The sequence below is a fragment of the Phyllobates terribilis genome, unplaced genomic scaffold, assembly GCF_046119375.1.
Source record: "Phyllobates terribilis strain yellow unplaced genomic scaffold, ASM4611937v1 Scaffold_460__1_contigs__length_1441810, whole genome shotgun sequence".
Classification (NCBI taxonomy): Eukaryota; Metazoa; Chordata; class Amphibia; order Anura; family Dendrobatidae; genus Phyllobates; species Phyllobates terribilis.
In genome coordinates, this window is record NW_027363220.1 from 16,484 (window position 1) to 160,662 (window position 144,179).

The window sequence follows — 144,179 nt, forward strand, 5'->3', positions numbered from 1 at the left end:
ATTCATTCTCTTTGGGGCTTCCAGAAAAAAACAAGAGCAGCGCTCGCAGCCATTGAGGGAATGAATGGATCAGTGGTGAAGTCGCGCATGCTGCTCCAGTCTAGTGGGGATAAAAGCTCCACATTCTACCAATCGGTGCGGGTCCCAGCAGTCAGACCCCCACCAATCAATACCTTATCACTTATCCTTTGGAAAGGTGATTACTTGTTTTCACAGTAGAATTCCTGTAAGTGCATCTTGTTCCAAGTATTTAATCACAAATCTAAATAAAGATTATTCTCCTAATTAATATCAGAGAGAACAATTGACTGCTGTACACAACACAATCCACTTTTTCAAGACCAATAATACCACATTCAAGGGAGAACTAACGTGACACTGTGACCAGACCACATATTACCAGCATAAAGCGACCGAATAATCCCACGTAGAAGGGAGAAATACAGCCACACTGTGACCAGACCACATATTACCACCACATAGTGACCGAATAATACCACATATTGTATAAGGGACAAATATCGCCACACCATGATCAGACCAGATTTTAGCAGCATATAGCGACCAAATTATTCCACATAGAAGGGAGAACTACCGTCACACCGTGAGCAGACCACATATGACCACCACATAGTGACCGAACAATACCTCATACTGTAAAAGGGACAAATATCGCCACACCATGACCAGACCAGATTTTAGCAGCATATAGCGACCAAATTATTCCACATAGAAGGGAGAACTACCGTCACACCGTGAGCAGACCACATATGACCACCACATAGTGACCGAACAATACCTCATACTGTAAAAGGGACAAATATCGCCACACCATGACCAGACCAGATTTTTGCAGCATATAGCGACCAAATTATTCCACATAGAAGGGAGAACTACCGTCACACCGTGAGCAGATCACATATGACCACCACATAGTGACCGAACAATACCTTATACTGTAAAAGGGAGAAATATCGCCACACCATGACCAGACCAGATATTACCAACATACAGCGACCAAATAATTCCACATACAAGGGAGAAATACCACCACACCATGTCCACACCACATAGTGACCAAATAATAACACATACAGGGATAAATACCACACCATGACCGGACCAGATATTACAACATAGTGACCGAATATTACAATACTGATCATTAATGAAATGTCCTCGGACGTACATTCAGTTGAAACCAGTGGGCCCCCTCTACGTCCTGCTCAGGGTCCTGCCAAGGACCCTGGCCCACCGGATAATCGTCCAGTGTCCCGGTGCTCCAGTCAGACCCTGTTTGCCCACCAAACTCATCCATTTAAATGTCTGATTTTAGAGTTTGCATTGTGTTCCTTTTCTTAGCTTATAAAAACATAATAATTATAGTCTATGGACCTTTTCTGATGCTGATGGTTCACAAAAGAAATTTGAGACATGTTTGATTGTAATCTGATTTGCAGATAAAGCTGGCCCATTCAAATGATTGGATTGCCAAAAAAAGATCCATTTGCATCCTTGTTCTGTATGTTTTTCACTGACTAATGTTAGAAGTTTGTAAATCTTCATCACTTTTTTTCTCTCATCAATAGGTGGCAGAAAATGTCATTTTTCAACATGAGGAGAGAAAACTTCATTCCATCACTTTACCTGATGGGCCCATGCAGGGTCGGACTGGCCTGGTGTGATAAATTCCCGGTGGGCCCCGATGAGAGAGTGAGAGAATTGGTAGCGGGGGCTCTTAAAAAGTGCGGACCCTTTAAAAGCGCAGCCGAAAGAAATGTAGCGTCGCGTGCGGCGCTCATACTATTCAGTGGTGACAGCGGGTGACGCGCATAGTCACATGACAGGAGGACGTGATCTTGGTGGGCGGTGACACGCACCGCGCTCTGCTTTCCCGCTGGTGGCTGGCAGTTGTGTGGTGTCAGGTGACACGCTGACGTCACGCTCTCCTCTCCCTGCCCCCCTGGCGGCTTTTCATACGCCGACGCCGCGCTCTGCTCTCCAGTCCCGGCTCCTGCTCCCTTGGAATTGGCCTTGTAACACCGGCTCCCGTCCGGGTATGTAACACCGCACCAGCACCGCGCACCGCCCTCTTCTCTCCTGCTCTCTTGGCCTTTTAAGCCGGCTCCTGGGCTGAGTATGCGGTGACCTGCACTCTGCTCTCTCACCATCACCCTGGAAACAAGGCTGCCGGCCCCGGCTACAGCTCTCCCTGCTTCAACTTCAAGTCAAGTGCAATATCCACGTTTTTCTTGGTGAGTGTTCCCAGCATTGGTCATCATCCATATATGGAGGGGTCGCAGGCTGGTCACATGGGGACATGGATGGAGACATGGGGCTGAAGGGGGGGCTGATTGGACCCATGGGGACATGGATGGAGACATGGGGCTGAAGGGGGGGCTGGTTGGACCCATGGGGACATGGATGGAGACATGGGGCTGAAGGGGGGGCTGGTTGGACCCATGGGGACATGGATGGAGACATGGGGCTGAAGGGGGGGCTGGTTGGACCCATGAGGACATGGATGGAGACATGGGGCTGAAGGGGGGGCTGGTTGGACCCATGGGGACATGAATGGAGACTTGGGGCTGAAGGGGGGGCTGGTTGGACCCATGGGGACATGGATGGAGACATGGGGCTGAAGGGGGGGCTGGTTGGACCCATGGGGACATGGATGGAGACATGGGGCTGAAGGGGGGGCTGGTTGGACCCATGGGGACATGGATGGAGACATGGGGCTGAAGGGGGGGCTGGTTAGACCCATGGGGACATGGATGGAGACATGGGGCTGAAGGGGGGGCTGGTTGGACCCATGAGGACATGGATGGAGACATGGGGCTGAAGGGGGGGCTGGTTGGACCCATGGGGACATGAATGGAGACTTGGGGCTGAAGGGGGGGCTGGTTGGACCCATGGGGACATGGATGGAGACATGGGGCTGAAGGGGGGGCTGGTTGGACCCATGGGGACATGGATGGAGACATGGGGCTGAAGGGGGGGCTGGTTGGACCCATGGGGACATGGACGGAGACATGGGGCTGAAGGGGGGGCTGGTTGGACCCATGGGGACATGGACGGAGACATGGGGCTGAAGGGGGGGCTGGTTGGACCCATGGGGACATGGACGGAGACATGGGGCTGAAGGGGGGGCTGGTTGGACCCATGGGGACATGGACGGAGACATGGGGCTGAAGGGGGGGCTGGTTGGACCCATGGGGACATGGACGGAGACATGGGGCTGAAGGGGGGGCTGGCTGGACCCATGGGGACATGGACGGAGACATGGGGCTGAAGGGGGGGCTGGCTGGACCCATGGGGACATGGACGGGGACATGGACGGGGACATGGGGCTGAAGAGAGGGCTGGCTGGACCCATAGTGACATGGGGCGGAAGGGGGGCTGGCTGGACCGAGGGGGACATGGAGGGGGACATGGGGCTGGATGGACCCAAGGGGACATGGAGGGGGACATGGGGCTGAAGAAGGGGCTGGCTGGGGACATGGAGGGGGACATGGGGCTGAAGAAGGGGCTGGCTGGGGACATGGAGGGGGACATGGGGCTGAAAGGGGGGGCTGGCTGGGGACATGGAGGAGGACATGGGGCTGAAGGGGGGCTGGCTGGGGACATGAAGGGGGACATGGAGCTGAAGGGGGGGCTGGCTGGACCCATGGGGACATGGAGGGGGACATGGGGCTAAAGCGGGGGCTGACTGGACCCATGGGGACATGGAGGGGGACATGGGGCTGAAGGGGGGGGCATGGAGGGGGACATGGGGCTGAAGGGGGGGCTGGCTGGACCCATGGGGACATGGAGGGGGACATGTGGCTGAAGGGGGGGCTGGCTGGACCCATGGGGACATGGAGGGGGACATGGGGCGGAAGGGGGGGCTGGCTGGACCCATGGGGACACGGAGGGGGACATGGGGCGGAAGGGGGTGCTGGCTGGACCCATGGGGCTGAAGGGGGGGGCTGGCTGGACCCATGGGGACATGGGGCTGAACGGGGGGGCTGGCTGGATGCATGGGGGGACATATGGGTGGAGGTATGGGGCTGAAGGGGGGGCTGGATGGACGCATGGGGGGACATATGGATGGAGGCATGGGGCTGAAGGGGGGGCTGGATGGACGCATGGGGGGACATGGATTGAGGCATGGGGCTGAAGGGGGGGCTGGTTGGATGCATGGGGGGACTTATGGATGGAGGCACGGGGCTGAAGGTGGGGGCTGGCTGGACGCATGGGGTGACACATGGAGGTGAAGGTGGCCAAGTTGGGGACCTGGATGGACACATGGAGGTGAAGGGCGGCAAGCTGGACACATGGGGACCTGGATAGATATATGGAGTGGGGTGGGATGCATATATGAGGGGGACAGGATGGATATATGAAGGGGGGCGGGCTGGACACATGGAGACCAGAATGGATATATGGGGGGGGGGGGGTCAGGATGGATAGATGGGTGGCCACGCTGGACAAGGGACTTTATTACTGTTTAGGGGCCAGATTGAGGAACTTTATTAGTTTATGATGGCGAGTGGGGAACATTATTACTTTAAAGTCCAATTAGGGACATTATTACTTCTGTAATATAATTTACTTTTTAGGAAACTGTTTTCCATAAGAGGGGACAAAAGGGGGGTCCTGTTACTGTGCAGGGCGCCACTATGTCGCTTTATTTCTTCAACTGGTGTAGTGTAGAAGCCTGGGGAAAAGTGGGAATGTGCTCTAAAAGAGATCAGTTATTGATAACTGTGTGTTATTTTCTGCAGAGATGATTCCTGGCTGGAAGAAGTGATGGCGGACTGTGCCAGATGAAGAAAAGCAAAGATGAAGAACTTCACCTAGAGACATCACTGGTGAGTCAGTGTATTACTGTACACTTACACTATATAGTATATACAGAGCTCCTGTGTATGTCACTGGTGACCAGTGTATTACCTATACACTATATACAGAGCTCCTGTGTATAATGTCACTCGTGATAACTGTATTACCTGTACACTATATACAGAGCTCCTGTGTATAATGTCACCGGTGATCACTGTATTACCTGTACACTGACACTATATACAGAGATCCTGTTTATAATGTCACTGGGGATCACTGTATTACCTGTACACTATATACAGAGCTCCTGAGCTCCTGTGTATAATGTCACTCGTGATAACTGTATTACCTGTACACTATATACAGAGCTCCTGTGTATAACGTCACCGGTGATCCCTGTATTACCTGTACACTGACACTATATACAGAGATCCTGTTTATAATGTCACTGGGGATCACTGTATTACCTGTACACTGACACTATATACAGAGCTCATATGTAATATGTACAGTGACAGTGTTGTTAGTATTGTGGTTTGTATTCCTGATCAGTATTGTATTATTTGGTCACTATGTGGTGGTAATATGTGGTCTGGTCATGGTGTGGCGATATTTGTCCCTTTTGTATGTTGTATTATTGGTGTTGTTATAGTGGATGATGTTGTGTATGGCGGTTATTTGTTCTCGCTGAGATTAACTAGGAAAAGATTTTTTTCCATGAGGCCACGGCTTCACTATCAGTATTTGGTCAGTATTTTTTCTCAGTAGTGAGAGGCAAAAGCAGGAGTGGGTGATAAATCCAGAATTGGTGACTTGTTTCTATTCTACCTTTTCTCTGATTGTTCCTCACCTGGTTTTGGCTCCCACTCCTGAGAATAATCCTGACTGAATACTGATAGTGGGGCTGTGGCCTTAGAGATGAAATACTTGGAGCAGAGCGTCAGAGATGCACTCACAGGGGTTCTCCGGTGAAAACAAGTAATCACCTCTCCACAGGATCAGTGATAACTTATTGATTGGTGGGGGTCTGACTACTGGGACCTGCACCGATCGGCAGAATGTGGAGCTTTTCTCCCCATTAGACTGGAGCTCATGTGCGACTCGACCACTGATCCATTCATTCCCTCAGAGGCTGCGAGCGCTGCTCTTTTTTGGAAGCCCCAAGAGAACGAATGAGGCTGTGGTCAGACGTCCCACCTGTGGCTGCATTTTAAAATGGGGATAAGTGTCCTGTCAGGGATGAAACTTCCCCATTCTTCCAATCAATAAGTGATCAACTATCCTGTGTAGCCCATGAATCTGTGATCACTTGTTTTAACCACAGAAGCTCTTTCATGCAAACTCCAGAAATTGTCCATCCCTGTTCTAGTCTGTGCACAGTAGATGTGAGGAGCCGCCGGTCACTGCTCCACTATAACAGGGAGAGCAGAGAAAAGAGATCTGCATATTGCTGTAGGTGGCCCCTAGAGTCAATGTCCCCTGTGGGCCCAGACACCCCAGTCCGACCCTGCTGACATCTGATTAAGGCCTAAGGCCCCGTTCACATGTCAGGTTTTAATCAGTGTTTTTTTTCTCATTTTCATCTGATTTTGGTCAGTGTGGCAGTTTCTCTCCTCAGTGGGGCATATTTTTTTATATGTAAAGTAAAAAGCTAAAGGTTTCCTAGCCTCGCTTGCCCGGCCTATAGACACTGGAAAACAGGCAGTACAGGCAACATGGTTGGTTCTGGCCATTTTTCTGACAGACTCATTGACTTCAATAGATGATCTTTATCTACAAATCGGATGAAAATCGGACCGGTCTCAGTTCTGATTTACAGATCAATCGTCCACAATAAATAGAGCTGTAAACCTGTCCCCGGTCTATAACGGAGCATATTCTACCTGTTAGAGAAATAACCAGACGTGAAAAGAGCCATGTGCTATTCTTACAGGGAAGGGGCCACCATTTTATGTTTTGTATTAATAATTATGTAATCAATTATTTTTTATACAAAATTAAATGTTCCACTTTATTAGTTTTTTATGTATTTATGTTGACATTGGCCACTAGGGGCTGCCATTTTTATTTGGGGGGTGTGTAAGAAGCGCTCTTACACACCTCATTTACGGCAGCCCTGGCCATAAGAGACAGTAGTCTGTCACCGACCCTATCTCTAACATTAGAGGCCGCTCCTCCTGCCTCTAGCTGTGACCTGGGCACGCCCCCTTGGCTGTTCAGGTCGCAGCCGTAGGACGAGATTGCAGCCATCTTTGTGGAGCCTGCAGTGTAAGCTGTACATTCCCCCTGTCGTCGCACGCACTGCTCAGTCAGAGCGTGCCATGACAGGAGCTGCCGGGGAGGAAATGCCTGGGAGTGGACGTCCCGAGTGATCTCAGCTTCTCTGCTGTTATCACTGCCGACATCCTCAGGCACCACAGACACAGCGCTGCGTGGGAACGTGGAAGGTGAGTAGAAGCGTTTATTGTTTTGTTTGTTTTTTCCCTTTGCATTGAATATATGGAGGCATATACCCACCAAGGCGGAGGGGGGGGACATATACCCACCAGGATGCATGGAAGGGGCATATACCCACCAGGATGAAGGGGAGCATTTACCCACCTGGATGGATGAAGGGGGCATATATCCACCAGGATGGATGGAGGGGGGGGCATACACCCATAAGGATGGAGGGGGGGCATACATCCACAAGGATGAAGGTGGGGCATATACCGACAAGGATGGAGGGGGGCATATACCCACCAGGATGGATGGAGGGGGGCATATACCCACCAGGATGGATGGAGGGGGCATATACCCACCAGGATGGATGGATGGGGGCATATACCCACCAGGATGGATGGAGGGGGGGCATATACCCACCAGGATGGATGGAGGGGGGCATATACCCACCAGGATGGATAGAGGTGGCATATACCCACCAGGATGGATGGAGGGGAGGCATATACCCACCAGGATGGAGAGGTGGCATATACCCACCAGGATGGAGAGGTGGCATATACTCACCAGAATAGAGGGCATATACACCTACCCAGGATGGATGGAAGGGCATATACACCTTCCCAGGATGGATGGATGGAGGGGCATATACACCTACCCAGGATAGATGGATGGAGGGGCATATACACCTACCCAGGATAGATGGATGGAGGGGCATATACACCTACCCAGGATAGATGGATAGAGGGGCATATACACCTACCCAAGATGGATGGATGGAAGGGCATATACACCTACCCAGGATGGATGGATGGAGGGGCATATACACCTACCCAGGATGGATGGATGGAGGGGCATATACACCTGCCCAGGATGGATGGATGGAGGGGCATATACACCTGCCCAGGATGGATGGATGGAGGGGCATATACACCTACCCAGGATGGATGGAGGGGCATATACACCTACCCAGGATGGATGGAGGGGCATATACACCTACCCAGGATGGATGGAGGGGCATATACACCTACCCAGGATAGATGGAGGGGCCGATAAACCTACCCAGGATGGATTTATGGATGGAGGGGCATCTACACCTACCTAGGATGGATGGATGGAGGGGCATATACACCTACCCAGGATGGATGGATGGAGATGCATATACACCTACCCTGGAGGGATGGATGGAGGGGCATATACGCCTACCCAGGATGGATGGATGGAGGGGAATATACACCTACCCAGGATGGTTGGAGGGGAATATACACCTACGCAGGATGGATGGATGGAGGGGAATATACACAGACCCAGGATGGATGGATGGAGGGGCATCTACACCTACCCAGGGTGGATGGATGGAGGGGCATATACACCTACCCAGGATTGATGGATGGAGAGGCATATTCACCTACCCAGGATTGATGGATGGAGAGGCATATTCACCTACCCAGGATGGATGGATGGAGGGGCATATACACCTTCCCAGGATGGATGGAGGGGCATATACACCTACCCAGGATGGATGGATGGAGGCGCAAATAGACCTACCCAGGATGGATGGATGGAGGGGCATATAGACATACCCAGGATGGATGGATGGAGGGGCATATACACCTACCCAGGATGGATGGATGGAGGCGCATATACACCTACCCAGGATGGATGGATGGAGGGGCATATACACCTACCCAGGATGGATAGATGGAGGGGTATATACACCTACCCAGAATGGATGGATGGAGGGGCATATTCTCCTACCAAGGATGGATGGATGGAGGGGCATATACTCCTACCCAGCATGGATGGAGGAAGGGACATATACTGCTACCCAGGATGGATGGAGGGGCATAAACACATACTAGAATAGACTACCCAGGATGGATGGATGGAGGGTCATCTACGCCTACCCAGAATGGATGGATGGAGGGTCATCTATGCCTACCCAGAATGGATGGATGGAGGGGCATATACACCTACCCATGATGGATGGATGGGCGGATACACCTACCCAGGATGGATTGATGGATGGAGGGGCATCTACAACTACCCAGAATTGATGGATGGAGAGGCATATACACCTACCCAGGATGAATGGATGGAGAGGCATATACACCTACCCAGGTTGGATGGATGGAGAGGCATATACACCTACCCAGGATGGATGGAGGGGCATATACACCTACCTAGGATGGATGGAGGAAGGGACATATACTGCTACCCAGGATGGATGGATGGAGGGGCATATACACCTACCCAGGATGGATGGCCTGCCAAATACACCTACCCAGGATGGATGGAGGTGCCGAAACACCTACCCAGGATGGATTGATGGATGGAGGAGCATCTACAATTACACAGAATTGATGGATGGAGAGGCATATACACCTACCCAGGATTGATGGATGGAGAGGCATATTCACCTACCCAGGATGGATGGATGGAGGGGCATATACACCTACCCAGGATGGATAGATGGAGGGAGGGACATATACTGCTACCCAGGATGGATGGATGGAGGGGCATTTACACCTACTCAGGAAGGATGGAAGGGTATATACACCAATCCAGGATGGATGGATGGAGGGCCATATACACCTACCCAGGATTGATAGATGGAGAGGCATATTCACCTACCCAGGATGGATGGATGGAGTGGCATATACACCTAACCAGGATTGATGGATGGAGGGGCATATATACCTACCCAGGATGGATGGAGGGGCATATATACCTACCCAGGATGGATGGAGGGGCATATACACCTACCCAGGATTGATGGATGGAGGGGCATATACACCTACCCAGGATGGATGGAGGGGCATATACACCTACCCAGGATGGATGGAGGGGCATATTCCATATACCAGGATGGGGCATATAGAAGGATGAGGGGCATATACTGTAGGGCGTATATTGGGCCATTACGCTTTGGCTCTTTTGATACCTGTGATACGTCTGACCTTATAGTATGTCCCCCCCTTTTTACTCTTTTGAAGGAGGCTGTTTTACACTTGAAGCATATATGTGTTACAATCCATAACTAAATCGTGTATATTTTTTATTTTTCCTCTTTAGTGGTTAACTCTGGAATGAAGCACCGCTTTGTATTCATTTATATGAGATATTTTCATGTGCTGAGTGTCGGCTTATTTGTTATCCCCCCTCTTTTTCTCAGATATGATTGTAATTTGATTTATCTTGACACGATGGATTTTCGTTTTTTATACAGTTCTTCCCATTTTTTGTATTGTTTTAGATAAACCTTGATAAAGGCTGAGGCCGAAGTGTTGGTCATACATCTGTCTCATGAACAATTTATTGTCTGAATAAATACCTTGATTTGCATCAATATCCATTGTGCCTAAAGGTTTATATATATATATAAAATAAGTATTTTTTCATGTGAGTTTTCTTATAATGTTTTTAAATAGAAGACCGTATTGCGATATCATTGAGATACAAATGTTTCTGTTGCGATCCTCAGCTCTACCTGAGAACACAATCTGCGTGGGACTGGGCCGAGTGGGGGGCATCTGACCAACATATAGCGGCGGGCACTCTGCAGCAACTCAGCACTGTTGACTTTGGAGGTCCTCTTCATTCCCTGGTGGTCAGCGGCTGCATGCATCCCCTAGAACTGGATATGCTAAGACTGTTTGCTGTGGAGCCCCCTAGTTTCGATCAGATAAATGTGGAGGACAGCTCAACATATCTGTCATCATAGACAATCTGTGCCGAATCCGCACCCCTCACTGCTGAGCAGCTACCCTGTCTAGGTGGCAGCACACAGTGCTTTGTGTGTGTCCCATTGTATTACTAGTGATATAGCAGTATACTAGGGATGCACCAACTCCACATTTTTATTAATATTACTCCAGATATGGACGAAACCCTCCAAGATGCAGGCTTTATTATACTACAGAATTTTGGTGCATCCATAATATATGCTCAAGCACTTTAATAGAAACCTGTTCTACCATGTCCATCCTTCACTGCGCTACTGGTATTTATTTGGAAACACAGGGCTATTCCAGGAAAGCGTGTTTTATGCTTAATAGAAATAAACTGATTACATTTTCAAAGAATTTCCATTGGTATTTATCTCCTTTTTTGTAATTTACCTGTCTGGTTAATTCACACTTTTCATGTTTTTTGTACAACCAGTTAATGGGGTGGTCTCAGTTTCTTAAAGGGAGTCTGTCACCCCAATACTCAAATCATTTATGGATTTGTATAGGAATCTTGGCCCCTATAAAAAAAAATATACTTTAGGTACAGATGATATTTTTATGCAAAAACAGCATTTACACCCCACGCTTAATTACCATCCTCTGCCCCTCCCCTTACGATGATTGACAGCACTGCCTATATTGAATCCTCATCCCTGCACACACTGACACTTCAGGAGCTGAAAACTCAGTGTCCGAGCTTGCGGGCATCCTCTGATCCCCTTGTCCAGTCTACAGTTGTCTCGTTCAGTGGGCAGAAAAAAGCTGTTACTTAAAAATTGTAAGTCTCGATTTGAGTTTGCCAAAAGACATGTGGGAGACTCCCAAAATATATGGAGGAATGTGCTGTGGTCAGATGAGACCAAAATTGAACTTTTTGGCCACCAAGGTAAATGCTATGTCTGGCACCAAACCAACAGCTCATCACTCCAAGAACACCATCCCCACAGTGAAACATGGTGGTTGCAGTATCATGCTGCAGAAAAACATACCCACAGCAGTCACCTCCATTATCTGAATGCAAGGAAGATTGTGAACTTGTGCTACTTGCGCAGTAACACTTTGTCATTTCTGCTCCATTCTGTCTTCAAGCACAGGGTTAACAATGCTCTGACTCCATATCCGGCTTCATGGCTTGATCATAGATGCTGGATCCTGATTCCCAAGAAAATCCCACCAACCCAAGATTGTGAAAGAAATGCACAAAACACTTTTAGTGAATGTTAAATAGACCAAATTTTATTACAAATCATATTATTTCATTCAGTGTCTGAAATTTAGAATCAGCCAATTGCTATGAAAAAGACACTGAAAATGGCAAACCTCCGACTCACGAAGAATCATCCGTCAGCACTCAGGAGAGGAAAACCCCCTGTGGAGGAAACCTCTAGGGAACCATGGCTGGAGGACTTGCCCATCCCTCGGGCTTAGAAGGATAGTGCCAACAAGTAACAGCACAGTGAGACATGATATACATCCACTATAGATATGATAGCAGTGACATCACATAGTCACACAAGTTACACATTACATCATCAGAAAACAGACAGTAATGGAAAAGGTCAAAGTAGGTGCCCTGTGCAAGCACCATATGGAGAAGTCTAATGCGACATCTCCAGGCCGTACACATAAAGGTGAAGGCAACTAGTACCGGACGTGAGGGAGATCTGGCTGCAACATCTGTCACCCCATTGATCGCTAGGGTTAGTTTGATCTGGCTGGCTAGGCGGTATGGCTGATCTGGCTGGCTAGGCGGTATGGCTGATCTGGCTGGCTAGGCTGTATCCCCTTCCTCCCTTACAGGTTGTGGAGAGATGAAGCTCCAGGTCTCCAGACACATCAAGTACGGCGCTTCATACGGCTGAATGACCTGTGGTTCCGGAATCATCTTCTATATCATAGATGTAAGTGTTTATGACATCAGCACAGTTGCCGTAGTTACCACAGGTGTTTATTACTGGTGCTTCACTGGCAAGAAAGTCTCTCTGTGTTCCAAAGAATTAACCCTTGAATGACTGGCATTGTACATTTGTCCAGAATCCTGTAACATAATCTTGTCACTATGCAGGACCGTTATCAATATTATACTTTAAAATTGCCCTAAACAAAGTCTAATTAGTGAGCGCATCTACAGATTTGATGGATAACAAGCACAATAATCCCCTTAAGCCCTACTAAATGCATAAATGTCCAATATGAGTACAGGGCAGTCCATACAGAATGGATGATATAGAGGGCAATACAGTTAGATAAAGAAGTAGAAAGCCAAACCAAGTAAATGTCTCCTGAGATCTCGGCTACTGAGGTCTCAATTGCGCATCTGCTGCCTCAGGCGGCCATTTGTGTAACACAAGCGATCGGAAGATCACAGCTTCTAGTCTGCTAAGGAGACTATCGAAGCATGTAAAAAGTAAAAAAAAATATTTAAAAGTTCAAATCACCCCCCTTTTACCCCATTCAAAATAAAACAATCAAAAATCCACGTTTGGTATCGCCGCATTTAGAATCGCCCGATCTATCAATATATAAAAAGAATGACTTCGATCAGTAAACCGTATAACGAGGAAAAAAACAAAACTCCAGAATTAAGTTGTTTTGGTCGCCGCAACATTGCATTAAAATGTAATAACAGGCGATCATAACATCATATCTACACCAAAACGGTATCAATAAAAATGTCAGCTCAGTGCGCAAAAAATAACCCCTGACCCGGCTCTAGATCACGAAAAATGGAGACGCTACGGGTCTCGGAAAAATGATTATTTTTTTTTAACAAGCTTTGAATTTTGATTTCACCCCTTAAATAAAATAGAAGCTCCACATGTTTGGTAACTACGAACTCGTAATGACCTGGAGAATTATAATGGCCGGTCAGTGTTAGCATTTAGTGAACATGGTAAAAAAAAAACTTTTGTGGAATTGCACTTTTTTTGCCATTTCACTGCACTTGGATATTTTTCCCATTTTCCAGTACACAATATGGTAAAATCAATGGTGGTGTTCAAAAGAATAACTCATCCCACAATAAAACAAGCCCTCACATGGCCATATTGACGGAAAAATAAAAAAGTTATGGCTCTGGGAAGAAGGGGAGCAAAAAATGAAAGGGCAAAAACGGAAAAACCTGAGGTGATAAAGGGGTTAACTGGAATTTTCTGCCATGGACTCATTGGCAAATCTGAAATAGATATTTCTCGCTCCCTTATCAGTGTGGAAACATATATCTTTGGCCTCATTCAGACGTCTGTTTTTCATGTTTGTGTCCTCTCCATATTTGTTACGGATAGATCACATACACAATATAATCTGTGGAGTCGTCCACATGTCATTTTTTTGTTGAAAACCGCGTAGTGTCCGTTTTTTATCCTAGTGGTTGATGAAAATTCTCCAGTCAGATCTATGGGTCCATGACATCGCTGACAGCTGGCATTGCCATCCATGTGCTGTCTGTGATAACACTGTCACCAGAGGAGAAGCTTCTCAATTTATGGATTTATTTTGCATACAAGAAAAGCTGATGAAACGCTGAAGATAAAAACTGACCACTTTCAGACATTTTTTGCTTATACGATAAGTCACTGACATCTGATTAAGGCCTAAGGCCCCGTTCACATGTCAGGTTTTAATCAGTGTTTTTTTCTAATTTTCATCTGATTTTGGTCAGTGTGGCAGTTTTTCTCCTCAGTGGGGCATATTTTTTTATATGTAAAGTAAAAAGCTAAAGGTTTCCTAGCCTCGCTTGCCCGGCCTATAGACACTGGAAAACAGGCAGTACAGGCAACATGGTTGGTTCTGGCCATTTTTCTGACAGACTCATTGACTTTAATAGATGATCTTTATCTACAAATCGGGTGGAAATCGGACCGGTCTCAGTTCTGATTTACAGATCAATCGTCCACAAAAAATAGAGCTGTAAACCTGTCCCCGGTCTATAACGGAGCATATTCTACCTGTTAGAGAAATAACCAGACGTGAAAAGAGCCGTGTGCTATTCTTACAGGGAAGGGGCCACCATTTTATGTTTTGTATTAATAATTATGTAATCAATTATTTTTAATACAAAATTAAATGTTCCACTTTATTAGTTTTTTATTTATTTATTTTTACATTGGCCACTGGGGGCTGCCATTTTTATTTGGGGGGGGGGGGTGTAAGAAGCGCTCTTACACACCTCATTTACAGCAGCCCTGGCCATAAGAGACAGTAGTCTGTCACAGATCCTATCTCTAACATTAACATTAGAGGCCGCTCCTCCTGCCTCTAGCTGTGACCTGGACACGCCCCCTTGGCTGTTCAGGCCGCAGCCATGGGAGGAGATTGCAGCCATCTTTGTGGAGCCTGCAGTGTAAGCTGTACATTCCCCCTGTCGTCGCACGCACTGCTCAGTCAGAGCGTGCCATGACAGGAGCTGCCGGGGAGGAAATGCCTGGGAGTGGACGTCCCGAGTGAGTATCTGCGGCGGCGCCGTGCGGTGATCTCAGCTTCTCTGCTGTTATCACCGCCGACATCTTCAGGCAACACAGACACAGCGCTGCGTGGGAACGTGGAAGGTGAGTAGAAGCGTTTGTTTTGTTTTTTTTTCCTTTGCATTGAATATATGGGGGCATAAACCCACCAGGATGGAGGAGGAGTCATAAACCCACCAGGATGGAGGGGGCATACACCCACCAGGATGGAGGAAGGGCATATACCCACCAGGATGGATGGAGGGGGGGCATATACCCACCAGTATGGAGGGGGGGCATATACCCACCAGGATGGAGGAGGAGGCATATACCCACCAGGATGGAGGGGTCATATACCCACCAGGATGGAGGAAGGGTGTATACCAACCAGGATGGATGGGGGGGGGCGTATACCCACCAGGATGGAGGGGGGGCATATACCCACCAGGATGGAGGAGGAGGCATTTACCCACCAGGATGGAGGGGGCATATACCCACCAGGATGGAGGGGGCATATACCCACCAGGATGGAGGGGGGGCATATGCCCACCAGGATGGATGGAGGGGGGGCATATACCTACCAGAATGTATGGAGGGGGGGCATATACCCACTATGATGGATGTAGGGGGGGCACAAACCCACCAGGATGGATGGAGGGGGGGCATATACCCACCAGTATGGAGGGGGGGATATACAGTACAGACCAAAAGTTTGGACACACCTTCTCATTTAAAGATTTTTCTGTATTTTCATGACTTTGAAAATTGTACATTCACACTGAAGGCATCAAAACTATGAATTAACACATGTGGAATGATAAACTTAACAAAAAAGTGGGAAATAACTGAAAATATGTCTTATATTCTAGGTTCTTCAAAGTAGCCACCTTTTGCTATTATGACTGCTTTCCACACTCTTGGCATTCTCTTGATGAGCTTCAAGAGGTAGTCACAGGAAATGGTCTTCCAACAATCTTGAAGGGGTACCCAGAGATGCTTAGCACTTGTTGGCCCTTTTACCTTCACTCTGCGGTCCAGCTCACCCCAAACCATCTTGATTGCGCTCAGGTCTGGTGACTGTGGAGGCCAGGTCATCTGGCGTAGCACCCCATCACTCTGCTTCTTGGTCAAATAGCCCTTACACAGCCTGGAGGTGTGTTTGGGGTCATTGTCCTGTTGAAAATTAAATTACGGTCCAACTAAACGCAAACCGGATGGAATAGCATGCCACTGCAAGATGCTGTGGTAGCCATGCTGGTTCAGTATGCCTTCAATTTTGAATAAATCCCCAACAGTGTCACCAGCAAAGCACCCCCACACCACCACACCTCCTCCTCCATGCTCAACGGTGGGAACCAGGCATGTAGAGTCCATCCGTTCACCTTTTCTGCGTCGCACAAAGACACGGTGGTTGGAACCAAAGATCTCACATTTGGACTCATCAGACCAAAGCACAGATTTCCTTGTCTAATGTCCATTCCTTGTGTTCCTTAGCCCAAACAAGTCTCTTCTGCTTGTGGCCTGTCCTTAAAAGTGGTTTCCTAGCAGCTATTTTACCATGAAGGCCTGCTGCACAAAGTCTCCTTTTAACAGTTGTTGAAGAGATGTGTCTGCTGCTAGAACTCTGTGTGGCATTGACCTGGTCTATAATCTGAGCTGCTGTTAACCTGCGATTTTTTAGGCTGGTTACTCGGATAAACTTATCCTCAGAAGCAGAGGTGACTCTTGGTCTTCCATTCCTGGGGCGGTCCTCATGTGAGCCAGTTTCTTTGCAGTGCTTGATGGTTTTTGCAACTGCACTTGGGGACACATTCAAAGTTTGCCCAATTTTTCGGACTGATTGACCTTCATTTCTTAAAGTAATGATGGCCACTCGTTTTTCTTTACTTAGTCCTACTGAATAGACTGTTAGCTGCTTTTTTCTTGCCATAATACAAATTCTATCAGCTGTGTATCCACCTCACTTCTGCACAACACAACTGATGGTCCCAACCCCATTTATAAGGCAAGAAATCCCACTTATTAAACCTTGCAGGGCACACCTGTGAAGTGAAAACCATTTCCGGTGACTACCTCTTGAAGCTCATCAAGAGAATGCCAAGAGTGTGTGATGCACCCCTGGGCCTGTATCGCGCAGCGTTGCGCACGCGGGAGCTTACCCGGAGCCGGATCTGTTGAGGGTTGTAGTCTCGTGGCGGTGACCCGGTCCGTGCCCAGGGAGTCAGACTAAGTGGCGCTGTATTAGCGGTAGATGTTGTACGACTACGCCACCCGTTGAATGCAGCGAAGGAGCTGCCGCTGCAGGGCAGACCGCTGAGGCCGGTGGTAGGATTGTGCAGCGTGATAGTATCACCCCCAACGGGAGGGGTATGGCCTCAGGGCAGCCGACGTGGATGATGGGGGTAGCAGGAATCACTCAGAGACGATGCGGTGTAATTCAGGGTCTTTACTGGTGATAAAGATAGACCCTCTCGGAGTACTGGCTAGCGATCGGGGCCTGGTCAGTCCTTGAGCAGATGGGATCTCCCCTGGCCAGGCGGAGTTGTAGGCCTCCCAAACTGACTGTACTCTTCTGGCTACCTTGCTAGAGGCGGGTATAAGTAGCCCACGTCCCTGAGTGTACCGTGTGGTGCTCACCCGTATGGCCGGTGACTCGGGGCCTTCTAGTGGCGTCCGCTCCACGACGGCGGTGCTGGTCCCACGCGTGTGACCGTGCCTTCGGGTTTCTTGGCCAGAGGACCTGAAATCCCCTGCCGGGCGGTTTCTGCTGCTGGGTAAAGATTAGTCCCCACAGCCTCGGACTCCGGGTCCGGTGATAGCTTCTCAGTCAGGGCGAGCTCTGCAGCTGCCAGCCCCTGACTCCTTATAGCACTGCTCCCACAGAGCTCCTGATGTTCTTTCCTATATCTGCTTCTCTTCTCTGTCTCTACTTCTTCTCCACTCACTAACCCTGCCTCAGCCCTAGGTTTATATAGGGGAAGTTCTTCCCCTCCCAGGACTGGGCAGGAGGTGTGGCATGCACAGGATCCCTGACCAAGAGACCTCCCACCTGCTCTCCGACATAACATTGCCGTTACTGTGGAAACCAGACCCCTGGGGTGCCACATTCCCCCCTAGTGAAATTTAGTACTCCGGGACTAAACATATTTTTAGAAAAACATAACAAGGTATAAACAATAATAATACCATAAGAAAAACACATAAAGATGGTTACGGCGTGTCCGCAACCGGGTGCAGTCTTTGAAGAAAAGCAAGGTGTCCATTTCACCAAAACAGGGAGACGTAACCAGGTAGGGGTCTGTCCTGCCCCGAGTCCTTAACAGTCTTTAGTCCGTCCTGGGTTACGCTCCAACTATACACAAAGGATTCCCGGTAAATCCACCAAGGACTCCTATAAATAACTAGAAACACATAATTATACACAAGCAACAAGAAAAACAGGTAACCACAAATAAAACAATTTATACACTTCAAATCCTCCAACGTGCGGGTAACTGGCCTCTAGTGGCCCTAGTGGACCTACGGAGCTGACTGTCTAACCCTGAACTACAGGGTGTAGGAGCTGTCAAGGGTAAACTGGGCAGCTGTCTACCGGCTCTTTGACTCACTAGGGGTACGGCAGGCTCACTATAAGCAGAGGGTTGATCCTCCTGTTCTGCTTGTGTGGAGTCTTCTGCCTCCTGGACCGGCTGCTCTTCCAGCTCTACCTGTTGCTCCGTAGGCACTTGGGATGCTGGTTGGAGGAACGTGAGGACGGGTACCACAACTGCACCATTGACTTGAGTCCAGGACCGAGGGAAGTCTCCGAGCACAGTACTAACCATATCTTCCCTTTCGTCTACGGGTCGATGGTCTTCCTGTTCCTCTTCAGGGTTCCGTAGCTGTTCAGGACACTTCTTCAGGTGATCCCGGGATACAATGGCTATGGTCTCCCCTCCGTCTTTACTGATGGTACAGACTTTCGGGTTCTCGTGGCTTGAGGGCAGTACGGTGTACGGGTCCTTCTCCCACTGGTCGTCCAACTTGTGGAGCCGTCTTTTCCTCTTCAAGACCTGCTCTCCGGGTACCAGGGGAACAGCGGGAGCATACTGGTTGTAAGTTTTCTCTTGTCTTTCCCTAGCCTGACAGAGACTTCGCTCCACGCTCTCCTGTACTTTCCGGTACTGCTGCTGCCTCTCTGTGTCCCAGTCTGCTTCTGGTGAAGTGTCCTCGGGTGTCAGGACTCCCATTTCCAGGTCAACAGGTAACTTACCAGGTCTCGCCCTCATTAGGTAAGCCGGGGTACAGTTGGTGGAACCTACCGGGATGTGGTTGTATAGGTCCACTAGATCGGGCAGCTTCTCAGGCCACAGACTGCGTTCTTCCAGGGGCAACGTTTTCAGGAGATCCATTACCACCTGGTTCATTTTCTCACAAAGTCCATTAGTTTGCGGATGATAGGGTGTCGTCCTTATCTTCCGGCAGCCATACAGATTGCAGAATTCCTGGAAGACCTCCGCTTCAAAGGCAGGTCCCTGGTCCGTCAGCACTTGGTCCGGGTACCCGTGTGGACGGCAGAAGTGCTGCTGGAAGGCTCTAGCTGCTGTTTGAGCCGTTAAGTCCTTAACGGGGACGACAACCAAGAACCGGGAGTAATGATCCACAATGGTTAACGCGTAGACGTAGCCACTTCTGCTTGGGGTCAGTTTTACATGATCCAAGGCTACCAGTTCCAACGGCTGCCGGGTGACGATGGACTGCAGGGGAGTCTTCTGGCTGGCACGGTCCTTCCTTCTTAGGTTGCACGGGCCACAGTCTCTGCACCACCTCTCGATGGTTCCCCTCATGCCTACCCAGTGGAACCGCCCACGCAGCAGGAACTCCAGCTTCTTCCATCCGAAGTGTCCAGCCCCGTCGTGGTATGCCTCCATCACCATGGCTGCGTCTCTCCGTGGCACCACTACTTGCCAGATTAGTTCATGCGTCCGGGAGTTAACCATTCTGCGGCACAACTTCCCCTTGTAAAGGAACAGTCGACTCTTCTCAGCCCACAGTTGCTTGGCTTCCTCCGGAGCGTCTGGGTCAAGGCGAGCCTCTGGCCGAGTCAGCATCTCTTTTACCAGCCGGACGGCAGGGTCACTGTCTTGCGTTTCCTCCCCGTTGTAGTGAGGCAAGGGGTTAAACGTAGCGGCTTGCTTACTCCTTACCCGATTGGAATACTGGATAGTCCCATGACGGTGGAACGCGGGGAGTTCGACTTCTTCCAGTCCCTCTGGATCTTCTCCTACGTCCGGTAGGTTTGGCATCCTGGACAGGGCGTCCGCGTTGGTATTGGAGCGTCCTGCCCGGTATTTGATTGTGAACTCGTAGTTGGACAGACGGGCCATCCATCTCTGCTCTAGGGCACCGAGTCTTGCCGTGTCCAGGTGTGTCAACGGGTTGTTATCCGTGTACACGGTGAACCGGGAAGAAGCGAGGTAGTGCTTAAAGCGTTCGGTGACTGCCCACACCACTGCCAGGAACTCTAGCTTAAATGAGCTGTAATTCTCAGGGTTTCTTTCGGTGGGTCTCAGTTTTCGGCTGGCGTAAGCGATTACTCGTTCTTTCCCCTGCTGGATCTGGGACAGCACGGCTCCTAGCCCGATGTTACTTGCGTCGGTGTAGAGGATAAAGGGCTGGCTGTAATCAGGGTACGCCAGGATTTCATCCCCCGTGAGGGCCATCTTCAGCTGGCGGAAGGACTCTTCTTCTAACTTCTCCCATCTGAAGGGTGGCTTCTGGTTCTTGGCCTTCCGGGACTGGCCCATCAGGAGGTCCTGCATAGGAGCTGCCTTTTTGGTGAAACCGGGGATGAATCTGCGGTAATAGCCTACCAAGCCGAGGAACTGCCGCACTTCCTTTACACTGGAGGGACTTGGCCATTCCTTAATTGCGGTGATCTTATCAGGGTCGGGAGCCACTCCATCAGCGCTCACCACGTGTCCCAGGTACTGCACCTTTGGTTTCAGGAGGTGACACTTGGAGGGTTTCACCTTTAGGCCGTAGCTTGCCAGAGCTTCGAACACTTCCGCCAGGTGTTTCAGGTGGTCCTCATACGTCTTGGAATATACGATGACATCGTCCAGGTACAACAGGACCGTCTCAAAGTTTCTGTGGCCCAGACAACACTCCATTAATCGTTGGAAGGTTCCTGGTGCATTGCAGAGTCCGAACGGCATGCAGGTAAACTCGCTAAGTCCCATCGGGGTGGTGAATGCGGTCTTCTCCCGGTCCGCCTCTGCTACAGGAACCTGCCAGTACCCGCTAGTGAGATCCAAGGTAGAGAAGAAGTTAGCAGATCTTAAAGCAGCCAAAGACTCCTCTATCCTTGGTAAGGGGTACGCATCCTTGTGTGTGATACGGTTGATTTTCCGGTAATCTACACACATCCTCATGGTGTTGTCTTTCTTTTTGACTAAGACTAGTGGAGCTGCCCAGGGGCTACAGCTATCCCTGATCACCCCAGCCTCCTTCATGTCCCTAAGCATCCCCTTGGCGTGTTGGTAGTGTGCAGGGGGTACGGGTCGATACCTCTCTTTTATGGGAAGATGGTCTCCCGTGGGGATGTGGTGTTCTACCCCCTTGACTCGCCCGAAGTCTAACGGGTGTTTACTAAACACTCTCTCGTACTCTTGAACCACCCGATAGACTCCCTGTCTCTGGTGTGAGGGAGTGGAGTCAGTACCCAAATGTAGTTGCTGACACCAGTCCTCCATTGTTTCCTTAGAGCCGTTACTTTCCTCCGGGGAAGATGGAGGCAAGGGTTCTACGGACTGTATGGAATTTTGATTGATGGTATACAATTTGGCTAGCGTGGCATACCGGGGCAGGTACACTTCCCTCTTCCCGATATTTATTATGCGAACGGGCACCCTCCCATGGCGTACATTGACCACCCCCCGTGCTGTCAAAATGGTGGGCCTACTGTCTGAGTAAACTGGTTCTACCATTGCCTGGTAATCTCTACCTCTCAGACCAATAGCTGCCCGGCACCAAATCATCATTTCACTTTTTGGGGGCATGGCAATAGGGAAAGGGTCACACATTCTTACGCTACCAATCTCACCGCCGGAGAGTTCCACCTGTTGCCGTCGCATCAGTGCCCGGATCTCTTTCTGGAGCACTCGCTGCTCGCCGGAGCTGGCGTTCTTGGCAACCTGCTGTAGAAGGAAAATCACCTCTGCAAGACAATTTTCAATTACATTAGTTCCTAGAGTTATTTTTGGGTGGCTCTCATGTTTGTCAATGTCTACAATGATCAGTCCCTGTGCTGCCAGTTCGACTCTACCGATTTTGATGGTCACCTCTTTAAATCCGATCTGTGGCACGGGCTGGCCATTGCTGGCGATGATACTCAAGTCGTCGTCAGGGTAGCGGGTAATATCCGAGTGATTCCAGTACTGCTTAAAGAGCACGTACGGGATGGTGGTGACCTGTGACCCGGTGTCCAGTAGGGCACTCATGGGAATGCCATCCAGTACCACAGGCAAGACTGGACGTCCTCCCACATATCTGTCGCACCAGTTCGATGGGCCTGGTGATCTTTTTCCTGGGGGTTGGCCCTCTACCCCAGGTTGTGCCCGTTTAAAGAACAGTACCTTGCCATATGTCCGGGTTGATTGCAGTGGCGGCAGATGGGTCGTCCGTCCTCGCTGTATCGGTCACTGGGTCTTCCTCTGGCCGGTGGGGTCCTCCTTGGTCGACGCCACGGGATGTCCTCCGGTCCGGATGCCAGCTGGATCTTCCCTGGAGTGGAAACCTGTAAAGACTGCACAGTTCGGGTTAGCGCAGCAACGCTTTTAGCTAGCTCTTGGACCTGATGGTGCAGGTCTGGAGCCGGGTCATTGTTCAAAGCCTGCGCATCAGCTCCCACAGGCCCTGCCGACAAGGGCGCCGCCTCCTGGTGGTAAGTGGTAGTGGGGCGTCTGGGGGTCACAACGCCACCTGGTGCCGGTTCTCGAAGCACCCGGATGGCTCTGTCCTTGAACTGTGCAAATCCCAGATGAGGGTCCTGTAAGGCCATTGCCCGCAACTGGGTTCGGTGGGCATTGCAATATTATCCCTCTATAAATTGTTCAGTCAACAGCCTGTCCTCGTCTCCCACGCCGTCAGGGTCGGTCTGCTTAATGGCTCTCAGGGCCTCTTGTAGGTTCAGGGCATAGTCCCTTATACTCTCATGTGCCCGCTGTTTGCACCCGTAGAATCTAAGCTTGATCTCGGCTGAGGTGCGGGTATCAAAGGTGTCCCTCAGCCGGGTTAGTATCCCTGCGACAGTCCTCCCCCCAGGTGGCCAGGACTTTACCTCCCTTTGGGCTGCTCCGGTTAATTGGGCCACCAGGATGCTCACTTTTTGCTCCTCTGTGAGGGGGTACACCTGGAAGAGGCTATCCAGCTTTTCTCTAAAGTCATGCAGGGTATGTGACTCCCCTGAGTACTGGGGTAGCCAGGCTGCCCCCGGGATATAGGGTATGGTGAAAGGCATGACCGCAACAGCGGTGGCGCTGGCGGGGGTTGAAGCGGTGAAGCTCTCCTCCGTATCCGACATCCTTCTCCCCCCTAGTGGACCGTGGCCTACCTTGCGATGATCCTCTTCCGTAGGCCGCGGCTCCGCAGTGGATCGTCAGGGTTGAGGACCTTCCGTCGCGCTCCTGTGACGTCGGCGTCTGCTGGGCTCCTTCCAGGACCTTACGCAACGTCCGGACGTGAGGCGGGGCTTCAGTTCTCGCGCGCTTTCGGAGTCCACTCCCCTCTTCTTCCCGCGCGGCGTCCTCAAGATGGCGTCCAATGGCGGGAAAACTCCACGTATGGCGGGAAGAAGGCCGAAGATGGCGCCAGATGGCGGGAAAACTCCACCGATGGCGGGAAGGAAGCGGAAGATGGCGCCGGATGGCGGGAATCTTCACCACAGGTAAGTTTGAACAGTCTTTTTCAGGCACGCAGTACCCGGTGGTTGCGGGCACGAAATCCTGCCAACTACGCCAAAAGTTGACGCGCCCCTGAACCTGTATCACGCAGCGTTGCGCACGCGGGAGCTTACCCGGAGCCGGATCTGTTGAGGGTTGTAGTCTCGTGGCGGTGACCCGGTCCGTGCCCAGGGAGTCAGACTAAGTGGCGCTGTATTAGCGGTAGATGTTGTACGACTACGCCACCCGTTGAATGCAGCGAAGGAGCTGCCGCTGCAGGGCAGACCGCTGAGGCCGGTGGTAGGATTGTGCAGCGTGATAGTATCACCCCCAACGGGAGGGGTATGGCCTCAGGGCAGCCGACGTGGATGATGGGGGTAGCAGGAATCACTCTGAGACGATGCGGTGTAATTCAGGGTCTTTACTGGTGATAAAGATAGACCCTCCCGGAGTACTGGCTAGCGATCGGGGCCTGGTCAGTCCTTGAGCAGATGGGATCTCCCCTGGCCAGGCGGAGTTGTAGGCCTCCCAAACTGACTGTACTCTTCTGGCTACCTTGCTAGAGGCGGGTATAAGTAGCCCACGTCCCTGAGTGTACCGTGTGGTGCTCACCCGTATGGCCGGTGACTCGGGGCCTTCTAGTGGCGTCCGCTCCACGACGGCGGTGCTGGTCCCACGCGTGTGACCGTGCCTTCGGGTTTCTTGGCCAGAGGACCTGAAATCCCCTGCCGGGCGGTTTCTGCTGCTGGGTAAAGATTAGTCCCCACAGCCTCGGACTCCGGGTCCGGTGATAGCTTCTCAGTCAGGGCGAGCTCTGCAGCTGCCAGCCCCTGACTCCTTATAGCACTGCTCCCACAGAGCTCCTGATGTTCTTTCCTATATCTGCTTCTCTTCTCTGTCTCTACTTCTTCTCCACTCACTAACCCTGCCTCAGCAGTAGGTTTATATAGGGGAAGTTCTTCCCCTCCCAGGACTGGGCAGGAGGTGTGGCATGCACAGGATCCCTGACCAAGAGACCTCCCACCTGCTCTCCGACATAACATTGCCGTTACTGTGGAAACCAGACCCCTGGGGTGCCACATGTGCAAAGCAGTAATCAAAGCAAAAGGTGGCTACTTTGAAGAACCTAGAATATAAGACATATTTTCAGTTGTTTCACACTTTTTTATTAAGTATATAATTCCACATGTGTTAATTCATAGTTTTGATGCCTTCAGTGTAAATGTACAATTTTCAAAGTCATGAAAATACAGAAACATTTTTAAATGAGAAGGTGTGTCCAAACTTTTGGTCTGTACTGTACCCACCAGGATGGATGGATGGAGGGGGGCATATACTGACCAGGATGGATGGAGGGGCATATACACGTAAGTAGAGATGAGCGTTGTTCGACTCGAACTGTTCGCCAATCTCAAATTCGAGCTGTTTTGGGCGGTGTTCGAGCCGTTCGGCGAACACGAACGATTTGAGAAAAATTCGGCTGTTCGAGGTTATGTTCGATAACTGTTCGTGCACCAAAATCATAACTGGATTTTTTCTCAGTAATGCTGAAAATTAATGTTAATACGCAGTTTGAGTGTACAGAGGGGCGGGGGGAGGGGCAGGGGATGGATCTCTGCAGGAATAATGAAGATCTCCATTTTTTTTTCTCTTTCCCGCATTTGCAGTGGGGAGGTGCAGTCTGTCAGCCTATCAGCAGCGCACACACGGAGCGAAGTGCTTTTTTTCACACAAGCAAGGGCATGTGTCATTGGCAGTGTATGTCACATGTCCTTGCCCTATAAGACCCAGCCATTTTCCCCGTCGCCACCATTTTCTCACTGCTGCAGCTGTGTGTTAGACGGCACCGCTGTTGCTGTGTGCGCTATACCTTGTTAATTTCAAGCCAATTTTCGCACAAATCTACAGATAGCTTGGTAGTAGGGAATAGTTGTGATTGCAGTCCTTTTAAGGACTACGTTACATCATTTCATACGACTTTTATCAGGCAGGTCTGTGCTCTTAAATAGATAGGTTGGGAGTAAAGACTAATTGTAATTGCAGTCCTTTTCAGGACTAAGTTACATCAGTTCCTATCAGTTTTTGCCAGGCAGGTCTGTGCCAGTGCTGTGCAAGTTTTTTTCACAGCATTTGGCTGAATCTAGCAAAGCTAATCCTTTTTGGCCTATTGCAGAGTGTGTTAGTCAGTGGAGTAGCCTATCTGTGTTGCAAGATATACCACCTGTGTATAGAATACCAATTTTTTTACTGCACCTAGTGAAGTAAAACCTTTTAGGCATAGCATCATTCTATTAGTCCATCTATACTGACCTCCATCAGGTTGCAAATTGAATATAATTTTTTTCTGCATCTAGCTCTGAAAAAATATTTGTCCTTCTAGCAGTGTGTGGGACTTGTTCTATTAGTCCATCTATACTGACCTCCATCAGGTTGCAAATTAAAAATAATTTTTATCTGCATCTACCTCTGAAAAAATATTTGGCCTTCTAGCAGTGTGTGGGGCTCGTTGTATTAGGCCATCTATACCAAGCTCCACCAGCTTTTAAATTAATAATAATTTTTAGCTGCATCTAGCCCTGAAAATAATTTTTCTTCCCAATAGTGGTAGCAATAGAAATATGGGGCGCGCGCCTGGCTTACAAAAATATACGCTTCATAACAAAAAACACCAGCCTAGCGCACTGCATTAATAAGATGGCATCATCGTCCCTCCCAGTGCTAGGCCTACTACCCAGGCTAGCATTCCTGTGCCTAAAACACAATGTATGGGTCCACGCTAGCCACTATGCTGAGGGGTCTAAAGCTGCTGCGAACGCTTTATAACAATTTAATTGGCAGATTTTCACAGAGCTCTTCCACAACGCCCACCCATCGGGCAACAGTTGCCCACCTTCCCTATGGGATCTAGTGGCGAATAGTTGATGCCATTAATCAGAGCGTCAGTTGCCCCGTCGACGTGGCAAGCATACGGTAAGGCATGGGAAGAGTGGACACAACTAGTAGCAGGCAGACGGGTTGACCATTGTGAACAAGCCAGATCACAAGTCACCATAGAATTTCTCCACCAGCTAATTATGAGGGGCATATCAGGGGCGTCAGCGCAGCGGTGTCTGACCGGAGTAGCATTTCACTTCCAACTACTGAATTGGGGAGATGTGACAAAGGTTCATCATCAGACAATCCATAAAAGGGTGGAAAAGGGGTCAGCCAAGTCAGGAGTGTAGACGTCCCGTCCCGTGTCACTAAAACTGATTTCTCACATCATATCCCTAACACCATTAACATGACACTCACAATTTGAAGCAACACTACTGTCTACTGCATTTGTGATCGCCTTCTTCGGGGCGCTATGCATAAGCGAATTAGTCCCTCAATCCAAAATTACCACCAGTGGAGGCTTATTACACCAGGACGTAGTCATAGCCAATAATGCAATACGTCTACGCATACACAAATCGAAAACGGTTCCAGCGGGCAGGGGCACTTGGGTACTTCTACAACCCACAAACGGTACACTGAGTCGGGTAACAATAGTAAAAACATATCTAACCATCAGATCACAAAGTAATTTCTTCCTAACACATTTTTGGAATGCCATTATCAAGATACCAGTTCCAAGCTATATTTAATAAATGCATAACATCGGCAGGGAACCACCCCAAAGAGTACGGGACACACTCATTCCGCATAGGTGCGGCCACGGAAGCAGCAAGAGCAGGACTGTCAGAAACGGAAGTTCAGAGGATAGGGAGATGGCGATCCACGTGTTTGGCAAGATACATAAGACCGGACTTGTTATCCTAACGTGGTTTGTTTCTTTTACAGGTGACGCTAAGCCAACAGTGTGGGTGATAGGCCACTCGTATATGTATTGGGCAGAAAAAAGGGCGAAAGTCTGCTCAGGCGGGAGGAAATTAGAGTTTCATAACACATATTTCAACTAGAGAGGTATTAGAGGCCTGCTATGGCCACAGGTACTAATGGAGGTAATCAAGGTAGGGAGAGAGGCAAGATGTCCGGTCATCTTAGTTATACACGCCGGGGGAAACAACTTAGGTCATCACAACAGCGCATAACTAATGGCAATAATGAAACTAGACACTGAGCGCTTCAGAGAATTTTTCACAAAACTAGCTATAGTATGGTCAGAGATTGTGCCGATAGTGGTATGGCAAGGTGCGCGAGACATCACGGCCATCGAACGGACAAGGCGGGTAATAAATATTCGGATGGCAAAATTTAGAAGAGACAGAGGCGATGTAGTGGTACGACACCGACAACTGGAAGGAGATAAAGCAGGCCTCATACGGCCCGACATTGTTCACTTAATGGATATTGTACTGGACATATTCCTGTCAGGACTCCAGGACGGAGTGGAACAAGCGTTAAGAGTGATGGGTGGGGGTCAGAGTCCTGCATACGAGTACGCAGGATCCTCCGTGGCCTGGAAATAGAAAGGACATGTTGGAGAGTTACACTTGTTGGCCAACTTGCCGGAGTGGAGACCCAGGGCATGCTGCAACAAGCTGAATTATTTTAGAAATAAAATGCCTTTCTAATGGAATGAGTATAAAGAGTTAATAAAGCTGTGACCGATCCTCACCCATCCAGTTGTAAGAGTTACATTATTGTATTGTCAAGGAAAGGGGGGCGGTAGGGGGGCTGAGCGTCTGGGTTTGGTTGTGGGTCCCCACAGTCTGCCTAGGCCAGATGCATTTAAAAATTCTTATTAGATACACAGGCGGTGCAGCTTGCTTCGCAGCTGGGCTACTACGCCCAAAGTATTGCCTAGGTTAGATGCAGTTAAAAATTCTACGCTGACTAGCAGACACTGAACATTTGGAGCAGACCTCTGAGTAAACAGCTCTTCAGACTCAACCATCTGTGTTACCCCAAGCCATAGTGTATGTAGTTTCTTACAGTTAAAAGGGGGGGGGGAGCGACCCAACCCACCTGGAATTGACGATGCCAACGTCACGTAAGACACAGCAAGGGGACTCCAAAAAGAGTCTCCATTTTTTCCCAAAATTGTGGTACAGACACCACTTAACCCTAGAACGCATACCTGGGGCCTCGCAGGCCCGCCCTGTTAATTGTTTTCTATTTTCTGCAAGATTACTTTAGTTAGAATTTTGAAACTCTAGGTATTCTTCATGTATATAGTTGTTTGTCATTTGAGTTTGAGTTATTCCATGTTATTTGCACACGGGCCTAAAAGGCCCCAGGTATATGAAAGTGTAGATTTTTATGGTCATGCGTTCTAGGGTTAAGTGGCATCAATTGCCCCACAGTTGCTTAAAACGGTTGGTGAGGTGATTTTACCAAATCCTCAAGGTTTTAGTCTCCCAAGGATAACACAGGGGTAGAAAAGTCCTTGCTAATCCATGATTTGTTCATCTTTATGAACGTGAGTCTGTCTACATTCTCAGTGGACAGACGCGTGCGCTTATCTGTCAGCATACCACCAGCAGCGCTGAACACACGTTCAGAAAGAACACTGGCTGCAGGGCATGACAAGATCTCCAAGGCGTGAGTGGCGAGCTCCGGCCATTTTTCCAGATTGGAATACCAAAATGAGCAAGAGTCCAGTGACACAGTCATGGCTTCGATGTTCACTTGGAGATACTCCTGCACCATCCTCTCTAGGCATTGACTATGTGTCAGACTTCTTGTCTCCTGTGGCCTTGCAAAGGATGGTCTAAAAAAGTGGTGAAACGATTCCACAAAATTGCTGTTACCAGCAGATACTGTGTTACTGTTACAGTTTGAGTGATGAAAACTCGACAGTCCCACGGTTGGTAAGTTAGAACTGTGAGATTCACTACGTGCACCACTGGTGTTTTGTGGAAAAGCACATGTAAGATTCTGCAACAGCGTCTGCAGATACTCCTGCATGCGTCAATCCCTTTTTATGGCAGGAATTATTTCGGCAAATTTACTTTTGTACCGGGGATCTAAGAGTGTGGCAACCCAGTAGTCGGGATTACTTCGAATTCTGACAATCTGAGGGTCATGTTGCAGGTAGTGCAGCAAGAAGGCACTCATGTGTCTTGCGCATCCAGGAGGACCAAGTCCTTGTTGTGTTGGTAGCGAGGTAAGAATCATGCTTCCTTCCTCTGCCCTCTCCCCCCAACCTCGCACAACAGAAATGTGATCAAGATCTCCCTCATCTGATGAGTCTTCCATGCCCATCGCCAGTTCGTCCTCCACTTCTTCCTCGGCTCCTGCACCTTCCTCAACAGTTTGGCTGCTACCATGCGCCCTGGTTAATCCCTCTCCCCCACCCTCCCATGCCTGCCACCTTGGTGCTGCCAACAGTCTGGACCTTGGAGATGTTATCCCTTCCGCATACGACTCCTCTACTTCCTCCACCTCCTCTTGTCCCACCACCTGACTCTGAATTCTGTTTAATGTGTGCTCCAGCATGTAAATCACCGGAATAGTCATGCTGATAATGGCATCGTCGTCAGCACTAAACATCTTCGTCGCCATTTCAAAACTGTGCAGAAGGGTGTGTGGCGCCCCTGAGGGTTCAGTCGCCACAGAGTTACTGCATCTCACCCAGAGGTGTGGTATCTCACCCATCAGGTAAGGAAGGCATATGGCTCGGGACCCTAACACCTGCATCCAACACATACCCGCAGTGGGGGTAGGGCGAGATAGCTCCTAAGGGAGAGCACAGTCCCAGGTCCCTAGCTGGTGGGAGGGTCCTATGTAGTGGGTGCTTAGGGGAGCAGCTTAGCGGAGCACATGACAGGGAGAGTATAAATAGGAAGCCATCTTAGAAAGAGCAAGCCAGTCAGAGGAGGAAAAGTGACAGGAGCAGAGGCTCGGCATGAGCTCTGCTCCAGAGGCGGGCCTAGCCTGGGAGGCCCAGGACTGAAGGAGAGAAGAGAGGAGTGGGAGCAGGAAGGCTCCAGGAACCGAAGGGACCCTAGGGCTACGGGCCGTGCAGAAGGCCACCCGTACTCCTGCTGCTACCAGGAGGTAGAGGGGTCAGGCCAGATAAGGGGAACCGGTCCCTCAACTAGCGGAGAAACAGCAAGGCTCAACTAGAAACCGGAGGCTGCAGCATTTCATGTACTGCAGGTAAAAGTCCACACCAGTCTCACTAAGAAGGTAGCCACATAGGACCCAGGGGACGGAACACACGTCGCCCGCCAAGGCCCGAGGATACCGGATAGAAGTGTCACTGGGTGTGAGGTGCAGGGAGAAGGCCAGAGAAAGGACACACAGAAGGGGGTCCTGCTAAGTACTCCGGAGCTATCTGGGGGTGGACTGAGCCCCTCACTGAGTACGCACAGCACGACGGGTGAGATTGCTCTGGTACCTGTAATCTGGACTGCAACAACTGTGAGTAAAGATCTTGGGACTGCATCACACGGACTCTGTGTTCATTACTGACTCCCTGCACTACAACCACCATCATCCACCCACACTGCCCTGAAGCTACACTCTTCCTGTGGTGAGTAATAATACCATTGCTGCAAAACCACCAGCTTCAGAGGACTGTTCCGCAGCGGCGGCCCCTTTTGCCCCACTCCAGAGGTGGCGTAGTCGGACATTATAATACCCATATATACAAATTACCCTTGGATTGACCGCCCTGTATCATGGACCGGGTCACCGCTACAGTGACTACAACCCCCAGCGTCTACCGGCCCGGCTCAGGGTACCCCACGGCCCAGGGGGCGCGTCAACTTCATAGGTCCCTGATCTGAGACCACTCCTGCAGCGTGATTTGCCCCACCTCTGGATCTCATTGGCCCAGGCTATACGTCAGAACGTATTGCACCAGGACGTGTCGGTGCTGCCACAGTCGCTGCAACATGGTCAGAGTTGAATTCCACCGTGTCGGCACATCGCATTTCAGCCGGTGAACTGGCAGGCCCAACGACTTCTGTAGAGATGTAAGTCGTTGAGCTGCGGGATGCGAACGGCGGAAGTGAGCACACAGCGACCGTGCCCTCTGCAGAAGGCCATCTAGTCCGGGATAGTGGGCTAACAATTTATGGACAACCAGGTTCAACACGTGAGCCATACAAGGCACGTGTGTGACATTGCCCCGGCAAAGGGCCGCACCCAGGTTTGCAGCATTGTCGCACACGGCCTTCCCTGGTTGCAGGTCCAGTGGAGACAACCATTCATGAAACTGGGTCTCCAGAGCTGACCACAACTCCTCAGCTGTGTGACTCACATTTCCCAGACTTATCAAAGTAAACACTGATGCCTTGAGCCCTGCTGCCAGCATAGTAAGGAGGTGTGCAGGATTCCTTCTGCGCAGTTAGAAAGCAGGTGGCATTACCAGACAGGCTTTGGGTGCAGGTGGAGGACCGAGAGGAGGTTGAGGAGGCAGAAGCAGTGGAGGAACTTCGAGATAAAGAGGATTGACGCACAACTCGTGGGGACGGTAAGACTTGGACAGCAGCCCCTTGTCCTGCTGTCACCATAGTTACCCAGTGCCCAGTCAGCGACAAGTAACGCCCCTGTCCATGGCTACTCGTCCAAGTGTCTGTGGTGAAATGCACCCTGTCACACACAGAGTTTCTCAAACAAGCGGTGATGTTGTGTGCGACATGCTGGTGGAGCGCAGGCACACCTTTCTTTGAGAAGTAGTGCCGACTGGGCATCTGGTACTGGGGCACTGCGACGGACATAAGGTCTCGAAAATCCACTGTGTCCTCCAGGCGGAAAGGCAGCATTTCTGTAGCCAAGAGCTTGCAGATGGTGAAATTCAACCTCTTAGCCTTCTCATGGCTAGGAGGAAATGGTCTTTTACTTTTCCACATCTGAGGGACCGAGGGCTGGCTGTTGTGCTTAGACGGGGTTGAGTAGGGTGTCCCCGGCAAACTGCCGGTCTGTGAGGAAGATGCAGGCGGACATGTTAGGTTGCCTTGATCCAAAGGTGGTGCTCTCGATGTCAGAGAACGCTCAACACCAGCAGGTGTTTCCACTTCCCAATGAACTGACGACCTGCCAATCACACTGGCTGTTGCAGGTAAAGAGGTGGCAGGTCTGCATCCAAAAACATGTGTGACTGCTGTCCCCCCAGTCACAGAGGATGAAGAGGCCGCGGATGCACAAGATGGGGCAGACGGTGGTTGGCCCAGCCTGGTAGGCCGCATTGTAGCACAGTGAGCTTCCCACTGCAACTTATGCTTCATATCCATGTGACGGTACATGCATGAAGTACTCAAACTATGGATTTTTTGGCCTCTACTTAGCTTTTGGTGACAAATATTACAGATAACATGAGTTGGGTCATCCTTATCATTCTGAATAAATGCCCAGGCTATGCAAGGCTTAGAGCCCATGCGACCTGAAGAGCCACTACGACTTGTGGTCAGAGGCAGAGTTGTGTTTGAGGATGCAGTTGTTGACGTGCTTCCAGTACTCCGTCTCTGTCCAGGAAGGTGCAACCTAACCTCGTCGTCAATAGCATCTGTGACGCCCCGCTGTGCTTGGTATCACAGATCCTAGAAGAGTGTATTGATGGAATCCTCCACAAGAGGCCCCCATAAACATTCACACATCTCCACCTTCCACCTCAGACCAGCAGAGGGAGCCCGTTAGGGATATAAATAGGGAAGGTGGAGCTAGGCAGTTCAGTTCCTCTGAAAAGTTCCTGCAGTAGAGAAGCCTAAGAGAGGTCAGTCTGCAGTGGAGCTCAGTCTAGTCTAGAGAACTCAGTTAATAGTTCAGCAGTGGAGCATGAGGCTCCTGCTAGCTAGATTCAGTAAGGCATAACCGGAATCCCTGGAGAACTACAAGTCCCAGGATCGCTAAGGTGCTGATACGTAACAGAGCCAGGAGACGCTTAGGCCCCGCATAGTGGGAGCGTGAACTCCAAGAGAAGGCCCTACCACAAGGTCAGCCAGCGCAGGACAGAGACAAAGTTAGGCCTAGCTCCAGGCAGGTCAGAAACTTAATACGCAGAGGCAAGAAACAGGAGGCCCTACACCCGCTCATTGGGGAGGATCCTGATATTCACCCTTCACCCTACAGTGCTCCGGGATGTGCCTGAATTTCCTCCAGTAAAAGGTACTGAAGTGACTAACGTGTCCGTTCCCGTTCTTGCTCTGACCCAGCTGGGTCTCGCCTGTCCTGCATTCCCCCTGCATACGCTGCCCTGAGACCTAGCTCCACCTGTGGGGAGCTATACCATCGAGCTGCCTTATCATGGGTCTCAGTGGACTGCTGCAGCGCTGGTGCTTCTCACCAGATACCACAGGTGGCGTCACGAACTCTTATAAAATTAACATTTATCCACTCTTTTAAAGAGTGACCCCAGGGTACGGGCTAGGGAGCCGACCACCGCGACATCCACAAGGCCAGGCAAAGGCCCGGGTACCGAGTCATCCCCATCCCCTGGGCTAGTCACATCCTCCTCTACCTCCTCCGTTGACCTCATCGACTGGCTGACTGTGGATTGACAGTAAGTGGGATCTCCAACCTCGTCATCATCACCCTGTGTGTTATCACACCCGTCGTCCTCAAAGCCAACCTCTTCCTGCCCTGACCGAAAAGTCAAGTTGTCGCTCCAATCAGGTATTTGAGTCTCATCATCGTCTTCATTATTGTCTCCACCAACAGGAGTGACAGTTTGGGAACGAGGGTCTACATTATGCTCAGAACCTTCTTCATCTGGTCCTGGATCCGACTTATAAAGATTCTGGGCATCAGTGCAGATCATTTCCTCGTCTGGATTAACAGAAGCTCTGGAGCAGACCTCCGTTTCCCAGGCTATAGTATGAGTAAACAGCTCTGCAGACTCAACCATCTGGGTTACCCCATACTCAGACGGGCAGCTGGAGACTTGGGAGCTGTGAGGAAGCAAGTGCGATTGGGGAGACACCTCTGAGGACTGGAGTATTTGAGGTGGAGGAGAGCCCACTTGAAGGAGCTCTTGATATCCGCTGAAGCACCTGCTGTTTTTGTGCCTCATCTGGAATTTGTAGCGATGGGCGTGTCCATAAGAAAGGGATCGTATCACATTGTCCATGAAAAGAAGTCGACATCTTAGTTTGGCTGGAAGATGGTCTTTCTTCGGCAGATGTTACCCCCCCCCCCCCCACTGCGGGGGGGCTCGACCCACCAGCGGACAGGCACCAGTATTGGGAGAGGGGGGCTGGCCGTCAGGGTCCACCGCGGCTCTGGCACAAACCCGGCGACACGGAGGTGGCACGGGCAGGAACGAACTGGCCGTGTCGGCTTCTCACTTTTTGGATTTTAGAAGGGCATGACATGCCTATATCTGTGTCTCCCCCTCCTTTTACTCCTCCACCTCTTTTCTTTTCGCATGACTATATGTACTTGTCACTTTTCCATGTGTTAGTTATGTCTTCTGAGCAGTTTGTCAGCTTTTGGACACCTTTGAAGGTGTTTTCTATGTGTTTCTATGTGTTTTTGTTTGCCTGCCATTGGTTTTAACGGTGTTCGAAGGTGTTCGACGAACAGTTCGACGAACAGTTCGGCGAACACACGGGTGTTCGACGAACCGAACTGAACTCGAACACTACGGGGGTGGCTCAACACTACACCTAACCAGGATGGATGGAGGTACATATACACTTACCCAGGATAGATGGATGGAGGGGCATATACACCTACCCAGAATGGATGGATGGAGAGGCATATACACCTAACCAGGATGGATAGAGGGGCATATACACATAGCCAGGATGGATGGATATAGGGGCATTTACACCTATGCAGGATGGATGGAGGGGCATATACACCTACACAGGATGGATGGATGGAGGGGCATTTACACCTACCCAGGATGGATGGATGGATGGAGAGGCATTTACACCTACCCAGGATGGATGGAATGGCATTTACACCTACCCAGGATGGATGGATGGAGGGGCATCTACACCTACCCAGGATGGATGGATGGAGGGGCATCTATACCTAACCAGGGTGGATGGATGAAGGGGCATTTTCACCTAACCAGGATGGATGGAGGGGCATATACACCTACCAGAAAAGACTACCCAGGATGGATGGAGGGGCATCTACGCCTACCCAGAATGGATGGATGAAGGGGCATATACACCTACCCAGGATGCATGGATGGAGGGAGATATACACCTACCCAGGATGGATGGATGGAGGGGCATATACACCTACCCAGGATGGATGGATGGAGGGGGATATACACCTACCCAGGATGGATGGATGGAGGGGGATTTACACCTACCCTGGATGGATGGATGGAGGGGGATATACACCTACCCAGGATGGATGGATGGAAGGGTATATACACCTACCCAGGATGGATGGATGGAGGGGCATATACACCTGCCCAGGATGGATGGAGGGGCAAATACTCCTACCCAGGATGGAAGGATGGATGGAGGGGCATATACACCTACCCAAAATGGATGGAAGGATGGATGGAGGGGTATCCACACCCAACATGGATGGATGGAGGGGCATCTACACCTACCAATGATGGATTGATGGATGGAGGGGCATCTACACCTACCAAGGATGGATTGATGGATGGAGGGACATCTACACCTACCCAGAATGGATGAATGGAGGGGTATCTACACCTACCCAGATTGGATGGATGGAGGGGCATATACTCCTACCCAGGATGGATGGATGGAGAGGCATATACACCTACCCAGGATGGATGGATTGTGGCGCATATACACCTACCCAGGAAGGATGGATGGAGGGGCATATACACCTACCCAGGATGGATGGATGGAGGGGTATATTCACCTACCCAGTATGGATGGATGGAGGGGCATATACACCTATCCAGAATGGATGGATGGAGGGGCATATTCTCCTACCAAGGATGGATGGAGGGGCATATACTCCTACCCAGCATGGATGGATGGAGGGTCATCTACACCTAACCAGGATGGATGGAGGGGCATAAACACATACTAGAATAGACTACCCAGGATGGATGGATGGAGGGTCATCTACGCCTACCCAGAATGGATGGATGGAGAGGCATATACACCTGCCCAGGATAGATGGAGGGGTATATACACCTACCCAGGATGGATGGAGGGGCATATACACCTACCCATGATGGATGAATGGGCCGATACACCTACCCAGGATGGATTGATGGATGGAGGGGCATCTACAACTACCCAGAATTGATGGATGGAGAGGCATATACACCTACCCTGGATGGATGGAGGGGCATATACACCTACCCAGGATGGATGGATGGATGGAAGGAGGGACATATACTGCTACCCAGTATGGATGGATGGAGGGGCATATACACCTACCCAGGATTGATGGATGGAGAGGCATATTCACCTACCCAGGATGGATGGTTGGAGGGGCATATACACCTAACCAGGATGGATGGATGGAGGGGCATATACACCTACCCAGGATGGATGGTTGGAGGGGCATATACACCTACCCTGGATGGATGGATGGATGGAGGGGCATCTACACCTACCCAGGATGGGGACCATATTCCATATACCAGGATGGGGCATATAGAAGGATGAGGGGCATATACTGTAGGGCGTATATGGTGTCATTACGCTTTGGCTTTTTTGATACCTGTGATACGTCTGACCTCATAGTATGTCCCCCCCTTTTTACTCTTTTGAAGGAGGCTGTTTTACACTTGAAGCATATATGTGTTACAATCCATAACTAAATTGTGTATATTTTTTATTTTTCCTCTTTAGTGGTTAACTCTGGAATGAAGCACCGCTTTGTATTCATTTATATGAGATATTTTCATGTGCTGAGTGTCGGCTTATTTGTTACCCCCCCTCTTTTTCTCAGATATGATTGTAATTTGATTTATCATGAGACGATGGATTTTCGTTTTTTATACAGTTCTTCCCATTTTTGAATTGTTTTAGATAAACCTTGATAAAGGCTGAGGCCGAAGTGTTGGTCATACATCTGTCTCATGAACAATTTATTGTCTGAATAAATACCTTGATTTGCATCAATATCCATTGTGCCTAAAGGTTTATATATATATATATATATATATATATATATATATATATATATATAAAATAAGTATTTTTGCATGTGAGTTTTCTTATAATGTTTTGAAATAGAAGACCGTATTGCGATATCATTGAGATACAAATGTTTCTGTTGCGATCCTCAGCTCTACCTGAGAACACAATCTGCGTGGGACTGGGCCGAGTGGGGGGCATCTGGCCAACATATAGCGGCGGGCACTCTGCAGCAACTCAGCACTGTTGACTTTGGAGGTCCTCTTCATTCCCTGGTGGTCAGCGGCTGCATGCATCCCCTAGAACTGGATATGCTAAGACTGTTTGCTGTGGAGCCCCCTAGTTTCGATCAGATAAATGTGGAGGACAGCTCAACATATCTGTCATCATAGACAATCTGTGCCGAATCCGCACCCCTCACTGCTGAGCAGCTACCCTGTCTAGGTGGCAGCACACAGTGCTTTGTGTGTCTCCCATTGTGTTACTAGTGATATAGCAGTATACTAGGGATGCACCAACTCCACATTTTTATTAATATTACTCCAGATATGGACGAAACCCTCCAAGATGCAGGCTTTATTATACTACAGAATTTTGGTGCATCCATAATATATGCTCAAGCACTTTAATAGAAACCTGTTCCACCATGTCCATCCTTCACTGCGTTACTGGTATTTATTTGGAAACACAGGGATATTCTAGGAAAACGTGTTTTATGCTTAATAAGAATAAACTGATCACATTTTCAGAGAATTTCCATTGGTGTTTATCTCCTTTTTTGTAATTTACCTGTCTGGTTAATTCACACTTTGCATGTTTTTTGTACAACCAGTTAATGGGGTGGTCTCAGTTTCTTAAAGGGAGTCTGTCACCCCAATACTCAAATCATTTATGGATTTGTATAGGAATCTTGGCCCCTATAAAAAAAATATACTTTAGGTACAGATGATATTTTTATGCAAAAACAGTATTTACACCCCACGCTTAATTACCATCCTCTGCCCCTCCCCTTACAATGAATGACAGCACTGCCTCTATTGAATCCTCAGCCCTGCACACACTGACACTGCAGGAGCTGAAAACTCAGTGTCCGAGCTTGCAGGTATCCTCTGATCCCCTTGTCCAGTCTACAGTTGTCTCGTTCAGTGGGCAGAAAAAAGCTGTTACTTAAAAATTGTAAGTAATTGTGAGTTTGCCAAAAGACATGTGGGAGACTCCCAAAATATATGGAGGAATGTGCTGTGGTCAGATGAGACCAAAATTGAACTTTTTGGCTACCAAGGTAAATGCTATGTCTGGCACCAAACCAACAGCTCATCACCCCAAGAACACCATCCCCACAGTGAAACATGGTGGTTGCAGTATCATGCTGTGGGTATGTTTTTCTGCAGCATCCACCTCCATTATCTGAATGCAAGGAAGATTGTGAACTTGTGCTACTTGTGCAGTAACACTTTTTCATTTCTGCTCCATTCTGTCTTCAAGCACAGGGTTAACTATGCTCTGACTCCATATCCGGCTTCTTGGCTTGATCATAGATGCTGGATCCTGATTCCCAAGAAAATCCCACCAACCCAAGATTGTGAAAGAAATGCACAAAACACTTTTAGTGAATGTTAAATAGACCAAATTTTATTACAAATCATATTATTTCATTCAGTGTCTGAAATTTAGAATCAGCCAATTGCTATGAAAAAGACACTGAAAATGGCAAACCTCCGACTCACGAAGAATCATCCGTCAGCACTCAGGAGAGGAAAACCCCCTGTGGAGGAAACCTCTAGGGAACCATGGCTGGAGGACTTGCCCATCCCTCGGGCTTAGAAGGATAGTGCCAACAAGTAACAGCAAATTGTACTAGAATTTGTACATTGTATCATATTTACAGTGAGACATGATATACATCCACTATAGATATGATAGCAGTGACATCACATAGTCACACAAGTTACACATTACATCATCAGAAAACAGACAGTAATGGAGAAGGTCAAAGTAGGTGCCCTGTGCGAGCACCATATGGAGAAGTCTAATGCGACATCTCCAGGCCGTACACATAAAGGTGAAGGCAACTAGTACCGGACGTGAGGGAGATCTGGCTGCAACATCTGTCACCCCATTGATCGCTAGGGTTAGTTTGATCTGGCTGGCTAGGCGATATGGCTGATCTGGCTGGCTAGGTGGTATGGCTGATCTGGCTGGCTAGGCCGTATCCCCTTCCTCCCTTACAGGTTATGGAGTGATGAAGCTCCAGGTCTCCAGACACATCAAGTACGGCGCTTCATACGGCTGAATGACCTGTGGTTCCGGAATCATCTTCTATATCATAGATGTAAGTGTTTATGACATCAGCACAGTTGCCGTAGTTACCACAGGTGTTCATTACTGGTGTTTCACTGGCTAGAAAGTCTCTCTCAGTGTTCCAGAGAATTAACCCTTGAATGACTGGCATTGTACATTTGTCCAGAATCCTGTAACATAATCTTGTCACTATGCAGGACCGTTATCAATATTATACTTTAAAATTGCCCTAAACAAAGTCTAATTAGTGAGCGCATCTACAGATTTGATGGGTAACAAGCACAATAATCCCCTTAAGCCCTACTAAATGCATAAATGTCCAATATGAGTACAGGGCAGTCCATACAGAATGGATGATATAGAGGGCAATACAGTTAGATAAAGAAGTAGAAAGCCAAACCAAGTAAATGTCTCCTGAGATCTCGGCTACTGAGGTCTCAATTGCGCATCTGCTGCCTCAGGCGGCCATTTGTGTAACACAAGCGATCGGAAGATCACAGCTTCTAGTCTGCTAAGGAGACTATTGAAGCATGTAAAAAGTAAAAAAAAAATATTTAAAAGTTCAAATCAGCCCCCTTTTACCCCATTCAAAATAAAACAATCAAAAATACACGTTTGGTATCGCCGCATTTAGAATCGCCCGATCTATCAATATATAAAAAGAATGACTTCGATCAGTAAACCGTATAACGAGAAAAAAAACAAAACTCCAGAATTAAGTTGTTTGGTCGCCGCAACATTGCATTAAAATGTAATAACAGGCGATGATAACATCATATCTACACCAAAACGGTATCAATAAAAATGTCAGCTCAGTGCGCAAAAAATAACCCCTGACCCGGCTCTAGATCACGAAAAATGGAGACGCTACGGGTCTCGGAAAAATGATTATTTTTTTTTACAAGCTTTGAATTTTGATTTCACCACTTAAATAAAATAGAAGCTCCACATGTTTGGTAACTACGAACTCGTAATGACCTGGAGAATCATAATGGCCGGTCAGTGTTAGCATTTACTGAACATGGTAAAAAAAAACCTTTTGTGGAATTGCACTTTTTTTGCCATTTCACTGCACTTGGATATTTTTCCCATTTTCCAGTACACAATATGGTAAAATCAATGGTGGTGTTCAAAAGAATAACTCATCCCACAATAAAACAAGCCCTCACATGGCCATATTGACGGAAAAATAAAAAAGTTATGGCTCTGGGAAGAAGGGGAGCAAAAAATGAAAGCGCAAAAACGGAAAAACCTGAGGTGATAAAGGGGTTAACTGGAATTTTCTGCCATGGACTCATTGGCAAATCTGAAATAGATATTTCTCGCTCCCTTATCAGTGTGGAAACATATATCTTTGGCCTCATTCAGACGTCTGTTTTTCATGTTTGTGTCCTCTCCATATTTGTTACGGATAGATCACATACACAATATAATCTGTGGAGTCGTCCACATGTCATTTTTTTGTTGAAAACCGCGTAGTGTCCGTTTTTTATCCTAGTGGTTGATGAAAATTCTCCAGTCAGATCTATGGGTCCATGACATCGCTGACAGCTGGCATTGCCATCCATGTGCTGTCTGTGATAACACTGTCACCAGAGGAGAAGCTTCTCAATTTATGGATTTATTTTGCATACAAGAAAAGCTGATGAAACGCTGAAGATAAAACTGACCACTTTCAGACATTTTTTGCATATACGATAAGTCACTGACATCTGATTAAGGCCTAAGGCCCCGTTCACATGTCAGGTTTTAATCAGTGTTTTTTTTCTCATTTTCATCTGATTTTGGTCAGTGTGGCAGTTTTTCTCCTCAGTGGGGCATATTTTTTTATATGTAAAGTAAAAAGCTAAAGGTTTCCTCGCCTCGCTTGCCCGGCCTATAGACCCTGGAGAACAAGCAGTACAGGCAACATGGTTGGTTCTGGCCATTTTTCTGACAGACTCATTGACTTCAATAGATGATCTTTATCTACAAATCGGATGAAAATCGGACCGGTCTCAGTTCTCATTTACAGATCAATCGTCCACAAAAAATAGAGCTGTAAACCTGTCCCCGGTCTATAACGGAGCATATTCTACCTGTTAGAGAAATAACCAGACGTGAAAAGAGCCATGTGCTATTCTTACAGGGAAGGGGCCACCATTTTATGTTTTGTATTAATAATTATGTAATCAATTATTTTTAATACAAAATTAAATGTCCCACTTTATTAGTTTTTTATTTATTTATTTTTACATTGGCCACTGGGGGCTGCCATTTTTATTTGGGGGGGGTGTGTAAGAAGCGCTCTTACACACCTCATTTACGGCAGCCCTGGCCATAAGAGACAGTAGTCTGTCACCGACTCTATCTCTAACATTACAGGCCGCTCCTCCTGCCTCTAGCTGTGACCTGGGCACGCCCCCTTGGCTGTTCAGGTCGCAGCCGTGGGAGGAGATTGCAGCCATCTTTGTGGAGCCTGCAGTGTAAGCTGTACATTCCCCCTGTCGTCGCACGCACTGCTCAGTCAGAGCGTGCCATGACAGGAGCTGCCGGGGAGGAAATGCCTGGGAGTGGACGCCCCGAGTGAGTATCTGCGGCGGCGCCGTGCGGTGATCTCAGCTTCTCTGCTGTTATCACTGCCAACATCTTCAGGCAAGACAGACACAGCGCTGCGTGGGAACATGGAAGGTGAGTAGAAGCGTTTATTGTTTTGTTTTGTTTTTCCTTTGCATTGAATATATGGGGGCATAAACCCACCAGGATGGAGGAGGAGGCATAAACCCACCAGGATGGAGGAGGAGGCATAAACCCACCAGGATGGAGGAGGGGGCATATACCCACCAGGATGGAGGAAGGGCATATACCCACCAGGATGGATGGGGGGGGGCATATACCCACTAGTATGGAGGGGGGGCATATACGCACCAGGATCGATGGAGGGGGGGCATATACCCACCATGATGGATGTAGGGGGGGCATATACAAGCCAGGATGGAGGGGGGCATATACCCACCAGTATGGAGTGGGGGATATACCCACCAGGATGGATGGATGGAGGGGGGCATATACACCTAACCAGGATAGATGGAGGTACATATACACCTACTCAGGATGGATGGATGGAGGGGCATATACACTTGCCCAGGATGGATGGATGGAGGGGCATATACACCTACCCAGAATGGATGGATGGAGAGGCATATACACCTAACCAGGATGGATTGAGGGGCATGTACACATACCCAGGATGGATGGATGGAGGGGCATTAACACCTACGCAGGATGGATGGATGCAGGGGCATTTACACCTACCCTGGAAGGATGGATGGAGGGGCATTTACACCTACCAAGGATGGATGGAGGGATGGAGGGGCATTTACACCTACACAGGATGGATGGATGGAGGGGCATATACACCTACCCAGGAAAGATGGAGGGGCAGATAATCCTACCCAGGATGGATGGAGGGGCATATACACCTATCCAGGATGGATGGAGGGGCATATACACCTACCCAGAATGGATGTATGGAGAGGCATATACACCTACCCAGGATAGATGGATGGAGGAGGGGCATGTACACCTACCCAGGATGGATGGAGGGGCATATACACCTACCCAGGATGGATGGATGGAGGGGCATATACACCTATCCAGGATGGATGGATGGAGGGGCATATACACCTATCCAGGATGGATGGATGGAGGGGCATTTACACCTACCCAGGATGGATGGATGGAGGGGCATTTACACCTACCCAGGATGGATGGATGGATGGAGGGGCATTTACACCTACCATGGATGGATGTATGGATGGAGGGGCATGTACACCTACCCAGGATAGATGGATGGATGAAGGGGCATGTACACCTACCCAGGATGGATGGATGGATGGAGGGGCATTTACACCTACCCAGGATGGATGGATGGAGGGGCATTTACACCTACCCAGGAGGGATGGATGGATGGAGGGGCATTTACACCTACCCAGGAGGGATGGATGAATGGAGGGGCATTTACTCCTACCCAGGAGGGATGGATGGATGGAGGAGCATTTACACCTACCCAGGATGGATGGATGGATGGAGGGGCATTTACACCTACCCTGGATGGATGGATGGATGGATGGATGGATGGAGGGGCATATACACCTACCCAGGATGGATGGATGGATGGAGGGGCATTCACACCTACCCTGGATGGATGGACGGGCATTTACACCTACCCAGGATGGATGGATGGAGGGGCATTTACACCTACCCAAGATGGATGGGTGGAGGGGCATTTACACCTACCATGGATGGATGGATGGATTTAGAGGCATGTACACCTACCCAGGATGGATGGATGGATGGATGGAGGGGCATTTACACCTACCCAGGATGGATGGATGGAGGGGCATTTACACCTACCCAGGATGGATGGATGGATGGAGGGACATTTACACCTACCCAGGATGGATGGATGGAGGGTCATTTACACCTACCCAGGATGGATGGATGGAGGGGCATTTACACCTACCCAGGATGGATGGAGGGGCATTTACACCTACCCAGGAGGGATGGATGGATGGAGGGGCATTTACTCCTACCCAGGATGGATGGATGGATGGATAGAGGGGCATTTACTCCTACCCAGGATGGATGGATGGATGAAGGGGCATATGCATTTATCCAGGATGGATGGATGGAGGGGCATATACACCTACCCAGGATGGATGGAGGGGCATCTACACCTGTCCAGGATGGAGGGATGGAGGGGCATCTACGCCTACTCAGAATGGATGGATCGATGGAGGGGCATATACATCTACCCAGGATGGATGGATGGGGTGACATATGAACCTACCCAGCATGGATGGATGGAGGGGCATTTACACCTACCCAGGATTGATGGATGGATGAAGGGGCTTATACACCTACCCAGGATGAATGGATGGAGGCGCATCTACACCTAACCAGGATGGATGAATGGAGGGGCATCTACACCTAACCAGGATGGATGGAGGGGCATATACACCTATCCAGGATGGATGGATGGAGGGGCATTTACACCTACCCAGGATGGATGGATGGAGGGGCATTTACACCTACCCAGGATGGATGGATGGATGGAGGGGCATTTACACCTCCATTCCTCCGTGCTGCTGCTATCCCCCCTCCATTCCTCCGTGCTGCTGCTATCCCCCCCTCCATTCCTCCTTACTGCTGCTATCCCCCCTCCATTCCTCCGTGCTGCTGATACCCCCCCTCCATTCCTCCGTGCTGCTGCTATCCCCCCTTCCATTCCTCCGTGCTGCTGCTATCCCCCCTCTATTCCTTCGTGCTGCTGCTGATATCTCCCCCTCCATTCCTCCGTGCTGCTGCTGATATCCCCCCACCATTCCTCCGTGCTGCTGCTGATATTCCCCCCTCCATTCCTCCGTGCTGCTGCTGATATCCCCCCCTCCATTCCTCCGTGCTGCTGCTGATATCCCCCCTGCATTCCTCCGTGCTGCTGATATCCCCCCCTCCATTCCTCCGTGCTGCTGATACCCCCCCCTCCATTCCTCCGTGCTGCTGCTGATATACCCCCTCCATTCCTCCGTGCTGCTGATATCCCCCCCCCCTCCATTCCTCCGTCCTGCTGACCGGGTCCCCGCTACTTTCTTCTCTTCTTCCATTGTTGGCTCGTGCCTTTCCCATTCAAGTACTGGTGGTAGCAGGTATGGCCACTGAATTGGCTGCAGCAGTCACATGCCAACAGTACTGGGAAAGGAGCCTGGTGGGACCCGACCAGCAGCATGGAGGACTAGGGGGGGATCAGCAGGGGCTGTTCAGTATTTCCATCCCACACTCAGCCCATACCTACATATAGAATGTGATGTCTGCAGCCGATCTATAGCTACTGATTGTCTGCAGCGTTCCTCGGTGCACTTCACTATTGAGGGCGCTGTCCGGGATCGTCCTCACCCACTGGGATTCTGTCAATAATGAGAAGCGATAAATGACGGGTGAGGAAAATCCTGGAGAAAAGCCGCAAAGAGAAACCTTCAGGGTGTTTCCTACTGATTCTATAGAAATCCTTTTCTCCGCCAGTAACATAGTCCATTAGCCCCCATAGTGACCGCCTTGTGGTCAGGGGGTCCGGGGTGTTGTGCCCTGGTGGTCAGGGTGTCCGGGGTGTTGTGGTCAGGGGGTCTGGTGTGTTGCACCTGTGGCCTCTGTACATTTATAAGGGTGGAGTCGCTGATATCAGCCACAATATAGTGAGACATAAAGATGGAGAAATGCTGGAGATCTCCGGATCCACTGTGATCTCCTAGAAGAGATCTGCCGGTGACGCCCCAGAAACGATGACTGTTCGGAGCTCCGCACCTTGGATACGAGTGGGGTCTCATTCACACCTCCGTGATCTTCACGTGTGCAAGAAAAATGCTCCCGTGGTCCTCAGTGTTCTGGATATAAGTATAAGGGTCTGTGCGCACCACGTCTTGTAGATGCCGGCGACCCGCTCATCTTTACTACAGGAAGAAGCTGCAGAAACCGAGACAGGGAGAACTCCGAGCAGAAACCGCCTGGAGAACGGAGCGGTCACTTCTAACCGTGTGGCCTCTTCATAAACGTGAAACGGTTAAAGGACTGACCATGTGCACAGCGAGGCGGATTACATTGCAGGGTATATGGTCATTCTATCTATTTATTGGGTGGTTGTTCTTCAGACGGGTTGTGGAGCGTACCGGCCTGATAAAGGCGCTGTGTGCACAGAGCCTAAACCTGCAGCGGGAATCATAGGGTCAGCCATGAATCTCTGCTCGTAGATCACATTGCAAATGCACAAGGGATTTATTAGTGTGAACTCCCGGTAACAATGCTCACACTCACTGGGTGGATGTGGACCAAGCCTGCTCATATTCACCACCCAACATGTATGGTGTTTCTTCATGTCTGCGAAGGAAAGATCAGGCATATTGGATATCAGCATGCCCAATCCTTTTCTTCTGAGAGAAGCTGTCATCAGTAAATATATTTCTAAAGGTGCTATTGCCATGAAATTCTCACCAGATGTCGGTAACAGCCAATCCAATCCACACAGGCATAGAAATCACCATAGATGTCCATAAATGAAGTTTTGTGTAATGAGAAATGACAATTTCTCAGCTGGAGGACTACGAGGCATCGAGTGATATCATTGCTACTAATGGAGACAAGTGTAGAGAATTCTGCTACTTCTGGGCTTAGGACCATTACGTGCAAAAAGTGTATGGTGTGTGTTACCAAAATAGGAATACCTCTTTAAAGGGGTTGTCCGAGCTTTTATACTTTTCAATGTGTGTGTCTAAGTTGCAGAATGCTGCCCCCTTGTAATATACTCACTGTCAGCATTCTGCCCTGTTGCCTACATACTATACTTCAGCATGTGACCAGCCTCACTCCTGATTTTGGAGGACCTGGTCACATCCTGACTAGTCTTTTCGTGTTCTGTTCGGAGACTAGTCATGAAGTCACAACTAACACCACACCCAGTTTCTGCCAGACCCTCCTCCTTCAGCCTCCTGTGCCTGCACACAGTGCAAGGCGGCAGTGGCATGTCACAGCTGGTGGCACTAACCAGTCCAATCAGCTGCTAGCAGAGACATACGGGTGAACTGAATGGTGGAACAAGGACCTGAAAGCTTCTTCCTCCACTGATCAATCTCAGGAAAGGCTGGAGGTCCTGTCACTGATGATGATGGTGAAACAGTGCTGCTGTAGGTGCAGCGCAAAATCACATTCTGCAAATGGGAAAGTAATCAGACCTAGGTATTTCTAATAGCTGCAGAGCAGGTGACATTACTTTGACCGGTGTCCTAATAGACCTTTCTTCAGTCAAGGTCTAATAGGAGCAGTAAGATGTCAGTCATGGGGGTCACTGTTAGGACCCCAACTTCTATAGAAACTCATCTGCACCGTAATCGTATCTCCCTCTCCTTCTGTCCAAACCATCTAGATGCTGTGGTTGCTACTGACGGTGGGGTATAAGGGGTTAAACTGCCAGGATCAGGAATAGCTCCGCCAGCAGCGGGACTGTGTAATACAGCTGTACGACTGCTGCAGATCTCGTAGGTGCCCTGACGACACCTGCCTGATGAAAATGTGCACTATTGAGCGGGTGCTGGATCCTGACTGTGAAGTAGATTTTCGATGCTTCTCGGGAACCAGTTATTCTTAATCTTTCAGCAGGTTAAGGGTAGAGAGTCTGATTCCAGTGATGTGTCAATTACTGGGTGTGTTTTGCTGTTTTAATACAATCAGTATTTTATCAGCAGGACGTTGTCACTACAAGACTAGGTGTCTCGTGTCTCCTAGTCCAACCACACCGCCATCACTGGTTAGCGGCTTTCTGTCAATATACAGTGTACATAGAAAGCTGCCAATCAATGGTGTGTTCAGGGTTATACAGGGCTCAACATCTGAGCTCTGCTACAGAGAAAAGTGTGATTCTATCACAATTGCTGCACCCAGTAAGTGGCACATCGCTGGAATCAGGGTCTCTGTCCCTACATCATGCTGCTGTCAGATTACATAGCAAAAACCTGCTGACAGATTCCCGTTAAGGCCCAGCTATAATATCACTGTAACACTATCATTAGATACCTGTATACCTGCTGCTGTGGTGCTGCACAAAAAGTTATTCACAAAATGAGCGTATACATGTATATCTATATCTCCTGAATGGTATTACTGCTAGATTTACTATAGATATACAGTACAGACCAAAAGATGAAGCTCATCAAGAGAATGCCAAGAGTGTGCAAAGCAGTCATCAAAGCAAAAGGCGGCTACTTTGAAGAACCTAGAATATAAGACATATTTTCAGTTGTTTCACACTTTTTTGTTAAGTATATAATTCCACATGTGTTAATTCATAGTTTTGATGCCTTCAGAGTGAATGTACAATTTTCATAGTCATGAAAATACAGAAAAATCTTTAAATAAGAAGGTGTGTCCAAACTTTTGGTCTGTACTTTATATGATTGTGAACTAAAAGTAAACGACACAAAGTGAATAACAATTGATCATACTTTCCATACACTAATGAAAGTGCTACAGTGCATATATGAACAATAAAAAATGTGTATATAATTTATTTATAACAATAATAAATATATAAGGATTGAGAGGAACCACTAATTTTAAAAACCTCCATATCAAAAAAGCTCTTGTATGAATATCCAGCCGCCTGTCACTGGTATTTATTCAGATAAGTATGATGAACAGAACCTGGAATGTGAAGACCAATTCCTCGTTGGCGAAATATCATCAATTCAGATGCATTTTTATTGTGTAAAAGCGCCAAAACCTAAGAAAACTATATAGATGTAGTATAGCAGTAAATGTACTGACCCGAAGAATAAAGCGACCTTATCAATTTTACCACACGTGGAACAGCGTAGAAAATAAGCTCTAGCATTAGAGTTACGGTTAGACCACGGCCTCATTATCAGTATTCAGTCAGTATTTTTCTCAGGAGTGGGAACCAAAACCAGGAGTGGGTGATAAATGCAGAGTTGGTGACTTGTTTCTATTCTACCTTTTCTCTGATTGTTCCTCTCCTGGTTTTGTCTCCCACTCCTGAGAAACAATACTGACCCAATACTGATAATGGGGCCCTGGCCTTAGGGTTGTTTTAGGGTTAGGGTTGTGTTGAGGTTGGGATGTTTTCAAAAGTAAAGAAAAAAAAAAAAATGATGACGATATGGTGACTAGTCTTGAGCGCAAGTGCTCGCTACTTGAGTATGCATCGGGTACCGGGTATGCACTGAGTATCGCAGGTGCTCAAGTGACATGCTCGAGTTTCTGCCCCAAATGTTTCACGGCTGTTATACAGCCAAAAGAACAAAAACACATGGGGATTGCCTGCTATGCATCGGCAATCCCTGCATGGTTTTTTTTTGTTGTTGTTTTTTTGAGTGTCTAGAAACCGTGAAACATGCGAGGCGGGGACTCGAGCATGTCACTCGAGCCCCCGCGATACTTGTTTCATACCTGAGTACCTGATGCAAACTCAAGTAGCGAGCACTTGCGCTTAAGACTAATGACAACATAATGTTATCAAACTCTGTGTTCTGTGTCGTACCTCTGGGTTCAAAATGTTCACTATACCCTGTGACAAAGTCACTGGCAAAGTACTGGAGGGAAGATGTGTAGCACTGAGATTAGGAGCTCCAGTAATTAAATATAGGAAAAAGGTTCCAGCACACGAAGGGGTTACTCAGCCATCTTTAGTTCTAAGGTGGTTAAACACCTGTAGAAAGGAAGGAGGTCAGAGGATAAAATCCCAGCCTTTTAGAGCATTTGTGTGTAGGGTGGGTTTGGAGGTGAAAGCTCTGAGCTGTTTTGTCTTGTGAAGGAAAGACAAACCTTGAGTTGTTTGTTCCTGAAGCGGGCGGTTACTCGTAGCAACAAGGACTGTGCCATACGTTATGTTTTGTTTTTCCTGTTAGGCCAGGAAGGCCGTGTTTGTTTATGCTATCTGTGCTGTGGTTTATGCAGCATTCTTAATAAACCCAGCAGAAGATTTAAAGAGACAATGTTCCTGTGTACCGCTATATGCAACCAAGTGAGCCGATCTACAACAACCCCTTGATAAAATCCTTGGGGGGGTCTAGTTTCCAAAATGGGGTCACTTGTGGGGGATGTCCACTGTTTAGGTGCATCAGGGGCTCTCCAAATGCGACATGGCGTCCGCTCTCGATTCCAGCCAATTTTGCGTTCAAAAAGTCACACAGTGCTCCTTCCCTTCTGAACCCTGCTGTGCACGCAAACAGTGGTTTTTCCCCACATATCAGGTATCGGCGTACTCAGGAGAAATTGCACAACAAGTTTTGGGGTCCATTTTCTCCTCTTACCCTTGTGAAAATAAAAAATTTGGGGCTAAAAGATCATTTTTGTGAAAAATGTTAAATGTTCATTTTTTTCTTCCACATTCCAAAAATTCCTGTGAAGCACCTGAAGGGTTAATAAACTTCTTGAATGCTGTTTTGAGCACCTTGAGGGGTGCAGTTTTTAGAATGCTGTCATATAGTCACTTCCACCTCCTATCCACGATCTGTCACAAACTCTCGCAACCCTTTTAACCTTATGCCCATCCGCCCAGCCCCCGCCTCCCCAGTCCCACTAACAGGAGCTCTATGCAATGCTCGCTCCGTGTGCAACAAACTTTCCTACATCCATGAGCTTTTCATTACTAACAAACTCTCCTTCATCGGCATCACCGATACCTGGCTCACCACCTCTGACACGGCGTCCCCAGCTGCACTTTCGTACAGTGGATTCCATCTTTCTCACACACCCCGCTCCAATTTCAAGCATGGTGGAGGAGTAGGTTTTCTGTCAGGCAACTGCTCCTTCACCCATATCCCACTGCCACCCTCCATTACTCTCCCCTCCTTTGAAGTACACTGTGTGCTCATCTACTCCCCCCTCCAACTGGCCGTCGTTTACTGCTCCCCAGGACTAGCCACCACCTTCTTTGACCACTTCAACACCTGGCTGCTTAATTTCCCTTCCGATGACATCCCCACTATCATCATGGGTGACTTCAACATCCCCATTGACACTTCCCACTCATCAGTCTCGAAGCTTCTATTCCTCACTTCCTCCTTCAGCCTTGCTCAATGGTCTTCAGCCCCCACTCACAAAGATGGCCACACACTGGACCTCATCTTCACCCTCCTCTGTTCCCTATCTAACCTCTCAAGCTCACCTCTCCCTCTTTCTGACCACAACTTACATTCTCTTACCTATCCTCTCCAGGTACACAAGCCACACTCCACAAACTTGCGCACCCTCACAGAAATCTCAAACACCTTGACCTACACTCAATCTCTGAATCCCTTCTCCCTCTCACAGGCATAAGTTCATTACACAATGCAACTGCTGCTGCCACTTTATATAAACACCTCAATAGCTGCAGCTCTCAAATCGGTCGCCCCCTCACACTTATCACAGCTCGCCCATTCAACCGGCAACCCTGGCACACCAACCTGACTAAAGAACTGCGAAGGGCCTCCAGGGTTGCTGAGTGAAAATGGAAAAGGTCCCACTCCAACGAGCACTTCATTGCATTCTAACAGTCCCTCACTACCTTCAAGTCCACACTTACTGCAGCAAAACAAACATACTTCTCATCTCTCATATCATCCCTGTCTCACAACCCTAAACAGCTATTCAAAACTTTCAGTTCTCTCCTCCGTCCCCCAGCGCCTCCTTCATCTCCTCTCATCTCAGCCGAAGACTTTGCCACATTCTTCAAGCAGAAGGTTGACACCATCAGACAAATCTTTTGACTAAAGTCCCCACAGCCCCTCCTCACACCTTTCTCAACCATCCTCCTCCAAAACCAGCTTCTCCACCATTACAGACAATCAACTCTCCTCTTTACTCTCCAAATCACACCTCACCACCTGCAAACTTGACCCAGTCCCGTCCCACCTCATCCCTAACCTTAACACTATTCTCATCTCAACCCTAACCCACCTTTTCAACTTGTCATTAACAACTGGTGTCTTCCCCTCATGCTTCAAACATGCCTCGATCACACCCATCCTCAAAAAGCCATCCCTTGACCCATCCTCTCTGTTTAGCTATCGCCCTATATCACTTCTCCCCTATGCCTCAAAACTACTGGAACAACACGTCCATTCTGAACTGTCCTCCCACCTCTCCTCTTTGACCGCCTCCAATCTGGCTTCCGACCGCACCACTCCACTGAAACTTCCCTGACTTAAGTCACCAATGACCTACTAACTGCCAAATCCAAGCAACACTACTCTGTCCTCCTCCTCCTGGACCTGTCATCTGCCTTTGACACAGTCGACCATTCCCTCTTACTACAGACTCTCATCTCTTGGCATCACGGACTTGGCCCTATCTTGGATCTCTTCATATCTAACTGACCGGACATTCAGTGTCTGCCACTCACACACCACCTCCTCATCTCGCCCCCTATCTGTCAGTGTCCCCCAAGGTTCAGTCCTAGGACCCCTGCTCTTCTCCGTCTACACCATCGGCCTGGGACAGCTCATAGGGTCCCATGGCTTTCAGTATCACCTCTATGCTGATGACACACAGATCTACCTCTCTGGATCCGATTTCTCCTCCCTACTAACCAAAATCCCACAATGTCTGTCTGCTATTTTATCCTTCTTCTCTGACAGGTTTCTAAAACTTAACATAGACAAAACTGAATTCATCATTTTTCCACCGTCTCACTCAACCCCCCCCCCCAACTGACCTATCCATTAAAGTCAATGGCTGCCCAATCTCCCTAGTCCCGCAAGCCTGCTGCCTCAGGGTAACCCTGGACTCTAACCTCTCCTTTAAACCACATATCCAAGCGCTTTCCACTTCCTTCCGACTCCAACTCCAAAAATATCTCCCGGATCCGCACATTCCTCAACCACGAATCTGCAAAAACACTAGTGCACGCCCTCATCATCTCCTGCCTTGACTACTGCAACCTCTTGCTCTGTGGCCTCCCTTCTACCACTCGCACACCTCCAATCTATCCTAAACTCTGCTGCCCAACTAATCCACGTGTCCCCCGCCTCTCCTCTCTGTCAATCCCTTCACTGGCCCCCCATTGCCCAGAGACTCCAGTGTAGGGCCAGCAATGGCAGCCCTGGGAGCAGCAGTACAGTATATCACTATAACCATAGTGAGCATCCAGGAGATGTGTGGCTGGCATGGCCGTGCTGTTTCTGTGGCAGAAGCCACATGATATAAAGACAAAGTAGCACTCTGTAGTGCTAAAGCATGGAAACATGAAATACATGGAATCTGAATGTCATTACTGCTTTAGATAATAAGAAAAAATGGAGATGTTTAGCACATAATTTGGCCAATTCATGCAAACCCAGCAGCCAACGACAAGGCACTTTCCGGTGTGCTGGGAACTGATGTAATGTGAATCCTCTGCTAGGCTAAAGCCTGCATTTATGGGTAGCTAGGATCCTGCTGCAATTAAATCCACCACAGGCTGGAGGGTGGAGCGCTCGGTCAGAGAGACCATATACAAAGAGCAAAAAACTGACTGTCACTTCCAAATCAGAAAACTGGTGTGTACAAGTCCCCTCTGGAGCGGGGCTGCGCCCACTAGTCGGGTTCTGCCCGGGAGTATGTATAATGCATATATCCCCGCCGTCCCTGGGTCAGAAACCAGCGACTCCGCACAGTGCACAGTCTCTGCGCTGGAGGATTTATAAGTCTGCAGTTACACACTGACCCCACAACCCCTTACAGCAGCCAACCATTAGCTTTGTGTGTAATACCAGGGTGAACCCAAGGTTATGGAATGATTTGTACTCACAGAACTATAATAAAACAATATATTTGTCACTTAGTTGATTTTCTTATAGAATGATCAGACTCGCAGAATTGCAAGAAATCAGTTCTGCAGTTTTGTAGGAAAGACTTTGCCCATAAATCCAAAAGACTTTGCTAAAACATCTAAAAGAATTCTGCCAACATCCCTTTCTTTTAGGAAGGATAATGGCCGTTCTCTTTCTTCCCTTTCAGAAGGCGTTTAATGTGTCCAGCGACTGCTCTGCACTTATACCGCTGGCAAACACCGCAATGAGGAGCGACGTCCAGGAAAGTCAGGCGCGCGGCTTACTACGTCTGGGGAGGCGCAAAGAAGCGCTGGAGAGCGCAGAACTGCTGGGAATGGAATTGGAGACATTATAGGAAACATTATTTCTCCAACTTGAGAAGAAAAAGTTGCTTTATTATGTTTAAAAGTAAAAATGGATGAAACTTACCTTTTTTTTTTAACTAGAGCATAATAGTATGGAAAAGTTGTCATATTTGCATTGGTCCAGGATCTCCTTCTGCCAGTGCCACCTATGTGAGAATGGAGCTGCCAACACCTGGGACCAGCGCTGATATAGTGTTGTGGGAAAACGCTGCAAAGTCAGAATGCTTTACAAAATAAGTTTTGTGTAGGGGGGCATGTCCGGCAGCCATTGGGTGCGTATGTGTCCAAGGGGTCTCCGAGCTACTCAGAGGGCTCATCCCGGCATGGAGGGCCATCAGTGTGACTCCTCTTGGTTACAAGAAGCTTATGGGCCATTTTCAGATGAGTTTGGCTGTGCTCCATTAGCATGGCCTACGCGATGCTCAGAGTTGCGGCCTCACTTGAACTGAGGTGGGAGACCAGAGGACCTTGTCTGCCATTGTCCTGTTACGAATGGGCCCCAGACTGTGAGACCCGACTCAGAAACACATGGCCCCTTACTGTCTGTTACTAGTGTTGAGCCACCCCCGTAGTGTTCGAGTTCGGTTCGTCGAACACCCGTGTGTTCGCCGAACTGTTCGTCGAACTGTTCGTCGAACACCTTCGAACACCGTTAAAACCAATGGCAGGCAAACAAAAACACATAGAAACACATAGAAAACACCTTCAAAGGTGTCCAAAAGCTGACAAACTGCTCAGAAGACATAACTAACACATGGAAAAGTGACAAGTACATATAGTCATGCGAAAATAAAAGAGGTGGAGGAGTAAAAGGAGGGGGAGACACAGATATAGGCATGTCATGCCCTTCTAAAATCCAAAAAGTGAGAAGCCGACACGGCCAGTCCGCTCCTGCCCGTGCCACCTCCGTGTCGCCAGGTTTGTGCCAGAGCCGCGGTGAACCCTGACGGCCAGCCCCCCTCTCCCAATACTGGTGCCTGTCCGCTGGTGGGTCGAGCGAGCCCCCCTGTGGTGGAGGCAGCTCTAAGCTTTTTAATTTAAATTGTCTCTCTAATTTGAATGAATACACTTTAAATCCATTTACAAGGATCTATTGGAGGGCAAGTCTCATGCCAGCAGTCGCGTAATTCCAGCTCCAGTAGCGTCCACTAAAGCTGCTGCAGTTAAAAAGCTTTTATAAGGATCGAGCTCGGCTGTCCACCGCAAGGCATCCTACTGCCAGTCCCAGCCCCTATGCCTTGGGGTGCCTCCTGATGCTCTTCACTGAGTATCCCGTGGTCCCGAAGCATTTCCTTTGAAAAAATGAAGTGTCCAAACTACAGGTGGTGTAGCTTGCTTAACAGCCGGGATAATCCGCTGACTAGCAGACCCTGCTACTAGGCACAAAGTATTTCCTGGGCTAGATGCAGTTAAAAATTTGTAATTAGATACTCTCGTTGGATGCTGAGAAAGCATTCCATAGAGTCTCCTGGCACGCCATATATGATTCTCTTAAAAAGCTTGGGGTAGGGGTCTAGGGGACCCTTTTATAGCCAAAATCACGGCCCTGTATCGCAATACGTCACCTAGGCTGAAGATAAATGGAACTGTAGCACCCTGAGGGCTCGGTTGCTACAGAGGTATTGCACCTCACCCAGAGGTGTGATATCTCACTCTCAGGTAAGGATGTAGTGTGGATCAGGACCCGACACCTGCATGCATTACACCACATTGCCGTGGGGCAGGGCGACCAATATGCCCCTGAGATGGGCACGACAGTCCCTGTCCCTGGCTGGAGTGGGGGGAGGGAACACTGAGGAAGGGGAACCCTGTAGTGCAGGAGCAGGGAGGAAGCAGTTCCTGGGTGCATTGAGAAGGGAGTATAAAAGGTGGGCACCATCTTAGTTCAGTGCAGAGAAGTCTGAGCAGAAGTGGCAGGGTGCAGGGGCTCTGCATGAGCTCTGCTCCGGAGGCGGGCCTAGTAACAGAGGCCCAGGCCTGGAAGAGGGAGAAGGAAGGAAGAGGAGCGGAGAAGGCTCCAGGAACGAGGAACGAAGGGATCTCAGGGGTGCGGACGGGCGAGTCGCCACCGCACGCCAGAATCCACCTGCGTGGAGGGGTCAGGCCAAAGGGGGAGACCGGTCCCCGAAACTAGTGGAGGCAGGAAACGACCCTCAACTAGAAACAGGAGGCTGTGACATTTTATGTGGCGCAGCCCCTCGCTACACCCGCTAGGAAGGCACCACATAGGGTCAGGGAAACTGGCGCCAAGTTTACCAAGAGGAGGCCCGAGGCAGCCGGACAGAAGGGTTGGTAAGAAAGGCCAGACAAAGGACACACAAAGGGGGTCCTGTGAAGCACTCCAAAGTTATCTGGGAGTTGTCTGAGCCCCTCACCTGGTGAGCACAGTACGACGTGGGCAGCCGTTACCTGCAGACGTGGTCTGGATAATAAGAACTGTGAGTAAAGGCCCTGAACTGCATCACTGACTCCGTGTCATTACTGCTGCTGCCCTGCACCATCACCCCCATCCTCCGCATACACTGCCCTGAGGCTATACTCCTCCCGTGGGGAGTTATGCTACGCTCTGCTGCACCCACAACACCAGCCTCAGCGGTCTGCCCTGGAGCGGCGGTTCACTCTGACCGCAATCCACGGGTGGCGTAGTCGGACATTTAAACATCAAAACCACATAAATAGTTCCGCCACTGGTTTGACCGCCCTGAGCCACGGAACCGGGTTGCCGCCACGGAGACTACAACCACCAGCATCCACCAAAAAGGGTCCGGCTCCGGGTGTCCCAAGGCCCAGGGGGCGCGTCAGAACATTTTCATCACCTTTCACAATCACCACTGGGACAAGGCAGGGATGTTCTCTGTCCCCTCTCTTATACATCCTAGTGACGGAGCACCTGCTCTCATCAATTCGTCATAACCCCAATATTAGGTGGATTGAGGTGGGAGGCACCGAGTACAAGTGCTCTCTATTTGCTGATGATGTCCTAGTATATATCACTCAATCACATATATCCATCCATGCTGTTATGGCTGAAATAGATCACTTTGTTACATGGTCAAATTTTAAAATCAATGCAGCGAAGTCTGAGGCCCTCGATGTCTCCCTCCCTAAATCCATATAGGATTCCATCCAGTCCAACTTTCCCTTTGCCTGGCCCTCACAGGGTATCAAATACTTAGGAATTCCTATTCATAGAGACCTCTCCCATCTATGTTATCTTAATTTTGGGCCCTTTATTGAACAACTCCATACAGACCACGGTTGGCAAGTTAGAACTGTAAGATTCACTACGTGAACCACTGGTGTTTTGTGGAAAAGCACATGTACACTGTGTTCCAAATTATTATACAAAAAGTGTTTAGGAGTGATAAGGGAAGAATTTGTTTGTTTGTCAGTTAAACTCATTGATGGTGATGTGTGTCAGGGCTCTTTATATCACTGTAAGCAATTGCAGACACCTGTGCTAATTAGTTTGGCAGGTGTGTCCAATGAAAGGCAAGACTACTTAAGAAGGCTCTCTCACATTATTCAGCAGCCTACATTTTCTGCCAAAATGGGAAAGAAAAAGGATGTGTCGGCTGCTGAGAAGCAACAAATTGTGGAGTGTTTAGGTCAAGGCATGACTACAATCAACATTGTGCGATGATCAGGATGAAGTGTCTTGGCAATCAAGAAGTATGTAGCTGATTCACAGTACACACGTGTGCGTGCTGATAAGGGCAAATTGAGGACTCTTTCCTACAGGCAATTACGTCAGGTTGAAAGAGCAGCGGCAAAAAAGCCTTGTCATAGCAGCAGACAAGTTTTTGAAGCTGCTTGTGCCTCCAACGTCCCCCGAACAACAAGATGCAGGGTCCTTCAGAGGTTTGCAGCTGTGCATACGCCATCCTGTCGACCTCCTCTATCCACTTCACACAAGCAGAAACGGCTCCAATGGGCCAAACATTACATGAAGACTGATTTCAAAACTGTTTTGTTCACGGATGAGTGCCGTGCAGCGCTCGATGGTCCAGATGGATGGAGTGGAGGATGGCTGGTTGATGGACACCCCACGCAAACACGGCTACAGCGCCAACAAGGAGGAGGTGGAGTAATGTTTTGGGCTGGAATCATGGGGAGAGAGATTGTCGGCCCCTTTAGGATCCCTGAAGGCGCTAAAGATGAACTCCATAATGTATGTGGATTTTCTCAAACAGCACTTCCTGCCATGGTTCAAGAAGAAGAACCGTGTATTTCACAGCAAGATCATTTTTCTGCATGATAATGCACCATCTCATGCTGCACATAAAACATCTGCATCTCTGGCTGATATGGGCATAAAAGGGGACAAACTTATGGTGTGACCCCCATGCTCCCCTGACCTCTACCCCATTCAGAACCTTTGGAGCATCATTAAAAGGAGTGTCTATGATGGCGGGAGGCAGTTCACATCTAAGCAACAGCTCTGGGAGGGTATTCTGTCCTCATGCAAAACAATTGAAGCAGAAACCATCCAAAACCTGACAAATTCAATGGACGAGAGAGTTCAGAAGCTCCTTTCGAACAAGGGGTCCTATGTGAAAATGTAACATCACCTAGAATAAAGTTTTGAGTTGAAAACTGTTTGATTTCAGTTTCTAACAACCTGCTAATGCTTATAATTTCAAAAATGACCATTTTTTTGGTCTTTATTAAAATGAAAAGGTTGATCGAAAAGTTTGGGGGATCTAAGAGTGTGGCAACCCAGTAGTCATGATTACTTCGAATTCTGACAATATGAGGGTCATGCTGCAGGTAGTGCAGCAAGAAGGCACTTATGTGTCTTGCACATCTCGGAGCCCCAAAATTATTTTCCGGGCTAGATGCAGCTAAAAATTATTTTTAATTTTAAATCTGGTGGAGCTTATTATAGATGGCCTAATAGAATCAGTGCTGCACACTGCTACAAAGCCCAAATTATTTTCCAGTCAAGATACAGATAAACATGATTAGTAATTTGAAAGCTTAAAACGGTTGGTAGGGTGATTTTAAACAATCATCAAGCTTTTACTCTCCCCAGGATGACACAGGGGTAGAAAAGTCGTTTCGGATCCATGATTTGTTCATCTTTATGAACGTGAGTCTGTCTACATTATCAGTGGAGAGCCGCGTGCGCTTATCTGTCAGCACACCACCAGCAGCGCTGAACACACGTTCAGACAGAACGCTGGCTGCGGGGCATGACAAGATCTCCAAGGCGTAAGTGGCTAGCTCCGGCCATTTATCCAGATTGGAAGCCCAAAAAGAGCAAGGGTCCAGTGACACAGTCGTGGCTTCAATGTTTACTTGGTGATACTCCTGTACCATCGTCTCTAGGCGTTGACTATGTGTCAGACTTCTTGTCTCCTGTGGCCTTGCAAAGGATGGGCTAAAAAAGTGGTGAAATGATTCCGCAAAATTGATGTTACCAGCAGATACTGTGGTTCTGTTACGGTTTGAGTGCTGAACACTTGACGGTCCCACGGTTGGCAAGTTGGAACTGTGAGATTCACTACGTGCACCACTGGTATTTTGTGGAAAAGCACATGTAAGATTCTGCAACAGTCTCTGCTGATACTCCTGCATGCGTGCATCCCTTTCTATGGCAGGAATGATTTCTGCAAATTTACTTTTGTACCGGGGATCTAACAGTGTGGCAACCCAGTAGTCAGGATTATTTCTAATTCTCACAATTCGAGGGTCATTTTGCAGGTAGTGCAGCAAGAAGGCACTCATGTGTGTTGCGCATCCAGGAGCACCAAGTCCCTGTTGTGTTGGTGGCGAGGTAACAATCATGCTTCCTTCCTCTGTCCTCTCCCCCCAACCTCGCACAACAGAAATGTGATCAAGGTCTCCCTCATCTGATGAGTCTTCCATCAGTTCGTCCTCCACTTCTTCCTGGGCTCCTGCACCTTCCTCACTAGTTTGGCTGCTACCATGCGCCCTGGTAAAACCATCTCCCCCACCCTCACATGCCTGCCGCCTTGGTGCTGCCGACCGTCTGGACCTTGCAGATGTTAGCCCTTCCGCATACAACTCCTCCTCCTCTACTTCCTCCACCTCCTCTTGTGCCACCACCTGACTCCGAATTCTGTTTAACATGTGCTCCAGCATGTAAATCACCGGAATAGTCATGCTGATAATGGCATCGTCAGCACTAAACATCTTCGTCGCCATTTCAAAACTGTGCAGAAGGGTGCATAGGTCCCTGATCTGAGACCACTCCTCCAGCGTGATTTGCCCCACCTCTGAATCTCGTTGGCCCAGGCTATACGTCAGAACGTATTGCACCAGGGCTTGTCGGTGCTGCCACAGTCGCTGCAACATGTGCAGAGTTGAATTCCACCGGGTAGGCACATCGCATTTTAGCCGGTGAAGTGGCAGGCCCAACGACTTTTGTAGAGATGTAAGTCGCTGAGCTGCGGGATGCGAACGGCGGAAGTGAGCACACAGCGACCGTGCCCTCTGCAGAAGGCCATCTAGTCTGGGATAGTGGGCTAAAAATTGCTGGACAACCAGGTTCAACACGTGAGCCATACAAGGCACGTGTGTGACATTGCCCCGGCGAAGGGCCGCACCCAGGTTTGCAGCATTGTCGCACACGGCCTTCCCTGGTTTCAGGTCCAGTGGAGACAACCATTCATGAAATTGGTTCTCCAGAGCTGACCACAACTCCTCAGCTGTGTGACTCACATTTCCCAGACATTTCAATGTAAAAACCGCCTGATGACGTTGAGCCCTACTGCCAGCATAGTAAGGAGGTGTGCAGGATCCCTTCTGCGCAGTTAGAAAGCTTGTGGCATGACCAGACAGGCTTTGGGTGCAGGTGGAAGACCGAGAGGAGGTTGAGGAGGCAGAAGCAGTGGAGGAACTTTGACATAAAGAGGATTGACGCACAACTCGTGGGGATGGCAAGACTTGGACAGCAGCCCCTTGTCCTGCTGTCACCATAGTTACCCAGTGCCCAGTCAGCGACATGTAACGCCCCTGTCCATGCCTACTCGTCCAAGTGTCTGTGGTGAAATGCACCCTGTCACACACAGAGTTTCTCAAAGAAGCGGTGATGTTGTGTGCGACATGCTGGTGGAGCGCAGGCACACCTTTCTTTGAGAAGTAGTGCCGACTGGGCATCTGGTACTGGGGCACTGCGACGGACATAAGGTCTCGAAAATCCTCTGTGTCCACCAGGCGGAAAGGCAGCATTTCTGTAGCCAAGAGCTTGCAGATGGTGAAATTCAACCTCTTAGCTTTCTCATGGCTAGGAGGAAATGGTCTTTTACTTGTCCACATCTGAGGGACCGAGGGCTGGCTATTGTGCTTAGACGGGGTTGATAAGGGTGTCCCCAGCAAACTGCCGGTCTGTGAGGAAGATGCAGGCGGACATGTTAGGTTGCCTTGATCCAAAGGTGGTGCTATCGATCTTGGACAGCGCTCAACACCAGCTGCTGTTACCACCTCCAAAGAAAATGATGACCTGCCAATCACGCTGGCTGTTGCGGGTAAAGAGGTGGCAGGTCTGCGCCCCAAAACAGGTGTGACTGCTGTCCCCCCAGTCACAGAGGATGAAGAGGCCGCGGATGCACAAGATATGGCAGACGGTGGTTGGCCCGGCCGGCTAGGCCGCATTGTAGCACACTGAGCTTCCCACTGCAACTTATGCTTCATGTCCATGTGCCGGTTCATGCATGAAGTACTCAAACTATGTATTTTTTGGCCTCTACTTAGCTTTTGCTGACAAATGTTACAGATAACACGAGTTGGGTCATCTTTATCGATCTGAAAAAATGCCCAGGCTATGCAAGGCTTAGCACCCATGCGACCTGAAGAGCCACCACGACTTGTGGTGAGAGGCAGAGTTGTGTTTGAGGATGCAGTTGTTGACGTGCTTCCAGTACTACGTCTCTGTCCAGGAAGGCGCAACCTGACCTCGTCGTCACTAGCATCTTCCTCCACCTCCTCTGCTGACCTCATCTCTTGGCTGACTGTGGGTTGACAGTAAGTGGGATCTCCGACCTCATCATCATCACCCTGTGCGTTATCACACCCGTCGTCCTCAGAGCCAACCTGTTCCTGCCCTGACAAAAAACTAAAGTTGTCGCTCCAATCAGGTATTTGAGTCTTATCATCGTCTTCCTCATTGTCTCCACCAACAGGAGTTACAGTTTGGGAATGAGGGTCTACATTATGGTCAGAACCTTCTGCGTCTGGTCCTGGATCCGACTCATAAAGATTCTGGGCATCAGTGCAGATCATTTCCTCGTCTGGATTCACAGAAGCGCTGGAGTCGACCTCTGATTCCCAGGCTATAGTATGAGTAAACAGCTCTGCAGACTCAACCATCTGTTCTACCTCATACTCAGACGGGCAGCTGGAGATTTGGGAGCTGTGAGGAAGCAAGTGCGATTTGGGTGACACCTTTGAGGACTGGAGTATTTGTGATGTTGAAGTTGATGTGGAGGAGAGCCCACTTAAAGGAGCACTTGATATCCGTTGAAGCACCTGCTGTTTTTGTGCCTCATCTGGAATTTGTAGCGATTGGCGTGGCCGTAAGAAAGGGATCTTATCACATTGTCCGCTAAAAGAAGTAGACATTTTAGTTTGGCTGGAAGATGGTCTTTCTTCTGCAGATGTTACTGTTGCTTTAACACCTACCCCACGGACACAACCTTTTTTCCCCTTCCCAACACGCCTATTCCCCTTTCCACCAGCAGCAGGCCTTTTTCCACTCATTTTGGTGGTTAACTAATTCACAACTCTGGAGTTGTTTGCACAAAAAAACAATGGATGGTAACCGAGCAGAGCTGAGTGGCCAAACTGTGGTATTAGGCCAAAACTATTGGCTGGGTTAGATGCAGAAAAAAATATATTCAGTTTGCAACCTGATGGAGGTCAGTATAGATGGACTAATAGAGAAAGTCCGACACACTGCTAGAAGGCCAAATATTTTTTCAGAGCTAGATGCAGAAAAAAATTATATTCAGTTTGCAACCTGATGGAGGTCAGTATAGATGGACTAATAGAACAAGTCCCACACACAGCTAGAAGCCCAAATATTTTTTCAGAGGTAGATGCAGAAAAAAATTATATTCAGTTTGCAACCTGATGGAGGTCAGTATAGATGGACTAATAGAACAAGTCCCACACACAGCTAGAAGCCCAATATTTTTTCAGAGGTAGATGCAGAAAAAATATATTCAGTTTGCAACCTGATGGAGGTCAGTATAGATGGACTAATACAACAAGTCCCACACACAGCTAGAAGCCCAAATATTTTTTCAGAGGTAGATGCAGAAAAAAATTAGATTCAGTTTGCAACCTGATGGAGGTCAGTATAGATGGATTAATAGAATGATGCTATGCCCAAAAGATTTTACTTCACTAGGTGCAGTAAAAAAATTGGTATTCTATACACAGGTGGTATATCTTGCAACACAGATAGGCTACTCCACTGACTAACACACTCTGCAATAGGCCAAAAAGGATTAGCTTTGCTAGATTCAGCCAAATGCTGTGAAAAAAACTTGCACAGCACTGGCACAGACCTGCCTGGCAAAAACTGATAGGAACTGATGTAACCTAGTCCTGAAAAGGACTCCAATTACAATTAGTCTTTACTCCCACAATCTATCTATTTAAGAGCACAGACCTGCCTGATAAAAGTCGTAGGAAATGCTGTAACCTAGTCCTTAAAAGGACTGCAATCACAACTATTCCCTACTCCCAAGCTATCTGTAGATTTGTGCGAAAATTAGCTTGAAATTAACAAGGTATAGCGCACACAGCAACAGCGGTGCTGTCTAACACGCAGCTGCAGCAGTGAGAAAATGGTGGCGACGGGGAAAATGGCTTGGTCTTATAGGGCAAGGACATGTGACATACACTGCCAATCACACATGCCCTTGCTTGTGTGAAAAAAAGCACTTCGCTCCGTGTGTGCGCTGCTGATAGGCTGACAGATTGCACCTCCCCACTGCAAATGCGGGAAAGAGAAAAAAAAAATGGAGATCTTCATTATTCCTGCAGAGATCCATCCCCTGCCCCTCCCCCCGCCCCGCTGTACACTCAAACTGCGTATTAACATTAATTTTCATCATTACTGAGAAAAAATCCAGTTATGATTTTGGTGCACGAACAGTTATCGAACATAACCTCGAACAGCCGAATTTTTCTCAAATTGTTCGTGTTCGCCGACCGGCTCGAACACCGCCCAAAACAGCTCGAATTTGAGATTGGCGAACAGTTCGAGTAGAACAACGCTCATCTCTATCTGTTACCACAAGATGGCGTAGTTGGCCCACACCAAGGGTGCAGTTCTAGGTAGACATTGTTCCCCCTGATACCATCACCTATTTACCAGCGCTCAGAGGGAGAGCGAGAGGAGACTGAGGAACAGGGCACAGATACGCCCTCACAGACATTATCGGGCGCGCGTACAGTCTGATGTCAGCCATACCAGTGCAAGTGGCAGTATCTTTCATTAGTCAGCACATGTAATATGCAGGTACTGTTATGTCTGACCTTATTCTGAGCATAGTACTCTGCTGCCCTCATGTGGTGAATGTGAAAACTGAAACATCTCTGCACATATAAATAAAAATGATTATTCTATCATAGCACCAACATATTCTGCAGCACTTTCCAATTAAGTAAGGACCTGTACAGACAATAAAAACAATACAATGTAACACATTTTATCCGTTACAGGAGGAGTGAGGGCCCTGCTCACAAGCTTACAATTTATATACTGAACTCTCTCAGCATCTTAAAGAAGGAAGGGGGAGGAGCTAGCGGAAGGGGGAGGAGCTAGCGGAAGGCACAGACCTTCTGCTGCAAGTTCTCTTGAAACCACAGTTACTTCTCCATGGAAGATTGCAGCTGGTGTTTATACATAGAATCCTAGAACATTAGAATTGGAGGAACCTCCAGGGTCCTAGTGTCCAACCCCTGCTCAATGCAGGATTCACTAAAGCATCTCAGACAAATGTCTGTCCAGCCTCTGTTTGAAGACTTCCATTGAAGGAGAATTCACCACCTCTCGTGGCCGCCTGTTCCATTGAAAAACGCACCAAATCTGCAGCGTGCGCACACAGCCTTGTTGTTCTTTTGGTCACAGGCAGGTCTTTGCACAGTCCTGAATGATAAGTACAGCACATACACGCTAAGGCTATGTGCCCACGTAGCAGATTTGATGCAGAGCGTTTTTGTCTCTCTCTGGCAGAAAAAAACGCATGCAGATTTACATGCAGACTTACATGCAGATTTACATGCATTTTTTCTGCCAGAGAGAAGTGTTTTTTCAGCATTTTTTCAGCGTTTTTTCAAGCACTTTTCCAAGTGATTTTGAGCATCACTTGGAAAAGTGCTTGACAAGTTGGTTGCACAATATAAATCCATGCAACCGGCAACCGGCATGGATTTATATTGTGTGACCAACTTAGATGCTTTAAATGCTGCATCTATAGTAAAAAAAAAAAAAAGAATTAAAAAGTTAAAAGTAAAAAAACCCTGTATACTCACCTCTCCGGTCTCCTCCCGGCGGTGTTCTCTCTCTTCAGCGTCCCGCGGTATACTGGCAGGACCTGCGGTGACGTCATCTAGTCAGCTGATGGTCACGCGACCATCACCTGACCTCTGACATCATCGGTCGCATGACCATCAGCTGTCTAGATGACGTCACCGCAGGTCCTGCCAGTACACCACTGGACGCCGAGGAGAGAGGACGCCGCCGGGAGCAGACCGGAGAGGGGAGTATACAGGTTTTTTTATTTTTAACTTATTTATTTCTTTTTTTCACCGCTTGGTAGCCGGGATGAAGAGGAGTTGTAGTCTCTTCTTCATCCTGGGTGCCACACGCACCCCGATTACGCTGCAAATTCTCGGCCATTGAATTTAATTGAAACGCAGCAAATCCACATATACCTGCGGGTTTGCTGCTTTTCGATGGCCGCGTAATCGCGGTAGAAATGGTCATGCTGTGTTTTGCAACGCAATGCGAATTCGGCGCGCTAATTAGCGCATCATGTGCACAGCACATCCCAATTCACATTGCTTTGCATGGCAGACGGTTTTACATGGGCACATAGCCTAAGAGCGGGGAGCGGCTCTAGTGCCACCTGCTGGGATGGCACAATCACTGTCAGCCGGATACAGGTGACATTATCAGAAAGGAGGAGATGACGTCTCTTCCCTCTCGCCTATCAGAGAATAGATTGCTGTATACGGGGGGCCTTATCCTCCTCTATTACACAGCACTCAGCTCCTAAAGGGAATGATTTGACCATAATACAATATATTTGAGTGGGGCCAGTGCTCCAGTTTTATGTTCATAATGTTGAATGGAGATTGATCAGTTCCAGTGTGTCTGAACAGGGTCCGATCCCACATCTCCTGAGCTCAGGCTTTACACTGAGCATCACTGTCACGGAGGTCAGATTAGAAGGGCATGGAGCACGATGTGGATGGTTGCCTCCGTATCCGCCATTACCTGGACTGCTAGCTTTACCTGGACACTCTGGATCAGCTCCTCCGTCTTGTCGAGACCTCTAAGGGCCTGTTCACACAAGCAGATAAAATATCATTCAGAGTTTCATCCAGAAAAGTGGGAGAATTCTTTTCTCACTTGTCGTCCATGTGCAGTCCAGATCTAATCTGGCTTTTTAACCATTTACAGTTTCCAGGGCTACAGGATTGCAATGTATCTGTAAAAAGCAGATTTTTTTCTGTACCCATAGACTTGAATGGGTGAATCTTGTCTGACGGATGAAACGAGGACATGCTGCCATTTTCTTTCTTTCTTTTTTGCTCACACACAGATTCGATCAGTGACAAAAAAGAAAAATGACTCCTCTGCACTTTCCCATTGAATCCCATTGGTCTGAGTGCCGTCCATTTGTTCCACAGACAACTTTCCTACTGAAAATACATTCGTGTGAACGAGTCCTAAGAAAGACATTGTAATTGGTTATTAGATGTTGACTGAAGTTTGGCTCTGAAAATGCCGGGCTCTTAAAGACGTTCTCTAATACTTTAATGCAGATGATTTATGCATAAAATAGGTGGTCTATATCAGATCGTTGTAGGTCCGACTCTTGGCTCCCCACCAATAAGCTGCTTATAGCTCTGGCAACGGCCGGATGTAACTTGTGAACAGAGCGCACCCCAGTGGCCACTGCCTGGTGCTGCAGATCACCTCCGGTACTCCTCAATAGCTGGTCTGCACCCGGCAGCGGCCGCAGTGTACGGAGCGGTTTTGTTCCACTTTGAACATTGCCTGCATCTTGCCAGAGGTGATGACAGCTGATCATCGGGGGGCCGATGGTTGGACCCCCACCTATCTTATATTAATGACCTATCCAGTGGAGTATAAAAGTGTTTGATAACTCCTTTTAAAATCTTGTTTCCATCCCATTGTCTTATACAGCGTGTATCTGTGTTCTTTCTGTAACCAGATGGGCCTGACCTCTGATGGTTCTTCTAGGCTTCTATTACAGCTCTTACAGCCCCAGCATGCATCATTTGTGCTGGAGAGGAATATGAAGACGCAGGAGCAAATAGAAGAACAATTAGGAAAGCTTGGATTATTAGAAGAGCAAAAAATGCTCATAGTGGAGGTGAGCCGATTATTTATTTTTATTTTTTTAACTTTCATTTTTATATTTTTTTATTTTTAGGACATTTGCTTCCTCTCCTCAGAAAATAACAGTAGATAAGATTGATTAAAGCTTCTGGAAAGGTGTTCAATAACGTCTGATCAGGTGGCTGGTTTGTAATGGTTGTCCCATCTTACCAATCCCTCTCTTCTACCATGAATGGGACATTGTGGGATGAATATATATATATGTATATGTGTATGTGTGAAAAGTTGTTTGCCCCTTCCTGATTTCTCATTCTTTTGCATGTTTGTCATACTTAAATATTTCAGATCTCAAAACAAATTTTAATATTAGACAAAGATAACACAAGTAACCACAAAATGCAGTTTTTAAATGAAGACCCTAATTATTAAGGGAAAAAGAAATCCAAACCTACAGGGCCCTGTGTGAAAAAGTGATTGCCCTCTAAACCTAATAACTGGTTGAAGCACCCTCAGCAACAACAACTACAATCAAGTGTTTGGGATAATTGGCAATGAGTCTTTTACAACACTCTGGAGGAATTTTTGCCAACTCATCTTTGCAAAATTGTTGTAATTTAGCCACATTGGAGGGTTTCCGAGCATGAACCTCTTTCTTAAGGTCAGGACTTTGACTAAGCCACTGCAAAGTCTTAATTTTGTTTTCCTTAAGCCAATCAGAGGTGGACTTAATAGTGTGTTTTGGATCATTGTCCTGCTGCATAACCCAAGTGCACTTCAGCTTGAGGTCATGAACAGATGGCCGGACATTCTCTTTCAGGATTTTTTGGTTAACCAGCAGAATTCATGGTTCCATTTACCACAGCAAGTCTTCCAGGTCCTGAAGCAGAATAACAGTCCCAGACCATCACGCTACCGCCACCATATTTTACTGTTGGTATGATGTTCCTTTTTTGAAATGCAGTGTTACTTCTACGCCAGATGTAATGGGACATACACCTTCCAAAAAGTTCAACTTTTGTCTTGTCAGTCCACAGAGTATTCTCCCAAAAGTCTTGGCGATCATCAAGATGTTTTCTGCCAAAACTGAGATGAGCCTTTGTTCTTATTGCTCAGCAGTGGTTTTTGTCTTGGAACTCTGCTATGCGTGTCATTTTTGCCCAGTCTCTTTCTTATGGTGGAGTCATGAACACTGTCCTTAACTGAGGCAAGTGAGACCTGCAGTTCTCTGGATGTTGTTGTGGGGTCTTTTGTGACCTCTTGGATGAGTCGTTGCTGCGCTCTTGGGGTAATTTTGATCAGCCGGCCACGCCTAGGAAAGTTCACCATTGTTCCATATTTTCGCCTATTGTGGATAATGACTCCCACTGTGGTTTGCTGGAGTCCCAAATCTTTAGAAACGGCTTTAGAACTTTTTCCAGACTGATAGATCTCAATTACTTTGTTTCTCATTTGGTCCTGAATTTCTTTGGATCGCAGCATGATGTCTAGCTTTAGAGGATCTTTTGTTCTAGGGTTAAGATAATTGTGTAAATTCGCGCTAATGGTAGTGGGTTTGGAGAAAGAAAACCAGAGGTGGATAACTTAATTTGCTTGAAGCTTTTATTAAGATATAAAATATATGGGGGTGGGAAAAAAAAAAGTTTGAAAAGGGTGATATGTATCACCAGGATTAGTGTACAAATTTCTTTAAAAATGCACCAGGCTAATATGATAAAAACATAAAACATAGAAAGAAATTTGATGATTGAAATTAATCTTCCTTCTCAGGTGCGACGGGTAGGTTAGATCGGCTGGGCCTGTTATTGAGTACTTGTAGAATGTGGATAGGGACTCTCGTAGGAGAGGATTAGATACACAGCTCAGCAGACTGTATCACACAGGAGAGGATTAGATACACAGCTCAGCAGATGGTATCACACAGGATAAGATTAGATACACAGCTCAGCAGACTGTATCACACAGGATAGGATTAGATACACAGCTCAGCAGACAGTATCACACAGGAGAGGATTAGATACACGGCTCAGCAGACAGTATCACACAGCATAGGATTAGATACACGGCTCAGCAGACAGTATCACAAAGGAGTGGATTAGATACATAGCTCAGCAGACAGTATCACACAGGAGGGGATTAGATACATAGCTCAGCAGACAGTATCACACAGGAGAGGATTAGATACACAGCTCAGCAGATGGTATCACACAGGATAAGATTAGATACACAGCTCAGCAGACTGTGTCACACAGGATAGGATTAGATACACAGCTCAGCAGACAGTATCACACAGGAGAGGATTAGATACACGGCTCAGCAGACAGTATCACACAGCATAGGATTAGATACACGGCTCAGCAGACAGTATCACAAAGGAGTGGATTAGATACACAGCTCAGCAGACAGTATCACACAGGAGAGGATTAGATACACAGTTCATCAGACAGTATCACATAGGAGAGGATTAGATACACGGCTCAGCAGACAGTATCACACAGCATAGGATTAGATACACAGCTCAGCAGACAGTATCACACAGCATAGGATTAGATACACAGCTCAGCAGACAGTAGAACACAGGAGAGGATTAGATACACAGTTCATCAGACAGTATCACATAGGAGAAGATTAGATACACGGCTCAGCAGACACTATCACATAGGAGAGGATTAGATACACGGCTCAGCAGACAGTATCACATAGGAGAGGATTAGCTACACGGCTCAGCAGACAGTATCACACAGCATAGGATTAGATACACTGCTCAGCAGACAGTATCACACAGGAGTGGATTAGATACACAGCTCAGCAGACAGTATCACACAGGAGAGGATTAGATACACAGTTCATCAGACAGTATCACATAGGAGAGGATTAGATACACGGCTCAGCAGACAGTATCACACAGCATAGGATTAGATACACAGCTCAGCAGACAGTATCACACAGCATAGGATTAGATACACAGCTCAGCAGACAGTAGAACACAGGAGAGGATTAGATACACAGTTCATCAGACAGTATCACATAGGAGAGGATTAGATACACGGCTCAGCAGACAGTATCACACAGCATAGGATTAGATACACAGCTCAGCAGACAGTATCACACAGCATAGGATTAGATACACAGCTCAGCAGACAGTATCAAAAAGGAGTGGATTAGATACACAGCTCAGCAGACAGTATCACACAGGAGAGGATTAGATACACAGTTCATCAGACAGTATCACATAGGAAAGGATTAGATACACGGCTCAGCAGACAGCATCACACAGCATAGGATTAGATACACAGCTCAGCAGACAGTATCACACAGCATAGGATTAGATACACAGCTCAGCAGACAGTAGAACACAGGAGAGGATTAGATACACAGTTCATCAGACAGTATCACATAGGAGAGGATTAGATACACAGCTCAGCAGACAGTATCACACAGCATAGGATTAGATACACAGCTCAGCAGACAGTATCACACAGCATAGGATTAGATACACAGCTCATCAGACAGTATCACACAGGATGGGATTAGATACACAGCTCAGCAGATGGTATCACACAGGATAAGATTAGATACACAGCTCAATAGACAGTATCACACAGGATAGTGTTATAGCAGAAGATGGAGTCCCTCAAGTTTAAAGGCCCAATCTATGCTATATAAGTCTGACAGTTATTTTAGGTGAAAACAACAGCTATGAATGTTCCTTCTTGTATCATTGTGAGAAGATAAAGTATACTCCCTGGCCAGATGTTTCTTCTTGTAGCAATAATGTGTTCTTGCAGAAAGATGAAATGACCTTGCTAACTAGATAAGTCTAATTAAATATTTTAAAGCATACAGAAACTAGCTTTTTTTCGCTTGTTCAGCTAAACTGTATAATCGAACCATATATGGCAAATCTGTTTCCTGCCTTTTAGGGTGTATATTAGCCCTGTGTTTTGTAATAAAGTTTTTACAGTATGTTTAGACACAAACATCCTGTCCTGTGTCTTCATTCTCTCCGAGCTCGTAATCCAAAGGATAGAAGACCCAAAATTCAGTGACGACAATAGGATTAGATACACAGCTCAGCAGACAGTATCACACAGGAGAGGATTAGATACACAGCTCAGCAGACAGTATCACACAGGAGGAGATTAGATACACAGCTCAGGAGACAGTATCACACAGTATAAGATTAGATACACTGCTCAGCAGACAGTATCACACAGGAGAGGATTAGATACACAGCTCAGCAGACAGTATCTCACAGGAGAGGATTAGATACACTGCTCAGCAGACGGTATCGCACAGGAGAGGATTAGATACATGGCTCCGCAGACAGTATCACACAGGGTAGGATTAGAGACACAGCTCACCAGACAGTATCACACAGGAAAGCATTAGATACATAGCTCAGCAGACGGTATCACACAGGACAGGATTAGATGCATAGCTCAGCAGACAGTATCACACAGGATAGGATTAGATACACAGCTCAGCAGACAGTATCACACAGGAGGGGATTAGATACATAGCTCAGCAGACAGTATCACACAGGAGAGGATTAGATACACAGCTCAGCAGACAGTATCACACAGGAGGGGATTAGATACATAGCTCAGCAGACAGTATCACACAGGAGGGGATTAGATACATAGCTCAGCAGACAGTATCACACAGGAGAGGATTAGATACACAGCTCAGCACACAGTATCACACAGGAGAGGATTAGATACACAGCTCAGCAGACAGTATCGCACAGGAGAGGATTAGATACACGGCTCAGCTGACAGTATCACACAGGAGAGGATTAGATACACAGCTCAGCAGACAGTATCACACAGGAGAGGATTAGATACACAGTTCATCAGACAGTATCACACAGGAGTGGATTAGATACACGGCTCAGCAGACAGTATCGCACAGGGCGGGATTAGATACACGACTCAGCAGACAGTATCACGCAAGATAGGATTAGATACACAGTTCATCAGACAGTATCACACAGGATGGGATTAGATACACAGCTCAGCACACAGTTTCACACAGAAGAGGATTAGATACACGGCTCAGCAGACAGTATCACACAGGAGAGGATTAGATACACAGCTCAAAAGACAGTATCGCACAGGAGAGGATTAGATACACAGCTCAGCAGAAGGTATCACACAGCTTAGATACACTGCTCAGCAGATGGTATCACACAGGAGAGGATTAGATACACGGCTCAGCAGACAGTATCACACAGGAGAGGATTAGATACACTGCTCAGCAGACAGTATCACACAGGGTAGGATTAGAGATACAGCTCAGCAGACAGTATCACACAGGAGAGGATTAGATACACAGCTCAGCAGACAGTATCACACAGGAGAGGATTAGATACACGGCTCAGCAGACAGTATCACACAGGAGAGGATTAGATACACGGCTCAGCAGACAGTATCACACAGGAGAGGATTAGATACACAGCTCAGCAGACAGTATCACACAGGAGAGGATTAGATACACGGCTCAGCAGAAAGTATCACACAGGAGAGGATTAGATACATGGCTCAGCAGAAAGTATCACACAGGAGAGGATTAGATACACAGCGCAGCACACCAGTATCACACAGGAGAGGATTAGATACACGGCTCAGCAGACAGTATCACACAGGAGAGGATTAGATACACAGCTCAGCAGACAGTATCACACAGGATAGGATTAGATACACTGCTCAGCAGATGGTATTACACTGGATAGGATTAGATACACAGCTCAGCAGACAGTATCACACAGGATAGGATTAGATACACGGCTCCGTAGACAGTATCACACAGGAGAGGATTAGATACATGGCTCAGCAGACATTATGACACAGGAGAGGATTAGATACACAGCATAGGATTAGATACATAGCTCAGCAGACAGTATCACACAGCATAGGGTTAGATACACGGCTCAGCGGACAGTATCACACAGCAGGGGATTAGAGACACTGCTCAGCAGACAGTATCGCACAGGAGAGGATTAGATACATGGCTCAGCAGACAGTATCACACAGCATAGGGTTAGATACACGGCTCAGCAGACAGTATCACACAGGAGGGGATTAGATACACAGCTCAGCAGATAGTATCACACAGGAGTGGATTAGATGCATAGCTCAGCAGACAGTATCACACAGGAGAGGATTAGATACACAGCTCAGCAGACAGTATCACACAGGAGAGGATTAGATACACAGGAGAGGATTAGATACACAGCATAGGATTAGATACACAGCTCAGCAGACGGTATCACACAGCATAGGATTAGATACATGACTCAGCAGACAGAATCACACAGGAGGGGATTGGAGACACAGCTCAGCTGACAGTATCACACAGGAGGGGATTAGATACACAGCTCAGCAGACAGTATCACACAGGAGAGGATTAGATACACTGCTCAGCAGACAGTATCACACAGGAGAGGATTAGATACACAGCTCAACACACAGTATTACACAGGAGAGGATTAGATACACAGCTCAGCACACAGTATCACACAGGAGAGGATTAGATACACATCTCAGCAGACAGTATCACACAGGAGAGGATTAGATACACAGCTCAACTCACAGTATTACACAGGAGAGGATTAGATACACGGCTCAGCAGACAGTATCACACAGGAGAGGATTAGATACACAGCTCAGCTGACAGTATCACACAGGAGAGGATTAGATACATGGCTCAGCAGACAGTATCACACAGGAGAGGATTAGATAGACACCTCAGCAGACAGTATCACACAGGAGAGGATTAGATACACGGCTCAGCAGACAGTATCACACAGGGTAGGATTAGAGATACAGCTCAGTAGACAGTATCACACAGGAGAGGATTAGATACACGGCTCAGCAGACAGTATCACACAGGGTAGTATTAGAGATACAGCTCAGCAGACAGTATCACACAGGGTAGGATTAGATACACGGCTTAGCAGACAGTATCACACAGGAGGGGATTAGATACACAGCTCAGCAGACAGTATCATACAGGAGGGGATTAGATACACAGCTCAGCAGACAGTATCACACAGGATAAGATTAGATACACAGCTCAGCAGACAGTATCACACAGGAGAGGATTAGATACATGGCTCAGCAGATAGTATCACACAGGATAGGATTAGATACACTGCTCAGCAGACAGTATCACACAGGAGTGGATTAGCTACACAGCTCAGCAGACAGTATCACACAGGAGAGGATTAGATACACGGCTCAGCAGACAGTATCACACAGGAGAGGATTAGCTACACGGGTCAGCAGACAGTATCACACAGGGTAGGATTAGAGATACAGCTCAGCAGACAGTATCACACAGGATAGGATTAGATACACAGCTCAGCAGACAGTATCACACAGGAGAAGATTAGATACACAGCTCAGCAGATGGTATCACACAGGGTAGGATTAGAGATACAGCTCAGCAGACAGTATCACACAGGATAGGATTAGATACACGGCTCAGCAGACATTATCACACAGGAGATGATTAGATACACTGCTCAGCAGACAGTATCACACAGGATAGGATTAGATGCAAAGCTCAGCAGACAGTATCACACAGGATAGATACACAATTCACCATCACTGAGTCATAATAGCTCAGCGGTATGTGGTGAGGGACTACTACTCCCAGCAAGTGACAGCGCCGGCACCGATCATGTAACTAAACCATCACTGCGTCATAATAGCACTGCAGTATGTGGTGAGGGACTACAACTCCCAGCAAGTGACAGCACAGGCACCGATCATGTAACTAAACCATCACTGCATCATAATAGCCCTGCAGTGTGTGGTGAGGGACTACAACTCCCAGCAAGTGACAGCGCAGGCACCGATCATGTAAATAAACCATCACTGCGTCATAATAGCACTGCAGTATGTGGTGAGGGACTACAACTCCCAGCAAGTGACAGCGCAGGTACCGGTCATGTAACTAAACCATCACTGCGTCATAATAGCACTGCAGTATGTGGTGAGGGACTACAACTCCCAGTAAGTGACAGCGCAAGCACCGATCATGTAACTAAACCATCACTGCGTCATAATAGCACTGCAGTATGTGGTGAGGGACTGCAACTCCCAGCAAGTGACAGCACAGGCACCGATCATGTAACTAAATCATCACTGCAACATAATAGCATTGCAGTGTGTGGTGAGGGACTACAACTCCCAGCAAGTGACAGCGCAGGCACCGATCATGTAACTAAACCATCACTGCATCATAATAGCACTGCAGTATGTGGTGAGGGACTACAACTCCCAGCAAGTGACAGCGCAGGCACCGATCATGTAACTAAACCATCACTGCATCATAATAGCACTGCAGTATGTGGTGAGGGACTACAACTCCCAGCAAGTGACAGTGCAGGCACCGATCATGTAACTAAACCATCACTGCATCATATAGCACTGCAGTATGTGGTGAGGGACTACAACTCCCAGCAAGTGACAGAACAGGCACCGGTCATGTAACTAAACCATCACTGCATCATAATAGCACTGCAGTATGTGGTGAGGGACTACAACTCCCAGCAAGTGACAGCGCAGGCACCGATCATGTAACTAAACCATCACTGCATCATAATAGCCCTGCAGTATGTGGTGAGGGACTACAACTCCCAGCAAGTGACAGCGCAGGCACCGATCATGTAACTAAACCATCACTGCGCCATAATAGCATTGCAGTATGTGCTGAGGGACTACAACTCCCAGCAAGTGACAGCGCAGGCACCGATCATGTAACTAAACCATCACTGCGTCATAATAGCACTGCAGTATGTGGTGAGGGACTACAACTCCCAGCAAGTGACAGCGCAGGCACCGGTCATGTAACTAAACCATCACTGCGTCATAATAGCACTGCAGTATGTGGTGAGGGACTACAACTCCCAGCAAGTGACAGCGCAGGCACCGGTCATGTAACTAAACCATCACTGCGTCATGATAACACTGCAGTATGTGGTGAGGGACTACAACTCCCAGCAAGTTTATTTCTTTTTATTTTACACGCTGCTGTTTTCCACAGTGAATTACCAGAAAGATCTGCACCAAAATCATGGAGTGCAAATTTGCTGTTGTGGATTTTCTTGCGGATTTTTGCTAATTTGCTCTGATTTTCTATGGAAATCCTCCAGGAACAATCTGCCACATTTGAACAGATCTTCAGGCCTCATTCAGACATCTGTAGTTTTCTGGTACATTAAAAAAAAAGCAAAAAAAACCAAAACTGATTTTCATCAAAGGGATCGATCCGAATTGTATCAATGTTTGTTACTATATGCAAATAAAAAAATATATATATATATGGATATGTGAGCTGCCCCATAGATGATAAAGGTGCGTATTATGTCTGTCAATAACATGGATGTAAAAAAACAGACGTCTGAATGAGACGTTCACCCACAAGATCATCCAGCAATAATGCAGCTCTGACCTGACACATAGCATTCACAGAAAGGCTCCTGATCAGCACATATGATGTCTGTGATCTATAAAGAGTCCTCCACATTGTACCCACTACATATACATTCACAATAAAGCTGCCCCCGTAACATCAACTGCCCCACACCTACCACATATAGCCAGGTCCCCGCTCCCCCACACACAGTATATAGCCAGGTCCCCGCTCCCCCACACAAAGTATATAGCCAGGCCCCCGCTCCCCCACACAAAGTATATAGCCAGGTCCCCGCTCCCCCACACAAAGTATATAGCCAGGTCCCCGCTCCCCCACACAAAGTATATAGCCAAGATCCCCTCCTCCATGTATAGCATATTTATCCAGGTCTCCCTCCCCCACACAAAGTATATAGCCAAGATCCCCTCCTCCATGTATAGCATATTTATCCAGGTCTCCCTCCCCCACACAAAGTATATAGCCAAGGTCCCCTCCTCCATGTATAGCATATTTATCCAGGTCTCCTCCCCCACATATAGCAAAGAGAACCAAGTCCAGCACCCCCTCCCCCACCACACAGCATACGGTATATAGACAAGTACCCCACACAGCATACGGTATATAGACAAGTCCCCCATACACAGCATACGGTATATAGCCAAGATCCCCTCCTCCATGTATAGCATATTTATCCAGGTCCCCGCACCCCCACACAAAGTATATAGCCAAGGTCCCCTCCTCCATGTATAGCATATTTATCAAGGTCTCCCTCCCCCACATATAGCAAAGAGAACCAAGTCCAGCACCCCCTCCCCCACCACACAGCATACGGTATATAGACAAGTAACCCACACAGCATACGGTATATAGACAAGTCCCCCACACACAGCATACAGTATATAGACAAGTCCCCCACCACACAGCATACGGTATATAGACAAGTACCCCACACAGCATACGGTATATAGACAAGTCCCCCCCACACAGCATACGGTATATAGACAAGTCCCCCACACACAGCATACGGTATATAGACAAGACCCCCACACACAGCATACAGTATATAGACAAGACCCCCACACACAGCATACGGTATATAGACAAGACCCCCACACACAGCATACGGTATATAGACAAGTCCCCCCCACACAGCATACGGTATATAGACAAGTCCCCCCCACACAGCATACGGTATATAGACAAGTCCCCCACACACAGCATACGGTATATAGACAAGTCCCCCACACACAGCATACAGTATATAGACAAGTCCCCCACACACAGCATACGGTATATTGACAAGTCCCCCACACACAGCATACGGTATATAGACAAGTCCCCCATACACAGCATACAGTATATAGACAAGTCCCCCACACACAGCATACAGTATATAGACAAGTCCCCCACACACAGCATACGGTATATAGACAAGTCCCCCACACACAGCATACAGTATATAGACAAGTCCCCCACACACAGCATACGGTATATAGACAAGACCCCCACACACAGCATACGGTATATAGACAAGTCCCCCCCACACAGCATACGGTATATAGACAAGTCCCCCCCACACAGCATACGGTATATAGACAAGTCCCCCACACACAGCATACGGTATATAGACAAGTCCCCCACACACAGCATACGGTATATAGACAAGTCCCCCATACACAGCATACGGTATATAGACAAGTCCCCCATACACAGCATACAGTATATAGACAAGTCCCCCACACACAGCATACAGTATATAGACAAGTCCCCCACACACAGCATACGGTATATAGACAAGTCCCCCACACACAGCATACGGTATATAGACAAGTCCCCCATACACAGCATACGGTATATAGACAAGTCCCCCACACACAGCATACAGTATATAGACAAGTCCCCCACACACAGCATACAGTATATAGACAAGTCCCCCGCACACAGCATACGGTATATAGACAAGTACTCCACACAGCATACGGTATATAGACAAGTCCCCCACACACAGCATACAGTATATAGACAAGTCCCCCACCACACAGCATACGGTATATAGACAAGTACCCCACACAGCATACGGTATATAGACAAGTCCCCCCCACACAGCATACGGTATATAGACAAGTCCCCCACACACAGCATACGGTATATAGACAAGTCCCCCACACACATCATACGGTATATAGACAAGACCCCCACACACAGCATACAGTATATAGACAAGTCCCCCACACACAGCATACGGTATATAGACAAGACCCCCACACACAGCATACGGTATATAGACAAGTCCCCCCCACACAGCATACAGTATATAGACAAGTCCCCCATACACAGCATACAGTATATAGACAAGTACCCTACACACAGCATACGGTATATAGACAAGTCCCCCACACACAAAATACGGTATATAGACAAGTCCCCCACACACAGCATACGGTATATAGACAACTCCCCCACACACAGCATACGGTATATAGACAAGTCCCCCACACACAGCATACGGTATATAGACAAGTCCCCCACACACAGCATACGGTATATAGACAAGTCCCCCATACACAGCATACGGTATATAGACAAGTCCCCCACACACAGCATACGGTATATAGACAAGTCCCCCCCACACAGCATACGGTATATAGACAAGTCCCCCACACACAGCATACGGTATATAGACAAGTCCCCCACACACAGCATACGGTATATAGACAAGTCCCCCACACACAGCATACAGTATATAGACAAGTCCCCCGCACACAGCATACGGTATATAGACAAGTCCCCCACACACAGCATACGGTATATAAACAAGTCCCCCACACACAGCATACGGTATATAGACAAGTCCCCCACACAGCATATGGTATATAGACAAGTCCCCCACACACAGCATACAGTATATAGACAAGTCCCACACACACAGCATACAGTATATAGACAAGTCCCCCATACACAGCATACGGTATATAGACAAGTCCCCCACACACAGCATACGGTATATAGACAAGTCCCCCACACACAGCATACAGTATATAGACAAGTCCCCCACACACAGTATACAGTATATAGACAAGTCCCCCACACAGCATACAGTATATAGACAAGTCCCCCACACACAGCATACGGTATATAGACAAGTCCCCCACACAAAAGCATACGGTATATAGACAAGTCCCCCACACAGCATACGGTATATAGACAAGTCCCCCACACACAGCATAAGGTATATAGACAAGTCCCCCCCACACAGCATACGGTATATAGACAAGTCCCCCCCACACAGCATACGGTATATAGACAAGTCCCCCCCCACACAGCATACGGTATATAGACAAGTCCCCCACACACAGCATACGGTATATAGACAAGTCCCCCCCACACAGCATACGGTATATAGACAAGTCCCCCCCCACACAGCATACAATATATAGACAAGTCCCCCACACACAGCATACAGTATATAGACAAGTCCCCCACACACAGCATACGGTATATAGACAAGTCCCCCACACACAGCATACGGTATATAGACAAGTCCCCCACACACAGCATACAGTATATAGACAAGTCCCCCACACACAGCATACGGTATATAGACAAGTCCCCCCCACACACAGCATACGGTATATAGACAAGTCCCCCACACACAGCATACGGTATATAGACAAGTCCCCCCCACACAGCATACGGTATATAGACAAGTCCCCCCCACACAGCATACGGTATATAGACAAGTCCCCCCCCACACAGCATACGGTATATAGACAAGTCCCCCACACAGCATACAGTATATAGACAAGTCCCCTACACAGCATACAGTATATAGACAAGTCCCCCACACACAGTATACGGTATATAGACAAATTCCACACACACACAGCATACGGTATATAGACAAGTCCCCCACACAGCATACAGTATATAGACAAGTCCCCCCCACACAGCATACAGTGTATAGACAAGTCCCCCCCACACAGCATACGGTATATAGACAAGTCCCCCATACACAGCATACAGTATATAGACAAGTCCCCCACACACAGCATACAGTATATAGACAAGTCCCCCACACAGCATACGGTATATAGACAAGTCCCCAACACAGCATACGGTATATAGACAAGTCCCCTACACAGCATACAGTATATAGACAAATCCCCCACACACAGTATACGGTATATAGACAAGTCCCCTACACAGCATACAGTATATAGACAAGTCCCCTACACAGCATACAGTATATAGACAAGTCCTCCACACACAGTATACGGTATATAGACAAGTCCCCCACACACACAGCATACGGTATATAGACAAGTCCCCCACACACAGCATACAGTATATAGACAAGTCCCCCACACACAGCATACGGTATATAGACAAGTCCCCCACACACAGCATACAGTATAAAGACAAGTCCCCCACACACAGCATACGGTATATAGACAAGTCCCCACCACACAGCATACAGTATATAGACAAGTCCCCCACACACAGCATACGGTATATAGACAAGTCCCCCATACACAGCATACAGTATATAGACAAGTCCCCCACACACAGCATACGGTATATAGACAAGTCCCCCATACACAGCATACAGTATATAGACATGTCCCCCACACACAGCATACAGTATATAGACAAGTCCCCCACACAGTATACGGTATATAGACAAGTCCCCCACACAGCATATGGTATATAGACAAGTCCCCCACACACAGCATACAGTATATAGACAAGTCCCACACACACAGCATACAGTATATAGACAAGTCCCCCATACACAGCATACGGTATATAGACAAGTGCCCCACACACAGCATACGGTATATAGACAAGTCCCCCACACACAGCATACAGTATATAGACAAGTCCCCCACACACAGTATACAGTATATAGACAAGTCCCCCACACAGCATACAGTATATAGACAAGTCCCCCACACACAGCATACGGTATATAGACAAGTCCCCCACACAAAAGCATACGGTATATAGACAAGTCCCCCACACACCATACGGTATATAGACAAGTCCCCCACACACAGCATAAGGTATATAGACAAGTCCCCCCCACACAGCATACGGTATATAGACAAGTCCCCCCCACACAGCATACGGTATATAGACAAGTCCCCCCCCACACAGCATACGGTATATAGACAAGTCCCCCACACACAGCATACGGTATATAGACAAGTCCCCCCCACACAGCATACGGTATATAGACAAGTCCTCCCCCACACAGCATACAATATATAGACAAGTCCCCCACACACAGCATACAGTATATAGACAAGTCCCCCACACACAGCATACGGTATATAGACAAGTCCCCCACACACAGCATACGGTATATAGACAAGTCCCCCACACACAGCATACAGTATATAGACAAGTCCCCCACACACAGCATACGGTATATAGACAAGTCCCCCCCACACACAGCATACGGTATATAAACAAGTCCCCCACACACAGCATACGGTATATAGACAAGTCCCCCCCACACAGCATACGGTATATAGACAAGTCCCCCCCACACAGCATACGGTATATAGACAAGTCCCCCCCCACACAGCATACGGTATATAGACAAGTCCCCCACACAGCATACAGTATATAGACAAGTCCCCTACACAGCATACAGTATATAGACAAGTCCCCCACACACAGTATACGGTATATAGACAAATTCCACACACACACAGCATACGGTATATAGACAAGTCCCCCACACAGCATACAGTATATAGACAAGTCCCCCCCACACAGCATACAGTGTATAGACAAGTCCCCCCCACACAGCATACGGTATATAGACAAGTCCCCCATACACAGCATACAGTATATAGACAAGTCCCCCACACACAGCATACAGTATATAGACAAGTCCCCCACACAGCATACGGTATATAGACAAGTCCCCAACACAGCATACGGTATATAGACAAGTCCCCTACACAGCATACAGTATATAGACAAATCCCCCACACACAGCATACAGTATATAGACAAGTCCCCTACACAGCATACAGTATATAGACAAGTCCTCCACACACAGTATACGGTATATAGACAAGTCCCCCACACACACAGCATACGGTATATAGACAAGTCCCCCACACACAGCATACAGTATATAGACAAGTCCCCCACACACAGCATACGGTATATAGACAAGTCCCCCACACACAGCATACAGTATAAAGACAAGTCCCCCACACACAGCATACGGTATATAGACAAGTCCCCACCACACAGCATACAGTATATAGACAAGTCCCCCACACACAGCATACGGTATATAGACAAGTCCCCCATACACAGCATACAGTATATAGACAAGTCCCCCACACACAGCATACGGTATATAGACAAGTCCCCCATACACAGCATACAGTATATAGACATGTCCCCCACACACAGCATACAGTATATAGACAAGTCCCCCACACAGTATACGGTATATAGACAAGTCCTCTACACAGCATACAGTATATAGACAAGTCCCCCACACACAGTATACGGTATATAGACAAGTCCCACACACACACAGCATACGGTATATATACAAGTCCCCCACACACAGCATACAGTATATAGACAAGTCACCCACACACAGCATACGGTATATAGACAAGTCCCCCACACACAGCATACGGTATATAGACAAGTCCCCTACACAGCATACAGTATATAGACAAGTCCCCCACACACAGTATACGGTATATAGACAAGTCCCACACACACACAGCATACGGTATATAGACAAGTCCCCCACACACAGCATACAGTATATAGACAAGTCACCCACACACAGCATACGGTATATAGACAAGTCCCCCACACACAGCATACAGTATATAGACAAGTTCCCCACACACAGCATACAGTATACAGACAAGTCCCCCTCACAGCATACGGTATATAGACAAGTCCCCCACACACAGCATACGGTATATAGACAAGTCCCCCACACACAGCATACAGTATATAGACAAGACCCACACACAGCATACAGTATATAGACAAGTCCCCCACACACAGCATACGGTATATAGAAAAGTCCCCCACACACAGCATACAGTATATAGACAAGTCCCCCACACACAGCATACGGTATATAGACAAGTCCCCCCCACACAGCATACAGTATATAGACAAGTCCCCCCCACACAGCATACAGTATATAGACAAGTCCCCCCCACACAGCATACAGTATATAGACAAGTCCCCTACACAGCATACAGTATATAGACAAGTCCCCTACACAGCATACAGTATATAGACAAGTCCCCCACACACAGTATATGGTATATAGACAAGTCCCCCACACACAGCATACGGTATATAGACAAGTCCCCCACACACAGCATACAGTATATAGACAAGTCCCCCCCACACAGCATACAGTATATAGACAAGTCCCCCACACAGCATACGGTATATAGACAAGTCCCCCATACACAGCATACAATATATAGACAAGTCCCCCACACACAGCATACGGTATATAGACAAGTCCCCCCCACACAGCATACGGTATATAGACAAGTCCCCGCCACACACAGCATACGGTATATAGACAAGTCCCCCCCACACAGCATACAGTATATAGACAAGTCCCCCACACACAGCATACAGTATATAGACAAGTCCCCCACACACAGCATACGGTATATAGACAAGTCCCCCACACACAGCATACAGTATATAGTCAAGACCCACACACATCGTACAGTATATAGACAAGTCCCCCACACACAGCATACGGTATATAGACAAGTCCCCCACACACAGCATACAGTATATAGACAAGTCACCCACACACAGCATACGGTATATAGACAAGTCCCCCACACACAGCATACAGTATATAGACAAGTCCGCCTCACAGCATACGGTATATAGACAAGTCCCCCACACACAGCATACGGTATATAGACAAGTCCCCCACACACAGCATACGGTATATAGACAAGTCCCCCACACACAGCATACAGTATATAGACAAGTCCCCCACACACAGCATACGGTATATAGACAAGCCCCCACACACAGCATACGGTATATAGACAAGTCCCCAACACACAGCATACAGTATATAGACAAGACCCACACACAGCATACAGTATATAGACAAGTCCCCCACACACAGCATACGGTATATAGACAAGTCCCCCACACACAGCATACAGTATATAGACAAGTCCCCCACACACAGCATACAATATATAGACAAGTCCCCCACACACAGCATACAGTATATAGACAAGTCCCCCACACACAGCATACGGTATATAGACAAGCCCCCACACACAGCATACGGTATATAGACAAGTCCCCCACACACAGCATACAGTATATAGACAAGACCCACACACAGCATACAGTATATAGACAAGTCCCCCACACACAGCATACGGTATATAGACAAGTCCCCCACACACAGCACACAGTATATAGATAAGTCCCCCACACACAGCATACAGTATATAGACAAGTCCCCCACACACAGCATACAGTATATAAACAAGTCCCCCACACACAGCATACGGTATATAGACAAGTCCCCCACACAGCATACGATATATAGACAAGTCCCCCACACACAGCATACGGTATATAGACAAGTCCCCCACACACAGCATACGGTATATAGACAAGTCCCCCACACACAGCATACAGTATATAGACAAGTCCCCCACACACAGCATACGGTATATAGACAAGTCCCCCATACACAGCATACGGTATATAGACAAGTCCCCCACACACAGCATACAGTATATAGACAAGTCCCCCATACACAGCATACAGTATATAGACAAGTCCCCCATACACAGCATACGGTATATAGACAAGTCCCCACCACACAGCAAACAGTATATAGACAAGTCCCCCACACACAGCATACGGTATATAGACAAGTCCCCCACACACAGCATACAGTATATAGACAAGTCCCCCACCACACAGCATACAGTATATCGACAAGTCCCCCCCCCCCCCCCCCCCCACACAGCATACGGTATATAGACAAGTCCCCCACACAGCATACAGTATATAGACAAGTCCCCCAAACAGCATACAGTATATAGACAATTTCACACACACAGCATACAGTATATAGACAAGTCTCCCAAACACAGCATACGGTATATAGACAAGTCCCCCACACACAGCATACGGTATATAGACAAGTCCCCCACACACAGCATACAGTATATAGACAAGTTCCCCACACACAGCATACAGTATATAGACAAGTCCCCCTCACAGCAAACGGTATATAGACAATCCCCCACACACAGCATACAGTATATAGACAAGTCCCCCACACACAGCATACAGTATATAGACAAGTCCCCCACACACAGCATACGGTATATAGACAAGTCCCCCACACACAGCATACAGTATATAGACAAGTCCCCCACACACAGCATACAGTATATAGACAAGTCCCCCACACACAGCATACGGTATATAGACAAGTCCCCCACACACAGCATACAGTATATAGACAAGTTCCCCACACAGAGCATACAGTATATAGACAAGTCCCCCACACACAGCATACAGTATATAGACAAGTTCCCCACACAGAGCATACAGTATATAGACAAGTCCCCCATGCACAGCATACAGTATATAGACAAGTCCCCCACCACACAGCATACAGTATATAGACAAGTCCGCCACCCCCTCCCCCCCCCCACACACAGCATACGGTATATAGACAAGTCCCCCACACACAGCATACAGTATATAGACAAGACCCCCACACAGCATACAGTATATAGACAAGTTCCCCCGACACAGCATACGGTATATAGACAAGTCCCCCACACACAGCATACGGTATATAGACAAGTCCCCCACACACAGCATACGGTATATAGACAAGTCCCCCATACACAGCATACGGTATATAAACAAGTTCCCCACACACAGCATACAGTATATAGACAAGTTCCCCACACACAGCATACAGTATATAGACAAGTCCCCCACCCCCTCCCCCTCCACACACAGCATACGGTATATAGACAAGTCCCCCACACAGCATACAGTATACAGACAAGTTCCCCACACACAGCATAAGGTATATAGACAAGTCCCCCACACAGCATACGGTATATAGACAAGTCCCCCACTCCCTCCCCCCCCACACACAGCATACAGTATATAGACAAGTCCCCCACACACCATACGGTATATAGACAAGTCACCCACACACAGCATACGGTATATAGACAAGTCCCCCCCCACACAGCATACGGTATAAAGACAAGTCCCCCATACACAGCATACAGTATATAGACAAGTCCTCCACACACAGCATACGGTATATAGACAAGTCCCCACCACACAGCAAACAGTATATAGACAAGTCCCCCCCACACAGCATACGGTATATAGACAAGTCCCCCACACACAGCATACAGTATATAGACAAGTCCCCCACACACAGCATACGGTATATAGACAAGTCCCCCACACACAGCATACGGTATATAGACAAGACCCCCACACACAGCATACGGTATATAGACAAGTCCCGCACACACAGCATACGGTATATAGACAAGTCTCCCACACACAGCATACGGTATATAGACAAGTCCCCACACACAGCATACAGTATATAGACATGTCCCCCACACAGCATACAGTATATAGACAAGTTCCCCACACACAGCATACAGTATATAGACAAGTCCCCCACACAGCATACGGTATATAGACAAGTCCCCCACACACAACGTACAGTATATAGACAAGTCCCCCACACACAGCATACAGTATATAGACAAGTCCCCCACACAGCATACGGTATATAGACAAGTCCCCCACACACAACATACAGTATATAGACAAGTCACCCACACAGCATACAGTATATAGACAAGTCCCCCACACACAGCATACAGTATATAGACAAGTCCCCCACACACAGCATACGGTATATAGACAAGTCCCCCACCTCCCACACACGGTATACAGACAAGTCCCCCCCACACACAGCATACAGTATATAGACAAGTCCCCCACCTCCCACACACGGTATACAGACAAGTCCCCCCCACACACACACAGCATACAGTATATAGACAAGTCCCCCACCTACCACACACGGTATACAGACAAGTCCCCCCCACACACACACAGCATACAGTATATAGACAAGTCAAACCACACACCCCCACACACACAGCATACGGTATATAGACAAGTGCATAGTTGTGCTAGGGTAGGTGTGGGAGGAGCCTTCCTTCTCTTGTCAGTGCTGGCCCTGCAGTGGGGCCCACCAGGGAATTCACCAGCAGGCCAGTCCGAGCCTGGTCACATGCTGACTAGAGTCTCAGACACCTCTCTGAGTAGCCCACTGATAGAAGTGGATGAGAATCTAGTCGGCATTTGACCTCAACTATTACATCATAACACCGGCTTTATCTTTTTAAAGCTTTGTAACCTTTACTCACTTTATGAATCAGCCACAGATAAAACTCAATAAGGATGGGTTGCTACTGTGTGCAATTTGCCAGCCAGCCCAGAACAGCGGTGACCTGAGCCGACAGCAGCGACTTGAGTAGACTGTGGCCACCTGAGCCAACAGCGGCATTTAAATTGAGCTATCGCCAGGAAATGGATGACAATGGCAGTCAGGGGAATGGTGAAGGCCTGCATGGCTGCCATCTTGGTACTCCTGTGAAGTTCATCCACAGTCTGGACTTAATCTTATAAACTGTATACTGCATTACTAGAGGATTACTGTATATAGAATAAGCAGTCAAGAGATCGCAGGTTCAAGTGCCCTAAGGGGACATAAAAAAATAAAGTAAAAATGGAAAAAAAAGAAAAAAGTTTTACAAAGGAAAAACAATAAACAAAAATGTTAAATCACCCCTATTTTCCAAGGTAACAAAAAAAGAAATTAAAAAAGAAACATTTTATATTGTCGTGTCTGTAAAAGTCCGACCTATCAAAGCCCAAATTATTTAAACCGCACGTTAAATAGCGGAAAAATAAATTAAGAAGCCAGAATTGCCGTATTATGGTGTCACCAAACAGTAATAAATAACCCGGTATTGTGTCACCATTTTGTGAGACCCTGCATTTGTTCCATGTTTCTGCTGATGAATCTGGGCGAGGTTCGCTTTCTGCTCGGCGACCTGCGGGGGTTATTGATGCCATTCTCTGCTGTCTACAAACTTTTCATCTCTTTTTGATGCATTTTTTGGGAGGTAAAATTACCCAAAAAGAAAAAAAAATTGGGTGTTTAGATCATCTTTGCTGTTGGGCATTTGCTGTAGGGGTTAATATATTTATGATTTGATAGATCGGACTTTTTGTCAGTGTGTCAATACTAAATAAATAAATATATATATATAATCTTTTAGTCTTGCTTTGTATTGACAAATGGAGGTAGGAAATTTAAAAGGATTTTTTTTATATATATAAATTTCAATTTTAATACTTTTCTATCACATTATTTTTTGGTCCCGTTGGGCAACTTGAACCAAAAATCCACAACTCATTGGAATTGCGACACTTAAATTCTGCGGATGTCGGGAAGGGGATAAAGAGAATAAAGTAACTTTGCAGAATGCTTCCGTTTTGTGTACACAGCTCCTGTGCTGACTTAGTGTTCTCTTTGGTTACACCACACACCCATTCTGTGTCCGGCCCCCACAGATCGCCATCTCCATAGATATGGGGGGATTTCCTCATGTGACGACCCCTCTGCCGATGTATACAGATCACATGTGGCTTCACCTTCAGCTTTGATCTCCGCAGTCTTCAGTTCCGGATCCTCCAGGATGAGGATAAATCTTTCTTGCTCTTCATTCCCCTCTGTGGCTGATACAGCAGCTCCACCGCGCCGACGTTCCCCTCATAGGGAGGAATCGCTCCGCAAAGACTGTTCTCAGCCACAGGACGATCCGCCGGATACAGGAGGAAAGTTCTCGTCTCTGCAATGAAGGATTATTCCACTTTTCTGCCATTTGTAAGATCTCTGCTTGTTGTCTGAGAATAAAATCATTCTTGTTAATATCCAGAACCTGAAAAAAATCTAATCCTGACAGCAGCGGAGCATTTATTACAATGGTATTCAGTCTAGACGATCCCAATCCTGTCCTGACCGTTTGCTACAATGTATCAGTGCAGGGAAAATCTATCAGTTCGGACTTGGTTTCCCTTACAGAGGATTGTCCAGGCCAGACACCATTGTACCCAGTGGCGTCCCGCCAATGGCGGCAGGCCACGCGACTGCTATGGGGCCCGTGAGCTGGGGGGGCCCCATAGCAGTCGCCTGCACTGTGTACCCCCGCATCGGGTCCCCCTCCTGCACCCAGGCAAGCGGCGGGGCCCTGAGCAGGCGGGGGGCTTACTCGCCATCGGGCATCCCAGCGTACTATGGGCCCCCCGCCTGCTCAGGGCCCCGGCCGGCACAATACTTACCTCTTCCGGTGCCCTAGACGCTAGAATGTATGGGATCCTTCCAGGTATGATGTCATTTCCGGGGGCGTGTTCTAGTTCAGCACCAGACTCCGGAGTCTCATGCAGAGACAGAGCTGCCGGTGAAGCTGCAGGAGGAGGTCAGTATCCTAAGCTGAGAAACAGGAGATTGTTCTATTAATTGCTGGTCTGATGTCTTTTCTTCTTGTTGTTTTTGGGGTGAGGGGGCTTGATACTTGCGAGTGAGGGATTTGGGGGTTTAATGCTGGAGGGCAGTCTGGTGGGGTTAATTAATGCTTGTGGAGATCTTAGGGGGCTCTGGGGAATAATGCAGGGATAATGTGTGCTTGTGGGGGCCCTAAGGGGATGCTGTGGGCTTGTGAGGGCTCTGGGGGGGATGCTGCGGGCTTGTGGGGGCCCTAAGGGGGATTTTGCGGTCTTGTGGGGGCTCTGGGGGGGATGCTGCGAGCTTGTGGGGCCCTGGGGGAGATGCTGCGGGCTTGTGGGGCCTTGGGGGGGATGCTGTGGGCTTGTGGGTGCTCTGGGGGGGATGCTGCGGGCTTGTGGGGCCCTGAAGGGGTGGTGGGGGCCCTGGGGGGATGCTGTGGGCTTCTGGGGCCCTGGGGGGGATGCTGTGGGTTTCTGGGGGCCCTTGGGGGGATACTGTGGGCTTGTGGGTGCTCTGTGGGGGATGCTGCTTGCTTGTGGGGCCCTGGGCGGGGATGCTGTGGGCTTGTGGGTGCTCTCGGGGGGATGCTGCAGGCTTGTGGGTGCTCTGGGGGGGATGCTGTGGGCTTGTGGGGGTTCTGGGGGTATGCTGCAGGCTTCTGGGTCCTCTGCGGGGGGGGGTGCTGCAGGCTTGTGGGGGCCCCGGGGGGAAGCAGAAGGCTTGTGGGGGCCCCGGGTGGGATGCAGCGGGCTTGTGGGGCCTCTGTATGGGGTCCAGCCTGCATATGGCATTACATGGGGACCAGGCAGTATTTTCTACGGTGAATTATATGGGATCCAGTATTTTGTATGGAGCATTATATAGGGCTCATAATACTGTATGGAGGACATAGTGGTGCCATAACACTGTATGGAGGACTATACTGTCCGGTCTGCACTGTGCGCTGTGAGGATTCACCGGTTTCTCAGCTATTGTAGAATTTACAATAGATATCATTCATGAAATGTAAGAAGTCAGTGACATTTTTGGCATTGTACTATATCTATATCTATAATTTCTCTGCTGTATCTGTGCATCATGAATGGTTGGATGTGTTAAAGGGGCCACTGAGATTCTTTCGCCCGGGGCCCACGAAAACCTGGAGGAGGGAGCATCATGTGACACTCCCTCTCCCATCATTCCTCCTCTGCGTCTGACGCAGCAGCATGATGACGCGCCACGCTGTGTCAGACAGTGGAGCTGTCTATTTTATTACTATTTTATTCTTATGCTGTTTTTCGTGCCGGATAAATCATGTGATCGTTGTACAGTTTGGATTGTTGTTCTCTGCGATGTTAATCAGGTTTAGTTTTTTTGTTCTTGTTTTTTGGGGGTTTATTTTAATAAAATCTAGTTTTAATGTAAGAAAAAAATTATATTTGAGTTTTTACTTTGTATATTTCCAAATATTTTATTGAAACGGAGTAAAGGAAAGAAGGATGAACTAGTGGGAGAGCAACTGTAAAGGACCCCTGCCAGTCCCTAAAACTAAAGGGGCCTGTGACGACACAGCATTTAATCGTAATTATCCAGATGTAAATTCCATAGGCCCAGAATGATAGACTATTGCCTGAATTATTAACTATTGAATTTATGTGTTTCTTTCTTCGGTTGGTCAACGCACATAATCTTTTGTCATGAGTCTGAATGTTGACTCATCTTGTAGGTTGAGGTGATATTTGTTAATTGATAAATGGTTATTTACCTCTTATATCAACTCTTCTGGTTTATTGTACTGTTATCTTTGCAATACAGGGACGCAGGCTCTTTGAACAATGGATGTTTGCTAAATATGTTGATTACCATTTTATAAGTCCATGCAATTTGTTGACTTGCATTGTTTCTGAATTTATAGTTTATCCTTCAATGTTTGCAATGTTTGCAAGTCAACATTGGGGGATGAACTGTGGATGCTCCAGTAATGAGAATTAGTAACACCACCCCTTTCTCTTGACCTGTGAATGAAGTCTTGAAGAAGGACAGTTGTGAACTACATAAAGGAGTCTTTTTACAAAACCACTGCCAGGAACACTCTATGGGACAGCTCTACAGAACACCATGAATCCATTAAGAGGGACACAGATTTGGTTTCTACAGGATGCCAGCTTAAGGGACCACAGCCCTGGCTGGAGGAATACAGATCTGCTCCATTGACTACTATAGAACCCATGGATACATCTGGGAAAACCAGGTTGGGACCACCAGTCACCTGGTCCCATGGAGATGTTTGGAGTAGCCAGGTTGGGACACTCCGGCCACCTGGAACTCGTGAATATGCTCGGAAAAAGCCAAGTCGGGACCTTCCGGTCACCTAGTTCCATGGATATGTTCGGAGAAGCCAGGTTGGAACTTTCTGGTCTCCTGGCCACGTACCTCAATGGACTGTCAGCTTTCTAAGCTTGTTGTTACCTCCTCTTTGTGGGTGCTCTTTGGTGGGGGTGCCATTGGTGGGGGTAGTCAGCCCCAGAAGCCCCTCGGATTGGCAGCTGCTTTAATCCCAGCGAGTCAGCGGAAGGGTGAGACTCTGTAATTTGCACCATATTAGGTATTTGCTGGGACTGTTCGATATGTTTATTGTGTGTTTGGTGGCTCAATAAAATATTGCCTCACTGTTTTACAATCATCCTGTGTTGTTGTTTATGTATCTTCTATCAGTGATGGATTATAATGAGTGTGATCTGCTCCACCATGAGGGGCCCGATCCTCCCGGGGGCCCACGTTCAAAGATCCCAGCACGGCTCAGGACGGATTCTTGTAGTGCTGATGTTTGATAAATAGGATAATAGAGCGCTCATAGAAAATAAATGTCTGACCTCTTCTTTCTGATGGGCATTTTAGAGCGAGGAGCTGCGCTCTGGACTCACCGCTGCACTCCCCATGCCATTGCGGTGGCCATCTTAATATCGATCTGTGCGGAGGAGACTGTGGGAGTCAGACGGAGGTGTCAAATGTACGGACCCTTTTAATCACAGGATGGAGGGTCACTGTGAATATTAATTCATGAACCACTGTGCATAGTGACTCGCCCCCAGGGCCGTGGGGCACTCGGCAGCCGGGCCTCTGGTTGCCGGGTGGCTGGCCCAGTCCGTGGCCCAGGGCGGTCACTCAAAGGGGGGGGGGAATGCTTATAGGGGAAATTGTCGTGACGCCACCTGTGGATTCTGGTAAGAGGTTACCAGCGCTGCGACAGTCCACTGAGGCTGATGTTAGGGGCAGCTATGATGGGACGGCTCCCCACAGGTAGAGCAGGCCTCAGGGCAGTGTAGAGGTGTAGAAAGATGGTGGAAGCAGGAGGGAGACGGCAGGACGGTTCCAGAGGAAGTACAGGCACACACACAAGGGTAAACTTCAATACCTTTACTGGTGGTGATGCAGGTACGGTCCAGGGCTTGTGGGGGCCCCGGGGGGATGCTGCGGGCTTGTGGGGGCCCTAAGGGGATGCTGCGGGCTTGTGGGGCCCTGGGGGGGATTCTGCGGGCTTGTGGGGCCCTGGAGGGGATGCTGTGGGCTTGTGGGTGCTCTGGGGGGGATGCTGCAGGCTTGTGGGGTCTATGGGAGGGATGCTGCAGGCATGTGGGGGCTCTGGGGGGGGTGATGCAGGCTTGAGGGGGGCCCTGGGGGGATGCAGCCGGCTTGTGGGGGCCCCGGGGAGGATGCAGCGGGCTTGTGGGGCCTCTGTATGGGGTCCAGCCTGCATATGGCATTACATGGGGACCAGGCAGTATTCTCTATGGTGAATTATATGGGATCCAGTATTTTGTATGGAGCATTATATAGGGCTCATAATACTGTATGGAGGACTATGTGGTGCCATAACACTGTATGGAGGACTATACTGTCCGGTCTGCACTGTGCGCTGTGAGGATTCACCGGTTTCTGAGCTATTGTAGAATTTACAAAAGATATCACTCATGAAATGTAAGAAGTCAGTGAAATTTTTGGCATTGTACTATATCTATAATTTATCTGCTGTATCTGTGCATCATGAATGGTTGGCTGTGTTAAAGGGGCCACTGAGACTCTTTCGCCCGGGGCCCACGAAAACCTGGAGGAGGGAGCATCATGTGACACTCCCTCTCCCATCATTCCTCCTCTGCGTCTGACGCAGCGGCATGATGACGCGCCACGCTGTGTCAGACAGTGGAGCTGGCATTTGCTGAGGTGATCAGCTGCAGAGACTGAAGCAGCGGGGAACGAGGAGCGGTAAGTATGTATTTATTTTTAAATCAGTGTGTACTGATAATACTGGAGGACTGGGGCTGCATTTTACCCTACGGGTGGGGGGGGGCTGCATTTTACCCTATGGGGGGCTGCATTATACTGCGTACAGGACCATGGGGGAATGCAGTATACTGAGTGGAGAACCATGGCGAGTGTCTTAAGGCCCCGTCACACTAAGCGATGCAGCAGCGATCCCGACAACGATACGACCTGTCAGGGATCGTTGCTGCATCGCTAATACATCGCTGGTGAGCTGTCAAACAGGCAGGCTCACCAGCGATCAGGGGAGCAGCGATATCGTGGAAAGAATCGTTCCACGATGTCCTGCTCCTGTTACCAGCCTACTGCTTAAGCAGGAGCAGGCTGGTAACCATGGTAAACATCGGGTTACTAAGTGCGCGTGTGCCCCTAGTAACCCGCTGTTTATCATGGATACCACTCTGCTAAGGTGAACGGTAGCCTCCGCGCACCGTAGCAGAGTGGTATCCATGGTAAACAGCGGGTTACTAAGTGCGCGCGTGCCCCTAGTAACCCGATGTTTACCATGGTTACCAGCCAGATCGTTGGTCCCGCTGGTCACACACAGCGATGTGTGCTGGCCAGCGGGAGGCCAACGACCAAAAAATGGTCCAGGACACTTTGCAGCGATCAGCGACCTCACAGCAGGGTCCTGATCATTGCAAAGTGTCACACATAGCGACATCTCTGGTGAGGTCGCTGGTGAGTCACCAAAACCGTGACACAGCAGCGATCTCGCTAGCGATATCGCTATGTGAGACGGGGGCTTTATACTGTGTGGAGGACCATGGGGGAGTACATTGTACAGTGTGGAGGACCATGGGGGAGTGCATTGTACTGTGTGGAGGACCATGGGGGAGTGCATTATACTGTGTGGAGGACCATGGGGGAGTGCATGGTACTGTGTGGAGGACCATGGGGGAGTGCATTATACTGTGTGGAGGACCACGAGGAGTGCATTGTACTGTGTGGAGGACCACGAGGGAGTGCATTATACTGCGTGGAGGACCACGTGGGAGTGCATTATACTGCGTGGAGGACCACGAGGGAGTGCATTATACTGCGTGGAGGACCATGGCGAGTGCCTTATACTGTGTGGAGAACCATGGCGAGAGTCTTATACTGAGTGCATTATACTCTATGGAGTGTGGAGAGGTGTGGGGCAGTTGGGGGATCATACTTTACCCTGGGAGTTGAGGTCGGGTACAGTAGGGTCATTATACTGCGCATATGGAGGAATTCACCATGGGGGTATCATACCGTGTTTGGGGGGCACTTTTGTTGGCACCACACTTTATGGGCAATGAAAAAGGGATCTAGGACTTCAGCAGGAGGAAAATTACTATGTAAAGGCTGGAAGGTTGTGAGATCTGATCTTCTGCGACCCCCGACACTTATTTACATTTTTGTTGCTGGGGGGGGGGCCCAATTAGAACTTCTGCGTCCTATGTACGCCCCTGATTATACCAAATCCTCAGCTGTGCTGGTACTAAGGATATGGACACTCAGACATTTTGGGCTAAATATATACATACAAATATTTTTTCAATAACGTTTCATAAACAATTTGGCTTTTTTATTTCCTTTGCATTGCTAGTTGCAGAATGAGCTCACTGAGAATTTATCAGTGAGCTCATTCTGACCTTCTCTGTGCTGATTATGTTCACAGACCAGCATGAAAGTTGGGCTGATCTCTGATGCAGTCATAAATCATCGCAGAAATAAAAGAGCTGGAAACTCCAGATCATAAGGAGCTCACTGACTGAATCTCAAGTTAACTCATTCTGCAGCCATCAATGTGCTGCTGGGAAACAAAAAGCGGGTAAAGGCCGAACAGAGCAAATGTTACATGAAGAGAAATAGTAAAAAGTCTTTTTAGACCAATATACATGTATTTAAAGGGATTGTCCGGTGTGAAGCTGAAGGCTGCAGTCATCTGTGTGACTCTCTGTGACTGCAGACTTGTAATCCTCACATCATGTAGACTGCGCGCTGCCAGCATTATTCTCAGCCCAGAGATGGCAGAAGCCCCTGTATCATGTGTACAGGAATTGTGCCCCCTCTCCCCGAGGAGCAGCAGCGCCTCGTCCTCCAGATACATGAGGGTCCCATCGGGGAGATCCGCATGTACCGGCCATGATGTCATCTCCATGGATACGGCATCAGTGTGCAGAGCAGAAGACCCCTGTAAGGGAGAGCTCAGACGTGGGGGGATTGATGTGGATGTGAGGAGCAGATCCCCCCCATATTCACAGATTATCGCACAATACATGTGGCCTTGCACAGGAAAAACTGTGAGGAAAGAAGAAATCAGATTTCTTACAATATAGAATAATGTCCTCCTGCCCTCGCTCATGTCCAGTATTATTTATCCCCTGACCTTTTGGGTGGGGAACCCCTCCTGAGCCCCCTCCATTATATAGGAGCCATATATCTGCTCCATTACTGGCAGAAGGTAAGGAGCCAATCACACTGCACGGCTTCTACTTCCTGCTCTAAGCCCCGCCCACCTGCCTTCCCTTGAGATCTCCATGACAACCCTTGTGTGACTACAGTGACAGGCCACGTCCCCGAGGATTCTGATCAGTGCGGATGTCTCCATATTGCTGAGGACTGTAAGCGGCTGATGGGCGGAGCCAGCAGCGATGTGAGGGGCGGAGCCAGCAGCGATATGAGGGGCGGAGCCAACAGCGACATGAGGGGCGGAGCCAGCAGCGATATGAGGAGCGGAGCCATCAGCGATATGAGGGGCAGAGCCAGCAGCGATATGATGGGCGGAGCCAGCAGCGATGTGAGGGGCGGAGCCAGCAGCGATATGAGGGGCGGAGCCAGCAGCGATATGAGGGGCGGAGCCAGCAGCGATATGAGGAGCGCTCTCAGCACTGACAGGAGCAGGTGTGTGTGCAGCCAGTTCCTCTGCTGTGGGTGTTGTGTTGTGTGAGCTTCGCCGTGTATATAATATACACATATATATATATATACACAGGTGAAATCAGAAGTTTCCATACACTGTATAAATAGACACATCTGCAGGTTTTTCTCAATATCTGACATGAAATCAGAATAAACCTTTCCCATTTTAGGACAATTAGGATTACCATCATTTTTAATATTTGCCAAATGCCAGAATAATGAGAGAGAGAGAGAGAATGTTTTAGGACATTTTTATTACTTACTGCTAAGTCAAAAGTTTCCCTCTTTCCCTCTCTTCATTCATTGGGAGTGGGGCGCGGAGGATGCTGGGTGGGACGCGCGGGGTAACCCCCGCCCACAGCCCAGCATCCACCGCGGGGTCCGCGACACTAATGTCACCCCTCATTTGACGTGACATCAGCGGAAGAAAGAGGCGGCTGCAGCCGGGGGGTCACGTGATGCCTGTGAGGGGCGCTATCGCCAGTCCCTCCTACAGGAAATCAACCCCACATGATGCTGCCACCCCCATGTTTCACAGTTGGGATGGTGTTCTTAGGCTTCCAAGCTTCTCCTTTTTTCTTCCAAAAGTAACGATGGTCACTATGCCCAAAGAGTAAAATTTTAGTTTCATCAGACCACGGGACATGTCTCCAAAAATTAAGGTCTTTGTTCCTGTGTGCATTTGCAAACATTAATCTGGCTTTTTTAGCTTTCTTTTGGAGTAATGGCTTCTTCCTGGCACAGTGGCCTTTCAGCCTATATTGATACAGTACTCATTTCACTGTGGATATTGACAGAATCTTATCAGCTTCCCCTATCATCTTCACAAGACCTTTTGCTTTTGTCCTTGATATGCACATATCGGACCAAAGCACGTTCATCTCTGGGACACAGAACCCGTCTCCTTCCTGAGCGGTATGATGGCTGGACATTCCCATCTTGTTTGTACTTGCATATAATTGTTTGTACAGATTAACGAGACACCTTCAGGTATCTTGAAATTGTACCCAAGGATGCGCCAGACTTGTGCAAGTCCACAATTCTCTTCCTGATATCTTGGTTGATTTCTTTAGACTTTCCCATGAAGCTACACAAAGAAGCAGTGTGTTTCAGGTGTGCATTAAAATACATCCACAGGTGTGTCTCTAATTAACTGAGATGTTGCCAAAAAAGTTATCAGAAGTTTCCAAACACATGACATCATCATATGGGCAGTCCAGAATTTTTTAAAGGTATAGCAATATTAGTGTATGTAAACTTATGACTTTGCAGTAAGTAATAAAAATGCTTTAAAACATTCTCTCTCTCTTATTATTCTGGCATTTGGCAAATCTTAAAAATTATGGTAATCCTAATTGACCTAAAACGTGAAGGTTTATTCTGATTTCATGTCAGATATTTAGAAAAACATGCATATGTGTCTTTTTATTGTTATGATCTGCAACAAGTACTAAGGAAAGAAAGGAGAAAGCTATCTCTACAGTAAGACTAAGCTGAATCCCTACGATGTAGCGGGCTGCCTGTTCCTAGCGAACAGACCCGCCTTAGTCCTCGGCTAGTCTGAACGAAGACCTATAGCATAAAGGAGAGGGGTCCCTAAAAGAACTAAGGACTGGAACAAAAATGGGACATCTCCTAAACAGAGAAGTTGTTACAGAACACAAAAAGATAAACTGACAAAAAGGTACTAGAGGTCCCAGAAGGACCAAGCGAACTGACAGAGAAAGGCACAGAAGCACCTGGCTAGCAAAGCAGTCAAACAACACTGAAGTCCAACACAGCCAAAAGGGCGGAGCTGGAATATAAAGGCAGATGGTCACATGACCGCAAAACACAAGATGGAAAAAACAAACAGGAGGGTTCTAACATTTATATAGTGTATGTAAATTTCTGGTTTCAACTGTGTATACAGGTGACAGGAGCAGGTGTGTGTGCAGCCAGGTCCGCTCTTTTTGTGGCGCCGCAGCGGAGCGTGTTGTGGTGTGTGAGCTCTGTCGTGTATATAGTACAGAGGAGTATATATATATGTGTATGTATATATATATATATATACATACACACACACGGGGCATGCAGGAGTTTTTAGTTTACCAGTTTGGGTCCATGCGGAGCAGCTATAGGATTCACTGGTAACATTTTGGGGAACAGACAAAGTTTTTATAATTTTTATTCCATTTTTCTTTTGCATGAGATTAATAAAAAAACAATTCTGCTGATGTTTTTTTATTTTTTCCAGCATTCAATGGCAAAACCCCAGGAATGGTTCTTATATTTTTTCTTTCCAGCATTTATCGTGCAGTATAGAGACAAAATGAACAAAAGCTACAATTTTGCCATTAATTATTACTATTTTATTCTTGATGCTGTTTTTTGTGCCGGATAAATCATGTGATCGTTGTACAGTTTGGATTGTTGTTCTCTGCGATGTTAATCAGGTTTAGTTTTTTTGTTCTTGTTTTTTGGGGGTTTATTTTAATAAAATCAAGTTTTAATGTAAGAAAAAAAATTATATTTGAGTTTTTACTTTGTATATTTCCAAATATTTTATTGAAACGGAGTAAAGGAAAGAAGGATGAACTAGTGGGAGAGCAACTGTAAAGGACCCCTGCCAGTCCCTAAAACTAAAGGGGCCTGTGACGACACAGCATTTAATCGTAATTATCCAGATGTAAATTCCATAGGCCCAGAATGATAGACTATTGCCTGAATTATTAACTATTGAATTTATGTGTTTCTTTCTTCGGTTGGTCAACGCACATGATCTTTTGTCATGAGTCTGAATGTTGACTCATCTTGTAGGTTGAGGTGATATTTGTTCATTGATAAATGGTTATTTACCTCTTATATCAACTCTTCTGGTTTATTGTACTGTTATCTTTGCAATACAGGGACGCAGGCTCTTTGAACAATGGATGTTTGCTAAATATGTTGATTACCATTTTAGAAGTCCATGCAATTTGTTGACTTGCATTGTTTCGGAATTTATAGTTTATCCTTCAATGTTTGCAAGTCAACATTTGGGGGATGAACTGTGGATGCTCCAGTAATGAGAATTAGTAACACCACCCCTTTCTCTTGACCTGTGGATGAAGTCTTGAAGAAGGACAGCTGTGAACTACATAAAGGAGTCTTTTTACAAAACCACTGCCAGGAACACTCTATGGGACAGCTCTACAGAACACCATGAATCCATTAAGAGGGACATAGATTTGGTTTCTACAGGATGCCAGCTTAAGGGACCACAGCCCTGGCTGGAGGAATACAGATCTGCTCCATTGACTACTATAGGACCCATGGATACATCTGGGAAAACCAGGTTGGGACCCACCAGTCACCTGGTCCCATGGAGATGTTTGGAGTAGCCAGGTTGGGACACTCCGGCCACCTGGAACTCGTGAATATGCTCGGAAAAAGCCAAGTCGGGACCTTCCGGTCACCTAGTTCCATGGATATGTTCGGAGAAGCCAGGTTGGAACTTTCTGGTCTCCTGGCCACGTACCTCAATGGACTGTCAGCTTTCTAAGCTTGTTGTTACCTCCTCTTTGTGGGTGCTCTTTGGTGGGGGTGCCATTGGTGGGGGTAGTCAGCCCCAGAAGCCCCTCGGATTGGCAGCTGCTTTAATCCCAGCGAGTCAGCGGAAGGGTGAGACTCTGTAATTTGCACCATATTAGGTATTTGCTGGGACTGTTCGATATGTTTATTGTGTGTTTGGTGGCTCAATAAAATATTGCCTCACTGTTTTACAATCATCCTGTGTTGTTGTTTATGTATCTTCTATCAGTGATGGATTATAATGAGTGTGATCTGCTCCACCATGAGGGGCCCGATCCTCCCAGGGGCCCACGTTCAAAGATCCCAGCACGGCTCAGGACGGATTCTTGTAGTGCTGATGTTTGATAAATAGGATAATAGAGCGCTCATAGAAAATAAATGTCTGACCTCTTCTTTCTGATGGGCATTTTAGAGCGAGGAGCTGCGCTCTGGACTCACCGCTGCACTCCCCATGCCATTGCGGTGGCCATCTTAATATCGATCTGTGCGGAGGAGACTGTGGGAGTCAGACGGAGGTGTCAAATGTACGGACCCTTTTAATCACAGGATGGAGGGTCACTGTAAATATTAATTCATGAACCACTGTGCATAGTGACTCGCCCCCAGGGCCGTGGGGCACTCGGCAGCCGGGCCTCTGGTTGCCGGGTGGCTGGCCCAGTCCGTGGCCCAGGGCGGTCACTCAAAGGGGGGGGGAATGCTTATAGGGGAAATTGTCGTGACGCCACCTGTGGATTCTGGTAAGAGGTTACCAGCGCTGCGACAGTCCACTGAGGCTGATGTTAGCGGCAGCTATGATGGGACGGCTCCCCACAGGTAGAGCAGGCCTCAGGGCAGTGTAGAGGTGTAGAAAGATGGTGGAAGCAGGAGGGAGACGGCAGGACGGTTCCAGAGGAAGTACAGGCACACACACAAGGGTAAACTTCAATACCTTTACTGGTGGTGATGCAGGTACGGTCCAGGGCTTGTGGGGGCCCCGGGGGGATGCTGCGGGCTTGTGGGGGCCCTAAGGGGATGCTGCGGGCTTGTGGGGCCCTGGGGGGGATTCTGCGGGATTGTGGGGCCCTGGAGGGGATGCTGTGGGCTTGTGGGTGCTCTGGGGGGGATGCTGCAGGCTTGTGGGGTCTATGGGGAGGATGCTGCAGGCATGTGGGGGCTCTGGGGGGGGTGATGCAGGCTTGAGGGGGGCCCTGGGGGGATGCAGCCGGCTTGTGGGGGCCCCGGGGAGGATGCAGCGGGCTTGTGGGGCCTCTGTATGGGGTCCAGCCTGCATATGGCATTACATGGGGACCAGGCAGTATTCTCTATGGTGAATTATATGGGATCCAGTATTTTGTATGGAGCATTATATAGGGCTCATAATACTGTATGGAGGACTATGTGGTGCCCATAATATTGTATGGAGGACTTAGTGGTGCCATAACACTGTATGGAGGACTATACTGTTCGGTCTGCACTGTGCGCTGTGAGGATTCACCGGTTTCTGAGCTATTGTAGAATTTACAAAAGATATCACTCATGAAATGTAAGAAGTCAGTGAAATTTTTGGCATTGTACTATATCTATAATTTCTCTGCTGTATCTGTGCATCATGAATGGTTGGATGTGTTAAAGGGGCCACTGAGACTCTTTCGCCCGGGGCCCACGAAAACCTGGAGGAGGGAGCATCATGTGACACTCCCTCTCCCATCATTCCTCCTCTGCGTCTGACGCAGCGGCATGATGACGCGCCACGCTGTGTCAGACAGTGGAGCTGGCAGCTGCTGAGGTGATCAGCTGCAGAGACTGAAGCAGCAGGGAACGAGGAGCGGTAAGTATGTATTTATTTTTTAAATCATTGTGTACTGATAATACTGGAGGACTGGGGCTGCATTTTACCCTACGGGTGGGGGCTGCATTTTACCCTATGGGGGGCTGCATTATACTGCGTACAGGACCATGGGGGAATGCATTATACTGAGTGGAGAACCATGGCGAGTGTCTTAAGGCCCCGTCACACTAAGCGATGCAGCAGCGATCCCGACAACGATACGACCTGTCAGGGATCGTTGCTGCATCGCTAATACATCGCTGGTGAGCTGTCAAACAGGCAGGCCCACCAGCGATCAGGGGAGCAGCAATATCGTGGAAAGAATCGTTCCACGATGTCCTGCTCCTGTTACCAGCCTACTGCTTAAGCAGGAGCAGGCTGGTAACCATGGTAAACATCGGGTTACTAAGTGCGCGTGTGCCCCTAGTAACCCGCTGTTTATCATGGATACCACTCTGCTAAGGTGAACGGTAGCCTCCGCGCACCGTAGCAGAGTGGTATCCATGGTAAACAGCGGGTTACTAAGTGCGCGCGTGCCCCCAGTAACCCAATGTTTACCATGGTTACCAGCCAGATCGTTGGTCCCGCTGGTCACACACAGCGATGTGTGCTGGCCAGCGGGAGGCCAACGACCAAAAAATGGTCCAGGACACTTTGCAGCGATCAGCGACCTCACAGCAGGGGCCTGATCGTTGCAAAGTGTCACACATAGCGACATCTCTGGTGAGGTCGCTGGTGAGTCACCAAAACCGTGACATAGCAGCGATCTCGCTAGCGATATCGCTATGTGAGACGGGGGCTTTATACTGTGTGGAGGACCATGGGGGAGTACATTGTACAGTGTGGAGGACCATGGGGGAGTGCATTGTACTGTGTGGAGGACCATGGGGGAGTGCATTATACTGTGTGGAGGACCATGGGGGAGTGCATGGTACTGTGTGGAGGACCATGGGGGAGTGCATTATACTGTGTGGAGAACCACGGGGAGTGCATTGTACTGTGTGGAGGACCACGAGGGAGTGCATTATACTGCGTGGAGGACCACGTGGGAGTGCATTATACTGCGTGGAGGACCACGAGGGAGTGCATTATACTGCGTGGAGGACCATGGCGAGTGCCTTATACTGTGTGGAGAACCATGGCGAGAGTCTTATACTGAGTGCATTATACTCTATGGAGTGTGGAGAGGTGTGGGGCAGTTGGGGGATCATACTTTACCCTGGGAGTTGAGGTCGGGTACAGTAGGGTCATTATACTGCGCATATGGAGGAATTCACCATGGGGGTATCATACCGTGTTTGGGGGGCACTTTTGTTGGCACCACACTTTATGGGCAATGAAAAAGGGATCTAGGACTTCAGCAGGAGGAAAATTACTATGTAAAGGCTGGAAGGTTGTGAGATCTGATCTTCTGCGACCCCCGACAATTATTTACATTTTTGTTGCTGGGGGGGGGGGCCCAATTAGAACTTCTGCGTCCTATGTACGCCCCTGATTATACCAAATCCTCAGCTGTGCTGGTACTAAGGATATGGACACTCAGACATTTTGGGCTAAATATATACATACAAATATTTTTTCAATAACGTTTCATAAACAATTTGGCTTTTTTATTTCCTTTGCATTGCTAGTTGCAGAATGAGCTCACTGAGAATTTATCAGTGAGCTCATTCTGACCTTCTCTGTGCTGATTATGTTCACAGACCAGCATGAAAGTTGGGCTGATCTCTGATGCAGTCATAAATCATCGCAGAAATAAAAGAGCTGGAAACTCCACATCATAAGGAGCTCACTGACTGAATCTCAAGTTAACTCATTCTGCAGCCATCAATGTGCTGCTGGGAAACAAAAAGCTGGTAAAGGCCGAACAGAGCAAATGTTACAAGAAGCAAAATAGTAAAAAGTATTTTTAGACCAATATACATGTATTTAAAGGGATTGTCCGGTGTGAAGCTGAAGGCCTGCAGTCATCTGTGTGACTCTCTGTGACTGCAGACTTGTAATCCTCACATCATGTAGACTGCGCGCTGCCAGCATTATTCTCAGCCCAGAGATGGCAGAAGCCCCTGTATCATGTGTACAGGAATTGTGCCCCCTCTCCCCGAGGAGCAGCAGTGCCTCGTCCTCCAGATACATGAGGGTCCCATCGGGGAGATCCGCATGTACCGGCCATGATGTCATCTCCATGGATACGGCATCAATGTGCTGAGCAGAAGACCCCTGTAAGGGAGAGCTCAGACGTTTTTCCTTGCACAGGAAAAACTGTGAGGAAAGAAGAAATCAGATTTCTTACAATATAGAATAATGTCCTCCTGCCCTCGCTCACGTCCAGTATTATTTATCCCCTGACCTTTAGGGTGGGGAACCCCTCCTGAGCCCCCTCCATTATATAGGAGCCATATATCTGCTCCATTACTGGCAGAAGGTAAGGAGCCAATCACACTGCACGGCTTCTACTTCCTGCTCTAAGCCCCGCCCACCTGCCTTCCCTTGAGATCTCCATGACAACCCTTGTGTGACTACAGTGACAGGCCACGTCCCCTAGGATTCTGATCAGTGCGGATGTCTCCATACTGCTGAGGACTGTAAGCGGCTGATGGGCGGAGCCAGCAGCGATGTGAGGGGCGGAGCCAGCAGCGATATGAGGGGCGGAGCCAGCAGCGACATGAGGGGCGGAGCCAGCAGCGATATGAGGAGCGCTCTCAGCACTGACAGGAGCAGGTGTGTGTGCAGCCACTTCCTCTGCTGTGGGTGTTGTGGTGTGTGAGCTTCGCCGTGTATATAATATACACATATATATATATATATATACACAGGTGAAATCAGAAGTTTCCATACACTGTATAAATAGACACATCTGCAGGTTTTTCTCAATATCTGACATGAAATCAGAATAAACCTTCCCATTTTAGGTCAATTAGGATTACCATCATTTTTAATATTTGCCAAATGCCAGAATAATGAGAGAGAGAGAATGTTTTAGGACATTTTTATTACTTACTGCTAAGTCAAAAGTTTCCCTCTTTCCCTCTCTTCATTCATTGGGAGTGGGGCGCGGAGGATGCTGGGTGGGACGCGCGGGGTAACCCCCGCCCACAGCCCAGCATCCACCGCGGGGTCCGCGACACTAATGTCACCCCTCATTTGACGTGACATCAGCGGAAGAAAGAGGCGGCTGCAGCCGGGGGGTCACGTGATGCCTGTGAGGGGCGCTATCGCCAGTCCCTCCTACAGGAAATCAACCCCACATGATGCTGCCACCCCCATGTTTCACAGTTGGGATGGTGTTCTTAGGCTTCCAAGCTTCTCCTTTTTTCTTCCAAAAGTAACGATGGTCACTATGCCCAAAGAGTAAAATTTTAGTTTCATCAGACCACGGGACATGTCTCCAAAAATTAAGGTCTTTGTTCCTGTGTGCATTTGCAAACATTAATCTGGCTTTTTTAGCTTTCTTTTGGAGTAATGGCTTCTTCCTGGCACAGTGGCCTTTCAGCCTATATTGATACAGTACTCATTTCACTGTGGATATTGACAGAATCTTATCAGCTTCCCCTATCATCTTCACAAGACCTTTTGCTTTTGTCCTTGATATGCACATATCGGACCAAAGCACGTTCATCTCTGGGACACAGAACCCGTCTCCTTCCTGAGCGGTATGATGGCTGGACATTCCCATCTTGTTTGTACTTGCATATAATTGTTTGTACAGATTAACGAGACACCTTCAGGTATCTTGAAATTGTACCCAAGGATGCGCCAGACTTGTGCAAGTCCACAATTCTCTTCCTGATATCTTGGTTGATTTCTTTAGACTTTCCCATGAAGCTACACAAAGAAGCAGTGTGTTTCAGGTGTGCATTAAAATACATCCACAGGTGTGTCTCTAATTAACTGAGATGTTGCCAAAAAAGTTATCAGAAGTTTCCAAACACATGACATCATCATATGGGCAGTCCAGAATTTTTTAAAGGTATAGCAATATTAGTGTATGTAAACTTATGACTTTGCAGTAAGTAATAAAAATGCTTTAAAACATTCTCTCTCTCTTATTATTCTGGCATTTGGCAAATCTTAAAAATTATGGTAATCCTAATTGACCTAAAACGTGAAGGTTTATTCTGATTTCATGTCAGATATTTAGAAAAACATGCATATGTGTCTTTTTATTGTTATGATCTGCAACAAGTACTAAGGAAAGAAAGGAGAAAGCTATCTCTACAGTAAGACTAAGCTGAATCCCTACGATGTAGCGGGCTGCCTGTTCCTAGCGAACAGACCCGCCTTAGTCCTCGGCTAGTCTGAACGAAGACCTATAGCATAAAGGAGAGGGGTCCCTAAAAGAACTAAGGACTGGAACAAAAATGGGACATCTCCTAAACAGAGAAGTTGTTACAGAACACAAAAAGATAAACTGACAAAAAGGTACTAGAGGTCCCAGAAGGACCAAGCGAACTGACAGAGAAAGGCACAGAAGCACCTGGCTAGCAAAGCAGTCAAACAACACTGAAGTCCAACACAGCCAAAAGGGCGGAGCTGGAATATAAAGGCAGATGGTCACATGACCGCAAAACACAAGATGGAAAAAACAAACAGGAGGGTTCTAACATTTATATAGTGTATGTAAATTTCTGGTTTCAACTGTGTATACAGGTGACAGGAGCAGGTGTGTGTGCAGCCAGGTCCGCTCTTTTTGTGGCGCCGCAGCGGAGCGTGTTGTGGTGTGTGAGCTCTGTCGTGTATATAGTACAGAGGAGTATATATATATGTGTATGTATATATATATATATATACATACACACACACGGGGCATGCAGGAGTTTTTAGTTTACCAGTTTGGGTCCATGCGGAGCAGCTATAGGATTCACTGGTAACATTTTGGGGAACAGACAAAGTTTTTATAATTTTTATTCCATTTTTCTTTTGCATGAGATTAATAAAAAAACAATTCTGCTGATGTTTTTTTATTTTTTCCAGCATTCAATGGCAAAACCCCAGGAATGGTTCTTATATTTTTTCTTTCCAGCATTTATCGTGCAGTATAGAGACAAAATGAACAAAAGCTACAATTTTGCCATTAATTATTACTATTTTATTCTTGATGCTGTTTTTTGTGCCGGATAAATCATGTGATCGTTGTACAGTTTGGATTGTTGTTCTCTGCGATGTTAATCAGGTTTAGTTTTTTTGTTCTTGTTTTTTGGGGGTTTATTTTAATAAAATCAAGTTTTAATGTAAGAAAAAAAATTATATTTGAGTTTTTACTTTGTATATTTCCAAATATTTTATTGAAACGGAGTAAAGGAAAGAAGGATGAACTAGTGGGAGAGCAACTGTAAAGGACCCCTGCCAGTCCCTAAAACTAAAGGGGCCTGTGACGACACAGCATTTAATCGTAATTATCCAGATGTAAATTCCATAGGCCCAGAATGATAGACTATTGCCTGAATTATTAACTATTGAATTTATGTGTTTCTTTCTTCGGTTGGTCAACGCACATGATCTTTTGTCATGAGTCTGAATGTTGACTCATCTTGTAGGTTGAGGTGATATTTGTTCATTGATAAATGGTTATTTACCTCTTATATCAACTCTTCTGGTTTATTGTACTGTTATCTTTGCAATACAGGGACGCAGGCTCTTTGAACAATGGATGTTTGCTAAATATGTTGATTACCATTTTAGAAGTCCATGCAATTTGTTGACTTGCATTGTTTCGGAATTTATAGTTTATCCTTCAATGTTTGCAAGTCAACATTTGGGGGATGAACTGTGGATGCTCCAGTAATGAGAATTAGTAACACCACCCCTTTCTCTTGACCTGTGGATGAAGTCTTGAAGAAGGACAGCTGTGAACTACATAAAGGAGTCTTTTTACAAAACCACTGCCAGGAACACTCTATGGGACAGCTCTACAGAACACCATGAATCCATTAAGAGGGACATAGATTTGGTTTCTACAGGATGCCAGCTTAAGGGACCACAGCCCTGGCTGGAGGAATACAGATCTGCTCCATTGACTACTATAGGACCCATGGATACATCTGGGAAAACCAGGTTGGGACCCACCAGTCACCTGGTCCCATGGAGATGTTTGGAGTAGCCAGGTTGGGACACTCCGGCCACCTGGAACTCGTGAATATGCTCGGAAAAAGCCAAGTCGGGACCTTCCGGTCACCTAGTTCCATGGATATGTTCGGAGAAGCCAGGTTGGAACTTTCTGGTCTCCTGGCCACGTACCTCAATGGACTGTCAGCTTTCTAAGCTTGTTGTTACCTCCTCTTTGTGGGTGCTCTTTGGTGGGGGTGCCATTGGTGGGGGTAGTCAGCCCCAGAAGCCCCTCGGATTGGCAGCTGCTTTAATCCCAGCGAGTCAGCGGAAGGGTGAGACTCTGTAATTTGCACCATATTAGGTATTTGCTGGGACTGTTCGATATGTTTATTGTGTGTTTGGTGGCTCAATAAAATATTGCCTCACTGTTTTACAATCATCCTGTGTTGTTGTTTATGTATCTTCTATCAGTGATGGATTATAATGAGTGTGATCTGCTCCACCATGAGGGGCCCGATCCTCCCAGGGGCCCACGTTCAAAGATCCCAGCACGGCTCAGGACGGATTCTTGTAGTGCTGATGTTTGATAAATAGGATAATAGAGCGCTCATAGAAAATAAATGTCTGACCTCTTCTTTCTGATGGGCATTTTAGAGCGAGGAGCTGCGCTCTGGACTCACCGCTGCACTCCCCATGCCATTGCGGTGGCCATCTTAATATCGATCTGTGCGGAGGAGACTGTGGGAGTCAGACGGAGGTGTCAAATGTACGGACCCTTTTAATCACAGGATGGAGGGTCACTGTAAATATTAATTCATGAACCACTGTGCATAGTGACTCGCCCCCAGGGCCGTGGGGCACTCGGCAGCCGGGCCTCTGGTTGCCGGGTGGCTGGCCCAGTCCGTGGCCCAGGGCGGTCACTCAAAGGGGGGGGGAATGCTTATAGGGGAAATTGTCGTGACGCCACCTGTGGATTCTGGTAAGAGGTTACCAGCGCTGCGACAGTCCACTGAGGCTGATGTTAGCGGCAGCTATGATGGGACGGCTCCCCACAGGTAGAGCAGGCCTCAGGGCAGTGTAGAGGTGTAGAAAGATGGTGGAAGCAGGAGGGAGACGGCAGGACGGTTCCAGAGGAAGTACAGGCACACACACAAGGGTAAACTTCAATACCTTTACTGGTGGTGATGCAGGTACGGTCCAGGGCTTGTGGGGGCCCCGGGGGGATGCTGCGGGCTTGTGGGGGCCCTAAGGGGATGCTGCGGGCTTGTGGGGCCCTGGGGGGGATTCTGCGGGATTGTGGGGCCCTGGAGGGGATGCTGTGGGCTTGTGGGTGCTCTGGGGGGGATGCTGCAGGCTTGTGGGGTCTATGGGGAGGATGCTGCAGGCATGTGGGGGCTCTGGGGGGGGTGATGCAGGCTTGAGGGGGGCCCTGGGGGGATGCAGCCGGCTTGTGGGGGCCCCGGGGAGGATGCAGCGGGCTTGTGGGGCCTCTGTATGGGGTCCAGCCTGCATATGGCATTACATGGGGACCAGGCAGTATTCTCTATGGTGAATTATATGGGATCCAGTATTTTGTATGGAGCATTATATAGGGCTCATAATACTGTATGGAGGACTATGTGGTGCCCATAATATTGTATGGAGGACTTAGTGGTGCCATAACACTGTATGGAGGACTATACTGTTCGGTCTGCACTGTGCGCTGTGAGGATTCACCGGTTTCTGAGCTATTGTAGAATTTACAAAAGATATCACTCATGAAATGTAAGAAGTCAGTGAAATTTTTGGCATTGTACTATATCTATAATTTCTCTGCTGTATCTGTGCATCATGAATGGTTGGATGTGTTAAAGGGGCCACTGAGACTCTTTCGCCCGGGGCCCACGAAAACCTGGAGGAGGGAGCATCATGTGACACTCCCTCTCCCATCATTCCTCCTCTGCGTCTGACGCAGCGGCATGATGACGCGCCACGCTGTGTCAGACAGTGGAGCTGGCAGCTGCTGAGGTGATCAGCTGCAGAGACTGAAGCAGCAGGGAACGAGGAGCGGTAAGTATGTATTTATTTTTTAAATCATTGTGTACTGATAATACTGGAGGACTGGGGCTGCATTTTACCCTACGGGTGGGGGCTGCATTTTACCCTATGGGGGGCTGCATTATACTGCGTACAGGACCATGGGGGAATGCATTATACTGAGTGGAGAACCATGGCGAGTGTCTTAAGGCCCCGTCACACTAAGCGATGCAGCAGCGATCCCGACAACGATACGACCTGTCAGGGATCGTTGCTGCATCGCTAATACATCGCTGGTGAGCTGTCAAACAGGCAGGCCCACCAGCGATCAGGGGAGCAGCAATATCGTGGAAAGAATCGTTCCACGATGTCCTGCTCCTGTTACCAGCCTACTGCTTAAGCAGGAGCAGGCTGGTAACCATGGTAAACATCGGGTTACTAAGTGCGCGTGTGCCCCTAGTAACCCGCTGTTTATCATGGATACCACTCTGCTAAGGTGAACGGTAGCCTCCGCGCACCGTAGCAGAGTGGTATCCATGGTAAACAGCGGGTTACTAAGTGCGCGCGTGCCCCCAGTAACCCAATGTTTACCATGGTTACCAGCCAGATCGTTGGTCCCGCTGGTCACACACAGCGATGTGTGCTGGCCAGCGGGAGGCCAACGACCAAAAAATGGTCCAGGACACTTTGCAGCGATCAGCGACCTCACAGCAGGGGCCTGATCGTTGCAAAGTGTCACACATAGCGACATCTCTGGTGAGGTCGCTGGTGAGTCACCAAAACCGTGACATAGCAGCGATCTCGCTAGCGATATCGCTATGTGAGACGGGGGCTTTATACTGTGTGGAGGACCATGGGGGAGTACATTGTACAGTGTGGAGGACCATGGGGGAGTGCATTGTACTGTGTGGAGGACCATGGGGGAGTGCATTATACTGTGTGGAGGACCATGGGGGAGTGCATGGTACTGTGTGGAGGACCATGGGGGAGTGCATTATACTGTGTGGAGAACCACGGGGAGTGCATTGTACTGTGTGGAGGACCACGAGGGAGTGCATTATACTGCGTGGAGGACCACGTGGGAGTGCATTATACTGCGTGGAGGACCACGAGGGAGTGCATTATACTGCGTGGAGGACCATGGCGAGTGCCTTATACTGTGTGGAGAACCATGGCGAGAGTCTTATACTGAGTGCATTATACTCTATGGAGTGTGGAGAGGTGTGGGGCAGTTGGGGGATCATACTTTACCCTGGGAGTTGAGGTCGGGTACAGTAGGGTCATTATACTGCGCATATGGAGGAATTCACCATGGGGGTATCATACCGTGTTTGGGGGGCACTTTTGTTGGCACCACACTTTATGGGCAATGAAAAAGGGATCTAGGACTTCAGCAGGAGGAAAATTACTATGTAAAGGCTGGAAGGTTGTGAGATCTGATCTTCTGCGACCCCCGACAATTATTTACATTTTTGTTGCTGGGGGGGGGGGCCCAATTAGAACTTCTGCGTCCTATGTACGCCCCTGATTATACCAAATCCTCAGCTGTGCTGGTACTAAGGATATGGACACTCAGACATTTTGGGCTAAATATATACATACAAATATTTTTTCAATAACGTTTCATAAACAATTTGGCTTTTTTATTTCCTTTGCATTGCTAGTTGCAGAATGAGCTCACTGAGAATTTATCAGTGAGCTCATTCTGACCTTCTCTGTGCTGATTATGTTCACAGACCAGCATGAAAGTTGGGCTGATCTCTGATGCAGTCATAAATCATCGCAGAAATAAAAGAGCTGGAAACTCCACATCATAAGGAGCTCACTGACTGAATCTCAAGTTAACTCATTCTGCAGCCATCAATGTGCTGCTGGGAAACAAAAAGCTGGTAAAGGCCGAACAGAGCAAATGTTACAAGAAGCAAAATAGTAAAAAGTATTTTTAGACCAATATACATGTATTTAAAGGGATTGTCCGGTGTGAAGCTGAAGGCCTGCAGTCATCTGTGTGACTCTCTGTGACTGCAGACTTGTAATCCTCACATCATGTAGACTGCGCGCTGCCAGCATTATTCTCAGCCCAGAGATGGCAGAAGCCCCTGTATCATGTGTACAGGAATTGTGCCCCCTCTCCCCGAGGAGCAGCAGTGCCTCGTCCTCCAGATACATGAGGGTCCCATCGGGGAGATCCGCATGTACCGGCCATGATGTCATCTCCATGGATACGGCATCAATGTGCTGAGCAGAAGACCCCTGTAAGGGAGAGCTCAGACGTTTTTCCTTGCACAGGAAAAACTGTGAGGAAAGAAGAAATCAGATTTCTTACAATATAGAATAATGTCCTCCTGCCCTCGCTCACGTCCAGTATTATTTATCCCCTGACCTTTAGGGTGGGGAACCCCTCCTGAGCCCCCTCCATTATATAGGAGCCATATATCTGCTCCATTACTGGCAGAAGGTAAGGAGCCAATCACACTGCACGGCTTCTACTTCCTGCTCTAAGCCCCGCCCACCTGCCTTCCCTTGAGATCTCCATGACAACCCTTGTGTGACTACAGTGACGGGCCACGTCCCCTAGGATTCTGATCAGTGCGGATGTCTCCATACTGCTGAGGACTGTAAGCGGCTGATGGGCGGAGCCAGCAGCGATGTGAGGGGCGGAGCCAGCAGCGATATGAGGGGCGGAGCCAGCAGCGACATGAGGGGCGGAGCCAGCAGCGATATGAGGAGCGCTCTCAGCACTGACAGGAGCAGGTGTGTGTGCAGCCACTTCCTCTGCTGTGGGTGTTGTGGTGTGTGAGCTTCGCCGTGTATATAATATACACATATATATATATATATATACACAGGTGAAATCAGAAGTTTCCATACACTGTATAAATAGACACATCTGCAGGTTTTTCTCAATATCTGACATGAAATCAGAATAAACCTTTCCCATTTTAGGTCAATTAGGATTACCATCATTTTTAATATTTGCCAAATGCCAGAATAATGAGAGAGAGAGAATGTTTTAGGACATTTTTATTACTTACTGCTAAGTCAAAAGTTTCCCTCTTTCCCTCTCTTCATTCATTGGGAGTGGGGCGCGGAGGATGCTGGGTGGGACGCGCGGGGTAACCCCCGCCCACAGCCCAGCATCCACCGCGGGGTCCGCGACACTAATGTCACCCCTCATTTGACGTGACATCAGCGGAAGAAAGAGGCGGCTGCAGCCGGGGGGTCACGTGATGCCTGTGAGGGGCGCTATCGCCAGTCCCTCCTACAGGAAATCAACCCCACATGATGCTGCCACCCCCATGTTTCACAGTTGGGATGGTGTTCTTAGGCTTCCAAGCTTCTCCTTTTTTCTTCCAAAAGTAACGATGGTCACTATGCCCAAAGAGTAAAATTTTAGTTTCATCAGACCACGGGACATGTCTCCAAAAATTAAGGTCTTTGTTCCTGTGTGCATTTGCAAACATTAATCTGGCTTTTTTAGCTTTCTTTTGGAGTAATGGCTTCTTCCTGGCACAGTGGCCTTTCAGCCTATATTGATACAGTACTCATTTCACTGTGGATATTGACAGAATCTTATCAGCTTCCCCTATCATCTTCACAAGACCTTTTGCTTTTGTCCTTGATATGCACATATCGGACCAAAGCACGTTCATCTCTGGGACACAGAACCCGTCTCCTTCCTGAGCGGTATGATGGCTGGACATTCCCATCTTGTTTGTACTTGCATATAATTGTTTGTACAGATTAACGAGACACCTTCAGGTATCTTGAAATTGTACCCAAGGATGCGCCAGACTTGTGCAAGTCCACAATTCTCTTCCTGATATCTTGGTTGATTTCTTTAGACTTTCCCATGAAGCTACACAAAGAAGCAGTGTGTTTCAGGTGTGCATTAAAATACATCCACAGGTGTGTCTCTAATTAACTGAGATGTTGCCAAAAAAGTTATCAGAAGTTTCCAAACACATGACATCATCATATGGGCAGTCCAGAATTTTTTAAAGGTATAGCAATATTAGTGTATGTAAACTTATGACTTTGCAGTAAGTAATAAAAATGCTTTAAAACATTCTCTCTCTCTTATTATTCTGGCATTTGGCAAATCTTAAAAATTATGGTAATCCTAATTGACCTAAAACGTGAAGGTTTATTCTGATTTCATGTCAGATATTTAGAAAAACATGCATATGTGTCTTTTTATTGTTATGATCTGCAACAAGTACTAAGGAAAGAAAGGAGAAAGCTATCTCTACAGTAAGACTAAGCTGAATCCCTACGATGTAGCGGGCTGCCTGTTCCTAGCGAACAGACCCGCCTTAGTCCTCGGCTAGTCTGAACGAAGACCTATAGCATAAAGGAGAGGGGTCCCTAAAAGAACTAAGGACTGGAACAAAAATGGGACATCTCCTAAACAGAGAAGTTGTTACAGAACACAAAAAGATAAACTGACAAAAAGGTACTAGAGGTCCCAGAAGGACCAAGCGAACTGACAGAGAAAGGCACAGAAGCACCTGGCTAGCAAAGCAGTCAAACAACACTGAAGTCCAACACAGCCAAAAGGGCGGAGCTGGAATATAAAGGCAGATGGTCTTGTGACCGCAAAACACAAGATGGAAAAAACAAACAGGAGGGTTCTAACATTTATATAGTGTATGTAAATTTCTGGTTTCAACTGTGTATACAGGTGACAGGAGCAGGTGTGTGTGCAGCCAGGTCCGCTCTTTTTGTGGCGCCGCAGCGGAGCGTGTTGTGGTGTGTGAGCTCTGTCGTGTATATAGTACAGAGGAGTATATATATATGTGTATGTATATATATATATATATACATACACACACACGGGGCATGCAGGAGTTTTTAGTTTACCAGTTTGGGTCCATGCGGAGCAGCTATAGGATTCACTGGTAACATTTTGGGGAACAGACAAAGTTTTTATAATTTTTATTCCATTTTTCTTTTGCATGAGATTAATAAAAAAACAATTCTGCTGATGTTTTTTTATTTTTTCCAGCATTCAATGGCAAAACCCCAGGAATGGTTCTTATATTTTTTCTTTCCAGCATTTATCGTGCAGTATAGAGACAAAATGAACAAAAGCTACAATTTTGCCATTAATTATTACTATTTTATTCTTGATGCTGTTTTTTGTGCCGGATAAATCATGTGATCGTTGTACAGTTTGGATTGTTGTTCTCTGCGATGTTAATCAGGTTTAGTTTTTTTGTTCTTGTTTTTTGGGGGTTTATTTTAATAAAATCAAGTTTTAATGTAAGAAAAAAAATTATATTTGAGTTTTTACTTTGTATATTTCCAAATATTTTATTGAAACGGAGTAAAGGAAAGAAGGATGAACTAGTGGGAGAGCAACTGTAAAGGACCCCTGCCAGTCCCTAAAACTAAAGGGGCCTGTGACGACACAGCATTTAATCGTAATTATCCAGATGTAAATTCCATAGGCCCAGAATGATAGACTATTGCCTGAATTATTAACTATTGAATTTATGTGTTTCTTTCTTCGGTTGGTCAACGCACATGATCTTTTGTCATGAGTCTGAATGTTGACTCATCTTGTAGGTTGAGGTGATATTTGTTAATTGATAAATGGTTATTTACCTCTTATATCAACTCTTCTGGTTTATTGTACTGTTATCTTTGCAATACAGGGACGCAGGCTCTTTGAACAATGGATGTTTGCTAAATATGTTGATTACCATTTTAGAAGTCCATGCAATTTGTTGACTTGCATTGTTTCGGAATTTATAGTTTATCCTTCAATGTTTGCAAGTCAACATTTGGGGGATGAACTGTGGATGCTCCAGTAATGAGAATTAGTAACACCACCCCTTTCTCTTGACCTGTGGATGAAGTCTTGAAGAAGGACAGCTGTGAACTACATAAAGGAGTCTTTTTACAAAACCACTGCCAGGAACACTCTATGGGACAGCTCTACAGAACACCATGAATCCATTAAGAGGGACATAGATTTGGTTTCTACAGGATGCCAGCTTAAGGGACCACAGCCCTGGCTGGAGGAATACAGATCTGCTCCATTGACTACTATAGGACCCATGGATACATCTGGGAAAACCAGGTTGGGACCCACCAGTCACCTGGTCCCATGGAGATGTTTGGAGTAGCCAGGTTGGGACACTCCGGCCACCTGGAACTCGTGAATATGCTCGGAAAAAGCCAAGTCGGGACCTTCCGGTCACCTAGTTCCATGGATATGTTCGGAGAAGCCAGGTTGGAACTTTCTGGTCTCCTGGCCACGTACCTCAATGGACTGTCAGCTTTCTAAGCTTGTTGTTACCTCCTCTTTGTGGGTGCTCTTTGGTGGGGGTGCCATTGGTGGGGGTAGTCAGCCCCAGAAGCCCCTCGGATTGGCAGCTGCTTTAATCCCAGCGAGTCAGCGGAAGGGTGAGACTCTGTAATTTGCACCATATTAGGTATTTGCTGGGACTGTTCGATATGTTTATTGTGTGTTTGGTGGCTCAATAAAATATTGCCTCACTGTTTTACAATCATCCTGTGTTGTTGTTTATGTATCTTCTATCAGTGATGGATTATAATGAGTGTGATCTGCTCCACCATGAGGGGCCCGATCCTCCCAGGGGCCCACGTTCAAAGATCCCAGCACGGCTCAGGACGGATTCTTGTAGTGCTGATGTTTGATAAATAGGATAATAGAGCGCTCATAGAAAATAAATGTCTGACCTCTTCTTTCTGATGGGCATTTTAGAGCGAGGAGCTGCGCTCTGGACTCACCGCTGCACTCCCCATGCCATTGCGGTGGCCATCTTAATATCGATCTGTGCGGAGGAGACTGTGGGAGTCAGACGGAGGTGTCAAATGTACGGACCCTTTTAATCACAGGATGGAGGGTCACTGTAAATATTAATTCATGAACCACTGTGCATAGTGACTCGCCCCCAGGGCCGTGGGGCACTCGGCAGCCGGGCCTCTGGTTGCCGGGTGGCTGGCCCAGTCCGTGGCCCAGGGCGGTCACTCAAAGGGGGGGGGAATGCTTATAGGGGAAATTGTCGTGACGCCACCTGTGGATTCTGGTAAGAGGTTACCAGCGCTGCGACAGTCCACTGAGGCTGATGTTAGCGGCAGCTATGATGGGACGGCTCCCCACAGGTAGAGCAGGCCTCAGGGCAGTGTAGAGGTGTAGAAAGATGGTGGAAGCAGGAGGGAGACGGCAGGACGGTTCCAGAGGAAGTACAGGCACACACACAAGGGTAAACTTCAATACCTTTACTGGTGGTGATGCAGGTACGGTCCAGGGCTTGTGGGGGCCCCGGGGGGATGCTGCGGGCTTGTGGGGGCCCTAAGGGGATGCTGCGGGCTTGTGGGGCCCTGGGGGGGATTCTGCGGGATTGTGGGGCCCTGGAGGGGATGCTGTGGGCTTGTGGGTGCTCTGGGGGGGATGCTGCAGGCTTGTGGGGTCTATGGGGAGGATGCTGCAGGCATGTGGGGGCTCTGGGGGGGGTGATGCAGGCTTGAGGGGGGCCCTGGGGGGATGCAGCCGGCTTGTGGGGGCCCCGGGGAGGATGCAGCGGGCTTGTGGGGCCTCTGTATGGGGTCCAGCCTGCATATGGCATTACATGGGGACCAGGCAGTATTCTCTATGGTGAATTATATGGGATCCAGTATTTTGTATGGAGCATTATATAGGGCTCATAATACTGTATGGAGGACTATGTGGTGCCCATAATATTGTATGGAGGACTTAGTGGTGCCATAACACTGTATGGAGGACTATACTGTCCGGTCTGCACTGTGCGCTGTGAGGATTCACCGGTTTCTGAGCTATTGTAGAATTTACAAAAGATATCACTCATGAAATGTAAGAAGTCAGTGAAATTTTTGGCATTGTACTATATCTATAATTTCTCTGCTGTATCTGTGCATCATGAATGGTTGGATGTGTTAAAGGGGCCACTGAGACTCTTTCGCCCGGGGCCCACGAAAACCTGGAGGAGGGAGCATCATGTGACACTCCCTCTCCCATCATTCCTCCTCTGCGTCTGACGCAGCGGCATGATGACGCGCCACGCTGTGTCAGACAGTGGAGCTGGCAGCTGCTGAGGTGATCAGCTGCAGAGACTGAAGCAGCAGGGAACGAGGAGCGGTAAGTATGTATTTATTTTTTAAATCATTGTGTACTGATAATACTGGAGGACTGGGGCTGCATTTTACCCTACGGGTGGGGGCTGCATTTTACCCTATGGGGGGCTGCATTATACTGCGTACAGGACCATGGGGGAATGCATTATACTGAGTGGAGAACCATGGCGAGTGTCTTAAGGCCCCGTCACACTAAGCGATGCAGCAGCGATCCCGACAACGATACGACCTGTCAGGGATCGTTGCTGCATCGCTAATACATCGCTGGTGAGCTGTCAAACAGGCAGGCCCACCAGCGATCAGGGGAGCAGCAATATCGTGGAAAGAATCGTTCCACGATGTCCTGCTCCTGTTACCAGCCTACTGCTTAAGCAGGAGCAGGCTGGTAACCATGGTAAACATCGGGTTACTAAGTGCGCGTGTGCCCCTAGTAACCCACTGTTTATCATGGATACCACTCTGCTAAGGTGAACGGTAGCCTCCGCGCACCGTAGCAGAGTGATATCCATGGTAAACAGCGGGTTACTAAGTGCGCGCGTGCCCCCAGTAACCCAATGTTTACCATGGTTACCAGCCAGATCGTTGGTCCCGCTGGTCACACACAGCGATGTGTGCTGGCCAGCGGGAGGCCAACGACCAAAAAATGGTCCAGGACACTTTGCAGCGATCAGCGACCTCACAGCAGGGGCCTGATCGTTGCAAAGTGTCACACATAGCGACATCTCTGGTGAGGTCGCTGGTGAGTCACCAAAACCGTGACATAGCAGCGATCTCGCTAGCGATATCGCTATGTGAGACGGGGGCTTTATACTGTGTGGAGGACCATGGGGGAGTACATTGTACAGTGTGGAGGACCATGGGGGAGTGCATTGTACTGTGTGGAGGACCATGGGGGAGTGCATGGTACTGTGTGGAGGACCATGGGGGAGTGCATTATACTGTGTGGAGAACCACGGGGAGTGCATTGTACTGTGTGGAGGACCACGAGGGAGTGCATTATACTGCGTGGAGGACCACGTGGGAGTGCATTATACTGCGTGGAGGACCACGAGGGAGTGCATTATACTGCGTGGAGGACCATGGCGAGTGCCTTATACTGTGTGGAGAACCATGGCGAGAGTCTTATACTGAGTGCATTATACTCTATGGAGTGTGGAGAGGTGTGGGGCAGTTGGGGGATCATACTTTACCCTGGGAGTTGAGGTCGGGTACAGTAGGGTCATTATACTGCGCATATGGAGGAATTCACCATGGGGGTATCATACCGTGTTTGGGGGGCACTTTTGTTGGCACCACACTTTATGGGCAATGAAAAAGGGATCTAGGACTTCAGCAGGAGGAAAATTACTATGTAAAGGCTGGAAGGTTGTGAGATCTGATCTTCTGCGACCCCCGACAATTATTTACATTTTTGTTGCTGGGGGGGGCCCAATTAGAACTTCTGCGTCCTATGTACGCCCCTGATTATACCAAATCCTCAGCTGTGCTGGTACTAAGGATATGGACACTCAGACATTTTGGGCTAAATATATACATACAAATATTTTTTCAATAACGTTTCATAAACAATTTGGCTTTTTTATTTCCTTTGCATTGCTAGTTGCAGAATGAGCTCACTGAGAATTTATCAGTGAGCTCATTCTGACCTTCTCTGTGCTGATTATGTTCACAGACCAGCATGAAAGTTGGGCTGATCTCTGATGCAGTCATAAATCATCGCAGAAATAAAAGAGCTGGAAACTCCACATCATAAGGAGCTCACTGACTGAATCTCAAGTTAACTCATTCTGCAGCCATCAATGTGCTGCTGGGAAACAAAAAGCTGGTAAAGGCCGAACAGAGCAAATGTTACAAGAAGCAAAATAGTAAAAAGTATTTTTAGACCAATATACATGTATTTAAAGGGATTGTCCGGTGTGAAGCTGAAGGCCTGCAGTCATCTGTGTGACTCTCTGTGACTGCAGACTTGTAATCCTCACATCATGTAGACTGCGCGCTGCCAGCATTATTCTCAGCCCAGAGATGGCAGAAGCCCCTGTATCATGTGTACAGGAATTGTGCCCCCTCTCCCCGAGGAGCAGCAGTGCCTCGTCCTCCAGATACATGAGGGTCCCATCGGGGAGATCCGCATGTACCGGCCATGATGTCATCTCCATGGATACGGCATCAATGTGCTGAGCAGAAGACCCCTGTAAGGGAGAGCTCAGACGTTTTTCCTTGCACAGGAAAAACTGTGAGGAAAGAAGAAATCAGATTTCTTACAATATAGAATAATGTCCTCCTGCCCTCGCTCACGTCCAGTATTATTTATCCCCTGACCTTTAGGGTGGGGAACCCCTCCTGAGCCCCCTCCATTATATAGGAGCCATATATCTGCTCCATTACTGGCAGAAGGTAAGGAGCCAATCACACTGCACGGCTTCTACTTCCTGCTCTAAGCCCCGCCCACCTGCCTTCCCTTGAGATCTCCATGACAACCCTTGTGTGACTACAGTGACAGGCCACGTCCCCTAGGATTCTGATCAGTGCGGATGTCTCCATACTGCTGAGGACTGTAAGCGGCTGATGGGCGGAGCCAGCAGCGATGTGAGGGGCGGAGCCAGCAGCGATATGAGGGGCGGAGCCAGCAGCGACATGAGGGGCGGAGCCAGCAGCGATATGAGGAGCGCTCTCAGCACTGACAGGAGCAGGTGTGTGTGCAGCCACTTCCTCTGCTGTGGGTGTTGTGGTGTGTGAGCTTCGCCGTGTATATAATATACACACACATATATATATATATATATACACAGGTGAAATCAGAAGTTTCCATACACTGTATAAATAGACACATCTGCAGGTTTTTCTCAATATCTGACATGAAATCAGAATAAACCTTTCCCATTTTAGGTCAATTAGGATTACCATCATTTTTAATATTTGCCAAATGCCAGAATGAGAGAGAGAGAATGTTTTAGGACATTTTTATTACTTACTGCTAAGTCAAAAGTTTCCCTCTTTCCCTCTCTTCATTCATTGGGAGTGGGGCGCGGAGGATGCTGGGTGGGACGCGCGGGGTAACCCCCGCCCACAGCCCAGCATCCACCGCGGGGTCCGCGACACTAATGTCACCCCTCATTTGACGTGACATCAGCGGAAGAAAGAGGCGGCTGCAGCCGGGGGGTCACGTGATGCCTGTGAGGGGCGCTATCGCCAGTCCCTCCTACAGGAAATCAACCCCACATGATGCTGCCACCCCCATGTTTCACAGTTGGGATGGTGTTCTTAGGCTTCCAAGCTTCTCCTTTTTTCTTCCAAAAGTAACGATGGTCACTATGCCCAAAGAGTAAAATTTTAGTTTCATCAGACCACGGGACATGTCTCCAAAAATTAAGGTCTTTGTTCCTGTGTGCATTTGCAAACATTAATCTGGCTTTTTTAGCTTTCTTTTGGAGTAATGGCTTCTTCCTGGCACAGTGGCCTTTCAGCCTATATTGATACAGTACTCATTTCACTGTGGATATTGACAGAATCTTATCAGCTTCCCCTATCATCTTCACAAGACCTTTTGCTTTTGTCCTTGATATGCACATATCGGACCAAAGCACATTCATCTCTGGGACACAGAACCCGTCTCCTTCCTGAGCGGTATGATGGCTGGACATTCCCATCTTGTTTGTACTTGCATATAATTGTTTGTACAGATTAACGAGACACCTTCAGGTATCTTGAAATTGTACCCAAGGATGCACCAGACTTGTGCAAGTCCACAATTCTCTTCCTGATATCTTGGTTGATTTCTTTAGACTTTCCCATGAAGCTACACAAAGAAGCAGTGTGTTTCAGGTGTGCATTAAAATACATCCACAGGTGTGTCTCTAATTAACTGAGATGTTGCCAAAAAAGTTATCAGAAGTTTCCAAACACATGACATCATCATATGGGCAGTCCAGAATTTTTTAAAGGTATAGCAATATTAGTGTATGTAAACTTATGACTTTGCAGTAAGTAATAAAAATGCTTTAAAACATTCTCTCTCTCTTATTATTCTGGCATTTGGCAAATCTTAAAAATTATGGTAATCCTAATTGACCTAAAACGTGAAGGTTTATTCTGATTTCATGTCAGATATTTAGAAAAACATGCATATGTGTCTTTTTATTGTTATGATCTGCAACAAGTACTAAGGAAAGAAAGGAGAAAGCTATCTCTACAGTAAGACTAAGCTGAATCCCTACGATGTAGCGGGCTGCCTGTTCCTAGCGAACAGACCCGCCTTAGTCCTCGGCTAGTCTGAACGAAGACCTATAGCATAAAGGAGAGGGGTCCCTAAAAGAACTAAGGACTGGAACAAAAATGGGACATCTCCTAAACAGAGAAGTTGTTACAGAACACAAAAAGATAAACTGACAAAAAGGTACTAGAGGTCCCAGAAGGACCAAGCGAACTGACAGAGAAAGGCACAGAAGCACCTGGCTAGCAAAGCAGTCAAACAACACTGAAGTCCAACACAGCCAAAAGGGCGGAGCTGGAATATAAAGGCAGATGGTCTTGTGACCGCAAAACACAAGATGGAAAAAACAAACAGGAGGGTTCTAACATTTATATAGTGTATGTAAATTTCTGGTTTCAACTGTGTATACAGGTGACAGGAGCAGGTGTGTGTGCAGCCAGGTCCGCTCTTTTTGTGGCGCCGCAGCGGAGCGTGTTGTGGTGTGTGAGCTCTGTCGTGTATATAGTACAGAGGAGTATATATATATGTGTATGTATATATATATATATACATACACACACACGGGGCATGCAGGAGTTTTTAGTTTACCAGTTTGGGTCCATGCGGAGCCGCTATAGGATTCACTGGTAACATTTTGGGGAACAGACAAAGTTTTTATAATTTTTATTCCATTTTTCTTTTGCGTGAGATTAATAAAAAAACAATTCTGCTGATGTTTTTTTATTTTTTCCAGCATTCAATGGCAAAACCCCAGGAATGGTTCTTATATTTTTTCTTTCCAGCGTTTATCGTGCAGTATAGAGACAAAATGAACAAAAGCTACAATTTTGCCATTAATTATTACTATTTTATTCTTATGCTGTTTTTTGTGCCGGATAAATCATGTGATCGTTGTACAGTTTGGATTGTTGTTCTCTGCGATGTTAATCAGGTTTAGTTTTTTTGTTCTTGTTTTTTGGGGGTTTATTTTAATAAAATCAAGTTTTAATGTAAGAAAAAAAATTATATTTGAGTTTTTACTTTGTATATTTCCAAATATTTTATTGAAACGGAGTAAAGGAAAGAAGGATGAACTAGTGGGAGAGCAACTGTAAAGGACCCCTGCCAGTCCCTAAAACTAAAGGGGCCTGTGACGACACAGCATTTAATCGTAATTATCCAGATGTAAATTCCATAGGCCCAGAATGATAGACTATTGCCTGAATTATTAACTATTGAATTTATGTGTTTCTTTCTTCGGTTGGTCAACGCACATGATCTTTTGTCATGAGTCTGAATGTTGACTCATCTTGTAGGTTGAGGTGATATTTGTTAATTGATAAATGGTTATTTACCTCTTATATCAACTCTTCTGGTTTATTGTACTGTTATCTTTGCAATACAGGGACGCAAGCTCTTTGAACAATGGATGTTTGCTAAATATGTTGATTACCATTTTATAAGTCCATGCAATTTGTTGACTTGCATTGTTTCGGAATTTATAGTTTATCCTTCAATGTTTGCAATGTTTGCAAGTCAACATTTGGGGGATGAACTGTGGATGCTCCAGTAATGAGAATTAGTAACACCGCCCCTTTCTCTTGACCTGTGAATGAAGTCTTGAAGAAGGACAGTTGTGAACTACATAAAGGAGTCTTTTTACAAAACCACTGCCAGGAACACTCTATGGGACAGCTCCACAGAACACCATGAATCCATTAAGAGGGACACAGATTTGGTTTCTACAGGATGCCAGCTTAAGGGACCACAGCCCTGGCTGGAGGAATACAGATCTGCTCCATTGACTACTATAGAACCCATGGATACATCTGGGAAAACCAGGTTGGGACCACCAGTCACCTGGTCCCATGGAGATGTTTGGAGTAGCCAGGTTGGGACACTCCGGACACCTGGAACTCGTGAATATGCTCGGAAAAAGCCAAGTCGGGACCTTCCGGTCACCTAGTTCCATGGATATGTTCGGAGAAGCCAGGTTGGAACTTTCTGGTCTCCTGGCCACGTACCTCAATGGACTGTCAGCTTTCTAAGCTTGTTGTTACCTCCTCTTTGTGGGTGCTCTTTGGTGGGGGTGCCATTGGTGGGGGTAGTCAGCCGCAGAAGCCCCTCGGATTGGCAGCTGCTGTAATCCCAGCGAGTCAGCGGAAGGGTGAGACTCTGTAATTTGCACCATATTAGGCATTTGCTGGGACTGTTCGATATGTTTATTGTGTGTTTGGTGGCTCAATAAAATATTACCTCACTGTTTTACAATCATCCTGTGTTGTTGTTTATGTATCTTCTATCAGTGATGGATTATAATGAGTGTGATCTGCTCCACCATGAGGGGCCCGATCCTCCCGGGGGCCCACGTTCAAAGATCCCAGCACGGCTCAGGACGGATTCTTGTAGTGCTGATGTTTGATAAATAGGATAATAGAGCGCTCATAGAAAATAAATGTCTGACCTCTTCTTTCTGATGGGCATTTTAGAGCGAGGAGCTGCGCTCTGGACTCACCGCTGCACTCCCCATGCCATTGCGGTGGCCATCTTAATATCGATCTGTGCGGAGGAGACTGTGGGAGTCAGACGGAGGTGTCAAATGTACGGACCCTTTTAATCACAGGATGGAGGGTCACTGTGAATATTAATTCATGAACCACTGTGCATAGTGACTCGCCCCTAGGGCCGTGGGGCACTCGAAAGCCGGGCCTCTGGTTGCCGGGGGATATCACGGTGGCTGGCCCAGTCCGTGGCCCAGGGCGGTCACTCAAAGGGGGGGGGGAATGCTTATAGGGGAAATTGTCGTGACGCCACCTGTGGATTCTGGTAAGAGGTTACCAGCGCTGCAACTGTCCACTGAGGCTGATGTTAGGGGCAGCTATGATGGGACGGCTCCCCACAGGTAGAGCAGGCCTCAGGGCAGTGTAGAGGTGTAGAAAGATGGTGGAAGCAGGAGGGAGACGGCAGGACGGTTCCAGAGGAAGTACAGGCACACACACAAGGGTAAACTTCAATACCTTTACTGGTGGTGATGCAGGTACGGTCCAGGGCTTGTGGGGGCCCCGGGGGGATGCTGCGGGCTTGTGGGGGCCCTAAGGGGATGCTGCGGGCTTGTGGGGCCCTGGGGGGGATTCTGCGGGCTTGTGGGGCCCTGGAGGGGATGCTGTGGGCTTGTGGGTGCTCTGGGGGGGATGCTGCAGGCTTGTGGGGTCTCTGGGGGGGATGCTGCAGGCATGTGGGGGCTCTGGGGGGGGTGATGCAGGCTTGAGGGGGGCCCTGGGGGGATGCAGCCGGCTTGTGGGGGCCCCGGGGAGGATGAAGCGGGCTTATGGGGCCTCTGTATGAGGTCCAGCCTGCATATGGCATTACATGGGGACCAGGCAGTATTCTCTATGGTGAATTATATGGGATCCAGTATTTTGTATGGAGCATTATATAGGGCTCATAATACTGTATGGAGGACTATGTGGTGCCATAACACTGTATGGAGGACTATACTGTCCGGTCTGCACTGTGCGCTGTGAGGATTCACCGGTTTCTGAGCTATTGTAGAATTTACAAAAGATATCACTCATGAAATGTAAGAAGTCAGTGAAATTTTTGGCATTGTACTATATCTATATCTATAATTTCTCTGCTGTATCTGTGCATCATGAATGGTTGGATGTGTTAAAGGGGCCACTGAGACTCTTTCGCCTGGGGCCCATGAAAACCTGGAGGAGGGAGCATCATGTGACACTCCCTCTCCCATCATTCCTTCTCTGCGTCTGACGCAGCGGCATGATGACGCGCCACGCTGTGTCAGACAGTGGAGCTGGCAGCTGCTGAGGTGATCAGCTGCAGAGACTGAAGCAGCAGGGAACGAGGAGCGGTAAGTATGGATTTATTTATAAATCAGTGTGTACTGATAATACTGGAGGACTGGGGCTGCATTTTACCCTACGGGTGGGGGGGGGCTGCATGTTACCCTATGGGGGGCTGCATTATACTGCGTACAGGACCATGGGGGAATGCATTATACTGAGTGGAGAACCATGGCGAGTGTCTTAAGGCCCCGTCACACTAAGCGATGCAGCAGCGATCCCGAGAACGATACGACCTGTCAGGGATCGTTGCTGCATCGCTAATACATCGCTGGTGAGCTGTCAAACAGGCAGGCTCACCAGCGATCAGGGGAGCAGCGATATCGTGGAAAGAATCGTTCCACGATGTCCTGCTCCTGTTACCAGCCTGCTGCTTAAGCAGGAGCAGGCTGGTAACTATGGTAAACATCGGGTTACAAAGTGCGCGTGTGCCCCTAGTAACCCGCTGTTTATCATGGATACCACTCTGCTAAGGTGAACGGTAGCCTCCGCGCACCGTAGCAGAGTGGTATCCATGGTAAACAGCGGGTTACTAAGTGCGCGCGTGCCCCTAGTAACCCGATGTTTACCATGGTTACCAGCCAGATCGTTGGTCCCGCTGGTCACACACAGCGATGTGTGCTGGCCAGCGGGAGGCCAACGACCAAAAAATGGTCCAGGACACTTTGCAGCGATCAGCAACCTCACAGCAGGGGCCTGATCGTTGCAAAGTGTCACACATAGCGACATCGCTGGTGAGTCACCAAAACCGTGACACAGCAGCGATCTCGCTAGCGATATCGCTATGTGAGACGGGGGCTTTATACTGTGTGGAGGACCATGGGGGAGTACATTGTACAGTGTGGAGGACCATGGGGGAGTGCATTGTACTGTGTGGAGGACCATGGGGGAGTACATTGTACTGTGTGGAGGACCATGGGGGAGTGCATGGTACTGTGTGGAGGACCATGGGGGAGTGCATTATACTGTGTGGAGGACCACGGGGAGTGCATTGTACTGTGTGGAGAACCATGGCGAGAGTCTTATACTGAGTGCATTATACTCTATGGAGTGTGGAGAGGTGTGGTGCAGTTGGGGGATCATACTTTACCCTGGGAGTTGAGGTCGGGTACAGTAGGCTCATTATACTGTGCATATGGAGGAATTCACCATGGGGGTATCATACCGTGTTTGGGGGGCACTTTTATTGGCACCACACTTTATCGGCAATGAAAAAGGGATCTAGGACTTCAGCAGGAGGAAAATTACTATGTAAAGGCTGGAAGGTTGTGAGATCTGATCTTCTGCGACCCCGACAATTATTTACATTTTTGTTGCTGGGGGGGGGGCCCAATTAGAACTTCTGCGTCCTATGTACGCCCCTGATTATACCAAATCCTCAGCTGTGCTGGTACTAAGGATATGGACACTCAGACATTTTGGGCTAAATATATACATACAAATATTTTTTCAATAACGTTTCATAAACAATTTGGCTTTTTTATTTCCTTTGCATTGCTAGTTGCAGAATGAGCTCACTGAGAATTTATCAGTGAGCTCATTCTGACCTTCTTTGTGCTGATTATGTTCACAGACCAGCATAAAAGTTGGGCTGATCTCTGATGCAGTCATAAATCATCGCAGAAATAAAAGCGCTGGAAACTCCACATCATAAGGAGCTCACTGACTGAATCTCAAGTTAACTCATTCTGAAGCCATCAATGTGCTGCTGGGAAACAAAAAGCTGGTAAAGGCCGAACAGAGCAAATGTTACATGAAGCAAAATAGTAAAAAGTATTTTTAGACCAATATACATGTATTTAAAGGGATTGTCCGGTGTGAAGCTGAAGGCCTGCAGTCATCTGTGTGACTCTCTGTGACTGCAGACTTGTAATCCTCACATCATGTAGACTGCGCGCTGCCAGCATTATTCTCAGCCCAGAGATGGCAGAAGCCCCTGTATCATGTGTACAGGAATTGTGCCCCTCTCCCGAGGAGCAGCAGTGCCTCGTCCTCCAGATACATGAGGGTCCCATCGGGCCATGATGTCATCTCCATGGATACGGCATCAATGTGCAGAGCAGAAGACCCCTGTAAGGGAGAGCTCAGACGTGGGGGGATTGATGTGGATGTGAGGAGCAGATGCCCCCATATTCACAGATTATCGCACAATACATGTGGCCTTGCACAGGAAAAACTGTGAGGAAAGAAGAAATCAGATTTCTTACAATATAGAATAATGTCCTCCTGCCCTCGCTCATGTCCAGTATTATTTATCCCCTGACCTTTAGGGTGGGGAACCCCTCCTGAGCCCCCTCCATTATATAGGAGCCATATATCTGCTCCATTACTGGCAGAAGGTAAGGAGCCAATCACACTGCACGGCTTCTACTTCCTGCTCTAAGCCCCGCCCACCTGCCTTCCCTTGAGATCTCCATGACAACCCTTGTGTGACTACAGTGACAGGCCACGCCCCCGAGGATTCTGATCAGTGCGAATGTCTCCATATTGCTGAGGACTGTGAGCGGCTGATGGGCGGAGCCAGCAGCGATGTGAGGGGCAGAGCCAGCAGCGATATGAGGAGCGGAGCCAGCAGCGACATGAGGGGCGGAGCCAGCAGTGATATGAGAGGCGGAGCCAGCAGCGATATGAGGGGCGGAGCCAGCAGCGATATGAGGAGCGCTCACAGCACTGACAGGAGCAGGTGTGTGTGCAGCCAGTTCCTCTGCTGTGGGTGTTGTGTTGTGTGAGCTTCGCCGTGTATATATTATACACATATATATATATATATATATATATATATACATACACAGTTGAAATCAGAAGTTTCCATACACTGTATAAATAGACACATCTGCAGGTTTTTCTCAATATCTGACATGAAATCAGAATAAACCTTTCCCATTTTAGGTCAATTAGGATTACCATCATTTTTAATATTTGCCAAATGCCAGAATAATGAGCGTCTCTTGTAAGGGGCATTAAAAGAGTCTTGTTATACCACTCTGACCTCCACGTGTCTTGTAAGGGGCATTAAAACCGTCTTGTTATACCACTCTGACCTCCACGTGTCTTGTAAAGGGCATTAAAACCGTCTTGTTATACCACTCTGACCTCCATGTCTCTTCAGAGGGGCATTAAATCCGTCTTGTTATACCACTCTGACCTCCATGTCTCTTCTGAGGGGCATTAAAACCATCTTGTTATACCACTCTGACCTCCACGTCTCTTGTAAGGGGCATTAAAACCGTCTTGTTATACCACTCTGACCTCCACGTCTCTTCTGAGGGGCATTAAAAGCGTCTTGTTATACCACTCTGACCTCCACGTGTCTTGTAAGGGGCATTAAAACTGTCTTGTTATGCCACTCTGACCTCCACTTCTCTTTTGAGGGGCATTAAAAGCGTCTTCTTAAGCTACTGGGACCTCCACGACTCTTCGAACGGGCATTGCATTTCCTCATAATTTTTGGAAGCTTTTGCCTGGAAGACATAAGCAAATACTATGGGAGAACCACTCCCCAATAATGGGAATAATGTTTTTAAGATGCTGTACTGTATGGCTCTTGTAAGGGGCATTAAAACCGTCTTGTTAAGCTACTGTGACCTCCACGTCTCTTCAAAGGGGCATTAAAAGCGTCTTCTTAAGCCACTCTGAACTCCACAGCTCTTCCAAGGGGCATTGAAATGTTGTTTTTAATTACCTTACCTCTAATCTCCACGACTCTTCCAACGGGCATTGCATTTCCTCCTAATTTTAGTCAGCTTTTGCTTTTCAATGCAAAGGTGAAAACTAAGGGAGACACACTCCCCAATAATGGGTAGAAGGTTTTTAGTACGCTGCAATCCACGTCTGTTTCCAGGGGCATTGCAGTTCCTTATAATTTTTGGAAAGCCTTCCATTCACTGCTTAGGCCAACAGTGCACAGGAGACCCAGTTGCCATAAATGGAAAAAAAGGTTTAGTTAAGGCCCTCTGACCTCCATGTCATTTCCAAGGGGCATTGGAGTGCCTCAAAAGTTTTGGTAGGCATTGCACTCACTGTATGCCCTATAACTGTGTAGCCAAACCGCTCCTTTTGTTACAGAAACATATCCTACAAGACATATGTGGTTGACTGGCCTGATATTGATGTGAATGGTCCCTGTTCCTCCTGCTCTTTCTCCTTTGCCACTACCTCATCCATCATTTATCACTTGAAGCTTTGTTTTAACGAGAGTCATAGGACTTGGATAGTAGCAGGAAAACATCCAGCAATCCTCGGAGGAGGTAGGATATGCGCCAAAACGCTGACCACCTCAGGCCTAGCCGCTACTACATACATGCGCTTGCATTCCTTGAAAACAAAGCAGATGCTAACTTCTATCATCCTCATCATGGTCCTCACCTTGGCACTCTCAACTCCCCTGATAGAGAAGCCAGGGCCCACCGGAGAAGTCGGGTTCTTTGGTGGGCTCGTCCAATGCTGCCCTAAAGCAGGCCAGTCTAAGAAAAGTGTGTGGGGATGTTCCGCGGAGAAATCGGGGCGGCTTGGAACCGTTTATGGACACCTGGCCGCTGGGCGGCTGGGGACCGAGTGTGGACACCCGGCCGCCCCCTGGCGGCTGGGGACCGAGCATGGACACCCGGCCGCCGGGCGGCTGGGGACTGAGTATCGATACCTCGCTGCCGAAGCAGCCATGAGGTAGTGGCCAGCTCTGGCCTCCACATGCCTAAAAGGCCCAATTTCAAGTGCACGCATGCTAGCAGTATGGTATTGCAGCCTCGGGGTGGGTTGGTGGCAGGTTGCACACTTATGCTTGCATTCCAACAAAACAAAGCAGATGCTAACTTCTATCATCATCATGCTCCTCACCTTGGCATTCTCACCTCCCCTGATGGAGTCGGGTTCTCTAGTGGGCTCGTCCAATGCTGCCCTAAAGCAGGCCAGTCTAAGAAAAGTGTGTGGGGATGTTCCGCGGAGAAATCGGGGTGGCTGGGGACCGTCTATGGACACCCCGCCGCCCCCAGGCGGCTGGGGACCAGGTGTGGACACCCGGCCGCCGGGCGGCTGGGGACTGAGTATGGATACCTCGCTGCCGAAGCAGCCATGAGGTAGTGGCCAGTTTCGGCCTCCTCAAAACTAAAAGGCCCAATTTCAAGTGCAAGCAAGCAGTATGGTATTGCAGCCTGGGGGTGGGTGGGTGGTTGGCTGCATATTTGCACTTGCATTGCAAGGAATGGGGGAGGTACAATTGAACACTGCCCTGGGACAAGGACTTGCACGGGGATAGTTGCAAGTCTGCATCTTCTGATGCGGCAAGGATCACTTCTGAAGGGCACACTTTTAGGCAGTGACCTGGGAGTCAGAGATCCTTCCAGGGGTCTTCCCCATGCTGTTCCCATGTCTTTTCAGCACTGTATGCATGTGTCACACAGCACATGGCCAGATAAGGTTGTAAAATGTTAAAATGACATTTCCCGGTGAATGCATTTGTCACAGTTGAAAGCAATACAAAAGTGCAAAAACGCATAAAAAATGCTACTTGTGAACATAGCCCAAGGTGTGGAGGAGTATTTTTGTTTTTGGTTATTTATTTTACCTTATACACAAGTCTTTACCCTGGAAAAGAAATTCCTTAACATATTTCCCAGGAAAAAAGTTTCACTTTCGTTTTTGAACATTTTCTTATGAGCCTGTAAAAGTGGCTTAATACCTCTGACCACGTTGTTGACAACAGTGACCTGGGGGTCAGAAATGCTTCCTGGGGCGATCCCCATGCTGTCCCCATGTCATCTGAGCACTGTCACTATCATTTTGGGCACTTTTTAGGCTTTCTACAGACTGCCAGGGGTGCCTCCGCAAAAATGCTCGGGTCTCCCATAGACTAACATGGGCTCGTTGCTCGGGTCGAGCACCCGAGTATCACGGCGAGCTCGGGCCGAGCTTCGAGCACCCGAGCATTTTAGTGCTCGCTCAACACTATTTATAATGGGAGCACAAGCTAGTGACTGATTTATATTCTCAGTGGAGCAGACTTCATTGCGGTGAGTGATATACTCATGGGCACAGTGTGGCACATATTTGCATTTGGTGGCACAGTAGGCGGCATTATTTATTTAAGTCGCTTATATTTGTAACATTTTTGTTTTTCAGGAGTGCGGTGATCTGCTGAAAAGTGCGGAGCAGCCGAAACCTGGACAGCAAACTGCAAAGACGAATCATGGCGGGAAGTCGTCACGAAAGACTGGACTAGGTAAAGAAGAGAAGAAAGAGAGCGACTGCAGTGTATAAACTGGAGGGTTAGGTGGGGCCCATTATATTATAATAAATCTATGTGGGGCCCATTATATTATAATAAATCTATGTGGGGTCCATAATATTATAATAAATCTATGTGGGGTCCATAATATTAAAGGGATGGATATGTGGGGCCCATTATATTATAATAAATCTATGTGGTGCCCATTATATTAAAGGGAAAGCTATGTGGGGCCCATTATATTAAAGAGAAAGCAATGTGGGGCCCATTATATTAAAGGGAAAGCTATGTGGGGCCCATTATATTAAAGGGAAAGCTATGTGGGGCCCATTATATTAAAGGGAAAGCTATGTGGGGCCCATTATATTAAAGAGAAAGCTATGTGGGGCCCATTATATTAAAGGGAAAGCTATGTGGGGCCCATTATATTAAAGAGAAAGCTATGTGGGGCCCATTATATTAAAGAGAAAGCTATGTGGGGCCCATTATATTAAAGAGAAAGCTATGTGGGGCCCATTATATTAAAGGGAAAGCTATGTGGGGCCCATTATATTAAAGAGAAAGCTATGTGGGGCCCATTATATTAAAGAGAAAGCTATGTGGGGCCCATTATATTAAAGAGAAAGCTATGTGGGGCCCATTATATTAAAGGGAAAGCTATGTGGGGCCCATTATATTAAAGGGAAAGCTATGTGGGGCCCATTATATTAAAGGGAAAGCTATGTGGGGCCCATTATATTAAAGGGAAAGCTATGTGGGGCCCATTATATTAAAGGGAAAGCTATGTGGGGCCCATTATATTAAAGGGAAAGCTATGTGGGGCCCATTATATTAAAGAGAAAGCTATGTGGGGCCCATTATATTAAAGAGAAAGCTATGTGGGGCCCATTATATTAAAGAGAAAGCTATGTGGGGCCCATTATATTAAAGAGAAAGCTATGTGGGGCCCATTATATTAAAGAGAAAGCTATGTGGGGCCCATTATATTAAAGAGAAAGCTATGTGGGGCCCATTATATTAAAGAGAAAGCTATGTGGGGCCCATTATATTAAAGAGAAAGCTATGTGGGGCCCATTATATTAAAGGGAAAGCTATGTGGGGCCCATTATATTAAAGAGAAAGCTATGTGGGGCCCATTATATTAAAGAGAAAGCTATGTGGGGCCCATTATATTAAAGAGAAAGCTATGTGGGGCCCATTATATTAAAGGGAAAGCTATGTGGGGCCCATTATATTAAAGGGAAAGCTATGTGGGGCCCATTATATTAAAGAGAAAGCTATGTGGGGCCCATTATATTAAAGAGAAAGCTATGTGGGGCCCATTATATTAAAGAGAAAGCTATGTGGGGCCCATTATATTAAAGGGAAAGCTATGTGGGGCCCATTATATTAAAGGGAAAGCTATGTGGGGCCCATTATATTAAAGAGAAAGCTATGTGGGGCCCATTATATTAAAGGGAAAGCTATGTGGGGCCCATTATATTAAAGAGAAAGCTATGTGGGGCCCATTATATTAAAGGGAAAGCTATGTGGGGCCCATTATATTAAAGGGAAAGCTATGTGGGGCCCATTATATTAAAGAGAAAGCTATGTGGGGCCCATTATATTAAAGAGAAAGCTATGTGGGGCCCATTATATTAAAGAGAAAGCTATGTGGGGCCCATTATATTAAAGAGAAAGCTATGTGGGGCCCATTATATTAAAGGGAAAGCTATGTGGGGCCCATAATGTTAAAGAGAAAGCTATGTGGGGCCCATTATATTAAAGAGAAAGCTATGTGGGGCCCATTATATTAAAGAGAAAGCTATGTGCGGCCCATTATATTAAAGAGAAAGCTATGTGGGGCCCATTATATTAAAGAGAAAGCTATGTGGGGCCCATTATATTAAAGAAAAAGCTATGTGGGGCCCATTATATTAAAGAAAAAGCTATGTGGGGCCCATTATATTAAAGGGAAAGCTATGTGGGGCCCATTATATTAAAGGGAAAGCTATGTGGGGCCCATTATATTAAAGGGAAAGCTATGTGGGGCCCATTTTATTAAAGAGAAAGCTATGTGGGGCCCATTATATTAAAGAGAAAGCTATGTGGGGCCCATTATATTAAAGGGAAAGCTATGTGGGGCCCATTATATTAAAGAAAAAGCTATGTGGGGCCCATTATATTAAAGAAAAAGCTATGTGGGGCCCATTATATTAAAGGGAAAGCTATGTGGGGCCCATTATATTAAAGGGAAAGCTATGTGGGCCCATTATATTAAAGGGAAAGCTATGTGGGGCCCATTATATTAAAGAGAAAGCTATGTGGGGCCCATTATATTAAAGGGAAAGCTATGTGGGGCCCATTATATTAAAGGGAAAGCTATGTGGGGCCCGTTATCTTAAAGGGACATCTACGTAGGGCCCATTATATTAAATGGATGGCTATGTGGGGCCCATTATATTAAAGAGAAAGCTATGTGGGGCCCATTATATTAAAGAGAAAGCTATGTGGGGCCCATTATATTAAAGAGAAAGCTATGTGGGGCCCATTATATTAAAGGGAAAGCTATGTGGGGCCCATTATATTAAAGAGAAAGCTATGTGGGGCCCATTATATTAAAGGGAAAGCTATGTGGGGCCCATTATATAATAATAAAATCTATGTGGGGCCCATTATATTAAAGTGAAAGCTATGTGGGGCCCGTTATCTTAAAGGGACATCTACGTATATGATAAATTCTATATGGGGCCCATGATATTTAATGGAAGGCTATGTGAGGCCCATTGTATTAAATAGAGAGCTATGTGGGGACCAATACATTAAAAAGAAAGCTATATTGGGGCCCACTATGTTATCTGGAAGGTTTTGTGGGGTCCTCTGTATTAAATTGAGGGCTATGTGAGGCCTATTAAATTAAATGGAAAGCGTTGCGGGGCCCATAATATTATATGGAGGGCTATGTGAGGCGCATTTATCAAATAAAGGGCTATGTAGTGCCAATTATATTAAATGGAAGCCTGTGTTTTGTCCATTATATTAAATAGAGATGTATCTTGGCTCCATTATAATAAATGGAAGGCAATGTGGGGACCATTATATTAAATGGAGGGTTATGTGGGGCCCATTATATTAAATGGAAGCCTATATGGAGCCCAGTAAATTAAATGTAAAGCTATGTGGGGCCCAATATTTTAAATGGAAGGTTAAGTGGGGCCAATTGTATTAAATAGAGGGCTATGTGGTGCCCAATATAAAACATGGAAGGCTTTTTGGTGCCCATTATATTAAATAGAGGGATATTTTGGCCCCATTTTATTAAATGGAAGGCTATGTCAGGTCCAATATATTAAATGGAGTCCAGTGCGGCCTATTATATTAAATTGACGGTTATGTGGGGTTCAATAAATTAAATGAAAAGCTATGTGGAGCCCAATAAATTAAATTATAGTACATGGAAGGCAATGTGCGGCTCATTATACTATATAGAGGGCTATGTGAGGGCCATTATACTTTATAGAGTTCTATGTGGGGGTCCATTATACTTTTGCCAATGGCAAATTGTGTGTTCCGGTGGCACTCCAAAGGTAAAGGGTGTGCTCCGGTGGCACTCCAACATCATAGGGTGTGCTCTTGTGGCACACCAATGGCAAAAAGGCCAAAGAGTAGACTCTGGTGGCAGACTGAGCAGCCCTAGAGTGCGCCCCAGTGATAAGCAATAAGGCCAAAGAATGTACCCTGGTGGTAGGCTAAAAAGCCCTAGAGTGCGCCCCAGTGGTAAGCAATAAGGCCAAAAAGTGCACCCCGGTGACAGGCTGAAAAAGCCTAAAATGAGTGCCCCGGTGGTAAGCAAAATGGTCAGAGTGTACCCCGGTCGCAGTTAAAAAGCCCAAGTTGGGTGCCCCGGTGGTAAGCTAAAAGGCCAAAGAGTGCACCCCGGTGGAAGCTAAAAAGCCCAAGATGGGTGCTCCGGTGGTAAGCAAAAAAAGGTCACATATTGGGCCCCTCTGGTAGGCCTACGGGAAATAGAGTTCTCCGATGGCACACCAATGGTAAAGGGTGTGCCCGATGGTACTCCAATGGTAAAGGGTGTGCTTCAGTGGCATGCCAGTGGCAAAAAGTTTACTCCGGTGGCATGCTAATGGTGAAAGGTGTGCTCTTTTGGCACCCCAACTGTAAAGAGTGTGTTCCAGTGGCACCCCAGCAGCCAATGGTGTACTTCGGTGGCAGACCATCGGGAAATGGTGTGATATGTAAGGCTCATCATAACAAAAGGGAGGGCTATGTGGGACCCATTATTTTATATGGAAAGCAAGGTGGGGCCCATTATATTAATTAGGGGCTTATGTGGGGCTCTTTATATTAAATAAAAACATATATGGGTCCCATTAAATAAAATGGAAGGCTATGTGGGCCCCATTAAATTAAATGGAAGGCTATGTGGACCCCATTAAATTAAATGGAAGGCTATGTGGGGCCCATTATATTAAATGGAAGCCTATATGGGGCCCAATAAATTAAATGAAAAGCTACAGTATGTACAGCAATAATAAAAATGGTAATAATACAGGGTGGGCTATTTATATGGATACACCTAAATTAAATGGGAATGGTTGGTGATGTCAACTTCCTGTTTATGGCACATTAGTATATGGGAGGGGGAAACTTTTCCAGATGGGTGGTGACTATGGCGGCCATTTTGAAGTCGGCCATTTTGGATCTAACTTTATTTTTTTCAATGGGAAGAGGGTGATGTGACACATCAAACTCATTGAGAATTTCATAAGAAAATACAATGGTGTGCTTGGTTTTAACATAACTTTATTCTTTCATGAATTTTTTACAAGTTTATGACCACTTATAAAATGTGTTTAAAGTGCTGCCCATTGTGTTGGATTGTCAATGCAACCCTCTTCTCCCACTCTTGACACACTGATACCAACACCGCAGACGAAATGCTAGCACAGGCTTTCAGTATCCGTTGTTTCAGATGCTGAAAGGTTATATGGGGCCTATTAAAATAAATGGAAGACTATGCAGGACCTCTTGTAATAACTAGAAGGCAATTTGTGGCCCATTATATTAAACTAGATGGTGGCCCGATTCTAACTCATCGGGTATTCTAGAATATGTATGCGGCCGGCCGCGACCAATCAGCGATCCGTGTTAGTGAGGACCGGAGAGCATGTTTAAATTTGGCGCCAAAACCGGTGATTGGTCACGGCTGGCGGCCGCGACCAATCAGCGAATCGTATTAGTGAGAACCGAGGAGCGGGTACTTCCACTGTGAGCAGCCGGGAGATGACCGGCTGCTCGCAGCAGAAGTATCCCAACCGGCGGCGCCGCTCCCCGGTCCTCCCTTCACACTTGCCGTCGGTAGATCAGAGGCCCTAGCCGCTGATCTAGCGACGGTAGCCGCATGGAGGTCAGCGGCGCCGCAGGTCGGGGTTCTTCTGCTGCAAGCAGCCGGGAGATGACCGGCTGCATCGCCACTGACCTCTGTGCAGAGCGGTGTTTAAATTTGGAGCCAATATCGCTGATTGGTCGTGGCCGCCGAATCGTATTAGTGAGGACAGGGGAGCGGCGCTGCCTGTGCGGGTACTTCCACTGCGAGCAGCCGGGAAATGACCGGCTGCTCGCAGCAGAAGTATCCCGACCGGTGGCGCCGCTCCCCGGTCCTCCCTTCACACTTTCCGTCGGAAGATCAGCGGCCCTAACCGCTGATCTCCCGACGGTAGCCGCATGGAGGTCAGCGGCGCCGCTGGTCGGGGTACTTCTGCTGCGAGCAACCGGGAGTTGACCGGCTAGCGCCGGTCATCTCCCAGCTACATCGCCGCTGACCTCCGTGCGGCAGATCAGCTGCTAATGCCCGCCATCTTTTTCTGAAATCCCACGTCGCTGATTGACCACGGTCGGACCAATCAGCGACGCAGGACTTCCTGGACAGAAGGACAGACAGACAGACATGATAAGACGATTATATATATTAAATGTAAGGTTATGTAGGGCCCAATATATTCAATGAAAAACTATATGGGCCCATTATATAAAAGAAAAAGCTAAGTGTGGCCCATTTTATTAAATGGATGATGGCATGCTCCCTTGGCAAGCCAGCGGGAAAGTGGCATGCTTCCGGTGGCAAGCCAGCGGGACAGTGGCGTGCTCCGGTGGCAAGCCAGCGGGAAAGTGGCGTGCTCCGGTGGCAAGCCAGCGGGAAAGTGGCGTGCTCCGGTGGCAAGCCAGCGGGAAAGTGGCGTTCTCCGGTGGCAAGCCAGCGGGAAAGTGGCGTGCTGCGGTGGCAAGCCAGCGGGAAAGTGGCGTGCTGCGGTGGCAAGCCAGCGGGAAAGTGGCGTGCTCCGGTGGCAAGCCAGCGGGAAAGTGGCGTGCTCCGGTGGCAAGCCAACGGGAAAGTGGCGTGCTCCGGTGGCAAGCCAACGGGACTGTGGCGTGCTCCGGTGGCAAGCCAACAGGAAAGTGGCGTGCTCCGGTGGCAAGCCAACGGGAAAGTGGCGTGCTCCGGTGGCAAGCCAACGGGAAAGTGGCGTGCTCCGGTGGCAAGCCAACGGGAAAGTGGCGTGCTCCGGTGGCAAGCCAACGGGAAAGTGGCGTGCTCCGGTGGCAAGCCAACGGGAAAGTGGCGTGCTCCGGTGGCAAGCCAACGGGAAAGTGGCGTGCTCCGGTGGCAAGCAAACGGGAAAGTGGCGAGCTTCGGTGGCAAGCCAACGGGAAAGTGGCGTGCTCCGGTGGCAAGCCAACGGGAAAGTGGCGTGCTCCGGTGGCAAGCCAACGGAACTGTGGCGTGCTCCGGTGGCAAGCCAACGGGAAAGTGGCGTGCTCCGGTGGCAAGCCAACGGGAAAGTGGCGTGCTCCGGTGGCAAGCCAACGGGAAAGTGGCGTGCTCCGGTGGCAAGCCAACGGGAAAGTGGCGTGCTCCGGTGGCAAGCCAACGGGAAAGTGGCGTGCTCCGGTGGCAAGCCAACGGGAAAGTGGCGTGCTCCGGTGGCAAGCCAACGGGAAAGTGGCGTGCTCCGGTGGCAAGCCAACGGGACTGTGGCGTGCTCCGGTGGCAGGCCAACGGGACTGTGGCGTGCTCCGGTGGCAAACCAACGGGACTGTGGCGTGCTCCGGTGGCAAGCCAACGGGACTGTGGCGTGCTCCGGTGGCAAGCCAACGGGACTGTGTCGTGCTCCGGTGGCAAGCCAACGGGACAGTGGCGTGCTCCGGTGGCAAGCCAACGGGAAAGTGGCGTGCTCCGGTGGCAAGCCAACGGGAAAGTGGCGTGCTCCGGTGGCAAGCCAACGGGAAAGTGGCGTGCTCCGGTGGCAAACCAACGGGAAAGTGGCGTGCTCCGGTGGCAAGCCAACGGGAAAGTGGCGTGCTCCGGTGGCAAGCCAACGGGAAAGTGGCGTGCTCCGGTGGCAAGCCAACGGGAAAGTGGCGTGCTCCGGTGGCAAGCCAACGGGAAAGTGGCGTGCTCCGGTGGCAAGCCAACGGGACTGTGGCGTGCTCCGGTGGCAAGCCAACGGGACTGTGGCGTGCTTCGGTGGCAAGCCAGCGGGAAAGTGGCGTGCTCCGGTGGCAAGCCAACGGGAAAGTGGCGTGCTCCGGTGGCAAGCCAACGGGAAAGTGGCGTGCTCCGGTGGCAAGCCAAAGGGAAAGTGGCGTGCTCCGGTGGCAAGCCAACAGGAAAGTGGCGTTCTCCGGTGGCAAGCCAGCGGGAAAGTGGCGTGCTGCGGTGGCAAGCCAGCGGGAAAGTGGCGTGCTGCGGTGGCAAGCCAGCGGGAAAGTGGCGTGCTCCGGTGGCAAGCCAGCGGGAAAGTGGCGTGCTCCGGTGGCAAGCCAGCGGGACAGTGGCGTGCTCCGGTGGCAAGCCAGCGGGACAGTGGCGTGCTCCGGTGCCAAGCCAGCGGGAAAGTGGCGTGCTCCGGTGGCAAGCCAGCGGGAAAGTGGCGTGTTCCGGTGGCAAGCCAACGGGAAAGTGGCGTGCTCCGGTGGCAAGCCAACGGGAAAGTGGCGTGCTCCGGTGGCAAGCCAACGGGAAAGTGGCGTGCTCCGGTGGCAAGCCAACGGGAAAGTGGCGTGCTCCGGTGGCAAGCCAACGGGAAAGTGGCGTGCTCCGGTGGCAAGCCAACGGGAAAGTGGCGTGCTCCGGTGGCAAGCCAACGGGAAAGTGGCGTGCTACGGTGGCAAGCCAACGGGAAAGTGGCGTGCTCCGGTGGCAAGCCAACGGGAAAGTGGCGTGCTCCGGTGGCAAGCCAACGGGAAAGTGGCGTGCTCCGGTGGCAAGCCAACGGGAAAGTGGCGTGCTCCGGTGGCAAGCCAGCGGGACAGTCGCGTGCTCCGGTGGCAAGCCAGCGGGACAGTGGCGTGCTCCGGTGGCAAGCCAGCGGGAAAGTGGCGTTCTCCGGTGGCAAGCCAGCGGGAAAGTGGCGTGCTGCGGTGGCAAGCCAGCGGGAAAGTGGCGTGCTGCGGTGGCAAGCCAGCGGGAAAGTGGCGTGCTGCGGTGGCAAGCCAGCGGGAAAGTGGCGTGCTGCGGTGGCAAGCCAGCGGGAAAGTGGCGTGCTCCGGTGGCAAGCCAGCGGGAAAGTGGCGTGCTCCGGTCGCAAGCCAGCGGGAAAGTGGCGTGCTCCGGTGGCAAGCCAACGGGAAAGTGGCGTGCTCCGGTGGCAAGCCAACGGGAAAGTGGCGAGCTCCGGTGGCAAGCCAACGGGAAAGTGGCGTGCTCCGGTGGCAAGCCAACGGGAAAGTGGCGTGGTCCGGTGGCAAGCCAACGGGACTGTGGCGTGCTCCGGTGGCAAGCCAACGGGAAAGTGGCGTGCTCCGGTGGCAAGCCAACGGGAAAGTGGCGTGCTGCGGTGGCAAGCCAGCGGGAAAGTGGCGTGCTGCGGTGGCAAGCCAGCGGGAAAGTGGCGTGCTGCGGTGGCAAGCCAGCGGGAAAGTGGCGTGCTCCGGTGGCAAGCCAGCGGGAAAGTGGCGTGCTCCGGTGGCAAGCCAGCGGGAAAGTGGCGTGCTCCGGTGGCAAGCCAGCGGGAAAGTGGCGTGCTCCGGTGGCAAGCCAACGGGAAAGTGGCGTGCTCCGGTGGCAAGCCAACGGGAAAGTGGCGTGGTCCGGTGGCAAGCCAACGGGACTGTGGCGTGCTCCGGTGGCAAGCCAACGGGAAAGTGGCGTGCTCCGGTGGCAAGCCAACGGGAAAGTGGCGTGCTCCGGTGGCAAGCC

General features: G+C 48.1%; 1 long non-coding RNA gene across 1 annotated transcript; it reads left to right on the forward strand.

The window, feature by feature from the left end:
* The first annotated feature begins 1,918 nt into the window (after nucleotides 1-1,918).
* Nucleotides 1,919-55,863, forward strand: LOC141229224 (uncharacterized). The gene is made up of 3 exons (XR_012295953.1): nucleotides 1,919-2,255; nucleotides 4,767-4,853; nucleotides 55,152-55,863. It is a non-coding gene; the product is annotated as an uncharacterized lncRNA (long non-coding RNA).
* The last annotated feature ends 88,316 nt before the right edge of the window (nucleotides 55,864-144,179 follow it).